The sequence below is a fragment of the Hyperolius riggenbachi genome, chromosome 1 (assembly GCF_040937935.1).
Source record: "Hyperolius riggenbachi isolate aHypRig1 chromosome 1, aHypRig1.pri, whole genome shotgun sequence".
Taxonomy (NCBI): Eukaryota; Metazoa; Chordata; class Amphibia; order Anura; family Hyperoliidae; genus Hyperolius; species Hyperolius riggenbachi.
Window position 1 is genome coordinate 469898409 of NC_090646.1, and position 144179 is coordinate 470042587.

The following is a 144179-nucleotide window of genomic DNA, read 5'->3' on the forward strand; positions in this document are numbered from 1 at the left end:
TATTTGATCTAACGGAATAATCGTACAAAATTATATCATTGAAAAAAAAGAATAAATTGTACCATGTATGGGCACCATTAACAAGGGTGTTTGTCACAAAACTGCATGATGTTGTTTGAGAAGCAGCTATATAGCTTTATACTGCGAACGCAAGAGAAAATCGGGATCCGAAAGCCGCGTTCGTGTAAACGCGTGCAAAATCTCAGTGCAAACGCTGCCATTCACTTGAATGGGAGCGTTTAACGCGACGTTCCGAACGCTTGCGGTAAACGCTCCACAAGTGTCCGTCTGAACCAGCCCTAAAGCAACCAAACTACTGATTTTAAAGGAATACTGTATGGGGGGTCGGGGGAAAATGAGTTGAACTTACCCGGGGTTTCTAGTAGTCGCCCGCAGACATCCTGTGCCCGTGCAGCCACTCACCAATGCTTTGGCCCCGCCTCCGGTCCACTTCTGGAATTTCAGACTTTAAAGTCTGAAAACCACTGTGCCTGCATTGCTGTGTCCTTGCTCCCGCTGATGTCACCAGGACCGTACTGTGCAGTCGCAGACCATACTGGACCTGCGCAGTACGCTCCTGGTGACATCAGCAGGCGCAAGGACACGGCAACGCAGGCGCAGTGGTTTTCAGACTTTAAAGTCTGAAATTCCAGAAGTGAACCGGAGGCGGGGCCGGAGCATCGGTGAGTGGCTGTGGGGACCATTAGAAGGCCCGGGTAAGTTCAACTCATTTTCCCCCGACCCTACAGTATTTCTTTAACTCACCTACCTATTATCAGGAATAGAATTGTTAATCATTGTATATCGTATTCCTAGCTTTAGCAACCTAGGTATAAATTAAAAAAATAAATAAATGTGAATCATAAATTTTTATAATATATTACTTTATATAGTGCTTGTAGGGTAATGCAGAGTGGACTGTCTCTTTAAATGCTTTGTTTGGGTACTGCTGGTATCTACCCACTCTTTCACGTTCGCTCCTCCCAGCACAGTGGCATCTGTCAGAGAGATAAGGAGGAACAACATGCTTAGCTCCGCCCATCAGCGACACACCCACTTCAAATCTTTCTTTCTTTGGCTGAAGTTCGCGCTGTGACTGTGACAGAAAGCACAGTGCTGCTGCTAGAGGAGAAGGCGTGTCAGTGCAAGCAGCGTCTTCTTGTGGGGGTGTGCCCGTGTACGTGCGAGTGCCTGTGGCCCGACGTAAGCTGCTCTCTCTTGCCAGGCCTTCTCTACGTGCTCGCGCTCCGCCATGTTGTTGTGGTTGTGAGGAGGAAGGAAGAACCCGGACTGACAGCAACCGAGAGCGGGGAGGGGTGCGCGGACAGCTGACTGTCGGGGCTCGTCCTGCTTACATATACGGTAACTAGGAACGCCGTGACACTGACGTCTATTCTCCTCTCACCCGCCCCTCCCATTGTCATGTCCATACCTGTCTATGCACTGTTCTACCCAGGTGCTGCTTGGTGGGCTCAGCGCATATTTGTCTTTCCTATTTGTTTACATTGAGTTCCTTGCCCACAGACTTCACGCTTAGAGACGAGGGAGGCTTATTCCCTGCTAATTGAATGGTGGCACAGCATGCATTTATTTGCTTCCATTGCGAACACCGGTGCCTCGTATAGAAAATCGGCTTTTGCCTCATCAGCCTGCTGGCTACTCTCGTTTTCTGCTAACGATAGTAAAGCCTGTGGCAGAAGGCTTATGACCAGATATTCATTGAAAAATAGTTGTGTACATAAAACTAGTTTTGACTGTTCCTGTGTTTTTTGTTTTTTCTTTACAGTTGCCTGAATCAGCAGGGGCCGAACCAGAACTTTGCATAGGGCTAATCTGATTCAGAAAAATTATTTATCTGACAGCTTGTTTGTTTGATCAAGCTGTAATCGTTATCCATCTGAATCTTGTTAACTCGTAGTTCTTGTGGTCCATCATTTCTGCCTGCGCGTCGATCAGCCTACATTCATAGGCAAACGTGTAATGCTGGCACAACACAATGCGATTTTTTTCAGCAGATTTACTGTCTGATTTATTTATTTATTTTTATTCCAATAGTTTTTTCTTATCAATTTTCATTCACTTCTATGAGAAATCAGAAAACCGATCGGACCTGTCGGAAATTATCTATTGAGCCATGTATCTGCCAAAACATCAGATGGCGTATTAGGGAGAGGGACAGGAAAAGCATAGGAATGTAGGTTAGTTTGATGTAGGCTGTTTCGTTGGAGCAGCGGTTCAGACCCCTCCATTTTCTAGTTTTCTCTGCAGAGAAAATAAAATAATTGGGTACCTTTTTAAGCCCATGGCTTGTGTCTGAGATATGTTGATGTGATATATGTGTTTTTGGTTTCTGTTTCTAATTCTACTTCTGGAATGCTGTGGAGAAGAGTAGGTTATTATGTGCTTTGGGTCCTATGGGAGACAAGCACTTTACAAATATGTTGTATTTCTCTGTATCTGGGGGGGGAAAAAAATCAAAGTGAGGTGCAAAGAAAATTCCAGTGAAATATCACAATTGCTTCTGGATACCAGGTGAGTTTAGGGCTCTTTCCCATGGAGGGCTGCTTCACTCTGGCTAGTCAGCTGCTCTTGCAATCGCAGGTTGCAATGGCTGTCCAGCACTGACACTCACTTGAATCAATGCGTTGAACCGTAAGTACCAGTGCAGCCCGATGCAATTTTTAAGCAAAACGATTCTACTCATTACAATGAATGGAATTCACAATGCAGTTGCTTATTTTTTTTCTACGCTGAATTGCAACGCATGGATGAGTTCATCAGACAGTGCAGTCTATGAACTTTTGATGTCCCCATGGATTGCATTGCCATTAATCAAGGCAAAAAAATGTGGTGAAGTGGCCTAAGTGAGTAGCAGTCACCTAGATGACATGCATACATCTTCTACTGAGCTGTAACTGCACTTGCATGTCAAACGCTGACATGCGCGGTTCCAGAATGCTGCCAATTGGTTGCATTACAAAGCAACCAGAAGGCACTTTCTCTCCCAACAGCTGAGCGGTGCACTACAGCTTTCCATGTGAAAGGCCCCTTAAGCGGGTAAATAAAACAATAATTTTGATTGGTTCCTGTGGTCAGCTGGCTCATACTTGCCTCTAGGTGTGCCAGAGCCGGGACAAGGTCCTCCAGCATCCAAGGCTGAGACACCAAAATGCACCCCTCCATCCCTCCCTCCCTGCCGTCACACACTGATTGCTATTAGACTAAGAGGTGCCCCAAGGCCCTCAACACCTTAATCTCTAGTTATCTAGTTTGCAGTCACTGACCTGTATCCCCCTTTTCTTATTTCTCTCTGCTTAAAACACAATAGTGGAATGAAATTTGAGTGAGTTGTGCGCCCCCTACTACACTGCGCCCTGAGGCTGTAGCCTCTCTGCCTCGGCCCGGCCCTGAGGTGTGCATCAGATTGTTTGTTTTTTGTTTTGTTTTTTTGCTCCTGGTTTGATTAAACACGGCTGGGTATATTTTGTTCATGAAACCGGGGGTTGCATACACTAAATGAAATCTAATTATTGAACAAAACCAGCTCTTGATTTATAGTTTTCCCAGTTTACAGTGCAGGTAGAATTTTGTTCTAGCTAAGGCTTACTTGTATATCAGTTTGTTAGAATAGGGAGTTTACCTTGCTTTCTGTTTGAAATCATGCACTTCATTTTGTTTATATAGTGTCAAAAGTGCATACAGTAATAATTCTCAAACAAACATTAGTTTGGGATTAACCCTTTTGTGGAAAGTGCACTACCTTGACAAGATTCTTATACTTGTTGGTGGTTCGATGATGAGATGGACCATATGTTATGCTGGCTGAACATGCGCCAATGTCTCATTGATTTGACCTGTTTTTATTGTATTTAAAAAATATATATTTTAGAAGCAGTTAAAAACTAGGTGTACAGCAGTCAAGTTTTCATACATTCAAGGAGTGAATAGAACTATATTCTCTATCAGTTTATTAAAGTACACCTGAACTGAGATGGATAAACATGGCAGCCTCCATATACCTCTCTCTTCAGTTCCCCTTTAAATAATGCCAGTTACCTGGCAGCCCTGCGGATCTCTTTGGCTGCAGTAGTATCTGAATCACACACCTGGAACAAGCATGTGGCTAATTCAGTCAGAGCATCTGCATGCTGGCATGTTCAGGGTCTATGGCTAAGGGTATTGTAGAAAGAGGATCAACAGGATAGCCAAGCAATCTGCATTGTTTATAAGGAAATAAATGTCAGACTCCATATCCCTCTCTGTTCAGGTGTGCTTTAGGCTACTTTCACACCAAGACGTTGCGTTTTAGGGGACGTTAAGGTCGCATAACGTACCCCTAACGCAACGCCTGGTGGTGCTGGACGAGGACGCTACCTAGAGCTGTGTTATGCAGCTCTTGGTGCTCCTTTTTTTGTGCAATGTGATGCGGAGACCATGTGATCCGCATCACGTGGTCCCGCCAGCCAATCGCCGCATAGAGCGGCCTCTCCAGGAAGTAAACACTGCACGTCACTGAGTGCAGTGAATATTAATTAGCCATGTGACTGGCCGCGGAGGAGGAGGGGAGACCTCCTCCTCCTCCAACATCACTGAGTATGTGCAAACAGTCTAACGCGGCTTAGCCGCGTATAACGCACAGCATGCAGCACTTTTTTTAAAACATGCTGCGTTACAATGTAACGCAACGTGTGCACTGTGAACAGCCCATTGACTTATCATTGCTGTGCGGTGGGCTGCGTTACAGGCTGCACTAACGTGCGCCTGTAACGTCCCACTGTGAAAGCAGCCTCAAGGTGTTCATGGGCAGCAGTTCTAAGCCAATGTATTCTCTTCAATTTTCTGTCTTGCACTCTAGAGTTGCAGCACCTGGTTGCAGCTTCTCTGTCAAAGGCTTTGATGGTGTTCTTAGACCACTGCAGCCATACTATGACAAACGTATTCATAGTGGCTTGAGCCAATAAAAACACTAGTAAGAATGGACTTCAGCCAAATAGCTGAACCCGTGTTTTTTCTGGATATGAGTGTAAATTGTCACCATACATGGAATAAAATGGTTACATAAGGATTGCTACACGATCTACGTGAAAACTTCAAAATGTATGATGCTGTATTTGTCTATGTAGGGTGAAAACTTTCAAGGATGTGATTTCTTTAGAAATAGTCATAATGCTTATTTAGGTTTAATATGAAGGTGGAAAGACTAATTTAAATTTTGAAGTCGCTGCAAATGCTTAGAGGTCTATTGACTTTTGATTGTATGTTTAAATAGACGAAAGCTTGTCTATATGACAGACGGCAGGCTTATTAAAAATCTAAAAACTTGAGCATGGCATCGGGTATGTTTAGGTGTAGGTAGCGTAGTGGTTCGCACTCCCGCCTTGCAGTGGTCAGTCCCTGGTTCACATCCCAGCCAGAGCACTAACTGCATGGAGTGTGTATGTTCTCCTTGTGTCTGCATGGGTTTCCTCCGGGCGCTCTAGTTTCTTCTAACATCCTAAAAGCATACAGATAAGTAAATTGGCTCTAGATTGCGATGGACATATGCCTATAGTAGATAATAGATTGTGAGCTCCTCTCAGGCACAAGACTATATATACTCTGTAATGCTGGGCATACACGCCTTGATTCTCTCGCTCGATCAATTCCCTGCTTCCCTGCTCTGTTCCGCAGGCGATTCTTTTATCTTCTGCTTTTTTTTTTTTTTTTTTTTTAATCTTTTTGCATTGTCTTCTTCAATGCGGAATCGGGCGGGAGATCGGACATGTCGGAAATTATCTGTCAAGCCATCTAAATGGCTCAGAATCGAGCCGTGTATTCCCAGCATAAAGCGCTGTGGAAGGTGTTGGCACTATATTAATACAGTGATGTAGTGCTTAGCTTAGCACTCTCGCCTTGCAGCGCTGGATTCCCGCTTTGAATCCCAGCCAGAGTAATGTCTGCATGGAGTTTGTATTTTTTCCCCATGTCTGCGTGGGTTTTTTCCAGGCACTCCAGTTTCCTCCCACATCCCAAAAAACATACAGATAAGTTAACTGGCTTCCACCTAAAATTGGCTCTAGACTATGATGCACACACTACACGATAGCATACATAGACATATGATTATTCTAGGAATTAGATTGTGAGCGCCTCTGTGGGACAGTTAGGACCCATTCACACTTGAAAGGGCAAAACGCCGGCGATTTTTGCAGGCGTTTTGCGTAAGTGATTTTTTTTTTTTCCACGCGGAAAAAATCACTGGACAGTGCACCGATTTCTCTGCGATCGCGGTTAGCGCTTCTATAGCACTGAAATGCGATCGCCGGGAAATCGCCTGAAAAGGGTGCGGACTACGCATTTGCATTTCGCGATTTGCAGCGAAAGAAGTAAGAACGGGCCCATAGGGTTTTATTACACTAGTGCTTCCAAAAGCGCTAGCATTTGAGCGTTTTGCCAAAATCGCCAGCAAAATGCTCAAGCGTGAATGGCTCGTTTAAAGAGGAACTTTAACCAAGGATTGATCTTCATTCCAATCAGTAGCTGATACGCCCTTTACCACAAGCAATCTTTACCGTTTTCTATAATAGATCATGGGGGGGGGGGCGCTGTAGGGCTGATATTGGGTTCAACCCCCCCCAACACACACACAGTGTGATGTCATGACCATGGTAACCACCTGACAGTTTCCTGTTTGTGAACCTTTTTTTTTTTCCAACCGCCAAGCAAACAATATCTCCCTCTGTGCATAGAACTTTCAGTAACCGAACATTTCGTACAGATTATCTGGCATAGTGAAATATGTCACTACCAGTGATAAATTTCAGAATGTAAATCAGGGAGAGGAAAGCTTTCACAATGGGCAAATGCTGACTAAATCTATCACTTCTAAATCTATAACTTGATATTGTAAAAAATCAATTTTATTCATTCTGTTTTCATTACAGTTCCCCCTGTACAGTGCTGCAGAAGATGTCAGCGCTATATGTATACTAAATAGTAACACATTATAATGGGTAACGAACTCTTACTGCAGAAGTTATATTTGTTGTAAGTTTTCCGACCTTGATACAGCTAAAATATAAAGGTATAGAGCATGTGAAGTGAAATCGGGCAATGTGAAAGCTTTTTTTCTATTACTGTAATGTCACAATGATGCCTGAGGGCTCATCACACTTATGTGTTTGCATCGCCATTACACCATTTATTTTTTTATTTTACAGGAAAATAACAACAAAGATGCTTGTGCATAAGTAGCCCAGAGATGTAAAAAACAAGAAAAAACACAAGCGCTCACAGATGAATTGCAATTCAGGGTTATTACAATAATCAGACAAAACCAAACACTGAGTCACAGTGGGGCGCTTCCTTGCTATTGGTGTAAATAGTAAAAAGTCAAATGTAAAAAGGAAATAGCTCTCTGTGGTAAAGTCTTTGTTGCTAGTAGTAAAATGACATCAACTGTATAGGTGGAGCATGGAACACACACTCCCCCCTATGTGGAATAACTCACCGGATGATGCGGCCTATAGGGCCCGACAACGCCTCAGGGGTATAGGCCACCCCTCAGCCACACTGGCAATAACTGCTGGGCGCTTGTAAGCCTTTCCAGGCAATAGGTCACCAACTGTATGTAGTCACTCCACGCAATAATGTCCTCCAGAAGAAAGAAAAAACACGCCTCACATAGCGTAAAAGTATCAGGGTCAGCACCCACGTTTATTAAAAAAGATTTGGGCAATAAAAAAATGGTCCGCTACCATTTTTTTATTGCCTAAATCTTTTTTAATAAACGTGGGTGCTGACCCTGATACTTTTTTTTTTTTTTTTTTTAAGCGGAACTGAACTCTTGCCCAGGACAGAAGGAAAATGTTGAGAAATGCACTTTGAACGTCTTTAGAGTTTAGCCTGTGTAATTCCCCCTCATTTGTGTCTAGTCACTAGTTGTAATTTGATCCTCCGCTGTGTCACATGACTGCCTATGGCGGATAAGCAGATAAGCGCATTTGAAAGGACAGGCTGTAAACAATATGTCTGCTTCCATGAATCCAGAAGTAGAAACTGCAAATGTATTTATCAGCTGTAACAAAGACATGTTTTTTTTGCTTAAGGCTAATTTCACACCAGGACGTTGCGTTAGAGGGGGCGTTAAGGTCGCATAACATCCCCCTAACTCAACGCCTGGTGGTGCTGGATCTGGACGTCAGAGTAAGCCGCGTTGTGCAGCTCACTCTGGCGTCAGTGATGCCGTGATGCGTACTCTTGTGCGCATGCGGCATCACGTGGTCCCGCCGGCCAATCGCCGCACAGAGCGGCTGCTCCAGGAAGTAAACACTGCACGTCATAACGTGCAGTGCATATTAATTAGCCATGTGCCTGGCCGCTCTCCGCTCCTCCACAACATTACTGAGCATGTGCAAGCAGTCTAACGCGGCTCAGCCGCGTCCAAAGTACTGCATGCAGTACGTTGTCTTGTGACGCAGCGTTACAATGTAACGCAACGTCCGCACTGTGAACAGCCCCATTGATTTTTCAGTACTGTGCGGTGGGCTGCGTTACAGGCTGCTCTAACGTGCGCCTGTAACGTCCCACTGTGAAACCAGCCTAAAGGTTATTCTGCTGTTGTGTATCTTTTTAGAGCAGAGAGGAGTTCTGAGTTGAGGTCCACCTTAAGAAGCTGAAACAATATCAAATTGTTGTTTCACAACAAGACTTTTACAAATTGCAAACACAGTAGCTTTGTTGTAAGCTGAGCTAGTCCTTTTAACAGTCTTGAAATTTGTTGATAATTGAAATAGAGAAGATATGGCCCCTTTTTTTAATTCCCATCTTTATTAGTGCAGTAATCAGTCATGTGACTGAGAGGTGAGATGCAAAATCTGAATTCCAGCAGCGTGAACCATGCACTCTCTGGCACATCTCCTTACTGTGTCATACTCTGTAGCGAGGAATAATGAAACAAATGCCTTTCCTCTCAGGAATTTCTACTCAGTCATTGAATAATTTTCTCCTGAGCTTGTCGTCACAAGGCAAGGATTTTCTTTACTCTTGTGTAATCACAGCATTACACACCTTTACTAGGATAACATGATTGAACTGGTATACACCCTTTACTTGCCACCAAATGTCATGTACAAAATTATTTTTCACATTTTATAATGACTCGTATGTGGATAGCAAAGGCTGTGATTTCATAGCACACACCCTGAAGACCTGTACCTGGTAGACAAATACAGTAGGTAAATTAATATACTGTGAAATAGCGTATGCTGGTATTAGCCTGCTTTCTAGTTCATTGTGCAACTGTGATCTGTCATTCATGTATTGGGTTTATTTTCAGTTCTGCATTATGCAATGTTTAGGGAGTTTACAGATTGGAAGCACCTAGGATTTTACGGCTGTGACCTTTTTATTCATCTTTGTAGATGTGAGCGAACGCAGATAATTTAGAGGAAATATCGCACTTAAAGGGTATTTTACATGTTTTGGAGAAGTAGAATGTTTAGTTCCAGAATCATGTATTTGGCATTTTCTTCAGTTAAGCCACTTTGGTGGGTATGATTTGAATGAAGTGAAACTCTATCAATTCCAGGCACTTAGGGAATTCCAAATCAGATTTAAAGTGAAATAAGCCCAAGATGGTAGAGCACTGTTATTACTTTTAAAGTCGTTTTTTTATTATTATTTATTGGATTTATATAGCACCTACATATTATGCAGCACTGGACTATAAATATGTTTACAGACAATAACGGGCGACCAACTACACAATACAGGTAATAAGCAATAAGATGCACAATGCCAGATCATACACTGGAGTATTAGTCCCAATAATACAAGTTCACATTATTCTGTGGGTAGAGTGCACAATCAAATATGATACACAAGGAGGGAGGGCCCTATTAAAAGGCTTACAATCTAGAGCCAGCATATTTAAAGTGCAATTCTAGTACACACAAAAATTGCACCAAATATGTTTCAACATGGCCAGGAGAAAATCTAGTTGCCTATCACATGGGGCAGCACGGTGGCGTAGTGGTTAGCTCTCTCGCCTTGCAGCGCTGGGTCCCCGGTTCAAATCCCAGCCAGGGCACTATCTGCAAAGAGTTTGTATGTTCTCTCCGTGTCTGTGTGGGTTTCCTCCGGGCACTCCGGTTTCCTCCCACATTCCATTCCAAAAACATATGGATAAGTTAATTGGCTCCCCCTAAAAAAAAATAAAAAAAATAATAAAAAAAAATAAAAAAAAAATTGGCCCTAGACTACAGTACTTACACTACATAATATAGACATATGGCAATGGTAGGGATTAGATTGTGAGCTCCTTTGAGGGACAGTTAGTGACAAGATTATATATATATATATATATATATATATATATATATATATATATATATATATATATATATATATATATATATATATATATATATACACACTGTACAGCGCTGCGTAATATGTCGGCGCTATATAAATACTAAATAATAATAATAATAATATTCACAACCAATTGGAGACTGGCAGCTGGAAAGAGAACATTAATGCACATTGCGACACTGCTTTCCCATTCCAAAAATACTTCAACCATTTCATTATTTTTTTTTTTTTTTTGTGTGTGTGTGTGAAATGCTGCGTTATTTGGCTTTATTTACCTTACCCTTGATAATATTAAAGGAAACCAGAGACAACCTGTAATAAAAGTTCTATGCATACCTGGAGCTTCCTCCAGCCCCATGAGCACGGATCGCTCCCACGCTGCCATCCTCAGTCTACTCCTGCTGTGGTACTGGGTCCCGTAACTTCCTCCAGTAGAGTGCTCACTTCTCTTGCGCAGACTGGCTGAGACTGGAGGAAGTTGCGGGACCCGGTACCAGAGCATGAGAAGTTTTATTACAGGTAGTCTCTGGTACACTTTAAGTAATTGGTGTAAGTGTTAATGACCAAAAGAAATTTAATGCTGGGTACACACAATGCAATTTTCTGTCATATTGACGGTCAAATTGATTATTTCCGACAGGTCCAATCTGATCTCCGATTGTTTTTCTGATCAGTTTTGTATAGACATGATCGGTAAAACAATCGGAAATCAGATCACACCTGTTGGAAATAATCGTTTCGACTGTCAGTCTGATGAAAAGTTGCTTCGTGTGTACCCAGCATAAAGCACACCTGAACTGAGCAGATCAATTACCACGGCTTCTCTGTCTTGCTGATCCTCTGCCTCTAATACTTTTGACCATAGACTCATAACAAGCATGTAGATCAAATGTTTGACTAAAGCCTGACTGCATTTGCAGTATGCTTGTTTCAGGTGTGTGATGCAGACACTGCCTATACATGAAAGATCAGCAGGACTGCTGCTATTGTTTTAAAAGGAAATCCATATGCCTCTTACTTCAGGTGTCCTTTGTACCAGTGTTTGTGTCGTCCGTGACAAAAATCAAGCATTATGGAAAATATTATTTTGTCTGTTTTTTTTTTTTTGTCAGTTTTGTCATGGAAAATATTATTTTTGTACAGTTAAGTTTAATTCGTATTTACATTTTAAGGTTATTTGAGGCAAGAATACAGCTCCTGATTGCTAAGCATTGTAGTCAAAACCTTATTTGACTTATGAGTGCTGCTTGATGTCAGATATCAAGCAGTAATATTTATTTATATAGCACCGACATATTACACAGTGCTGTACAGAGTATGTTGTCTTGTCACTTAACTGTCCATCAGAGGGGCTCACAATCTAGTCCCTACCACAGTCATATGTCTATGTATGTATCGTAGTCTAGGGCCAATTAACTTGTCTGTATGTTTTTGGGGTGTGGGAGGAAACTGGAGTGCTCAGCGAAAAACCATGCAGGCACGGGGAGAACATAAAAACCGGGGACCCAGCGCTGCAAGGCGAGGGAGCTAACCACTACTCCACCGTGCTGCCCATAATAAGAGACTTGCTATGCCGAATTTTCATAAATCTCTCCTTGCTATCCATATCCTTTATCAATAATGACAAAATATCCCGAATTTTGTCTGCTTTTTCCTTGCGAGATGCGATGAGCTTATTAAGTAGACACACCTCAGCTTTAATGTACAGAGTAATGGAAAGCAAGACTAACTATACCTGTTATGCTATTTTGCTTTCCACAGTAGTAATAATATAGCTTGATTAAAGGCTTAGTCATAGGGTACATGCTCATAGAGGTTTAAATAAAAACTTATAAAGAGGCTCCTCCTCTGTTTTTGCTTCCTTCCAGTATCCCTTAGGAAGTCTTATGAACTGTTTTGGTGCAGGCTGAGCATTCTGTATCATGAAGGTCATGTGATCATCATCATCAACACTGGAAAAAATGGCAGCTCCCAAGTAGGAATGTGATTTTGCAAGTACATCGGTAGTTCACCTGTTGATTCCTATGTACAGTACATGTGAAAAGGAATACTGTGCACCTGTAACATAAACAGTTCCCAAAAAGATTTATTCCGTTCCTTTAGACATACATAATCAGCCTTGACATACTTCAAAGAGAGGTGCCAAACCTGTGTGTGCCGACGTTGTGGTGGTGTGGAGGGGAGAGGTGACCAGGGGGAAATCCGGACGGCACTACAGCCGTTTCTCGCCGCTTGGGCGCTTGCTCACATGCGTGTCCGTACGGACACGCATGTGAGCAAGCGCCCAAGCGGCGAGAAACGGCTGTAGTGCCGTCCGGATTTCCCCCTGGTCACCTCTCCCCTCCACACCACCACAACGTCGGCACACACAGGTTTGGCACCTCTCTTTGAAGTATGTCAAGGCTGATTATGTATGTCTAAAGGAACGGAATAAATCTTTTTGGGAACTGTTTATGTTACAGGTGCACAGTATTCCTTTTCACATAACGGCCATAACGTTTCCTGTATGTCCTATTGAAGTTTGTTTGAAACAATACTAAAAGGTGTGGTGATTACAAGCTTTATGGGAGGCAAAGCACCCTTCGAAACAAGACTTTAACAAATCCCCAGTTGAAGCATATGAGTGCCAGATCTTAAACTCCTTCCTACATTGTACCATGATTCCTATGTACGATGGCTAATGTTTATCACGCATATGAACTGAGGAATTCTCCGCTAATTGTACAAGCTTAAAATACAGTCATTTATTTTATGTGCATTTTCTGTTTTGTATTTCATTTTTATGAGCTAGTTGCTCATAACAAGGTTTTTGACAGCCATTTCATTGACTGGCTGCATTTAGAAACTATTCAAGCTGTAGATGGGATCTGATAACATAACAGACACTTGTGTTCAACAGTTTTTGGGAATTACTGCAGATCTCGTAAATGACATGTAGAAGGCTATTGGACGTCAGGCTGACCCCATTACATAAGACCTTGCATACGTCCTGTGACGTGATCACTTTAAATTATTATACTTGTTTTTTTTTTTTTGCAGTAGTAATAGTTCATTGTGAATGTCTGCTAATAAGCAGTGATGTACATTATATAAAAAATGCAGATCTGCAAAAAGCTAGAAAGAGGTTTGAGATAAAAATGCATTATCTGACATTCCCTTCAAATATATGTTGCACTAATAAAAAGCGGAAGAATAACCAACAAGATGTCTGCTGTGTAAAGTAACAAATTCCTGGAACTGGAAACTGGACCTTTTTGTTATGATTTATCCTTTGCGAACTAGAAAATACTCTGGAAGCTGTCCATACACTCTAATTACTATTCTGTAGCTGAAAATGAGAAGGTGGTAGGTTCTAGAAGAGACTAGCCATATATAAGTGAATTTGACAAGAAGTCAAGGTCCATGTTTTCATTATATTGCTATGTACCTATACCCATTCCGTCTAAGAAGGGACTCCAGTAGTCAGTCACTGCCTTGGGATGGCCCAGCTTGTAACAGTTAAATTATTTACAAGAAAATGTTTGAGTGCTGCAACATATCTTTAATCTCTTACATAGAAGCTTACTCAGGGAATGTCTTTGTTGCCTTTGCCAAGTTTGCAGTATATCATTGCCTTTTTCCCTAAATGTGTTTCGAAATGCTACAAATCGCAAGAGCTGTAGTGGTGTGTTGTGCAGAGGAAGTCCTGAGCAGGGGAGAAACTGTAGTCCAGACAGGATAGTGCTAGGGCATGCATTAGTTTAGTAGTGTCCTGAGTGAGTAAAGGTCAAATACAATCTGTTTTTGAGTTGTAGCTGTAGCCCAGGGGGCGCTGTTACAGTAAAATGTAATGCAAGAACAGGAAGAAGTAATTAGTATGATGGATCCCGGTGATATGAGTATGTGTTTACCTCCAACCCTGTTTGTGCGCCTGACGTATCCCACCCCCGCCGCTGCGTCCTCCCCTCCACCTGGATACCTATACTGTCTGCACCTATTCTTGGCTACCTATACTATGGGTGCCTATTCATGGCTACCCATACTGCGTGCACCTATTCCTGGCTCCCTATGCAGGGATGCCTATGCCTGGTTACCTATACTGGGGGCAAGAGTAAGGAAAAATTACTGGGTCTCCACCTGGATTTTATGCAAAAATTGCTTAGATTTATTTATACCATAGTACAAAAATACACACACGGTTAAGGCCTGTGGCCTTTATCAAGTGTTACTTGGGGGCACCTATTCGTAGCTACCAATACTGGGACACCTGTTCCTGACTACCTACACTGCAGGCACCTATTACTGACAGCGCATATAGCTGGCTAGCTATACTGGGGGCACCTATAGCTGTCTACCATTCGGCGCTCTGTAAGTAAATTGGGTGCTGTCAAAAGACGGAGCACAAATTACTATAACTGTAATTTGGCCACCAGCAACAGCTGGAAGCCTAACTACATCTTTCCCCACTATCCATGGTAACCTAGAGAGGGAATAGTATTTAACGACACTAGGACTTTTGCAGTAGTAGGGTGTGTCCTTTTTATGGCTTTACCCTGCACCCAAATCTTCCGGCAGCTTAATTGTGTGTATGTTGAGGGAGTGGGGCACATTGGGTGGGGACATTATTTAATGTAAGGGGGAGGCCCGGGTCCAAATAACTGCACAGAATGCTGCCGGCCACAGGAATGTGATCGAGCAGGCACACATGGCCGGGAACAGTTCATAGTGTTACAGTGACAATGGAGTGGACCCTCTCCCCGACGACATGCCTTGCAACTAGGCTTTACCTACACAATCTATTTGTAGTATTCAAAATCTGTTTTCCTGATGCTACATGGAAGTGGATACATTTGGCGATCCATGTTGAATGTATACACACACCCCTACTTTAAGCCCCGTAAAAGACCTTACATTTTTAGGTGGCTGAAATGAGCAGATCTGCTAGCTTTCCAGGCATGGGCGTCCGCACATTGGGCAAAATGGGGCATGCCCAACCCTCCCTCCCCTGGCCAGCTGCTGCCCCCCTCTAGCCACCTGGACCTGTAGGTGGTGGAAGCAACACAAAAGGAGGGGCTGCGGGGAGGGGGGCCAGACCCCCCCACCTGCCTCACCTGGGTTCCCTCCTGGTGCTTTTTCTGCGGACGCCCATGTCTCCAGGGGGTTGATCCTCTAAACAGCAGTAATATTACCATGCTCACATAGAGCATGGCAATATAGTAACATAGTTTGGTTGAAAAAAGACATCTGGTTATCAAGTTCAACCAGAAGAAATCCAAAAAACCCATCCTTAACCCACACAAATCCCTGTTGTTCCAGGGGAAGGCAACAGGGCAATATTATCCTAACTTCGGCCTGCATGTACTGCGAGTTACACAATTAGCGTGGTCCCGCGGTACTTGAATAGCACGACTGTTGCTACGATAACGAGCGTTACCGTCGCAACGGTCACACTACTCTAGTACCGCAGGTCATGCTAATCGTGTAACTCATGATATTTACAGGTGGAAGTTGGGGTAATATTGCTGTGTGCTATGTGAGCATGGTAATATTACTGCTGTTTAAAGAATCAACTCCCTTTCTGAGCAGTTGTGGTGCTCGCTTGTACATACACCAGCTTACTTCTCTACATACTGTCATATACTACTGAGAATACAGGAACAAGACTGCAAAGGAAGAATTGCATCATGTGTCTGTAGAAAGCAAATGAGGCTTGCCAAGTTCTTGTATCAATATAAATTACACAAAGAAAATAGTATTTAAAAGATTAGGTCACACGGGTTGGATTATTCACACAGTCTGTAGTATTCATTTTAATCCGATGGTGATTTTTCATGCATTAGAACTGGGCCTGTTACTTTTTGCACATTTTGCCTCTATAGTAGTATGTATCAAATGGCAGAATGCAGCAGAAATTATTTTGGTTTTAGATTTCCTGGGTTTGAGGCATTATGATGGGAAAGTTTAGAATTCTTGTCCTTGACTGTCTGTTGTGTTTAGACAGACCCAGTTTTTGTGTGATCTGATCAATATTTACAATATCCCAGCCTGATGCTATTTAAATGGTCAGATAACAGCAGATGTTTTCTTGCTTGGGCATCTGTGAGCCTGAGTGAATTATGCTTTTTAGAGGGCATTTCAGGTACATCTATCTGTTGTGTAGTCTAACCTCCTAGCCAAATCAAAAAATAGCTTGACTAGATCCAATATAAGGTGTTTACGTTGTGCCATGTAACATACATCAGTTTCTCACATTCACAATTATTCTAGTCACAGACCAAGTGACAGTACCCCAATATAGGACACAAATCTTTATGTCCCTGATAGAAATATGTAGTAGAGCAGTGTTTCTCAACATTTTATTGGCATGCACCCCTTTTTAAAACCCTGTACTCATCAATTGCCCCCTAGCATAGTAAACATTACCACAAGTACCCCTATATATTTAATCATATTACATGATACTTGGTTCTAAACACTTTCCAATCATTTACCACTGCTTTTAATTAGCTAAAAGACTAATTTTGGTGTTTATGAGATTTATAATTTTCTAAAACTCTAAATTTGTTATTCTTGGTTAAGTATATCAAGCCCAAGTACCCCCTGGAACCATCAGAAGTACCCCCTGGGGTACGCGTACCACACGTTGAGAACCTAGGTAGTAGAGTAGAGCTTCTAACCACTCCATACAGCCTTTAATACCAGTCCCGGTCCATACAGAATTTTCTGTGGTTTTATGTTTGAAATCTCCAGTCTGTTCTGTAAGGATCCCTCCTGTAGTGTATTCTGTCAGTTGCAGTGGAGCTGCAAAAGGACAGTTCTGGCTTATCTGCTTGCATTCGGTTGTGCATTTGCAATGGTTCTCATTGTCATTTGCAATCGCTCTGTGGTTCTGGGCAGCTCAGGATGCTGTCATCATTCCACCAATTGCTTGTTGCAGCTGAGCTGCAGCCAGATAGCCCTGGATTTCCTGCCTGCATGTTGTTACATAATGCTGCATGCATTTCTTATGAGGGTCCTTTGCATTCACAGCCAGCTAGCAAATGGTAATCAAGCCAACTCAGGATTGAGTGAATACCATTCAGCTGTGCCAGCATAAGTCTGCCTCCCATTTCTTACCCCGCCTGTCATAGTGGTCAGTACGCTGATCTACTGGGCACCTTGTTACTTTGTATAGTTCTGTTATTGTAGTTTTATACGACCTTATTACTTGTGCTTTAGCTGGTTCTTGATAAATATATATGCAGACTTGCTGATATATATTTATCCATTAGTTGAGCTGTTTATTTTTCTTATTATTGTGTATTGCCTAGTTCCATGCTTGATGGACGTTTGCTGCATCCGCGGTGAATCAGTGAAGTCCATTATCCAGATAGCTTGGATTCTGCCATCACCACGTTGGTGACTGGTAGTATTCCTGCTACTCTAGTTTCTGGGAACGTAACTATAGGCTGCAGTTGCTATTAGTTACGTTCTATCCTGTAGTCTTGCCTGGGTGGATGCTTGCTGGTGACTGTTGTTAGCCTGCTTGCTCTGCTTCTGTGGACGTGACTGTGAGCTGCGGTTGCTACTAGTTACGCTCCAATCTATAGTCCTGTCTTGTACCTGTCTGAATGCTTGCTATCGCTAAGGCAGCACAGTGTAAACTAAGGCGGCGCAACATCGCACTGCGCTGCCATTGTGTTTTATTTGTAGCGATATCGGAAGCCCAGAGCTGCAGTTGCTTTGGGCAGCCTGTGTAACCTCTTCCATTATCCAGCTCTTAGCCTTGTTGTGCTGGGTGGTCAGAAAGTATGAACCCCCCCAGCATTACAGTTACGTCTTCAAAGTGTATTCCATCACCACACCATAAGGAAACAGACTCGCCAGATTTCAAGACCCCAACAAGGCCTAGTTGCACATCGGGACACTTAGGGCCGTCCCTCACCTCCACAGAACCGTCTGATTTTGGGTTATCTCATATGTATACTTCCTTGCATCACAAAGTATATCCTCAAACAGAGAAAACCTCACATAGTGTAAAAATGTAAAATTTTATTAAACTCTAAAAAGCTATTGCGCTCACAATATGAAGACTTGATTGTAGGGCATAGAGGGTTGTTTTTTTTTTTTGTTTTTTTTTTTACACGGGCTCTCCCCCATCATGTTGGGCTCCGGCTGCCTGTATGTGTCCCCTCTGTTGCTAGTGTCTGTGTGCCCTGTAGCCACCGGGACGCCGCTCTGATTTCCTATGCCCTGGGCAGGGCATAGGCACGGAAGTGAGAGCTCAGTGACAACTACACGTGTGGGAAATCCGAGCGGCGTCCCGGTCTGGAGTGGTGGCTACAGCGTGCACTGACACTAGCAACAGAGTACATTTCATTTGGGTTGTGTAGGCGCTACCTTCTCTTAGGGCTCGTTTCCACTGTTGCGGTGCGGAATTGCCTGGATTCCACCGCGGACAAAATCGGATGCGTTTCTGCATGCGGTTTTCCCCACGATTTCACATGGCTAAGAAGCAGGCGAATGTAACCATGTCACTGCCTGTGTAAATTTCCATAACATTACATGCGAAATCGCGGGGAAAACCACATGACAAAGCCGCATGCGATTTCCCTATTAAAGCATTGCGGGCGATTCGCTCGCATTCCAGCCACACGCGAAATCTGACGGCTCTGCCGTGCAGATTTCCCCCGCACACCAAAACGCACCCGCACGACACACAAGTGGAAACAATCCCATCCACTTGTATTGCCTATGCGAATCCGCATGCGGTGTCCGCATGCGGATTCGCTATAGTGGAAACGAGCCCTTAGAGACTTTTAGAATGCTATTCACGAAGTGCTTTTGAAAATAAAGTTAACCCTGAGAATCCCCTAGGAAATGGGTTAGTTCAAAACCTGTCAGTTCTTTCAGATTTATACTCCCTACTGTAAGTGACAGCAACATGGGAGAGAAGTCATTTATGGCTCTTTTTATTCTGGAAGAAACCTTCTTATTTGTATGTGTTTATATTTATTTTAAATTTTACTATTTTTGCGATAGTGGTCCTTTTGAAGAATCCGCTGTGCTCACCTACCACAGAGCCACTGCTGCCACGTGCGCCCTCTCCTCCCCATTCCCCCCCCCCCCCCCCCTACCGCTGTAAGCAGTTGTAATATATGGGTGCGGCACTGCGTTCTCATCCTGCATGTTATAACTGCCTTTTAGATATGTGTGTGGTTTTTTTTTTTTTTTTCCAATTTGATATGTTTATGAACTTGAATGTCCTACCTCCTATAGTGTATGGCTAGCTACATTTTTTTAAAGGTGATACTGAACTGAATGTTGGGGGAAGGCAGATACTGGAGCCTTCCTTGTCCTCCTCTCTGGAGCCCCGTTCCAACGCTGTCACCCCGACTTCAGGTATTCAACCAACCAACCAACCAACCAGGGGTGGAGGGACAACGAAAGTGTGCGAGCGCCTTTGGGCAGGTGTGGGAGCAGCAAAAAAATTGAGTGTCGGGTATACCTAAAGATCCGACATACTGGATCTTTAATGATCATCGTTGCCACAACGATCATTGTTTTCCACCCACATGACAGTAAGCCAGCCTGTACACCACTGCATAACTGGCGTATTGTCAGATAGGGTTGGGGCTACACTCCTGTATCAGCAAGTACAGGATAAGAACAAATGGCAGTAAACAGAAGCCTACAGGATCATTCTTCCACACACACACACACACACACACACACACACACACACACACACACACTGTATACAGTTCAGTTTTACCCTTAGACACTATGGGACAGATTATCAGATCCGAGATGAAAAACTAACTATAACAAGTAACTTGTCTATATATCTTATCTAAAGTTTAACAAAAGCTTCAACAGTATATGATTATTTCTTCCTGTAATACAATGAGAGCAGACATGTTCTGTTTGTCATTACACACAGGCAAGTTGATATGCATCTCCAGCGCTCAGCCTGTGAAAACTTCCCTCACCTCTCCTCCTCCCTCCTCCCCTCTGCCTCTGAAATCTCTGGCTAGTAACACCTCCTCCTACTCCTGGCCAGACTGAGCTCCCATAAGCCCTTGCTACATGGCTCTCAGAGTGCCAAGGCACTGAAGAAGCTGTGGATGAAGCTTGTTTTCGTTTATAGGGAATTAGAGTATTAAAAGTAAAAAGTATTTAGCTTGAGGCATGCCCTATAAACTGTATGAAAGGAACACAATTATGCAATGAGTAAAAGTTTATCGGATCCACGTTGATTAAAACCAGTGCAAGGAAAGCTGGAAATGGTGCAAAAGTGGAGCAGATACCCAGATCAGTTTCTGGTTGGTGGATCTGAACAACTGCTCCACTGAGGCACTTGTTTTACACCATACTTGTTCCAATTCTTTGTGTACTGGTTTTGATAAATGTTCTCCTGTGTCGTTTAGGACATAGGTTTGCTCAGACTAGTGGTGGGGTACAGTTACAGTACATCTACAAAGGTCATATTGGTGATTGGCACTTGCTGCCTAGGGTCCTTCAAGGACATGTATTGGTGCATCATTTGATGTTGTAAGGGTACGTTAAGAGTAATACTATATTCTGACATCTGCCCAACTCATTAGTATAGCAAATTCTGAAGCTTCCTGTGTTGCCACGTTTCAAAGGCCAGTGTACAAAGGCTTTTTGATGTTTAGTTCATGCTTGCTTTTTTTTTTAAACCTTTCGGAAAGAAGTTGAGCACAGTGTTACACTAGGATCCAGCAATCGCTTTGCTACATACAGGCTACATTCAGAGTCTTATAACACGGCTTACCACACTGCAATGCTAATCCTATGGGACGTTCAGTTAGCTTAGCATTGTAACGTGTAGCATTATGGTAGTGCACTTCTTGCAGTGCATTACCTCTAAACACGCATATTACCAGGTACAGAAAAGCATACTTTTCATTGCCTGTATGCTCTACTGTACCTACTGTATGCCACAGTTAATGTGCGTTACCACTTTTTTTTTTTTTTTTTTTTGCTTTGTAATGCTGCATTGTAACTTTAATGTCGCATTACAACGCAATGGCCCACTGTAAACGAGCCCTCCATATTCAAACTCTGCAAGTGATCGGCAAAGTGCTTGTGCAGTGTCACTCTATGACTGTTCTCACTCTTCAAATTATTATTATTATTATTATTATTATTTTTTTATATATAACATTTTTTAAGAAATATCTTGCTGCATGTACAAATTTTCAAAGCGCATTCTTTTTAAAATTGCTCTGAAAATCAGTCGCTGAACGCTTAGCAATTGCTTTTTTCGGTGTGAACTAAGGCTGAATAAATGTTATCCTCCTTGCTTTGGGTCTGTGTTTCGGAACATCCTGATTTGTTTAATTAAAACCTGTCTGTATAATAAGGATTTCACACCCTCACCTAGATCAGATCAGATCAGAGCAGAGGTTTGTAAATTGGTGATAGCATGCAGCATTCACTTCAAGAGTTCCCAACCCCCCTGTTTAGTGGTTGATGCACTTACCGCCAGTAAAACTGACATTTACTTCAGCCAGCAGTGTACTGTGCATTACGCAGTTAGCGAGACCAACAGTACGTGGGCAATACAAGTGTTGCTATTACCGTAGTAATGTGCATATTAATCATGTACTGCAAGTTGCGTTAATTGCGTACACGTCTGGCGATCGTAACGGTTAGGCCCCGTTCACACTGCACGCATTTCCAGCCGCGTTTTGGAAACGTGTGCAGGTGGCCGAAACGCACGACATCAGACATTGCATAGAGTGCCTGTGCGGTCCGGGAACGCATGCTGCACGCATTTTTTTGTAAAAACACGTGGCTGTCCCATTCACTTTTCAGTGATGGGATCAGACACGCAACGCACACAAACGCGGATGGCGTGCGTTCGCATGCGTTGCGTTCCGCATGCGTGGCCATCCGCGTTTGTAATGTGAACGGGGCCTAATAAATCCTGAACAGCCTTGAGTTTGTAAGTTGGGGGACGGACTCTTTATGCTATGCATTCATGCGACTGCAATTATGTAGTTACTACTTTACTAACACTGTTACATCCTCCACTGTTTTGTTTTTATTTTTTACTTGTATTTATTTTATGATGAGTCAGATCAGGACTGCAATCTTTTACTGTAGTGAGTAATTTTCCAAAATTGCACACAATGTCCAACTTGGAAATCTATGGAATTCCCCAACATGTTCTGTCTGATTTTCTTACATTTGAAGTCCTCTTTTTATAACAAACAGTTGATAGGCATTTTTCCTGCTGAAAATATTTTTCCTTTTAAAACAGTCTTAGGCCTGCGACCAACTTGCAATTGAAAATCGCCACCGCAATCGCTCAACATTTTTGCTAGCATTTTGTAAGCAACTTAATTAGGGGATTTGAAGGGTTTTTATTTTAGTGCTAGCGATATGGAGATGTGAGAGCGATTGCAATTAGGGATTTACAGTCATGTTTGCAAAGGGTTCTGGGAAAAAGCAGGTAGTTCTGGGTAGAAGAAACATTTCAAAATCGATCATTAATCACTTTGCACAGCGATTCAGGAGCAATTTTTGTTTTTGTTTTCCTTTTCCTTCAGCGCTCCAATACGTTACATTGGAGCATAATCACCCCCACAAATGCTGCATGACCTTTGATTGCGATTTGCTATAAACACAGTCATTCTAGTGGGTTCCTCTGTATTGATTTTCATTGGCAAAGCGGTTTTTGGAATAGTTAGTAATTGCCGAACATCCCAAAGCGTGCTAGTGTCCCAGCCCTTATACTGAGACGTTGGCTTACTGTATTCTAATAAATACCTATTCCAGCATGGTTGTGGTAATTCTGTCTCTCTGAAAGGGCTCACACTAAAGGTGGACACACACCATACAATTAAAATTTTTCACCAATTCGATAATTTTGGTTGTCCCGAAAAATCGAGAGCTTTGCTTTGTTTTCGATCGATAAATCCGATTGAATTTCTTGTTTTTTTTGGAGATTGGAAATTTCAGACCAACTTTATCAAGTGTGTGTGTGTGTGTGTGTGTGTGTGTGTGTGTCAATTACTTGATGTACAACCCCAATCAACTTTTTTTTTTTCTGAGCTTTCAATTACTCTATGCATGATTGGGGAAACATTGAACATAGGTGTGTAGTACATTGGTCAGATTTTGGAATTGTTACAATCGGCCAGAAAAATTGATTGCTATTCTTGAATCGAACAGATTGTAGTGTGTGTGTGTGTATACCTTAAAGAGACACTGAAGCGGAAAAAAATATATGATATAATGAATTGGTTGTGTACTATGAATAATTACTAGAAGATTAGCAGCAAAGAAAATATTCTCATATTTTTATTTTCAGTTATATAGTGTTTTTTTTTCTAACATTGCATCATTCTATAATATGTGCAGATTACACAACACTCAGCATTCAAAATGATTCTTTCAGAGCAGTCTGTGAACTAATGACCTCTCCTCTGGCAGAGAAAAAGTAAATAGCTAACTAACAGTTGAGATAATAAAAGTCAGAAAACAGCTGTCTCCACGACTTTGAAAGTGGTAGAGCTTAATGGCTTTTTTGTAGAGGGATAACCACTGGAGTTGTTTCCTGTACTGGAAACAATTAGACTGATGTATCTGATCTTAATGTTTTATTTCTTAGCTGTACTACACATGCAAATCATAATATCATAATTTTTTCGCTTCAGTGTCTCTTTAAGGCCTCGTTCACACTATATGCACATTTGCACACTGGATTTCTGCATTTTTGCCAAAACGTAGCAATGACCCGTTCATTGTCAGTGAATGGGATCAGCACTGCAACTGAGGAGCAAAGCAGATGCTGTGCTCTCTTGGGAAAAAAAACGTGGGTGCCTGGAGGAAACCCACACAAACACAGTACAATACACACTTCATGCAGATCTTGTCCTGACTGTGATTCCATGGGACCTGCAAGTGTTACAACTCCGTAGTGCTGTGGACACCACTATTCTGCTCTTTATTATTTGATATTCTTGCATTATGCAGCAGTATGATCTGTGCACACACTGTTCTTGTGTACTTTGCCATCTGTACAGTTATGATGAATGAGAATGATCTTGACAGTGCATGTCCTAAACGTATGTTGAATAATTTATTTTCTAAAACATCTGCTATTTTTAACACCTGACGATATGGACCCATCATGTGATTAACACCATGTTTGTGACACCCTGTTTTGTTTTGCTGATATCAGCCATGGGCTTTTGCTTGGTGGATTAGGCAGCAGACTGTTCTCATCAAGGTCTGTTCTCTTCCATTTGTACACATTGTCTGAGTGCATCTCACACATCAGCACTTCTGTAGAATTTCCCTGCTTCATTCCAGCATGCAGAGCCTGTCGGCCCCCCTCATCTGTGTATGGCACAGCAGCCAACTCAGTTCACTGGGTCGGTGAACATTTATTTGAACTGTTGCCGAACTTCAACATGGCAGTTTTTTGTTTTAACTGACCTCCTTTTTTATTTTTGGATTTGCTTTACACTGTTGCAGGTTGAGGGGGTGGAATAAATTGAAGGCATAGTATGTGTATTATGTTTTAACAGTGGAGAGCTGTACCATTTATGCAGCACAACAGTTTCACCATAGTCTGTAAGTGTACAGAAATTGCCTACTTCGATCTATTAAATAAAGAAATTCAGTGATCTGAGATGTTTTGTTGGTCAGTGATTGGTCAATCATAATTGTGGTAACGGGCTCAGTTGGTTCCTTCTGCTCATGTGCAGACCTCCCGCGTATGTGCATTAGGCACTGACTGACGCGACTGAGACTGTTACCGGGGCTAATCGCAGCTGAACGGCAGACCGCGGGAGGAAGTTGAGGGACTCTGACGTGCTTTGGGGCCGGAGGAAGCCCCGGTTAAGTATCCATTCTTGCTATTATTTCAGCTCTGGTACACTTTAAGTTGTCTGCGTGCACATGCTAGTCTTTACTCTGCAGACTGCTCTGACCCGCCTCCTCTGCTGATAATCCAGAGTTTGTAGAGTTTTCCCGATGCATCACTGAAATATTTTGAGTGCTGAATTAGAAGCCGCTCTGTTTTGTGCTGTGCTGTAGTCCCTTCTCCCATCTACAGGCTAGTACAGAAAGGTCAGTGCATGTGCTTTACCCGACTGATGCGCTGCGAACATGTAAAAAGCCTGTTGGGGGGGCGGGGGTTAGTGAATTAGACAGTGAGGTTAGGGATCCACTTGCAGGCAGCATTCAGCCATTCCCGGAGATTTGGAAATCGCTTGTGAAGTACCACGTTTTTTTGCCACGCTGCGGGAATGATCACAATTTAGCACTCAGCCTGTATGCAATTGCTTTAGATCAATCGCAAAAATGCTTCAGTGCAGCATCTTTGCATTTTGCCTGCGATTGCAGCATTGCTGTGGCCTAGGCATAAACATTACTGAAAGCGCTCTAATGGGCCCCTAGCCGAAGGTGTGTCCATGTGCATTACTTTCTCTGGCTTTTTGTCCCACTTCTTTTGGATTTTCATGGGAGGAATTATTTATTTTCAATGTTGATCAGTAATATTGCAGAAACCAACTGTTTTACTGTACTATAAAGTACAATTCCATGGCACTTGTCTCAAATTAACTGATAAATCATATCTATTATTTGATCACCAACTGGACATGGTTTTAGGAAAAAAATGTTTGCACTATAAAAGCATTGTGCATAAAGTGTAGAACTGCTTAAAGCAAACCTGTAATAAGGCAAGGGGGTAAAAGTTAAATACCGTATTTTTCGCCGTATAAGACGCTCCGGAATATAAGACGCACCCAGGTTTAGAGGGCAAAAACCAGGAAAAAAAAATGTATGCTAAACCTGGTGTGTCTATATACTGGAGCGTCTTGTATATGTTCTCCCCCAATTAATGTCCTCCATGTGACCTCAGTTGTCCCCCATGTGCCCTCAGGGGTCCCCAGTGTGGTCCTCCTGTGTCCTTAGGTGTCCCCATATGTCCGCAGTGTGGTCCCCCTTTGTCCTTAGGTGTCTTCGGGCGTCCGCAGTGTGGTCCTTAGCTGTGCCCCATGTGCCCATAGCTGTGCCCCAGGTGTCCATAGCTGTCCCCCAGGTGTCCATAGCTGTCCCCCAGGTGTCCATAGCTGTGCCCCAGGTGCCCATAGCTGTGCCCCAGGTGCCCATAGCTGTGCCCCAGGTGCCCATAGCTGTGCCCCAGGTGCCCATAGCTGTGCCCCAGGTGCCCATAGCTGTGCCCCAGGTGTCCATAGCTGTCCCCGCTACATGTGTGGTCTGCTCTCCGTACGGTAATGTCTGCAGGGGCATGTATGTATGTGCCGCCCCTGTGTTCCTGGCTCCCCCCATGTGGTGCGCAGACTCGTTCCCCTGCCTGATTGTCCGTTCCCGCATAGGTGCACTCACGTCCCCGCAATTGTACTCTACCCTCCCCGCTCGTTTCTGCTACCCTCCCCGCTCGTGTGCGCTGCCCCCATGTCAGCATAGCAGCCGCAGTCTTACTATGCCAGCGGCTCCCGGGATCGCAGACCTGGTCTTCTGTCTTGCCGCTCTAGTGATGGCTTCTGCAATACGCGTCATCAGCAGAAGCCATCACTAGAGCGGCAAGACAGAAGACCAGGTCTGCGATCCCGGGAGCCGCTGGCATAGTAAGACTGCGGCTGCTATGCTGACATGGGGGCAGCGCACACGAGCGGGGAGGGTAGCCGAAACGAGCGGGGAGGGTAGAGTACAATTGCGGGGACGTGAGTGCACCTATGCGGGAACGGACAATCAGGCAGGGGAACGAGTCTGCGCACCACATGGGGGGAGCCAGGAACACAGGGGCGGCACATACATACATGCCCCTGCAGACATTACCGTACGGAGAGCAGACCACACATGTAGCTAAATGCAGGGAATCCCCGACGTGGCGGCGGTTAGTATCGGCGGGTGTTCTTAAGTCGGGGATTCCCTGCATTTGCCGTATAAGACGCAGGGACTTTTTCTCCCCATTTTTGGGGGAGAAAAAGTGCGTCTTATACGGCGAAAAATACGGTAGTTATCTCAGTAGTGGAAAGCCTCTTGATATTACAGAGCCTTCCCAAATCCTCTTCAACCCCCACAGTTTCTGCACAAGACCCTCTTGTTTCCACACTCCCAACAGTGTACAAGAGTATCTGTACTTAGCACTTTGTCTACTAGGCATGCACTGACTTTTCTTGTGCATGCCCAGTACAGATGGGCTATAAGAGGTTCCAGAGTAACCCAGCATTGGAATGGTGGGCTATAAGAGGTTCCAGGAAGCCTCTGGACTACCCAGAGCCTTCCCTCTACTGCGGTAAGTAACCAGTCTTTTCTTTTATTTTGGCTTCAAGTGCTTGACCATCAGAAATGTCCTATATTTGTAACGTGTAATATTTCACTGCTATTGGACATCCCTACCCATTGCCTGCTGTTGGCCATAGAGATTAGGCATGGTAAAAAAATTTAAATCGTTGTATGTCATGATCGTCGTCCCTAGCACATACACAGCACCAATTTTGTCTGTAGACATTTCAACAGCTTGTGGTTCAGACGTTGAGCTGCATTGCTAAAATTCTCTGACTTGTTATTAAATGTTAGTCCACTGTGTATGGCCAGCAATTTAGAGGCTAGGGACTGGACAGCGTAGGGCTTAACTCATTACACCTCACCTTAGGCCATGATGTGAGTCTGGTTTACAGCATACCTGAACTGACATGATAGACAAAGTTATGTGGTGTGTACATGCCCAACTAATTTGTCTTGAGTTCCCATATACAGTATTGTTTTACAGCTGAATGAAACCATGACTGTTATGACTTCTGTTTAGAATCCAGTATTAAAAATTCAACCATTAAACTAAAAATAAGATGTGGAATGTTCTATTTACCAGAAGTACTAAACATGCAACTAAACGTCTCATAAGATTATTTCCAGCTCAGGTTTGCGGGGTTGGGCAGGCATTCACTATTATAGACGAACACATTCATTCCAGCGCATTAGATTTGGGCGCAGCCGGTGCCACTATAGGCCATAATAGGAATTACGGCTATAGCAACGCACAGTGCGTAACTTCAGCGTCGTCGAAGACTGAGCTAAAGTTACTTATAAAACACTAATTCGGCCTCCAGCAGTTGCTAGAAGCTGAATTTTCATTCCCCACTATCCATGACGGCCTGGAGGGGTAATAGTATTTAACGTCGCCGGGAACTTGTGCAGAAGCAGGATAAGCTATACCGGCTATATCCTGCACCCAAATCTCCCGGCGGCGATTCCTCTCGTACGCATTAAAGAAGAGATAAACAGATGCTCTCTACCTAATACTGACCATTGGCCACACTGCTGCTAGCACAACTGTTTCTTCCATACTGGTTTCCAGTTGTAGTTCACTTCTGCAGATCTATTACAGTATGAAGGACTTTATTAGTTCCCATTCTAATAGTAAAGTGGAAAATGCAAAGCCATCAGAAGGTATGACATTTCAGAAACAATCCAATGCATTTTTACTGAATGTTACGTTCTGCACCTTGGGAGAACCGTACTAAATCGACCTGCATACCTGTGATATAAAACGTAATAGCAGGGCTGTGGAGTCGGAGTCGGGGCAATTTTGGGTGCCTGGAGTCAGTCGGAGTCGGGAAAAAATGCTCCGACTCCTAATGAATTTAAACTGTAATTAAAATAGAAAATATGATAAAATGTTCTATTTCTCAGATAATAGTCATCATAAATAATTTATATATACAGTAATAGCTGTGCTTAGTCCACAAAAATGAAATAAACCAATCAAAATTAGTTACTTGTGATGCTTCAGTAAAGCAGTCCCCGTATTTTTAAAGTCAGATATACACATCTGATTGTGACTGTACAGTGTATATATGATGTGTACACAGGAATCTCTTATATATACTAAGTAACATCTATGCTGTAAGAATAAAGCCTGATGTGTAGCCATGTCACTAATAGAGATGGTCATTGAGATGGAAATAATTCTGCGTAGATTCTGATTTATGCAAATGTACGCACTGCACTCTCTTTGCTCATTAAAACAAATAATTTGATACGTTGTTAAAAATTTGGTTTTGGTGACTACGAATTAAATGGTACCTGAGAAGGATGAAAAGAGAAGTTTTTTTATACATACCTGGTGCTTCTTACAGCCTCCTTCAGGCTAATCAGTCCCTCACTGTCCACCTTCACCACCCGGATCTTCTGCTAGGAGTCCTGGTAATTCAGCCAGTCAGCGCAGTCCGGCCGCATGCCGCTTCCACAGCCAGGAGCGTTCTGCACCTGCGCAATAGTGCTGCACAGGTGTAGTACGCTCCGGGCGGCGGAGTGTGTGCATGCGCACTATGCCAGACTGGCTCATGTACCTGGACTCATAGCAGAAGATGCAGGTGGCGGAGGAGGACAGCAAGGGACTGATTAGCCTGAAGGGGGCTGGAGGAACTGATTAGCATGAAGGGGGCTGGAGGAAGCCCCAGGTATGTATAAAACTTTAATTTCATCTCTCAGGTTTACTTTGTTACACAGTAGTACTATACTCTACATATGCTCTCCCCACAGAGCTGCAGGGAATCCACTGAGAATGTTGTGCACATTGAACACAGAGGTGTTGTCTATCACCCATAAACCTTGTTCAGATTGTACATGAAGAATGTGTAATAGAGGAAGAATCCCCTTATTCCCCTGCAGAGTACCTGCACATCACTCTTACATGTACCCACAGTTACATTGCCTAGGGCCTGATAGATATTCTTTGTTCTGGTCTGTACCTTTTTACAAGTACTCTTACCAAGGACTATGACTAAAGGGAATAAATATGGCAGTCTCCATATCCTTCTCACTTCAGTTGTCTTTTAAAATTCCTAAGCGTTGGCAGTTAAGAGACGAATTTCATGTTACATACTTTTTAATAAACCAGATTGTAATATGCAAATTAGAGGAGTCGGTAGAATCCTAAACTGAGGAGTTGGAGTCGGTGGATTTTTGTACCGACTCCACAGCCCTGCCTAATAGTAGGGCCATGCAGAGGTCTCCTGAGACAGTTGTATGAAGCCATTAGTTGTGGCACCTACACTGTGTATTTTCCGTCTTATGTGCTGTATATTACTGTTGGCCTTGCCTGTGTTTTTAGTGTGAAGCAACATTTCTGTTATCTCATAGCACCAGCTGTCAGCACCACTGACACAGAGAAGCTTCTCCTTGCTGTTTGTCTAGACATGGGTAATAAAGTCTGAGTGTTTCTACAGACCAATACACAACATGCAGTCATAAATGGCTGCTTTCCTCTCGTTTTCTCATCTAGCCTATCATTTCCGTGAAGAAGCTTGTGTTTATCAATCTTACTTAAATGTATTATTACCCTTTCCATAAGCGTGTTGATCAGGAATGCAAACCCTTGGCCTTGTTATCTTTCTATTCTACATCTGTCTGGTCAGCAGATTATTGGTACTTTGAGCTAGTCTTGTGACCTATCGTAGTTAACTTGAAAGCTTTATATTATCTTATCTGCATGCTAAAGCAACACCCATCTCATAACACAGTACACATCTAACAGTGTGCCTGGATTGTAAAATAAATTTAAAGCAGATCTGAGATGGAAAAACTAACTATAACAAGTAACTAGTCTATATATCTTACACATCAAATCCAGCTGCAAACAGCTTCAACAGTTTGATTTTTTTTCCTGTGATACAATGACAGCAGCTATGTTTTGTTTGTCACATTGCACACAGGCAAGCTGATAGCATTTCCAGCCCTCAGCCTGTGACACATTTAGTCCCCTCTCCTCCTCCCCTCTGTCTCTGAAACCTCTGGCTAGTAACTTCCTCCTCCTCCTGCCCAGACTGAGCTCCCATAAGCCCTTGTTACAGTGCCAAGGCACTCTGAAAAAGCTGTGGGCGAGGCTTGTTTAGTTTATAGGGAATTAGAGTATTAAAACAAAAAAAAAAAAAAGTATTTGGCTTGAGGAATGCCCTATAAACTATATGTTAGGAACACAATTATGCAATGAGTAGAAGTTTATCTCGGATCCACTTTAAACAAACTACTTTTGGGGTGGGCATTTACAGATTGTAAACCTTTGTGAAGCTTAACTGCTTGCATATTTTGTTGTATTTATAAAGCGCTAACATATTACGCAGCGCTGGACATTAGTTATGGTGACAGACAATATTTAGGGTGACATACAGTAATAAGCCAATACAGGAATACAAGAAAGACCAGATCACACAGCACAGTATGAGTACAAGGTAATGCTTAGTCAGTCACTAGCTGGAAGCTTGGAGATTAGGCAAGCTGAGTTCACTCAAATGCATAGCATGGGTGCACGATAATGGAGATGCATGATCAGGTAGGACACAAAAGGAGGAGGAGATATTTGTTGTGTGCTAATATTGAATTGTGACTCGATAATGAATATATTGAACATGTCACTCTGATTAGCTGGGTGTCAAGTTAATAAATGTATTGTTTTGTGATCTGTAATATCCACCATCTATACTCTGACATGATACGCATTGTCCTTTCTTGATTTGGGAGCATAGTTGAAATGGAATACCAACCTGGACAGTTTTGGGATAGAATAAAGAAGAGTTGGGCTAGGTACACATGGTACAATTTTCCATCAGATCGATCGATCTATCAGATAATTTCCGACCGGATTCTGATCGATAACTCGACCAATTTTGGGTAGTTATCAACGCAAAATTGATCGCATTGATTGGGAACAATGTAGACATCTACACATGATGCAAAATTCTTATCAGATCACCCGTTGATCTGATGGAAAATTTATATGGTGAGTATTGGGCTGTAGAGATGTATGGTAATCATTTGTCTCTATCCTTGCTAGGGTTTTTTTTTTTTTTTTCATACTGTTAACTTATCTGCAATTGGTTATTAATATTTTGTAATTACTGTATTTTTTGGGATGTAAAGCCTCTTCTACAGGGTACAATTTTCCATCAGATTGATCAGTGGTCTGATAAGAAATTGCATTGTGTGTAGACAACCAAATTGTTTCAGATTAATTTTGCGATAGATTTTTGCATTGATAAGCACCCCAAATCTATTGCAAAATCTATCACAATCCGATTGGACCAGTTGGAAATTATCTAATAGATCTGATCTGCCGGAAAACTGTACTGTGTAGATGAGGTTTAAGATGCTCCTGACTATTAGAGGACAAAAAACAGGGGGAAAAATATACCAAACCTAGTGCATCTATGGTGAAGGGGCATCTTGGGGATTATGCCCCCTTTGTACCTCTTGTTTCTACCTGTGTCCTCCTCTGTCCCCCATGTGTCCTCCTCTATGCCCCTTTGTGTCCTCACTTTATCCCCTGTGTCCTCCTCTGCATGGGCACAGTACAGGGAGTCCCTGACATTGCAGTGGGTTGGAGGTTCGTATTGGCAGGCGTTCACAAGTCGTGAACTCCCTGCATTTGGACTATAAGATGCAGTGTCCCCCCCCCCCCACCACCACCACCACTTTTGGGGAAGAAAAAGTGAGGGGCCTGTACACACTGCTGCGCTTGCGTTGCGTTTTTAAAAACGCATGCGTTTTTAAAAACGCAAGGTCTTTTGAAAAAGAATGAAAATCGTGATGACTTGTACACACTGGTGCGATGCGTTTTTAAAAAAACGCAAACGCAGTGCCTGCTGCGCTTTTTTAAGCGCAGCGCATGAAAAACGCATTAAAAACGCATGCGCTTGCGTTTTTGCCTGCGTTTTTCAGAAGTCAGTATCCCAGAAGACTCTGCAATGTCCTGATTCCTGTTGAAATGTAAACTAGAAAAAAAACAAAGGATTCTTTAGCCAATCAGCAATTACAAGAAAAACGCAAACGCACAAAAAACGCAGGCAAAAGCGCATGCGTTTTTAAAACTACAGGCACTTTAAAAACGCATGCGCTTGCGTTTTTGCCTGCGTTTTTCAGTGTGTACAGGCCCTTTATAGTCCAAAAATACGGTATATAGCACTGACATCTTCCATAGGGAAAAAAGTCATGCCACTAAATATCCTTCGAATCTAATCCCTACCACAGTCCCAGTTAAAATTACCTTCTATATCCTAAGACCAATGTTGTGAGTGCCAATATCAGTATTGTTTTGGGATGCAGAAGGACGAACACAATAAATCCAGCGCAGGAGATTTGGGTGCAGCCATAGACAGTAATAGGAATTACGGCTATAGCAGCGCACAGTGTAACTTCGGTGCTGTCAGAAGACAGAGCTGACGTTACATTTAAAACACTAATTTGGCCGCCAGCAATAGCTGGAAGCCGAATTACATAATTCCCCACCATCCACGTGGACCTAGAGGGGGAATAGTATTTAACACGGCTGGGACTTGTGCAGCAGCAGTATCGGCCATATAACGGCTGTATCCTGCGCCCTAGTCTCCCGCCGGCCACTTATCTCGTACGCACAGGAGGAGACCAGACTGCCTGGGGGAATTCTATGCATCCATACTCTATTCAGATAGTGTTTTGGGGCTAGATTTGAACCTGTGACTCCACCACTACAAGTCAAGAGCTAACCATTATGCCAGCGTGCCACCCTTGGATAGATTAAAGTAAAAAAAAGAACACTCTAGAAAGGAGAGTCACAACCCTTAAAATCAAACCGAGGATCTTTCAGAATGTTAAAAACAAAAGTATCTAGTGTTCTACTTCTGTGACATGGCAAACATTCAATATGCTGGCATGTGGACTGCACTTTTTTATTGCTTCAATAAAGAGTTTATTTTACTCTACACTGGTTGCATTATTTTTTTATTTTTTTTCCCCATTTTTGTGTTTTAACTGTTTGTTTGTGTTTTTTAAACAACCACAGCTGTTCTACAGTGTTGACAACCACATGCAGTTTAAGATTTTAACAAATAAGAGGGGGACCTAGCTTTTCGTGGAACACTGCACGTATGACACTTTGATACAATGTAAAGCATTTTGTGTACAGTTTATATAACCGTCTATATTTGCTGTCCCATCAGAATAACTCCACACACAGCCATTACTGTCTAAACCCCTGGCAACCAAATGTGAGTACACTCCTAAGTAAAGAATGTCAAAACTGTACCCAAGTGTCAACCTTTTGTGTGCCCACCATTATTTTGCAGCACTGCCTTATCTCTTGGGCATGGAGTTCACTAGAGCTACACATGTTGCCACTGCACAGGTTGCTGCTGTAATCCTCTTCCAATCCTCAATGACGAAGCTGGTGGATGTTGGAGACCTTGTACTCTTCCATCTTCTGTTTTGAGGATGCCTCACAGATGCTCTATAGGAAATCACGCTTAGCCATTCCAGTTCTGAACCCTCGGTTTCTTAAAGGGGAACTGAAGAGAGAGGTATATGGAGGCTGTCATGTTTATTTCCTTTTAATCAATACCAATTGCCTGGCAGCCCCGCTGGTCTATTTCTCTGCAGTAGTATCTGATTAAAACCAGAAACAAGCATGCAGCTAGTCTTGTCAGATCAGACTTATAAGTCTGAACCACTGAAACACCTGATCTGCTGCATGCTTGTTCAGGGGCTATGGCTAATAGTATTAGAGGCAGAGGATCAGCAGGGCTGCCAGGCAACTGGTATTGTCTAAAAGGAAATAAACATGATAGCCTCCATATACCTCTCTCTTTAGTTCCCCTTTAAGCAAGGTGGTCGTCTTGGAGGTGTGTTTGAGTTTGTTGTCATGTTGGGATTCTGCATTGCGGCTCCATTTAAGACGTGAGAGGATCTTGCTCTGTTTCAATCTGTAATAGTTCATGTTGGCATTCATGGTTCCCTCAATGAACTGTAGCTCCCCAGTGCCGGCAGCACTCATGCAGTCACAAACCATGACCCCACCATGCTTGACTGTAGGCAAAACACACTTGTCTTTGTACTCCTCACCTGGTTGCTGCCACACTTTCTTGACACCATCTGAACCAAATACGTTTACCTTGGTATCATCAGACCACAAGACAAGGTTCCAGTAATCCATGTCCTTAGTCAACTTGTCTTCAGCAAACTGTGAGCTTTCTTGTGCATCCTCTTTAGAAGAGGCTTCGTTCTGGGATGACAGCCCTGCAGACCAATTTGATGCAGTTTGGTGCGTATGGTCTGAGCACAGACAGACTGACCTCCCATCCCTTCAACCTGTGCAGCAATGCTGTCAGCACTCATATTTTCAAAAGGCAACATCTGTATATGATGCTGAGCACGTGCACTGAACTTCTTTGGTCAACTATTGGAAGGCCTGTTCTGAGTGTAGCCTGTCCTGTTTAATTTCTCTATGGTCATGGCCAAGTATGCTGCAGCTCAATTTCAGAGTGTTGGCAATCTTCTAGCCTAAGCAATTTTAATGTAGAACAACTATTATTATTATCATCACAAATGATGTCTAGTCTACACTGCACAAGCTGTGTAGAAAGGTTAATAAGCACTTAATCTGCGGCAGTTTAGAAATGGATTTGCACTTTTTAACTGTATTGCACGGTTAGTAGTGCACTTGTTATTTTTAACTGTAGTGCAGTTCTGGAAATTTAAGCTAAGCTGCCACTATTAACCACTTCACGCCCACAGTGCTACCCCCCCCCCCCCCCAAAGACCAGGCCGTTTTCTGCAGTACTGGGCCGTGCAAGCTTTTTCAGCCACCAACACGGCCCAGCTTAGGAGCCCAGCGATCGGGCTCGCCTCATTTTTTTGTCCCTATGGGACATGCCGCCGGAGGGGTCCGATCGCTTCCTTCCTCCCCTTCCCTCCCTCCTCTTCCCTCCCTTCCCGCATCTGATTTGGAACAGGACGGCGATCAGTCCTGTTCCGCCTCTCATAGGCATCAGCCTATGAGAGGACGGCGCTCAACGGCACTGCTGCTGCACTCACCAATCAGAGGCCGGGGATCGCCGCTCTCGTACAGCGCTGCCGGGGGCCGCAGCATGTAAACAAAGGAGATTTCTTTCCCCTTACGTTTACAAGCAAACTCCGTTCTGTGAAGCGGCAGGGAACGATCGCGCATGCACGCGGCCGTTCCCTGGCAAACTGCAGCCCCAGGACTTGACACCAATTGGCATTAGGCGGTCCTGGGGCTGCCGCCGCGTTCACGCCCATTGGCGTGAGGCGGTCTTTAAGTAGTTAAGTAGGATTTAAGAAGTTTCTTATTGTTATGCAAAACTGTGCCTCCCCCCTGCTGGTTAGAATGGTGTTAAGAAGAAAAAACAAGCTCTCTGTAATGCTTTGCTAAATCTGGCCCAATGACACCTGCTCCCCATTCATACCAAATACCTTGCAACGAGTAATGTCCCTAAGAAGGCAAAAAGTCTTAGGGCCTGTACACACTGTTGCACTTGTGCTGAGCTTTTAAAATCACGTGCGTTTTGTAATCGCAAGGTCTTTTGAAAAATCCTGAAAATCGTGAAGAACTGTACACACTGAGATGGGATATTTCTATATTCATAAAGGTTTTGCGATTTGAAAATCTCATGCAGCGCAAGGGCAGCGGTGTGTACAGGCCCTAATTGTGCAGAAGACTCAATTTTGTTGCTAGTGGTTTAGACATTCATGGCTGTGTTATTTTGATGAGTCAGCAGATTTTACACTATACTGGCTGCACACAGACTTTACACTGTATCGAATTATTTTACCTTCAGTGCTGGCACATGAAAAGATACAATATATTTACAAAAATGGGAGAAGTGAATACACTTTGAGATAATGTACAAAAACAGATATTTTGGCTTTATTGAAGTTGGCAAATATACACCAGTTGCCTGGTACAGTGTGAGCAGATGTGCAAATATTATTAATCTTGGAAACTTTTCAAACACTTTGTAATACCGTACTTATGTTTTTACTACTGAAAAGTTCCCAGCATGTAAATGGGTTTGTGGCCAGGAGAAATTTACTTTCAAACAAACAAACAAACACAGAACATTTATATTGCGTTTTTCTCCTGGCGGACTCAAAGCGCCAGAGCTGCAGCCACTAGGACGCGCTCTATAGGCAGTAGCAGTGTTAGGGAGTCTTGCCCAAGGTCTCCTACTGAATAGGTGCTGGCTTACTGAACAGGCAGAGCCGAGATTCGAACCCAGGTCTCCAGTGTCAGAGGCAGAGCCCTTAACCATTACACTATCCAGCCACTGAAAGGGGTTTAGATACATTTGGGTGTCTGTGCCCATGTATTCAGCCACCTGGGCTACCTGCCCCCGGGATTTTGGCTAGATCTAAATGTACTGCAATAAAGTAATCCTTTTGTAAAATGCTATAATGTCCTCCCAGTAAAATTCCAGAGCCATTCACTATTTGCCTGCAGGCTTTATCTAGCTTATTAAAAATTCACATGATCAAGCTTTATCAAATGCTATAAGAATATAAATACTTCCTCTCTATTTGTGCTGGTACACACCTAGACCTTGTATTGGGAGGATCACACCAATGTTAAGTAGTATAGGAAAAGTGGAAAATCGCTCTAAAAGGCACTAGAACAGAGCTATTTTCCACGCATTTTTTTTTAAACTACACTTTTAGCTCTACTGTACAAAAATGAAAAAAATTGGTGCACCAAAACGCTCCAAAAATTGCTAGGCAGAACTAGAAAATCGTTAGGCACATGCCTAGAATCGCTTAGAAAAATCACCTCTAAAAACAATGAGCATTTGCGACTTGCGCTAGCGCTTTTAGGTCTGCACCTGCCCTTACTCTTGTCCCTTTGTTACCAGTGGGACTTAGCAGGGATGGTTATTGAAGACTTTCCTTACTTTCACAATTCTTTGCCCAGACCTTGAACGTTATATAGGGCTGGCTTGCATAACCCAGTGCCCTTCCTATGGATTATGCTATGCAGGTATTCCCTGGAATCCTTTCTCCACTCACCACAGTTAAAAGGCACGGAGCACTTCTCAAACTTGCAATAAACTCTCAACATGAGTGGTTTGTAATGCAGTATGCCATTAGGGAAGGCACCATCGCTAACCTAGGGTGGAACTACAGGAGCAGCACCCTATATCTGTGTGGAGTATTATTATTATTATTATTATTATTATTATTATTATTATTATTATTATTATTATTTAGTATTTATATAGCGCCGACATATTACGCAGCGCTGTACAGTGTGTGTGTGTGTGTGTATATGTGTATATATATATATATATATTATATCTTGTTACTAACTGTCCCTCAAAGGAGCTCACAATCTAATCCCTACCATTGCCATATGTCTATTATGTAGTGTAAGTACTGTAGTCTAGGGCCAATTTTTTAGGGGGAGCCAATTAACTTATCCGTATGTTTTTGGAATGTGGGAGGAAACCGGAGTGCCCGGAGGAAACCCACGCAGACACGGAGAGAACATACAAACTCTTTGCAGATAGTGCCCTGGCTGGGATTCGAACCGGGGTCCCAGCGCTGCAAGGCGAGAGAGCTAACCACTACGCCACCGTGCCATCACTGTCCGCAGCAGCCGAGTTTCAAAGTGTCTGCCTTTGGAGGTTGCTCCCAGCCGCAGTGCATGCCAAAAGCTGTAGTACTTATGTAGATGGCAGCATGCATTGCATCCGGAAACAAACACCAAGGCAGAATCTTTGAACTGCGGATGGTGATGATGCATTCCGCATGGACAGGAGGCTACAGGAGCAGCCACATAGGTAAGCAGTTGTGCAACTCCTGCTCCTCAACAGCATACTGCGTTGTGAACCTCGTTTATGGGGAGGTTCATTGTAAAGGGCAAAAATAAGTTTGGGTGCTCGGTGCACTAAGACATTGCTCAAAGAATGAGAGGGTATACTGAGGTTGGCTTGCATTTAACAGTTTTTAAAGACTACCTGGTGTGTGTGTGAGCGTGCGTGCGAAAAAAAAATTGGCAAACCAAAACTTTTCTTCTTATCCATAATGGGGTTGGCACTCAGTGCAGCAGTACAATACAGACTTTATGTTGTCTTTTTCAAGCTGAAGCTTGGGGGAAGCAATACAATGAAATTGAGGCTAAATTGGTTCCAAGTTCCTACACCATTTCTGTTGCATTAGCTGTAAGGTAGACCTACACTGCATAATATTTACTAATAGAAGTCCGTTCCAATAACAACGTTGGATCCTAACCAAAACCTATTAAAACTATGGCATTTATAATTGATATCACATTCAAAATTTCAATTAAATATTGATTGGGCATGTCTGTTCTCAGTCAGTACTGGTGGGTTAGAGTGAAAGTCCATGGTACATGGTGATGTAATCGCCTAGTCTCTGCACCAATACCGAGGTCAGGCAGCTATCAGCTGGAGGGGAAAGTTGGTAGTTAAATCTTTAATTGGATTTTCATCTGTTTATTGTGCACTTGGCTCTGTAGTTCCCATTTTATGGCAATAGCCAGTGCTGTGTACTTGAAATTTCGTATACGCTCTTTAATTATTTGTAGCGTTCAGGGAACAATAGTATAGACACAGCCTGTTCTGCTATATTGGGGAAAGGGGGGGGGGGCCTTAGAACAAGTGAGATTTGCCCTTCTCCTGTGACTAAAATTGAACAGAAGAGTTCAGTTATCAAATATCACTAATCTGTGGCTTTGGCGTGAACTGGGCCTGAGGGAAGAAGTTACATCAGAATTCGCTCCAGTCATCAGTTATATAGGTAGAACAAGTAGTTGTCTACTTATATATGTACTCCCCCCCCACCCCCCTCCTCCCTTGGCATATTATCGCTGACCCTGCTGCATTAAGCGTTGTCAGTGGACATCCGTGTTCTCCCCAGGCTCTTTTATCCGGTTGCTCCACCTGGCTAATTTTGGTGAGCACCCGGCTGTTATCAGCTCACCTCCTCCTATGCTGTAAGCAGAGTTGCGCACAGAAGCAACGGTCCTGCATTCTCTCATCTTGCCCCACCCGGCTACTTTTTCATGCCACCCGGCTGGAAATAATTTCTGGGGAGAACACTGACACTGGTTTACTTCTTACCAGGTTTCTGTACTATCCATCTACAAACAATCTAGTGTTGAATGTGTGTTTATGCTGGGAATACACATGAGGTTTTTTTTTTTTTTTTTTTTTTTTTTTTGCAGACAGATGGCTCGATAATTTGTAACTGGTCCAATCTGATTTCAATAGCTTTTCTCATAGAAGTGAATGGAAATCAATCGGAAAATCGGCTGGCTAGTAAATCTGCCAAAAAAACCTCATTGTGTATTCCCAGCATTAGGCTACCCTAGTGTACAGCATTACTACCTGATAGGCATGCTATACCTCCCTACAGTGTCAAGTGTAGCTGATCCAGTCAAAGCCTTTAGTTGTTAATTAAGCAGACATGTAACTAATCAACTGCTGATGGGTTTGATTGCCTCAGTTTTTTTTTTTTCAATTCCTAGTTCATTGGAAAGATGCATTTTTTTTTTTTAATTATTTAAAGGCCACCACTACTTCAAAATAGGAAACGTGCTCTTTGTGGGAGGTAAAACCTTTTAAAGGCCTCGTTCACATTCGGGGTGTTGCTGTCCGCTTTTCACAGCGCATTGCGTTCACATCTATGCGCTGCGTTAGGCTACGTTCACATTATGCCTCGCTTCGTTGCGCATTTGGAAGTGCGTATTATGTGCGACACACAAGAACGGCAGAAAGGCAGACAGCTCTTCTGCTGTTCACATCAAAGGCACTGCGCCGCAGTATGATGCGCTTGCGTACTGCTGCACGCGTTCTTCCCCCAAGTGCAGCGCTGACCCATTCACTGTAATGAATGGGATCAACAGTGCAATGCGTAGCAGCGCAGATGGCGCGCGATTGTACACATTGCATTCCGATCGCACAGCCATCTGCGCGTCATGATGTGAACGAGGCCGTTTGAGAATGTAGTGTTGCTTGCATTTCTATGCATTGCGCTATAAAGTGCACAGCAATGCAAGTGAATGGGTGCGCGTAGAAGCACATGCGGTTTTTACCTCCTAATTTGAAAAAAAAAAAAAAGTTTAAAACCAATCCATTAACGGTTCCCTCATTTGAAACCCCCACTGCGGGAGGAAGTCTTCAGGGGCCCGAGTGCTCCCGAAGATGGGCAGCTCCATACTGCGCATGCGTTAGTGTGCGAGAGAGTGTGCTCACGCGTGTGCAATATGTCTTCGGGAGCTCCCGATGACTTCCGAAGCCTCCTTCGGTGGCGGAGAGAGCATTATTTGACCAATTAGTCAAATACTGCTACCGGGGAGCCAGCGCTGGAATGTGGGGGCTGTGAGAGGAATAGGAAGGCTACATAGGACCCAGAGCTGTATTTGGTTGATTTTTTTTTTATTTTTTTTAAGATTTCGTTCAGTGTTTCTTTATACGTCTTCCCTGCAGCTTTTTTGGCCCTCTTTACAGCTAGCTTATAAGCTACAGCTCTGTATTTTGTCTGCACATAGTTACCATGTCATATTAAAATACTGTTTTTGGGGTGCTTGTATCCCCAGTATTAGAACCTGTGTTACTGCATGAAGGAATCCATGTCACCTGGGAATTTTTTTTTTAACATGATGATAGTTATGGTATTTACAAGGTGTATTTCCCAGCACAGGCTAATATATTAATCATTCTGCTGCATTCTTTTCCTCAACCTCTGTGCTCTCCTGGCTTTTTTTAGATGAGCTAGATGTCTCATCCCCAAGCAGTGTCATGAATAGCTGACATTGTTTACAGTTTACGCTTCTGTATTTCATTGCATTACGTCAGCGCAGGTGTGACAGTCACCGGCTGCACACATAGGCTTCTGTCCTGCTGCTGGCTCTTGGTTATTAAAACCTTCATAGTAAAGGCTGTGTGCTTCTGTTATTACTGCCAATTACAGTTAGTGTAATGCCTGAATAATAACAAAACAAAAAAAATTCATTCATTTAGCCAGTTGTACTTTTTGCACTGACATCAGGCAATGCTGTTCAACTGAAATGTTTCCAGGCACTGAAATCAAATGTGCAAGAGATGATCAGAGTTTTTGTCACCACTACATCTTCTCCTTCATTGTTCCAGCACTATGCAGGCGAGGTAAAGGATAAGGTTAGGTTCACAGTGGGATGCTATGGACCCTTATTATAAAGTGATATAACACTGTTTACCGCACTGCAATGTTAAGGCTATGTGACGTTAGCATTGCGTTTAAAGGTTGCGTTATGGTAACTCATTGCTGCAGTGCATTACCTCTACACACATGCGTTAACCGATACAGGGAAGCATCATTTTCATTGGCTATATGCTTCACTGTATCTACTGTATGCAACGTTAATGTGCGTTACAACTTTTTTGTTGCGTTGTAATTTTGCATTGCGACTTTAATGTCTCATCACAATGCAACATCCCACTGTGAACTTGGCCTAAGGAATACTGAATTACTATGGATTTTGGTTTAAAATCGATTAGAATTTTCATGAGACATGGTGGAATGTTTGCATGCAACAGTACAATTCTGTGGTTTCCTGGAAAATCTTGCGTGGAAGGACGCAATCCCTCTCTGATCAGGTTCTGATTTAATAGAAATTGATCAATTTGCTGCTTTGGAGGATATTGATTTTGCGTAGAACTTTTTTTTTTTTTTTTTTTTTTTTTTTGCCCTATGTCCTGAAAAGTAAATAAAAAGCGAAACCCCTTTTATCTGGCTGATAAGTCTACTGACAGGATTTAAGTGCTGGGAAGCTCAAGGAAGGGAGGGGGGGGGGGGCAGGGGAGTCTGTGGCTTTTCCCAACTGCCATGCAACCAGTATCTCCCTCCATGCAGATGCATATGCATTTATTTAAAAAAAACAAAAAAAAACTTTTAGCCAATCACATTGTTAGTGGGTTTAGGTAATGGCAATTGGGTTTAGGTAATGGCAATTGGTTCTGTCTACAAAAAAAAAAAATTGTCTGGCAGTAGTAAAGATGACTTGCAGGCTCATTGTGAATCTAACAATTTAAATGAAGAATTTTTTTTTGTTTTGCTTCTCACTGTGCAATGTATTGATTTATTTTTTCCCCCACTACTATTTTCAGTAAAGTTCCTCTTTTAGTGTAATTCCATTCTGCCTCCTTCCCACCATAGTCTGTTTCCATGGGTTTATATGGACTACAAGTCTCCACAACAGACTTGCGTTATTGTATAAAAGCTCTGTAAGGTGTCAATTTTAAATATTTAATTTATAAACTGCCTTTTTTTATATACTAGTTTATTTTTATTTTGTATTAATGTAGCTGAGGTTTTCACCTTGAAAATGTCTCTAATGATGCTGACTGGGTAGCATTGCTGCCCAATATAATTTACATTTTGCAGCGGATAAATTAGTTCGTACATATTCCTTTACCATCAGTTGCATAACGTTTTGTTTACCTGGACTCCAGCTGTAAGCTAGAGACTGATTAATGAATGAAGTTGGCCTTCTAATTGCTATTGGTGTGAGTCACTGGTTGGCTTTAATTATGTATCTTGAGTAGTGACATTATGGGAACTTATTTCTGTTTGACTGTACTATGGAATATCATGCTTCCTCTGGGAATTTGGAGTTGTGTTTTTTTTTTGTTTTTTTTTTAATTTTTTTTTTTTTATTATAGATCTTGCAAACTTTTGAGAATACACTTATTCAAGCTGAAGTGAGATTTCCATATAGCTGGACTTTTTTGTGAGGTCCGGTGTTAGTCATGGAAAGAATCGGTAGACATAACAAAAGTTGTTAAGGTAATACCTTTAGGTTAGGTTCACAGTGGTGAGTTGCATAACGCACGCATTAAGATGTGTGTGAACTGCAGTGGAGACTGGCCGTAGACTTTAATGCAAAGCTTGCATGCAGCGAGTTAGAATAACGTGATAGAATTGTATGAGCAGCGAGTTGTCATGCAGAATTATTCTGAAACGCAACTGAGCACTGTGAACTTGGCCTACTTACTGTCGTCTTCTTTAGGCATGATACAGAACTGGATCAGAACTGTATGCATGGTTCTGATCCATTTCTGTATCATGTCTAAAGAAGACACTTGGCTTTGAAATATTGTATAATTAGTCATTAAAGGGATTGCCTAAACATTTTTTTGTTTTGTCTTTGCATTGCTGGACTGGTCCTTATTTCTGTTTACCCCGTACAAATAGCTTTGTATTCCCCCCATGTGGTAAAATGTTATTATTTTGTGCACCATAGTATTTGCTGGGAAATGATTGTTCAATTGTTCATCTGAATGGTTACTCATGTAAATGTACCTTGTGAAGGAATACAGCACTGCTGTAAAAAAATGAGGTCACTCTAGATCAATATTTTTCCATTCATAGCTTTTACATCAGTATTTAATGCAGATATAGTGCCTGACCTAAGTAGCTGAGCAGTATGCTGCCACGTACACTATGCATTGCTGTGAGCCTCCCCAATTGCTTGTTATGAGTTGGGCTGCACTGATTGTACCTCATCTCCGCTATCAGGGGTGCTAAGCTATGTGCACCATTCTGCACTTCAGCGGGTGACTACAGACCCTAACAGGACCATTAGAACTAGCCAATTGTCCCACAGTGGATGGATCGTGAACTGGTTACGGGCTTTGCCTCTAACACAGGAGACCAGGGTTTGAATTTCGTCTCTTCCTGTTCAGTAAGCCTGGACCTGTTCAGTGAGGAAGACTCCCTAACACTGCTACTGCCTACCCTAATCGCACTCCTGCTGTCGATGGGACAGCTTTTGCGGGGGTTGCCGTTGCGGAGGGAATTGGGATATCGTCGTGGGCACAGGACGACTCCAGGGGGCTGCAAGAAGCCCCAGGTAAGTTAAAAAAAATTCGGTTTTCCTGGCAGAGTTGATCACTCATGGGATCTTCTGGAAATTGATGCTCCAACATGCCCACCCGATCGTAGTTTTAGATTACTTTTTGTCTGGTATTGTAAAATTATTAATACCACCAGACTGGACATTTTGATTGATGGGAAGGGGGAGCAGCAGTAGATTGACGGCCCAGGATGTTACACTGCCTTGAGCAGTGCAACACAGCATTTTTTGCAGATATCCATATATTTCATACTGGCATCTATGGACAGTGCGTGGAAGAATTATATCCCTCTCTGATCAGATTCAGATCTGAGGGCTCTATCTCCTTGCCACATGGAGTGGCCAACTACAAGTGTATGAGCATCTAGTGTTTGTTCCCAAGATGAGACCGCTCACTATGTAAAGATGGCTCATGGTTACTCCCAGAGGCCTAGAAGGCTAAGCATCTCATGAAACTGTATAAAATATAGACCTTTTGTTTCAGCGTGATCTAAAATCGTTTTTGATCCTTAGCAGTTTGAATGTTTCTTGTGTCAGAATGTATTTTAGTTTCTCTCTTCCACATTTTGTACCTGTTTAGATGGCTGAAAGATTTACATATTTTTTTTATTTTTTTAATTCACTTTACTTCATTTTTACAAGCACATTCATAGCATGACTGTCATCAAATTGTTCTAGGTTTTTGGCTGTTAATATAATTATCACTCGTGTAGATGCAGTGTCATATTCATGAGACTGCTGCTAATCTTGGGACATTCTACTCTGGTACATGTAGAAGCTATAAAAACCCACTAAAGGGGCAGATGAATTTGTGATCTCAAAAACTACAGTTGCACTGTACTGTGTAGTTTAAAGCAGGCCATACACGCGGCAATTTTTAGAGGCACATTTGATTGCTATGATTGAATCTGCTGCTTACCTGCAACGCGCCACATCAATCGTCATTTCAATCAATTAGCAGCAAAAATCTAAATTGAAGATCGGACTGGACGGTACATTTTTGTTAATTGCAGGTGCCTGAGGAGAAGTGGTAGATCAACTGCCCATGTGGCAGGAATCCTCCTCTCTGATCTGATTGAGATCAGAGAAGAATCAACCTGTGTGCCTCATTGGGCAAAAATCTAAGCACTACTCAATGTGGCAAACGTATAGATCCTTCTTATGCTGGGCATAGACGAGTCGACCAGGCTCGACTCCCGCCGCGTCCCCGCGGGCGGCCGGATCGATCCCCGCTCGTCCCCGCGGGCGTTCCTTATCTTCCACTCGATTCCCCGCTATTGTCAATCGAGCGGGGAATCTATCCGGTGGGTCATCGGACCTGTCGGATATTATCAATCAAGCCATCAGCGTCTCAGGTACCATACCTGGGGCTTCCTTAAGCCCCCTTGAGGCCACTTTGTCCCTTGTCCTCTCCCTGGTTGCTCCTTTCCCTCGGCTGGACAGCCCAGTAGCCTAGCCGAGTCACGCTTTGTCGCGCATGCCCCGCCATGCTCCTGTAACTACTGCGCAGGCGCAAAACTCTTCCGGCTCTAGAATAGCGACTGGGGCGCGTCTGAGTGACTAAGCACGACTCAGCCAGGCTACCAGGTCCTCCAGTGGGAGATAGGAGTGACCCAGGGAGACAGAGAGGGACAGCGGACTCAATGGGGCTTCAGGAAGCCCCAGGTAAGTATGGAACCTGAGGCTTCTTTCATCTCCGGTTCCCTTTAAACAGTTTGGCCCTCGATTTAGACTATGATTTTGACTCTGGTCCCTCATGTAGTTGAGTTTGACACCCCTGGTCAAGTGCATTAAACCTATTATTTAATAGGGTTTGCCTACCTTATCTTTAAGGCAAGAAAACCAGAAGACCAAATGGATGTCAGTTTGTCAGATTTACTAAATGTGCAAAAAGTGTCAGAGGAATTAGCAACAGACTGAGGTCTGTCACGGCTGAGAGTCAGGCGTGTGTAGAGGAGCCCCCCTACCATGTCACGTAAAGTTATGACATGCTGGCTTTTTTTGCTGGTATTGGGATTTGTATGGCTTATTTTAGTTCAGAGTAAAGAAAGTACTAAATGACTAATCCGAGATACAGGGGTGTTCCAAATGCTCAGAAATTTTAAATCTGCTGTTTTATTGGCCCTTTTTATATAGATCTCATACTTACCTAAACTGAAAGTTTTTAGCTACTTTTCCATGTTATGGGAAGCCCTTTTTACTTGGAACTGAAGAATAATTTTTGTGTGTCAAGTAGTGACTCCACTTTGATTTAAAGCTTGTAACCCAAGCTTCAGGGAAATCTGTCAGCTGGGTCTTCTAGAGGTGACCTGATACAGAACATGTATTTATGCCAAACAGAGCTAGCTTTGTGTGTTCTGCTCTACACCATGCCTCCCCATTAATTCTAGATGATGGAGCACTTCATGTAGCGTATTGTATGTTTATGGAATGTGGTATTGTATTTTTGCTGTGCCACCAGATTTTTTTTTTTCTCCAGTGTCTTGTCATTTTTTTTTTTTTTTTTAGATTTATTGCATCATTTATAAAGCACACAGAGGAAGTGTGGATTCTTGTTTTGATAACTTCTTTCAGAAAGCAGTTAGCACATTCACATGAGCAGCAAGCTGTTTGTGTTTCTGAGTGAAACTGCTGCTTGAAAAGCAGGCAGCAAAGAACTCTCTAGAATCAGATGATACTGGTGGCATTTATTCAATGTCATGTTTACCGAAAACAGTGGCAGCCAACCACTCAAGGGTTAATTTTGCACAACAGTTTATAATATACTTGTATTTTGCAGTAAAGAGAAAGGATAGTAGTTTCCAATGCTCTCGTGCATTTTTTTTTTTTGTTTTTTTCAGTAGTTATTGAGAAAGGTCGTCATTCATCTAATTTTACCACAAATGTATCGGTAATTACTTTACAGCATTACAGTGGTTCTGCAGAAATATGACTGAGCCCTGAAAACCACTAGGAGCGCTTTTCTGAGCGCTTTATGATTTGAAAAGCTCTCGTTAATATTTTGCTTTGGGTGTGATTCCACTCGAACGATGCGATTTTTATAAAAATCCCCCATAGCATTGCATTAGAAAGAGCTTTTTTTAAATCACAAGCGCATAGAAAAGGCTGCTAGTGGGTTTGAGCCCTGAGGCTGACTTCTGCAATCTAATGGATGACTTCTTAATTGATTGCTTTTCTCTTGGGGTAGACACATTTTTTTTTTATATAATTTAGCCATGATCAATTTGCGTATAGCTTCTTTTTAGACACTCCCTTAGGCCCAGTGCACACCAAAACCGCTAGCAGATCCGCAATACGCTAGCTGTTTTGGGAGCTGATTTCAGAGCGATTCTAGGTATGTTTAGAGAGGTTTTCTAAACATACCTAGCGGTTTTGCGTGCGATTTTGTGTAGCAGATTACACATATTGTTACAGTAAAAGCTGTTACAGAACAGCTACTGTAACAAAAATGCCTGGCAAACCGCTCTGAACTAGCGTTTTTCAGAGCGGTTTTCCTATACTTTACATTGAGGACGAAACGCTTCCGAAAACCGCAAACACGCAGCAGGAGGCGCGTTTGCGGCTTGGCAAAAAACGCAAACCGCCGGTGTGCACCATCCAATTGCAATACAAGCGTTTTTAGAGGCGGATGTGGCCGGCGGATCCCTCCGAAAACCGCTCGGTGTGCACTGGGCCTTAGAAGGAATATGCAGGTCAAGTGTTTTGACATTCCTTCATCATACTCCTGATCTTCAAGAACTCTGAGGTAGTTACTCAGAGTGAGACAGGGGACAGTTCAGGGATGGACAGTCATTTACACTGCCACCAGGGAAGAGGGAGCAGAGCCTGAAAGCTCATTACCATTTTAGTATTTTAGTATACATTTTATAATGTAAGTAGTGTCCACATCTTGGAACTGAATATTCATTGTGAACATACACGTAATTCAAACCAGCCTATGGCCCAGTGCACACCAAAAACCTCTAGCAGATCTGCAAAACCCTAGAGGTTTTTGAAGCAGATTTCAGAGCAGTTCTAGGCATGTTTAGAGACGTTTTTTTGGAGCATTTTTGTGTAGCAGATTTCATATATTGTTACAGTAAAGCTGTTACTGAACAGCTTCTGTAACAAAAACGCCTGGAAAACCACTCTGATCTAGCGTTTTTCAGAGCGGTTTTCAACTTTCCTATACTCTAACATTGGGGCAGAAACGCCTCAGAAATCTAAAAAATGCTGCAGCCCCTGAGTGTGCTTGTGGAAAAAACGACCCACTCTGGTGTGCACCATCCCATTCACTTTCATTAGCCCCCTGCGAGCGGTTTAAAAAACTCTTCAGAACTGCTCTGGTGTGCACCAGCCCTGAGTGTGGTTATAATCATTTTTTTCTCCAGTGAGGTGCTTCATGTGGACATTGCCTGAAGTTCCCGACCTGTAGCGGGATGTTTTGTTTTCTTATGCATTCTAGTGCTGCCACCTGATTGGCACCACGTTTGCCAGTTGTGGAATTGGAAAGGTGTTTTTTTTTTTTTGTTTGTTTTTTTGCATGTTGTATGTTTTCCTATGGATAAAGATGCAGCTTAGCAATACATTTTAATGGAGCAACAAATACTGTTTCTGGTAAAAGGCAGAGAGCTGTCTGTCAAAGTGTGAACATTGAAATACATGTCAACAAGCCAATTGATTAAGATGGGCTGTCACTGTTAAAGCATTTTCACACTTGAGAAAAACAAAAAAAAATTGTATGCAGTGTGAATGGGGCCAAAGTTTGTTGGAAGACTCTGTGATGGCCTTTACCTATGGAAATTCACTGTCAGGAGATAAAGGTAATGGTAAACTACTGTGTGGGTGGAATAAGCATTATCTTCACAGGGCTTTAGAACCTTTATACTGTTTCATCTTCTAGGCTAATGACTTTTTATGATCGTCATTTGGAAACTCATAAAACGAGGTAGACAAGCTTTTTTTTTTTACGAAGGCTGATATGGAAAGAAATCTTGTAAATTGTTCTGTACAAAAGATATGTAACCACGAATGCTAATGTGTCATGGCTAGATTGCTCAAGCTGCTGTCATTACTGCCAAACTATTCTTCAGGATTCAGAGACAGTTACGTGTAAAATAACAATGTGAATATGCACAACATTCCTGTTACATTCAGTTCTATTGTGGAGGAAAAATAGAGCATTTTGGTGTATCGGTATATAAATGTACTGTTATCAGTATTTAGTATCAGTATTATATTATTAAAATATATCAGCGAGCAGATTAAGGTGCCCACTAATGATACAATCTAGTTGTACAGAAAAAAAAATGAAGGGATGGGGGGGGAGGGGCTGGCGGCAAGATGAGCACTGCTCATTATATGTCATACTGGCCTCATTTCACTAAGATCATGCTGGAGATAATAAGGCAAGAGAAAACGTACCTCCACACAGTGAGAGAGTTATCTTATCTCTTCATTCCTTAAGTTACCTCCTCTGTAGTTATTTTCACACGCAGTTAATAAACAGCCTGTCTTTAACTCTGGAGTTATTTTAAGGATTGAAGAGTTAACTTAAAGACAGAAGAGTTAACTTTAGGTTTGCCTGGGGTAAAGTGTTTCCTGAATACTACATGCCTCATCACCATGGTGATAACTCTAGAAACATTATTAAAGGCAGGAGATAAGCATAGTGACTTGAGGCCAATGTGTCAAAACCTCAGCCACCTGTTACATGAATGTTCCTTTGCCACAGCCCATTAAAGGACATCCAAGGTGAAAATAAACTGATCAGAAAAAACATTATATCCATCCTCCTTCTCCTAAATATGACTTTTTTAGATATCCCTCAGTTTTATATTTAAATCTAGTTTCCAAGTTTTTACTGTTTCATTCTGTACTCAATGACGCCTTCATTGAAGTATGCTCGAGCTCAAATCTATGAATTGACCCTTTTTATCTCTTTCCTGCTCCTAGACACTATTTACTGACAGGAAAGTGTTTTATAGCTGTAATTACTAATCGGTGAGGGTTATGCTATAGTCTGACCCATTCTAACCCGGTCCCGACCCAGACAGAAACTGTCACTTGCATACCTGATTTTTAACTCTCTCAGGCAGAGAAAAAAGGAACACAGCCTAGTTATTTGTGTATACGCACTATACGTATACATCTATCCCATCATGTCGCATGTCACCTCGGTTGTCCTTTAGGGTATAAGGCACTGTCCACGTGTGGTTTATCCCAGGTCATAGGAACAAAATGGTAGATGCCACATATAAGTGCTCAGGAGTCAAGCAGCAAGCATAGATGAACACACAGCCTTTGCAAGCTGTTGCCAATAGCAATGAAACGAGTTCATGCAGATGTATTTGAAAATTATCCCACAGAGCAACGAGTCGTGGTCAATCATGCAGTCTGAATCACAGACCAAGAAAGCTTACCAATCTTACCACTTCTATGTATGTAGAGTGAGGGATGAGCTTAATTGTCCATTCAAAGTGTATTCACTCAGTTTACCCTTCTTCTACATAGATTAGGGCCTTTGGCCTTTTTCGCAGCATTTCCATTTTGAAATGCGTATTCACATTCACTGGGATGAGAATTCAAAAAAACATTTTTTTTTTTTTTTCTTTTATTGAATTACTGAAAGATATTTTAATATATTGAGATGCGTTCATATGAGAATGAAAACCTTGAGTTTTTTTTTTTTTTTTATACAGAAATGTTGGCTTACTGAAAGGTATGTCCATGTACATACTCACTATTAGGTCAAGGATTCTTTTCCATAAATTACTGCTTCAGGAAGTGATCAGCCTCAGTAAGACACTTCTGACATTGTATCTGGTTCAGGAGTGGGATGACGCAAGGAATGCAACAGTTGTAGCCCATGTCCTGCATACAGTATGTCTGTGTGTGGTGGCTCTTGAAGCATGAACTACATCTGCAGATAACAAAATTGAATTTTCACTATCTTTTAATTTCCTGAGATACTGAATTTGGGGTTTTCATTACCTGTAGACCAGGGGTGCCCAATAGGTCGATCGCGATCTACCGGTAGATCGAGACCGCCTGATCGGTAGATCGCGGCCTCTCGGCCGCGTCCCATTGAATTTAGCAGCCAGCAGCTGTAGAACGCAGTTTCTGCTGCTGGCCCCTGATTGCGAAGGAGCAGAGGCACGCAGCCAATCAGGGGAGCAGAGGCGCGCAGCCAATCAGGGGAGCAGAGCAACTCCATTCACGCTGCCCACCGGAGCCTCGGCTGAGGGAGTGAATACCTGGACGCCGCCGCAGGAAGAAACCGGCCTTATACCCAGGTAACCTATACTGAAGGGACCTATACCCAGCTAACCTATACTGAAGGGACCTATACCCAGCTAACCTACACTGAAGGGACCTATACCCAGCTAACCTACACTGAAGGGACCTATACCCAGCTAACCTATACTGAAGGGACCTATACCCAGCTAACCTATACTGAAGGGACCTATACCCAGCTAACCTATACTGAAGGGACCTATACCCAGCTAACCTATACTGAAGGGACCTATACCCAGCTAACCTATACTGAAGGGACCTATACCCAGCTAACCTATACTGAAGGGACCTATACCCAGCTAACCTATACTGAAGGGACCTATACCCAGCTAACCTATACTGAAGGGACCTATACCCAGCTAACCTATACTGAAGGGACCTATACCCAGCTAACCTATACTGAAGGGACCTATACCCAGCTAACCTATACTGAAGGGACCTATACCCAGCTAACCTATACTGAAGGGACCTATACCCAGCTGACCTATACCCAGCTAACCTATACTGAAGGGATCTATACCCAGCTAACCTATACTGAAGGGACCTATGCCCGGCCAACCTATACTGAAGGGACCTATACCTAACTACATTTCCGGGGGGGGGGGGGGGGGGGGAGAATGGGTGCATTTGAAACATCGGTAGATCTCCTGACCTCGGCGAATTTTAAAGTAGCTCGCGAGGCGAAAAAGTGTGGGCACCCCTGCTGTAGACCATAATCTACAACATAAGAAACAATGATTGAAATATCATTTTGTGTAATGAAACCGTTTCACTTTTTGAATTGAAATAGTGAAATTAACTTTTCAGAATAGTCTAATTTGAAATGTACTAGTACATGTGTAAACTCACCCTTATCTATATGGTTTGTTTTTTTTGTTCTGTTTTTTTTTTTTTTTTTTTTTTTTTTTTAATACTGTAAATGTATATGCTAAATTACCATGTGAACTGAGCTGTGTAAAAAGCAGTAAAATGAGGGGCTGTGGGGAATGCAGTGCAGGTAATGGATTTCATTTATTTATTTTTCTGTGGTGTTTGTTTCCCAAACCCCCCACCCCCTCTTCAAAGGTGCTCTATATACATAACGTATTCAAGGATTAGAAGAGAAGGGGTAAAGAACCATTTTTTTTTTCTTTTTTTCTCTTCCATGAAAATGCAGTCAGTGGCGATAGTGCCATTATTTTAATGTAAATCCGTACCTTCTGTGAACAGAAACCATTACTGTATTCATTGGTGATGATTTAAAACTTCTTGTATTCATTGGTGTTACATCAGTATTTTCCCATGCATGTACTACCATACTTCTGGGTTCCTAGAGTTTACCACCCCCAAATATACTGTCAGTGTCAGGCTGGCCATTTTCTACTATTCAGGCAATCCAGTCCTTATTTTTGCAAACACTGCCACCTTGTTCATTCCCAAACAAGCAAGCATAAGGAATCCGATGATCTTTACTCTGACATGTTGGCTGCATGTAAAGGGATGCATTGTATAGATTGCTAACCTGTGTGATAATTCTGTACACCTGTCGCACAGTCAGACATTTGTAGCAGGTGTTTTCATTTTGTGAATGTGAGCAGTCACTCTAGTTTAATGAGAATCTGTACTCTAAAATCCTTACAATAAAAAGCATATCATTCTATTTATTATGTTCTCCTGGGCTCCTCTGTGCTGTTTCTGCCACTCCCTGCTGCGATTCTGGTTTGTAATTGCCAGTTTTAGGCAGTGTTTACAAACAAAAGACATGGCTGCAGGGGACGTGGAGAGGGTGTGTATAGCTTATATCCTATCACAAGCAGAGCAGCAAATTCCAGCCTGAGTGCCTGAGCCCGACAAAGCTGTCAGAGGAAAGAAGATTAGATTATAGAACAGAGATAATACAGCCACTGTGCAACTAGGAAAGGCTGCATGTAAGACAGACCACGTTAGAACAGGTATAGAAACTTATAGGATAGAAGAAATAAGGCTGAAAAATGTGTTAGTCTCTTTAAAGCTGAACCGTATGAAAATATTTTCCCCAATCAAGACTGCATTACAATGTGCTGTTAAGCAAACCCAGGCAGCAAACATTAAGGGGCAGATTTAGCAAAACCTAAGGAAAAATATAGCACAACTATATTTAGGATTACCTAACATTGCAAAGAATTCGGTGATTTTTATCTGCAGTCGCATTGGCCAAATTCATTGATCTTCAGTGATATGTAGTGAGAATGTAATTGGTAATATGAATGTTATTTTGACAGATTACTATTCCTGACAACAATGTTTTGTGTTTACAGATCCAGTGATAAGATGTATTGAAGGTTGAGAGCTCACTTCCCAGCAGGGACATCCTTTCATTCAGGTGAGTAAGATGCTTATTTGTTTTAGTTATTTCTCTTTTGCAAGTGCTGCGATACAGGATGTAAATTATGTCATGAAGAATGCAGTGCCACATTAAGAGTTCAACAGTACATGATGGGCCAACGATTTTTCACAAAGCCGAACCTGCAGGAAAACTTTTTCAGTTGCGCTTGGATAATTTTTTTTTTTTTTTTTTTTTATGATGAAACAAATTCTTAGTTTAATATTAATTTGTTGCTATAACACCCTTTTTTAATAGCTCTAAACCAATAATTGGCGTAATATATTTGAATATAAACGATCAGAGTATAAACCGAGGTACTCATTCAGACCCCAGGTATTTGTTTGACTCAAGTATAAACCTAGGGTAGAAAGTCAGGCTGCTACTTTTCACATCCCCATATTCCTTTCCTGGTGGTCTAGTGCCCCCTCCCTATCCCATATAGCCTTCCCTGGTGTCTAGTGGTTCCCCCACCTCCCCTCCATACAGCGTTAACGGGTGGTCTCGTGGTTGATAAAGGAGCCCTACATGGTTCCGGAACATTGGCTATTTTTTTTTTATTTTTTTTTTTATACAAAACTAATAAAGAATTATGTTAGATGTGCTAGCTGACTGAAGTCTGACTGGATTAGCTGCATACTTGTTTCGGTACTATTCAGTTAGCTGGGCGCAACCACTAGGTGGCGTTAATTACTATTCCCCCTCCAGGCTGCCATGGATAGTAGGGAAAGAATTAACTCTGGTGGAGTTTTATTGCCACCTAGTGGATGCACCCGGCTAACGGAAAAGAACCCTTGTTTCAGGTATGTGATTCAGACACTGCTGATACATGACAGATTGGCAGGACACCATGCAACTCACCCCCAGGGTCCATATTCCACATATGGTCTTGAAATCCCCGCCCCGAGTGTGAAATTGGGTCCTGGCCTTCTTTATTTTTTTTTATTTTTTTAAAAATTCCAAACCATAGGTGCAAAGGATGCTGGGTGATTGATGTCATAACTCCACCCATCATGTCCATGTGATCTAACCTAGGCACACAGACAGACATCTGAAATAAGAATTATAGCAAACAAACATAATAAGACAGGCAGCTGCAGTTTTCCTGTCTCTTCTCTGTACTACAATTTGTGATCAAAGAAATAATTTGACCAGGCAGGCAGAGATCAAGAGAGGGAGGGGCGGGGGAGGCTGAAGAGTGCACAATGCTTCAGCTTCAGGAGGAATAAGGAAGTGCTACTTACAGATATAAATGTGAGTCTTTTCTATCCACTATGATGTACCAGATGAAAACTTCATTTTTTTTTTTTATTTTTTTTTTGCTGGAGGTGGTCTTTAAAAGAGAATGAATATGGCAGTCACCATATCTCTCATCATTCTGGTGTCCTTTTAGGCCGCTTTTTACTCTTGAAGGCTAAATCTGCCTTGTAAACCTATTTTGCCACAAGGGGCTGCAAAAGCAATGCACATCTATGAAGAATTTCACACTTACTGCAGTCCCTTGCACTGCACCAGAAGTGTCTGATCTGACACAAGGGCAACAGCACGTTACCGCAAGCACCACGCTTACCGCACAGTACATCGGTAATGGTAGTCTATGAGCTAGGTGCGTAGTGTAAATGACGGAGTGTGGATCGATGAGAATCCCAAAGATGGCCAGCAGGGAGTACGTCACTGAGCGGGAGGTGATGGTGGGGGGCTGGGCAGGGCTATACGTATGACTCTGTCTGCGCTCCCTGCTGCAGGGTCATATGTTTGTCATTTTTTTGCGATGGGAATGCAGCATTGCATTTCCACCGCAATGCAAAAAATAGATGTAAAAAACAGCCCAAACTAAATGAGGTGCCAAAAGACTTGGTGTACTGCAAGCTTTTGAAATGACATTGCTAATGACTTGAAATTGCAGTACCATTTTTAATGTGTCCATATAATGGGAAATGAGCAAGTAATTTAAGTCCATGTTTGCTTGAATTTCTTCAGTATTTAACCTTTTTCAAATGGTAGTATATCATAAATCATAGTGTATAAAAATGCATGTTTTTACGATAATCACATTTTAAGTTTCATTGCCTAAACTAAATGACGGCTTAACATTTCTTTTTCCGTTAAGGTGTGTTTGGTTTGGTGGAGAGGCTTCAAAGGAGAGCAGTCATCCACCGTTGCCTTCCATATCTGTCATAGATAAACATGGTGAGATGTTTGGGGCCTGGATACAGCCAACGAAGACTTCAAAATATTATTCTTGTTTAACAGTCATTTGCTTCTTTTTTATTTAGGATGATGAAAGTCAGAGCAGTTTAGAGTGTATCCAAGCCAATCAGATTTTCCCACGTAAACAACTGATCCGTGAAGATGAAAACCTTCAGGTAATTGGTACTTTCACATATAATTCTTAGTTGAAAAAAAGTTGCTAATCGTTCCACTTGTATCATATAGTCTACATGTTGATTAGGAAATGGTTACAACTTTGTCTAGTGTAATACCAGGTGTTTTGCCATCTGGGGAGGTTTCCTCTCACAGCAACTCTTGAATCACTGTTCAAATTGCCTGTGTGTACCGCAAATAACTCTGGGTGTGGCACTTGGCGAAATAAATCTGATTCTGATTGTTATGAGTTGATGTCTATTTCTCCTCCCTGGAGTGCATCACTCCATACATCCCTGACAAGAGTCCACCAAAGTGCATGTGATATTCTATTACCAGGAATAGAACACTGACCGTAAGAAAAGACCTGACCGGTTCCAGCCATTCCCCACTCTACCTAATGACCATTTTAAGTTTAAATTGCACATGCATGTTTGGTCATGTGACCAGCCCATGCATGCTCTGATTTTGTTTCTGTTCTATTTTTATTCAGGTTCCTTACCAGGAACTGCATGGAGAAAGCACAGAGTTTGTTGGTCGAGCAGAGGATGCAGTCATTTCATTGTCCAACTATCGTCTGAACATCAAGTACAAGGAGTCCTTTATCAATGTATGCTTTCCATTCTAGCAAATTTATTTAATTAAAGATGTAAACATTTGCAGACTTTTAGGTTTATATAGTTCCTCTGTCAGGCTCCTCTTTTTTAATGGTGTACATGGAATTCCAGGACCAACATTCCAAATGATGTCAGGGACCTGGATGAGACACCTAAATGTAATATTGGCTACGCTGTCTAAAAAGTTGTATAGTAGTTGCATTGATGGCATATGCAATCCTTTGATATAAAACAATTTCTTTAGAATTTACAAATGTTTGCATAAGTTTACATAAGTAATATAGAGAGCAATATAGAGAACCTGCTATATTAAACAATTGAAAAACCAAAAAGGAACACCAGCTGCGACTTTCAGTGAGTTTGCAAACACACCAGTCTCAGATTAATTGAAAAGAGACCCATTGCACGTGTCTACAAACCTAAAGAAAGCCACAGTGCCTTGTCATGGCAATCTTTGCATTTGAGAATTTATTCTACAATGGAAATATTCAAAATCTGAATATACAGCAGATTGACCACCTACAGGCTATGCTTTAACTCTTAACCACAAGAAAATGTATGCGTGCTCTACACCAAGCTTAACCCTTACAAGTCTGGCTGTGCAAATCTGGCTAAAATGGCTTATGAGGCATACTCATGCAAAAATGCAATTGCTTTGGCATGCCAAACTTTGCAGGGTCAAAAACTAATACCGCAAAGCGGTTGCCCTGCGGGAATTAGTTCATGCTATATAGCACTATCCTTTATGCTTTAACTCTACCCACATAAGTCACAAACTTAGTCCAAACGACATGTTCTTGTTTTGAAGCTTTGCTATAAGATGCAATGGTATCTAGGCTCTCCAACAGTCCGCGGCAGGGAATGGTGTTGGACTGTACCCTGCACCCAGGGGAACCTGAATATTTACACTCTCTGCTCCTGGAAAGAGGGAGATTTCAATTTTATTCTGTTCCGTGGTTTCCTCTCTCGTGGGTCTGGTAACAGGAAAGAGGTTGGCTGTCTTTGTCAGATGGCTGTAAACGGGGCTTCAGGGCAATGAGGAAGATTAAAAAGACTAACACAGCCATGACACTTAATCAGTTGCTCTCAGTTATAACTGAAAAAAAAAAAAGTTTTTTAAAGTAATGCTTATGTTTTCCTATAGCACCTCTCACACTTAACGCATTTTAACTGAAATCTTGTTCCCAATGCACTGCTATGGAAAAAACTCGTACAAACGCGCACCAACTGATTAAGTGTAAATGGGGCCTAACCTAAAACTTTTTAATAAGGTGACTGGGTGCACCCAGTTAAGTTATTTCGCCATCAATTCCACCTGACTTGCTGAGGGAACAACACATTAAGGATTTTTAAATGTAAAAAAAAAATGTAACCAATTGTACTAAATTGTTGAAAGCCAAAGATCCTTGTCCTATAGTGTGGAAAGGTTCTTTTCACACTATAGGACAAGGATGTTTGGGAAGACTGCATCCTAAGTGACTGTTGACAGTTACTTGATAAAGTAATCCATCAGCGCATCTTTTTTTTAAATTGTAGACAAAATGCCTCCTACTGTTTTAATGACACTTTCCAGGAGAGCAGCATTATGGGCAGAGATAGACTTCCTGGCTGTACTTCTTTCTGCTGTCCTCATCTACCATGTCTATGAATACTTTTTTTTTTTTATAAACTTATTTAGGTTTCCACTTGTGCGTTTTGTATTAGATTTTTCACATAGAAAATTTGCATTAGTTTAGCAACAAATGTTGGTGAATGGGTCCGTTTCCATTAAGGCCTCGTTCAGACTATATATGCTGCCGTGCGCATTTTGGCAGCATGTATAGTGTGCAACACACAAGAACGGTAGAAGGGCATAGATAGCCCTTCTACCGTTCCCATCATATGCGCTGAGCGATGCACCATCGCACAATGCATGCATTTTCAGGAATCGCAGCATAGATCCAATTCACTGTATTGAATGGGATCTTCAGCGTAGCGCAGATGACGTGCGATTGTATGTGTTGTGTTCGGATCGCTCAGCCATCTGCACTAAATGATCTGAATGAGCTTTTAAAGCTAATTTTTGTAAGCGTTTATATGCGGGAAAAAGAAGTCCCGCTTCATTTTAGGCGTTTCGGCCACGATTCGCGTATAATGGTTTGCAATGGCATCGGATAGCAATGCGAATTGTTGCTTTATTTGCGAGACTATTCACATTAAATGCATAGTTACAGGAAGTTGTCAGCACTCATGATTAAGCTGTTACTAGGCAGATTATGTTAAATTTGACTAATGCGAATTTCCACATATGAAAATTTGCATAAAAATGCATACAAATTTACATGGGAATTTTCGCCAATCAGAAAAATAAAGTATGATTTTTTTTTTTTTATTGGTGGGGGGGGGGGACTTTCACGCTACAGTGAGAACATAGCCAAAACCGTTAATATTTCTCTGATCACTAGAGGGGGCTGTACACTAAAACAGTGACATTTCTGTAGGATCAAAATTCTTTCTATCTTTTCTATCTGCTTAGCAGCCTGCTTTTTACAAGGAAGTGAATGTTACTTTGGTTTGAAAGCTCTATCAAAGGCTCATACACACGCTAGCCAATAAAGACTGCCTCAGCTTATAATCCGGCTTGTATAGCGCCCAACAAGCGATCCACCAGGTGGTTCACCTTGCTCAAACGACAGCCAATACCGGTCCTCTCGCTGCTTGCCCCACCCGCAGTGTAACGTCACATTTGCGCTGCTCCGTTGGCCTCCCCCGCATAGCAACGGAACGTGGGGTCATCTCTAAAGCTGACACCGTGTCTGTACAGCCTTGGACCAGCGATGTTGCCTGAGGGATCGGTTCCTGATACCCTTTGGGCAACATCAATCACGTGTGTGTGTGTGTCTAGTACTTAGTTACGCTGCATACACATGCTTTCTTTTAAACATTTCTAAATGTTTCTATTAGGGCTGTGGAGTCGGTACAAAAATACTCTGACTTTTTATGAAACTACCAACTCCGACTCCAAGTACCCCAAATTGCTCCGACTCCTTAGTCGGCTATGGCTATGGATTTGGTTCAAAAATCATCCGACTCAATCTCCTCAGTTTATTGAGACCTCCAACTCCTCGATTCCAACTCCACAGCCCTGGTAGCTATTGTAGAGTTATTATGAAAATGAAGGGTATATTATCCAGCTCTGCATCACATTTTACACATATTCACTGCCATGCAGTTCTATATGCCACAGTTTTTGTTGTACGCATTACCTCTAAAGTCAAAAAGATTTAAAGTGAAGTGAGAGGGATGTGGAGGCTGCCATATTTCCTTTTGAACAATAACAGTTGCCTGGCGGTCATGCTGATCTATTTGGCTGCAGTAGTCTGTCTAAATCGCCTGAAACAAGCATGCAGCTTATCTAGTCAGATCTGACAGTTATGTCAGAAACACCTGATCTGCTGCATGCTTGTTCAGGGTCTATGGCTAAAAGTACTAGAGGAGGGGGATCGGCAGGATATCCAGGCAACTGGTATTGCTTAAAAGGAAATAAATATGACAGCCTCCATATCCCTCCTGCTTCAGTTTTCAGCTTTAAGAAGTGTAATTCATCCAACACCAAAGAAGCGCTCACTAGCAGCATGCTTGTAAATGCTTCTGATTTGAAATGCTCTTGCTAATGTAATACTATGTGTGTTACCCAACTTGAGGGATTTTTTTTTTCTCCCCTCTTCTAGTCACCCACAGCATTACATTAGGGAGAGCTTTTCAAATCACAATCGTTTAGAAAATAACTGCTAGTGGGTCCCCAGGTGTTAGGAAGATTTGGCTTCTTAAATCCTAAATTGTGTGTGAGGGAAATTGCTAAATAAGGGGTAGTGCATAAGCCCAGTGACCAGAAAACCTGGTTATTTAGAGACTCGGATCTGCACTTTTTTTTTTACAAATCAATGTTTGTTTTGATTCCAGCTGGAAATCAAAGCCTGTAGTCTGATTAGCAATACCTAGGTTTTGTAGTGGTCCTCCTGTAAGGCAAAGTTATAATTACCTGCGGATATCTGCTTTTAGGAAAAGTTTACAATACATTTTACCTTTATTTTGCAGTAAACTAATACATTCTACAAAAGAATAAAGCTGTGTATCGGATCTTCATTTCAGGTACCTCTGCAACTGATAGAATCTGTAGAATGTCGGGATCCCTTCCAACTCCATCTGACGTGTAAGGACTGCAAAGTCATCAGGTAACCTTTTTTTCTCTAGGATCTCTTGGGTTTTATGTGAACATTGCATGTTTTATATACGATCTGACTCATTTTTGAGTTTGTGTTATATTTAACCTCACATTGCATTTCCCTAAAGTGAAGTAAAAGTAGTAGATAGAATGCTGCCACTTATACATGGCTTAGTAGCTCCTCCTCCAACCCTACCCCCCCTCCTTCCCTTCCCCTCCCCCCTCCCTCCCTTCCCCTCCCTCCCTTCCTCTCCCCCCTCCCCCCCTTTCTCTCCCTCCCTTCCCCTCCCTCCCTTCTCCTCCCTTTCTCTCCCTCCCTTCCCCTCCCTTTCTCTCCCTCCCTTCCCCTCCCTTTCTCTCCCTCCCTTCCCCTCCCTTTACCTGCATAGGTTTCCCTCTTGTTCAAGCTGTGGTGGACTGCCTTGACAATTTGGGTTTGTCTGGGTCTTGATATAAGGGTAGAAGGGATTATTGCACTATAGTGATTAGAATGGAAGGAGAGGAATAATACCATACACATGGGGGTATCCTTCAGTTTGCACTTTAAGAAAGAGGGTTGTACTTAATAGCTTTGTGGAAAGCATATTGCTTAGGTGTTTTGTGGAATTATCCAACACATAGTTGAAGAAAGACATTTGTCCATACAGTTCAGCCGGTATATTAAATTTATATTTTGAGTGTATGTCTTGTGCATGACACCAGTTGCTGACTTTGTCGATTTAGAAAAGATCAGGTCAGAACAATGCATATCAAGCGTCAGCTCAGTGTTATTTCATGCACAGCATATAGTCAGCAAATAAACTTAAGAAAAAACATAAGTCCTTTGAGCTTACAGCTGATACAAATCCTGCAATACATTTGCAGTGTCTACTTCCTGCTTTCATGGAAGCAGACATAGGGTTAACATCCTGTGTTTATAAATTAGCTGCTCTGGCAGCAGAGATTCCTGAGCTAGGTACTGCTTAGATCAAATGACAATTGTGATTAGTCACAAATGAGTGGAAATCAGACCGTCTAAACTCTCTAAATACAAACTGGTTGCAGTTCTCCGTTTTCCTTCTGTCCTGCATTCAGGTCCACTATAAAGCACACCTAAAGTAAGAGGGATATACAGGCTGCCATATTTATTTCCTTTTAAACAGTATCAGTTGTCTGCCAGTCCTACTGATCTATTTGGCTGAAGCAGTCTGCATCACACACCTGAAACAAGCATGGGGCTAATCCAGTCAGAATCACATGATGTGCCAGGCAATGTGCATTGTTTAATAGAAAATACATATGGCAGCCTCTGCATCACTTTCACTTCAGGTGTCCTTTTAAAAAAAAAATGAGCAGCCGGTATAGGCAATGTGGTGATAAGGGGATGGGAAGATGGAGAACACTGTTATTTCTAGGACGCCGACTTCTATAAAGTATTAAAAAAAAAAAAAAGTATTGATTGGTATAACTACCGTTTGTCCCTTTCCAGGAGTCAGTTTTCCAACTCTGAGCAAGTCCAAGAATGGCAGAAGCGTCTCAATGCAGCCTTACGTCCACCAAGCCGCATTGAAGATCTTTTTTCCTTTGCTTATCACGCTTGGTGCATGGAAGTTTATGCCAGTGAGAAGGAGCAACACGGGGACTTGTGCCGCCCTGGTGTGTATGATGTTTATCGCATGACACCTGCTACCTTTAATCACCCTATAATATATATGTATCCCGCTTGAAAATACAGTAGTTGTATAGTAAGTACATGCTCAGACACCAGAAGTTGGGGCTTTTGTTTAAACTCACATCTTGATGATCATGCTCCTCCCTGACATGTTGCCATAATCTTTAAACTTGAACTGAGTAGAATATGGACCATTGCTTGACTCATTTGAGGATTCTACTTACAACAGATCAAACAAATAAATAAGTCTTTAAATCCAGTAGGCAATGTACTGTATCTTCCTACAGAAAACCCGATATTGAGAAATCATGCTGGAGTCCCTTTTTTTTTTTTTTTTTAATGTATTTATTTTAAACAGGATTCTGTTAGTCATTTCTTTGTTTTATAAGTTACTTTGTTACCTAATTTCCTGAAGTCCGGCTGTAGATTAGATGGAAATTCTTTGAGGCATGACACATCAATGTTGCATTACGTGTGTGTGGTGACACATACAGTAAAGCATGCGGTACATAGAAGGTATGCTTCATAGGCCAGTGTGTGTGTTACACATTACATGCAGGAGACCTGGGGTGCCTGGCAGGTGGAGGTTACTGCAGATTTCCAATAGATTTAATTCTGAGTTTACTTGCTGACAGTGTCACGTCATCAGTACAACCGGGATTAAGCATTTTTATAAAACCTTTTCATGTATTATTTAAAATACTGTTCTTTTAAATGCATATAAAAACCTGTATCTGGACAAAGTAACAACTTTCCAAATAAAAATGTTCTCACATTAATGGATCATATTTGTACAATGCCCTACCTTCTTGTGTCATTGGCATATTTTGACGTAGGAAAAGTATTGGTTTTGCAATAACTTAAAGGGAACCTAAACTGAGAAGGATATGGATTTTTCATTTTAAAATAATACCAATTGCCGACTAACCTGCTGATCCTGTGTCTCTAATACTTTCAGCCACAGCCCCTCAACAAGCATGCAGATCAGGTGCTCTGGATTAGCTGCATGCTTGTTTCAGGTGTGTGATTCAGCCACTACTGCAGCCAAAGAGATCAGCAGGACTGCCAAGCAAATGGTTTTGTTTAAAAAGAAACACCCATATCCCTTTCAGTTTAGGTTCCCTTTAAACTATATTATTATATTAGCCCATGAACTGTTCCTGTGATAAAGTTAGGAGCTGGAGCTATGGTTAGGCAGTATATGCTGTTTATATAATCATTGTTGCACAGCAGTAAAACTTACCTGTTTTACTAGTTCACCACCAACTAATTATAAAATATTAATTTGTACTGTAGTACTTGTATTTCCTGGAGAGTAAATAAAAATGTTGTATAATACAGTGTGAAGATTGTACAAAAACACTAAATGTTGGAGTGCTCCAGTTTTTACCATTGCAGAGTGAAAGCATGGAGGACTGGACCTCCCTGACTTTCCCTCATATTTGGTGATTTATTTTTTTAATTCATTTTTCATGCAAATGGACTTACTACTAACATTATCTTTCCAATAGGTGATCATGTTATCTCACGCTTTAAGAATGAAGTTGAACGGATGGGTTTTGACATGGCTAATGCCTGGAGAATTTCTAATATCAATGAAAAATTCAGGTAAATGAGACCATCTTAGATAAACTACGGTATTTCTTTCACTTGTCAGAGGTCTATTTTTGTTTTACTTAAAGCTCCACAATACATACCGTATTTGTCGCCGTATAAGACGCATTTTTTCTCCCCCAAAAATGGGGAGAAAAAGTCCCTGCGTCTTATACGGCAAAGGCAGGGAATCCCCAACTTAACGCCCGCCGATACGAACGGCCGACCCGCCGCCATGTTGGGGATTCCCTGCCTCCGCGCTACCCCCCGCTAGCCTCCTCTCCCTCCCCCTCGTCTTTCCTGGCCCCCCCTGTGCTGGAATGTATGGCGGCAGCTTACCTTCCAAGCGCCATCGGTGAATGCAGACATCGGTCTCCACGCTACTTCTCGCTCTTGTGTCCGGCTTGTATTAATGACGCGTCAATACAAGCCGGACACATGGGGGGCATATTGGACACAGGGCAGACACGCTGGGCAGACACGCTGGGCAGACACGCTGGGCAGACACGCTGGGCACATGGGACAGACACGCTGGGCACATGGGACAGACACGCTGGGCACATGGGACAGACACGCTGGGCACATGGGACAGACACGCTGGACACATGGGGCAGACACGCTGGACACATGGGGCAGACACGCTGGACACATGGGGATACACTAGGACACCATTTGGGCTAGAACATGTACAAGACGCTCCTGGAATATGGACGCACCAGGTTTAGTATGTATATTTTTTTTTTCCCCTGGTTTTTGCCCTCTAAACCTGGGTGCGTCTTATATTCCGGAGCGTCTTATACGGCGCGAAATACGGGTATACGGTGATTGACAGTTTTGGAGGCTATCCTTTAGGAGTAGTTTACAGGTTACAGACTGATGCTACGTACACACATGCGACAACGATCGTTCGTTAAGAACGACGAACGAACTTTTAATTGATGAAAGAACGACCTAAGTAAAGGTAGTTTTAAAATGTGTGTAACGATCTGATCGTTAGAACGAACGTTACATCACAGAAAGCAACTATTGCGCCTGCGCATAAAAATGAGAAGTTCCATGGAGAAATAGTGAAATGCGCATGTCAAGCCTAGTACGAACGATCGTTTCCAACGATGTACTACTTTTGCAAACGATCGTCGTTGGTTAAAATCCGCCGAGACAGAACTTTCTTTTGTAGCGATTTGGCTCGTTCGTCGTTTGCCTTAATAGTCGGTTTTTTCGTTTTTTGTAACGATCGTCGTTGGTAAAGATCGGGGAACGATCGTTACAAACGACTATAGTCGCATGTGTGTACGCACCTTGAGGGTTAATCTTAGGTGACCAGAGAGTAATTAACAAAAAAGAGAGCGATCTGAGGCATGGCTTACTTCACTGAAGTGCAAGAGAATCTTTTAAAGTTTTGATAGTTTTTCTGCCAGTATTCCTGTTTAGAAAACAAATATTTGATTATGTAGTGTGTTTGCTTTTCAGGATTTCAGAGCTTGTATCACAGTGCAAGAGAAACTTAACAAGTGAACCATGGATTTTTGGTGTGTTTGACATCTCAAATGCCATCAGGGTTCATGGCAATGAACTAATTTTACAAAGATTGTCAAATGTCTAGCACATCAGTTCACTTCCAGTCAAACAATCTGATCTAAATGGTCAGAAGTTTGTTGGAAGGGAATTCTGCAGAGTCATGCAAAATGACTGATGAGCATTTTTACCAGCCATTAAAAGACACCCGAAGTGAGAGGAATATGGAGGCTGCCATATTTATTTCCTTTTAAACATTGCAAATTGTCTTGCTGATCATCTGCCTCTAAAACTTTTTAGCCTTGGACACTAAACAAGCAAGCAGATCAGATGTTTGAATAGACTACTAGCTGCATTCTTGTTTCAGGAGGGTGATTCAGATACTACTGATGCATGAAAGCTCAACAGGAGGCCAGGCAACTCACTGTAGGTGTCATTTAACTCTTTCCCTGCTAGCCGATTTGTCCTAAACGCAAACATTTATTGCCAAGCAGTTTGGTTTTTTTTTTTTAGACATTTTGCACTCATTAGGTTTACTTTGGATTTTTGACAAGAAAATCTACATGAAATAGGACATATTATATATTATTTTCTTTCTTTTTCCTAGTGCGGCTCTAATTAGGCGAAATTGCTGTTTGCTAGTCTCCCTTCTGGTCCTAATTTTGTTTTTATATTTAAACACGCCCTCTCCACTCAGGCCCGGCGGTGGTTGGTCGCCACAGTGCTGACTTTTGTATTTTGATTGGTCCTTTCTGAGGTGACCTGGTATAAAAGGTGCAGGGGATGACAATGTTATTAGTTGCTATGCAGGCTTGATAAAGGGTGGAGGCTCCTCCTGAAACGTTGCCTTATTTGCTGTAACTTATCCAGCACATACTAGGTACATTGTTAGCAGTTAGAGCCCTTGCCTGCCAAGCATACCTAGTACCTGCTTGGCAGTTAGGGTTAATTTATTGTGTATGCTGGTAAATATTAATCAGTCACACATGTCATGCAGTATTCATGCACAAACTATTGATCAATGTAATATGTCTAATGCTAGGTACACATGATGCAATTTCCTCTCAAATCAATGGGTCCAAATAATAATTTCCCACATGCTTCCATAACTGGATTGATTTTCACATCACTAATGCACAAAATCTATCCCTTTGTTGAACGGGAGCAGATTCGACATGTCAGAAATTATAGCATCAAACAGGAACCTGTGTTAGGTTGCTTAGGAGAAAGGTTTGGTTGGAAGAGCCATGGTACATTTGTCACTTGTGTACATTGATTTGATGTTTCCCAACCAGTGAAGCACCAATAATAATTAATTTCCTAAGAGTTTGGCTGCAGAACACCTTGTGAGGTGACCTAACTTTGGGGGGCGGGGGTGTTTCCTGCCTACGCTGATATTTCATCTCACCCCACCACTCTAACGTTCCCATAAAAGGAGGAGCACAAGGAATTGAGTGTTCCTATCTCTATCACCAGCACAAAATGAAATGCCTGTAGCTGGCTTTAGGCCCCGTTCACACTTGCGGTTTTGCAAAAACCGCACCGGATGTCCGGACCGCACCGGAGCCGGATCGGACCTGAACCGTACGGTTCCTGTCCGGATCCGGTCCGGATCCGGTCCGGTTGCATACGGTTTCCGTGCGGTATGAACACGGTTGCGGTCCGGATCCGGATTCTTAAAGAGATAACAACCTGTATAAATACCTGGGGTTCTGGGAGGTCAGCAGAAGCTCTGGGGTCATTGTTGGAGACAGCTGGACGTGTGGAGACCATCCTTGGATACAGAGACAGCAGTTGGGACCATGGATCCAGTCATTTTTTACGCTTATTACCTGGGAATTCTCTCCTTCCTGTTGTTTACCTACTACTATGTGGGGAGAAGGCGTGCTCCTCGCAGGAGATGGTGGGTGCACCCTCTACTAGCCAGGAGGCAGAGGAAGGGAGAGTTCCAGGCCCTCTACCGGGACCTCAGACGACACCCACAGAAGTTCTACAGCTACACTCGGATGTCTATTCCCCTGTAAGTATATAGGCCTAAATACACCAACCCCCACCATTCCTAAACACCCCACCCTCACCCCCACAACACCTCATCCCTGTATACCTAGCTAAACACACCACCCTGACCCCCACACCCCTGTATACCTAGCTATACACTACACCCCCACCCTCCACAACACTCCCAAACCTCTGTAAACACACCTCCCCCATCCTCCACCCAACACCTTGTCCCACAACATACTTTACAGCTTCTTCCTTTACATCTCCTGACAGGTTTGATACCCTTTTGGAGATGGTGAAGGATGACCTTAGGAAGAAGGATACCACGTTCAGGAGAGCAGTCACACCACAAGAACAACTACTCATCACACTGAGGTACGTAAAAACAAATTTTTTTATTGCAAAAACAACCACTTTCCAACATGGAAACATTCTTCCAACATGGAAGACAAAAAAATAACATATCTATGGTATAGCCCGGTCAGTTTTAAGGAACACCAACCACCAACTTTGTGCTGGAAGAGTTGCAGGGCATAGCTGCCCAAGTGTCTTTCGGGGACACCAGTCCCTAATATTAAAGTGCTTCAAAAACCTAACCACTGGCACATGACCCTCTGAGCCATGGATGAAGGACACAGGGCAGTGAAAAGGCTAGGCCTCTCACCGACCAGTCAAGGTGTCCTTCATCCATGGCTCCAAGGGTCTTGTGCAAGTGGTTAGGAACAAGAACAAAGTGAGGAGCAAGAGGAACCGATGGCAGAGGTGCATGACTACAGGTGCAGTGCAACAGGCACAAGGTTGTGACCCAGGTAGTGTCTTTCGGGGACACCAGGCCCTAAAATTGAAGTGCTTCAAAAACCTAACCACTGGCACATGACCCTCTGAGCCATGGATGAAGGACACAGGGCAGTGAAAAGGCTAGGCCTCTCACCGACCAGTCAAGGTGTCCTTCATCCATGGCTCCAAGGGTCTTGTGCAAGTGGTTAGGAACAAGAACAAAGTGAGGAGCAAGAGGAACCGATGGCAGAGGTGCATGACTACAGGTGCAGTGCAACAGGCACAAGGTTGTGACCCAGGTAGTGTCTTTCGGGGACACCAGGCCCTAAAATTGAAGTGCTTCAAAAACCTAACCACTGGCACAGGACCCTCTGAGCCATGGATGAAGGACACAGGTCAGTGATAAGGCTAGGCCTCTCACCGACCAGTGTAGGTGTCCTTCATCCATGGCTCCAAGGGTCTTGTGCAAGTGGTTAGGAACAAGAACAAAGTGAGGAGCAAGAGGAACCGATGGCAGAGGTGCATGACTACAGGTGCAGTGCAACAGGCACAAGTTTGTGACCCAGGTAGTGTCTTTCGGGGACACCAGGCCCTAAAATTGAAGTGCTTCAAAAACCTAACCACTGGCACATGACCCTCTGAGCCATGGATGAAGGACACAGGGCAGTGAAAAGGCTAGGCCTCTCACCGACCAGTCAAGGTGTCCTTCATCCATGGCTCCAAGGGTCTTGTGCAAGTGGTTAGGAACAAGAACAAAGTGAGGAGCAAGAGGAACCGATGGCAGAGGAGCAGGACTACAGGTGCAGTGCAACAGGCACAAGTTTGTGACCCAGGTAGTGTCTTTCGGGGACACCAGGCCCTAAAATTGAAGTGCTTCAAAAACCTAACCACTGGCACATGACCCTCTGAGCCATGGAAGAAGGACACAGGGCAGTGAAAAGGCTAGGCCTCTCACCGACCAGTGTAGGTGTCCTTCATCCATGGCTCCAAGGGTCTTGTGCAAGTGGTTAGGAACAAGAACAAAGTGAGGAGCAAGAGGAACCGATGGCAGAGGAGCAGGACTACAGGTGCAGTGCAACAGGCACAAGTTTGTGACCCAGGTAGTGTCTTTCGGGGACACCAGGCCCTAAAATTGAAGTGCTTCAAAAACCTAACCACTGGCACATGACCCTCTGAGCCATGGATGAAGGACACAGGTCAGTGAAAAGGCTAGGCCTCTCACCGACCAGTGAAGGTGTCCTTCACCCATGGCTCCAAGGGTCTTGTGCAAGTGATTAGGATCAACAAAGTAAGGAACAAGAGGAATCAAAGGCACAGGTGCAGGACTACAGGTGCAGTGCAACAGGCACAAGGTTGTGACCCAGGTAGTGTCTTTCGGGGACACCAGGCCCTAAAATTGAAGTGCTTCAAAAACCTAACCACTGGCACATGACCCTCTGAGCCATGGAAGAAGGACACAGGGCAGTGAAAAGGCTAGGCCTCTCACCGACCAGTGAAGGTGTCCTTCACCCATGGCTCCAAGGGTCTTGTGCAAGTGATTAGGATCAACAAAGTAAGGAACAAGAGGAATCAAAGGCACAGGTGCAGGACTACAGGTGCAGTGCAACAGGCACAAGGTTGTGACCCAGGTAGTGTCTTTCGGGGACACCAGGCCCTAAAGTTCAAGTCCAGCAAAACCAAAAGTTAAAAAGCCCTGTGATGGTATCCTTCCTCCGTGGATCGGAGGTATTCAGAGGAGCATGTCCAGGAACAATTTGACTTTTTTTTTCAAATTGTATCGGCACCACTACTAGAAAAGGTGGGAGTTGCTGCCTGGAAATCTGGACTCTCTTGGGTGCTGGTCGTGGATGAGCTGGACCCTGACAGCGGTGGCCCATATTGACTGCCTCTGTAGCCGGTGTACATCTGTGATGATTGCCAGGTGGGCACCGCTGTTGGTTGTGGGGGTCTAAAAATTGGTGGTTGCAATAATGGCGTGTCCAGGTGCTGTTTAATCACCTCCAGCAAATTGGAATGGCACGCCATCAGGTTTTGTGAAGGCACCTTTTCTAGATATGGTATTAGAGACATCACAGTGTGAAAACACGGGTGTGCCTGCAACTTCAGTAGTTCCTTGCTTTGTTGATGCATTTGCTGCATCATGTTCTGCAGCTGGCCCACCGACTGATGATGCTGCGCACGCAGTTGGTCGATTTCTCCTCTGTGCATCTCATGCATCATTTTAAGCTCGTCCCTGTAGTGCCCATGTACAGCGTCGAGCTCACATTGCAGTGTAGTGATGTGGGACTTGTACTGCTCCATGATATGGCCCCTGTCCTCATCTTGCAACTGCCGGGTTATGAGAGTTTGGTGGCTCTGAAGAATCCCGAGAAGTCCGGAGACAGCCCCGGACATCTCGGACTCTGTCTCTCTCCTTGTTGGGGGGAGGGTACCTCGACGCCTCACTGGTGTGGTGGTCCTCACTGGTGGTGTGGCAGCATCTTCCCGTCCTCTGGCCTGTGTCGGGGTTGCCCTGCGCGCAGGTTGTGCTGCAGTCTCTCGGTGCTCCTCACTTTGTTCTTGTTCCCCTGGAGCTTCCATAGCGGTCGATTGTGGAGGTTCAGCTTCTTCCACACTCGGTCCTGCAACCTCAACATCCAAGCTCTCTTCTGCCAAGTCATCATCAAAGGACGGAGTTGTGATTAAGGACTCCCTCCTCCTACTCCTCGCCTCGGGGCAATAGGTTACATCGGCGACGTCATCATCCACCAAGCTCTCCTCACTGCTGAACCGTGCCTCCTGGGTCGGTTCCTCTTGCTCCAAATTGTCTTCAGTCCTGTAGATAAAAACAATATTTATTGGTGTGCCAAACAGCATGTGGCGTCAATTCACAGAGCTAGCAAACACTAGCAATCACTTTATCACCCGTTTCTACCCAACATTTGATAAAGCTTGTGAGAAAAGTTCGCTAGCCATGGGAATTGAGGCCATAGCAATACATGGCCGAAGTCATGGTAAATGAGCTCTCAGTTCCTGCCCACAGTAGTGGTACTTACAGTCTAGGTTCCAGGCTTGCATTGATGAAAGACAATTGCTTGGCAAATTGGTAGTCTTTTTGTCGCCTTCCCCCGCCACTGCCACTTCTTTCGGCAAGTTTTTTCTTCCGTAGCCATTTCACATATGCATCCCGTATATTGCGCCACCTTGTCTTGTACCTTTCTCCTGTAACGACATGAAAAATTGATTTCGATTATTTCTCTTGTAGGTACATCGCAACTGGACAAACATATACATCGCTACATGTCACATTTCGTATTGGGAAGAGCACGGTGGCAGGCATCGTCGTGAGGACTTCGAGGATCCTTTGGACGCGACTGAGGGCCAGATACATGCCTGTGCCGGACACCACGAAATGGGAGAAGATCGCCCAGGGCTTCTGGACCGAGTGCAAGTTTCCTAATTGTGTTGGCGCACTGGATGGGAAACACATCCGGATTCAGAAACCCGTGGGGAGTGGCAGCCATTATTTCAACTATAAAAAATACTTCAGCATTGTTCTAATGGCAGTGGCAGATGCGGACTACAAGTTTGTGTACGTGGATGTGGGGTCGTACGGTAGTTCCAATGACTCTGGAATTTTCCAGCGTACGACCCTTTGCCGGCTGATGGAGGAAGGCAGACTGCGTCTCCCCCGTGACAGACCCTGGCCTGGGACAAGGGCACCGGCCTACCCCTATGTGTTTGTGGGGGACGAGGCCTTCGCCCTGTCCGACCATGTAATGCGTCCGTACCCAGACAGGGGACTTGATGCCAGCCAGCTACACTTCAATGCTCGGTTGAGCCGTGCAAGGAGAATGGTGGAGTGCACATTTGGGATCCTGGTGTCAAAGTGGAGGGTGTTCCACACGCCCATGCTGCTGAAACCGGGCAACGCAGTTGTCGTGGTGAAGGCAGCATGCATCCTCCACAACTTTGTGCGGCAGGAGGAAAGAGAGACTCCGGAACCCCCGAATGTGCTTCCACTAATGCCCCTGCGGAGGTATGCAACCAGGCCAAGGGTAGTGTCACTGCGGAACAGGGACCAACTGAGACTTTATTTTACCACACCACCTGGACGAGGGTGAATGTTTGGTTTTTAATATGTTTTGTTGAAATGTGTTTATTTTGGAGTTTCAAGTTTGAGTGATTTTAAATGTATTAATTTTTTAAAATAAATTGATGTATAATAATTGGTCATTGTGTATGTTTTATGTGCACAGGTGGGGTACATCGCAGGTGGGTGGGATACATCACAGGTGGGTGGGATACATCACAGGTGGGTGGGATACATCACAGGTGGGGTACAGGTGGGTGGGATACATCACAGGTGGGGTACAGGTGGGTGGGATACATCACAGGTGGGGTACAGGTGGGTGGGATACATCACAGGTGGGTGGGATACATCACAGGTGGGTGGGATACATCACAGGTGGGTGGGATACATCACAGGTGGGGTACAGGTGGGTGGGATACATCACAGGTGGGGTACAGGTGGGTGGGATACATCACAGGTGGGTGGGATACATCACAGGTGGGTGGGATACATCACAGGTGGGTGGGATACATCACAGGTGGGTGGGATACATCACAGGTGGGTGGGATACATCACAGGTGGGTGGGATACATCACAGGTGGGGTACAGGTGGGTGGGATACATCACAGGTGGGGTACAGGTGGGTGGGATACATCACAGGTGGGTGGGATACATCACAGGTGGGGTACAGGTGGGTGGGATACATCACAGGTGGGTGGGATACAGCACAGGTGGGTGGGATACATCACAGGTGGGGTACAGGTGGGTGGGATACATCACAGGTGGGGTAGAGGTGGGTGGGTTACATCACAGGTGGGGTACAGGTGGGTGTGATACATCACAGGTGGGGTACAGGTGGGTGGGGAACAGGTGGGTGGGCCACGGGTGGGTGGGCAACACGTGGGTGACACAAATCCATAGCAAAAGTTGAATACATCACAAGCTTAAACAACAAGACCCCCCCAAAAAACTTCTAGTCAACATACCCTCTGTGCCTTGCTGTCTCTTGCTCAAGTTCTCAAAGTCCTCCACATACAGCTTGGCAATTTTTTTCCACAGGCCTCTGCATTTTTTGATGTTGCTGTGGTCCGCATCCCCCTTGTCCCACAGGGCTGGTACCTGCTGCACCTGTAGGATGAGGTCTTCTGATGTGTAGGGCCTCACCCCCTCGCTATCAGACAGATCCTGCTCCATATTGCTGCCAAAGAGCTCCAGCATGAAGTCACTGCTGCTCCACTCTGTGAACGCTGGTGCCATGTGATCCCCATCCAAAATGGCCACCATACCATAGAGTCTGCATAGGAAGTGTGGTACAACATCCGGTTTTTATAGCCAGTGTGTTGTGCGCTCTCCGGTTCTCATTGGTTTCCATTGGCCGGATGCAACATTCCGGCTCCGGTCCGGATACGTCAGCCGGACCAGCCGGACCAAAAAATAGCGCATGTTGGAACGGACGCCGGAGTCCGGATCCGGTCCGGCTCCGGTCCGGACGAAACGGACGCATGTGAACGGTCGCATAGACTTTCATTGCTATGCCGTGCGTCCGTTTCGTCCGGTCCGCATGCGGTCCGGCTCCGGCACGGCTCCGGCACGGCGATTCCGGATAGCAACCGCTAATGTGAACCGGGCCTTAGCCTTTCTTCTGGTATTCTGTAACAGTGTAGATCCTTCATACTGTATTCCTTCTGTCTTGTAGATTATGTGCCAGTTATCCACAAGAGCTGATTGTTCCAGCCTGCATAACGGACAAAGAACTTGAGAGTGTTGCAAGCTTTCGATCTTGGAAACGCATTCCGGCAGTGGTGTACAGGTAAAAAGAGTGGTCTGCTAACTCACCACTTCCACAAGGTTTTCCAAATTAACACTTTCAGGCGGAAGGGTGAGGGCTGCATTTCCTTTTTTCTATTACATACAGTAGTTCCCTTTATTTCATTGCCCTGCTGTGTTGGCTTGCAGATTTGCTAGATTTGTGATATTTTGCATTGGTCTGCATTTTTTTTCCTGTGATCAAATGGCATCCAACACTTTTCTCACTCACCTGGCCAGTTAGGACAGAATTTTATTGTACCCTCCAGCAGACACAACAGCCCTACTTAGGCATAAAATCCTCAAATTAGAACATGCGGTTAATGAAAGATTCCGGAAATGGCTCCCAGGATGGAACGTGTACACCACTCCTCCTTCCAGAAGGCCCTCGGCGGCTGGGCCACTGCAGTTATACCATTGCCCTCTAACACTGGCACAATCTACGTCCCTGTGTCAGTGATTGGCAGCATCAATGAAATGCCACGAGCATTGTGACTACCAGAGTAACACATCCACGCTTTGCTTCCTGTTAGCGTACTCCTAGTATGCTAATAGGAAATGACGAGCGAGGACATCTTGTGGCCATATAGTAAAATTACACCTACATACATTTATTGTAATAAAACACCCACACATACATTTAAAATTAACACTTTTACCTCTCGCACTATTCCATAATTGCCTAAATAAAAATTTAGCAGTGTTAAAAAAAAAAAAAAAAAAAAAAAGTCGTTACCTTAGGGAATGGATTTTTTTTTTTTTAACCTCCCCAGCGTTCAATTTCCCCAGAATTTCTGTGCAAACAGTGATAAAATTTATTTTTAAAACTTTTTTTTTCCTGTAACTTGCCAAAATGTGTCAAGCAAGGGTCTAGTATACAGTGCAGGAGAGTATTGATGTGTATGCATGTTTAAACTGTTCACAGCATGTTTTTTTGAACGGACATTTCTGTCCATACCGCTAGGGAGGTTAATGTGTAGATCAAGGTCAAGAGGGTCTATTACTGTTAATTTTGAAAATATGGGCTTGTAAATAGTGATGGACCCAAGACTGGAAAACATTTTCCAAATAAAATATTGGCGCCATACATTGTACTGGGGAAATATTGTAAACGTTGCAATAACTGGAACAAATGGGCAAATAAAATTAAGGTGGCATGTATTTTAAAACTATAAATGGCTAAAAACGGAGAAATGATGAATTCTTTCAATTTTTTTTTCTTATCCGTTAAAATGCAGTTAGAAGAAAATTATTCTTAGCAAAATGTATGACCCAAAGAAAGCCTAATTGGTGGTAAAAAAAAAACAAGATATGGATCGTTTCGTTGTTATAAGTAGTAATAAAGTTATAGGCAAATGAATGGAAGGAGCGCTGAAAGGTGAAAACTGCTCTGGTAAAGAAGGGGAAAAAAACCCTCAGTAGTGAAGTGGTTAAGATTGTTGGGATTACAGTCCTGGGGTATTTATAAATCCGACCATTCCACTTAGATGCCATTTTCTGGATAAAATCCTATAAAGAATTAAATACACTACATGAAAGTGATTGTTTTGGGTTTTGCTGTGGTTGAATTCTATGACACTTTGCTTCTTCTTCTACATAGGCACCAGAGTAATGGGGCTGTCATTGCTCGTTGCGGCCAGCCAGAGGTCAGCTGGTGGGGATGGAGAAATGCTGATGATGAACACCTTATTCAGTCCATAGCCAAGGCATGTGCCTGTGATGGCAGCCGAAGCAGTCCAAGCAAAATGGCCAATGGCTCCTGCCCACGTAACCTTGTTAATGGAGGAGTGCTTGCTGAGGTTGAATTTGGTAAGCTATCAGGTGAGTTTGTTCATATTTGCTGTGATCCTTATTAGACTTTTTTTATTGGACGCAGTTTTTGTTTTCTAACAGTTAGAATTCTCCTCACACAGATTCATCCTTACCAAATTTACCCTCACCTGAAAACAACTCTGCCCAGCCCCCAAAGCTGTTGATCCTTGATGCCCGATCCTATGCTGCTGCTGTGGCCAACCGTGCCAAGGGTGGAGGTTGTGAGTGTCCAGGTGGGTGAGACTGGGAACATGGTACAGCCAGAAAACTTGGTCTTCTTGTGTATTTTGACAACAAGAAGTTGTAGTTGTAACTTTTAGAATTCCTGTTTGGTACCATAAGACTTTATTAGCTCAGTGACATGTCTTGTAGGTCATTGGTTTTCATAAATTACATATTTTAATATAGGAAAACGGGTGTAGTTAGCAGGTATAGTATTTGGTTTTTGGAACTAGACCTTGGAGGGCATTATGGGATAATTGAATTTTCAGGTGATAATGTAATTGCCACCTAATGTGTAATGCAGTTATAATGCATTATCGATTCCCACCACCCCCCAGAGGTTTGAGAATACTCTTATGGTGTATTGTTTACATCAGCCTGTACATATGCACAGTCCAACTGTGCCTGCGTCTACTATTGAAGATTTTTTACCAGCTTCTTTCGAAACATCCATGCTGTTTGCAACCTTTGGCTTATATAAATGGCATTTTGATAAGATATGTACACACTTTAGTGCATACGTGTCAAACTCCTGCCCGTGGGCCAAATCTGGCCCTCAGAGCCATTAAATTTGGCCCTCAAGTGGTTTCCCACTTTGATTATGTTTGGCCCACTCTAGGCCATCAGAGAAGCTATATTGGAGGTAAAGGCCTAGATCACCAGGGAGGCCATATGAGAAAATGGGGAAATAACGAAATACTAAGGAACTGAATTGGGGAGGGTGGGGGGCACTAGACACCAGGGAACTGTATAAGGCAGGGTTGGGGGTCACTAGACACCAAAGAGCTGTGTAGGGGAGAGAGGAGGACCACCAAATACCTGGGAATTGTGTAGTGGGTGGAGGGGAGCTATTCGACACCTGGGAACTTTTATAAGTGAGTAAGGTGGCCAGAAGACATTGAGGATGGCCTGGGACTGGCTCCCAGTGTACAATTTCGCCCATTTTGTATTGAGTTTGACACCCTGGCCTTAAGCCTCATCTACATGATACAATTTTCAGTCAGATCAACGGATCTATTAAATCATTTTCAACCGGTCCAATCAGATTGCGATAAACTTTGCAATAGATTTTGGGTAATTATCAATGCAAAATCTATTGCAAAATTAATCAGAAGCAATTTGGACGTCTATACATAATGCAGTTTTTTATTAGCTCACAGGTTGATCTGATGGAAAATTGTACCGTGTAGATGAGGCTTTAGCGTGGACTTTGCAGAGATTGCCCCAACTGACTGCTTCTTATGGTGGCCACTAATTGTCCAATTTCTAACGAAAAATCGTTAGAGCGATCAGATATTCTGATCAGAAGAAAAATCGTTCACTACACCATCAACAAACCAATCTTTGCTTCCTATCTATCAACCAATCAAGAAAATCCAAATTTTGGTTTGACAAAAATCCAGTCGGACGATTTAAAAAAAAAAAAAATAATCGTTCATAATCGATTGTGCCCATCAACTGCGATTATTTTCAACTGATCAGAATTTCTGATCACTCAAAATTTTTTTCGCTAGAAATGGGACCGTTAGTGGCCACCTTTAGACCCATGGTGTAATGAACTATCGGAAGCCTTGGTGGAAGGAGGAGTATAAGGTGTTTTTGTGTGTGTATGTGTGTGTATGACACCAGTGACTCCTGCAGTCACAAAGATGTGTAAAAATACTGTACAAATCTTGGTTTTCTTTGCAGAGTATTATCCCAACTGTGAAGTTCTGTTTATGGGTATGGCCAATATACACTCCATCCGCAAGAGCTTCCAATCATTACGCCTGTTGTGCACACAGATGCCAGATCCAGCCAAGTAAGCATTTTGTTTTCCTCCTGGTGTGCATTTGTAATCCAACATTGGATTATTTATCATCCACTTTAGTATATTCAGTGATTCTAGTGCACAAATTGCTGTATGAAAGTCCCTACCTGTCCAGCATTCTTCAGTTTGGCCTGAATAACGTGCACTTTTGGCTAATCAATTCTCTTGACTTATCACCTGTCTATAGAGTCATGGAATAGAGCTTTCATAAACCGCAAATGGTGGGGAAGGTAACAACGGTGTTTGTTTTGGGGGGGTTTTCAGCATATTTTACGCATTGCGGCAAAATGCTATGTTGTAAAAAATAGGTTTTAACTTTTTAAAAGATATTTTTTGCAATGTTACATTTAAACAGTTTAATTGTTTTGGAAGGCGCTCTGCCTGCTGGTTTGATTGGTCAAGTGTCATAAAGAGAGGAGTCTTACTGCTAGAGTAAACCTGCCTCTAACATTACAAAAGCTAAATCCCCTGACTTGAAGATTGAGAATGAATCCCAGTTTTTCTCGGTGGAACAATTTATATCTTTAGGAAACAGTAGTAAATCCAGATCCTTATTTTAATTCTAAAGCTTGCCACTCAAGCCAATTGGTGGTGCTCCATACAAATGCCAAATTTTAATTTGTACTGTAATATTTCATGTTTTGGATGGCACAGAGACATAGTAGATGGCACTCTTGGCTTATAGCGCTGGGTCCCTGGTTCGAACCCCAGCCAGGGTACTATCTGCATGGAGATTGTACGGTGTCCCTGTGTCTGTGTGGCTTCCCCTTAACATTGGCCTTCGACTACGATGGCCATATGTCTATGGTGGTGATTAGATTGTGAGCTCCTAAGACTATATACCTTATAAAGCGCTGCTGAAGATATCAGCGCTATACAATATAAATAAATCCTAAGTAATTCATGTTTTCGTGATTATTATTTTTAAAGCTTACCTTTAGTTTGAGTTAAGTACAGAACCACATAACTAAAATTTCCTGGAATTTTACAGACCACGTAATGCTTTTGTTTTGTAATTGCTCAGTTGGCTGTCAGCACTGGAGGGAACAAAGTGGTTGCAGCACCTCTCCATGTTACTCAAGTCATCCCAGCTGGTAGTGAATGCTCTGGATCACGATCAGCGCCCCGTTCTTGTGCATTGTTCAGATGGATGGGACCGCACTCCGCAAATTGTAGCTCTCTCCAAACTCCTGCTGGACCCGTACTACAGAACCATTGAGGTATATTCTCTTTAAATTCCATATCAGCCAGAAGAAAGAAACCAGATGAGTTAAACAGATCCTGTGCCATTTGTGAATTGCAGTTCAGGTTATAGCAATTGTTTGTGTAGTATTTTACAGATATAGTTTTCAGCATACAGTAGCGTATCTTTAACCATAGGCGAGACAAGGTCCTCCAGCACCTAAGGCTGAGACACCAAAGTGCACCCCTCCATCCCTCCCACCCCAGCTGTCACACACACTCATTGCTATTAGACTAGGGCCCCCAGGGACCCCAACACCTTAATCACTAGTTTTCACCGCCATATATCCCCTTTTCCTATTTCTCTCTGCTTCAAACACAATAGGGGAATGATAGGTGAGTGAGTTGTGCCCATTTCTACACTGCGCCCTGAGGCTGGAGCCTCTCTCGCCTCGACCCGGCCCTGTCTTTGACTAATTGAACATGCACACAGTCGCACCGCAAAGCTCAAGTTCAGGCTCGTTTTTTTTTTTAAATTTGTCTTTGTAATGCATATTGCGTGGAATCTTATGATTTGCAAAGCACAAGGTTTTATAGTGGTTTTTTTTTGGGGGGGAGGGAGTTATATTTTGTCACGTGGTTTACACTTTACAGGATTTGCAAAACTGACTTCCTGTGTAAATGTCATTCAGAGCATGTGTAGACTTAATAGCAGTCTGTGAGCTGTTCAGACTCCTCCAGCATCCCATCATCGCCAACATGAAGAGCTAGGAAGGGGAGGCCAGTCAGTCTTTCACTGAGAACACAGTGCTAACCTGCCCCCTTTTCTATGCTGCTGCTCAAACATTAACTGTTTGCGATCTACTCTGGACAGTCTCCACATCAGTTTCAAACTAACTTCTCTATGCTCTGTTTGTAATAAAACGTGTACTTTTCCCACACCTCCTTGATGTGTGTGTGTTCCCCCCCCCCCCAAAAAAAAAAAATCACATGAAAGAGCAGTGAGAAATGCAGGCTAGGCTTAGTGTGTTTGTAAAAACCATGTGTAACTCCATCACTAAGGAGGGGGAAGAATTTAAATTATTACACGCTGAGTATGAGACAAATCAAGTGATCTCCCCACAACAAGAAGCCTGACAAAGTAGGAGCTGGCAGCTGGGTTTTTTGCTCAATATATTTTATTGCAGAAAGAACATACGTGCCATTTGGAAAACATTGTGACTATTGCAAGTTTTCTTTCATGCATTAAACAAGGATGCTGATTTAGGGCTTTAAAATACTGTATATTTCCCATCATTAGTATGTGTTTTTCTGAGCAACATCTGAATATGCAGAACTCGCTGATGGGTTATGGCTTTCATTCCTGTGATGAAAAGCCCAGAACACTTGCATGAGTGAAGGGACATATCACTGTACTTGGCAATGGAAATGTGATTTTACCAGCCAAGTTTCTTATACTAAACAGTACATTGAACTTGTTTTCCACCTCCTTGACAGGGTTTCCAGGTGTTGGTGGAAACAGAGTGGTTGGATTTTGGACACAAGTTTGCTGACCGCTGTGGACATGGGGAAAACTCTGAAGACCTGAATGAACGCTGCCCAGTCTTCCTGCAGTGGTTGGACTGTGTCCATCAGTTACAGAGACAGTTTCCTTGTTCATTTGAATTCAATGAGGCATTTCTGGTGAGTGCATGTGAAAGAAGTGGGAACATCTCTTGGTAAATTTCCTGTATATTCAATCTTATGGGGGGGGGGGGGAAGGATCCCTCTGTGCTATTTATTTTCACATCTCAGAGTTCAGAAAACTGTATTGCTGCCTTTTAGCTTGTCTGGTCTAGAGGTTTTAAAACTGCTACTAGATTGCAATTAGCTACATAGAGCAGTTACTTGGTAAATGTAGATGCAGGCGCATCATCTGTCCAGGCTCACAAACCAGAGGTATGGCATCTCAGGCATCCCTTGTCACACATCTATCAAATGCCTGGTGATGATATATTTTACTTCCACCTCTTTGCATCCAGATATACATGCAGGAAGATGGTAATGTCAGTGGTTTCTGTATCCCAAGCAGTATGTTGTCACCATGATTCCAAAATAGGTGAAATTTTAGCATTTAAATTAGTAATTTTGAGCTGATGCAAATGTATGCAGCTTATACTTCAAAGATAGATACATTTGCATAAAATTAACATACATTTTTAATAACCTCAAAATGATTAGCATCTCATTGCCCGTCTTTACTACTGATATCTGCTGGACAGGCATGTTTGGTAAGTATACCTGTATCACCCCTACCCATTACTGAACTGAACTGAATGGTAGTGCACTCCGGATCAGGTCAATTTGCTGCTGCGATCGTCAGGCGTCTGATAGATACCTGTGTTGCTTTCATGACCAAAATGGTCATTTAGATGGCCAGTGCAGCTATTAGCCCATCGACTACTACATAGCACTTAGTTGTATGTGATTGGCTACAACCATTATCAGCCATTTGGGGGCTGGGTTCCCAGGTTTGTTTTAGGCACTTAGTGGGGGAATGGGTGCCGGGTATTGCAACTAATTTCCTATTAGCGGCATCACCCCATTTCTGGGGTACATCTACCAAATCAAGGCTCTCCTTGGGACTAGAATGTTGTATATGTAGCAGCACGGTGGCGTAGTGGTTAGCACTCTTGCCTTGCAGCACTGGGTCCCTGGTTCGAATCGCAGCCAGGTCAACATCTGCAAGGAGTTTGTATGTTCTCCCCATGTCTGTGTGGGTTTCCTCCGGGCACTCCAGTTTCCTCCCACATCCCAAAAACATACAGATAAGTGAATTGGCTTTCCCCTAAATTCGCCCTAGTCTATGATACATGCACTACTCGATATAGACATATGACTATGGTAGGGACTAGATTGTGAGCCCCTCTGAGGGACAGTGGCAAGACAATATACTCTGTACAGCGCTGCCTAATATGTCGGCGCTATATAAATAAATAGTTACAAATGCTATTTGTTGTTTTTAGGTTAAACTGGTGCAGCACACCTACTCTTGTCTGTTTGGAACCTTCCTCTGTAACAGCGCCAAGGAGAGAAGTGAAAAACACATCCAAGAGCGCACATGTTCTGTTTGGTCACTGCTTCGAGCTGGTAATCGTGTTTTCAAGAATTTGCTCTACTCTTCCCAGTCAGAAATCGTAAGTTGGATATTCCAGTTGCTTGTGATTAACAAATGAACTCCTGCAATCTTTGCATTCCCTTTATCACAACAGACTGTTCGTTTGAATTTGCTTACTGGGTTTAACTAAAGTCATGAAATAGTTAAACCAAGCTATAACATTTATACTGAGGAAAGTATAACTTTCTAAAAGTAACTGTTCTGGTTGCATATCGTTCCAAAGTACCGTGGAATATGTGTAAACTGTTAAAAATAGCCATTTTCATAAATGACCATATCCTGCAGCAACACTTCTAGGCACTTACAGAGCTCTTTGGACTCCAGGGGCAAAAGTTGTATGAAAAATGTTGGATATGATAATGCTCCTGAGTGGTAGACATACCTGCTACATAGAACTGATATCTACAGTCACATTCTGCACAGATGTAATGCTGGGGATACACGGTACGTTTCTGTACTGTGTATCGACCAGCTGATCCAGCCAGCTGATAATATTCAGCTGCCCCGATCAAGCCACTCGACCCGCGCCCACTCTATTCCCGCCGGCGGACAATGGCAGGGAAACGAGTGGCTGATAAGGATCGCCGGCGGGGATGAGCGGGAATCTTTCCGCGGGGGCGCGGCTGGATTCGATCTGGCGGCTAATCGGCCACCGCATCGACCCGTCTATGCCCAGCATAAGATAACTTCTACCTGCATGGGAGGACTGATGAGAATAGATCTATGTATGTACTCTGTGAGCTGCTTTATAATTGTATTTGACCACTGTGAATGAATTAGAATTGTGGAACGCACAGGACAGCTTTTCCAAGTTTAGCAAATGCCAAGATTTTAGTTTTACCCAGCAAATGTACGTAAAACAAATGGCTGTACAGATAGGGAGTTAGATATGAAAACCAGTGAATTGGAGCCGAGAGAGGTTACTTATGTGTAGTGCAGTTGGAAGGCTCCTCGTGGTTCATATCTGGCCAGTCATGGACATACTTTTATCTTCCCTTCCATGTTACATAGGTGCTGTATCCTGTGTGTCATGTCCGCAATCTGATGCTTTGGAGTGCTGTATATCTGCCTGGCTCCTCTCCATCAACACCTAATGAGGAATCCTGCATCCCCTACCCAACCCCAGGTTCAGCTTCAGATGAAACGCCACTAGGCAGGTAAGAGAAAAAGAGCTTTGTGACTGGCCATATAAATTACACCTAAGGAGGTTTTATGCTTATAATGTACGTTCTTCTTCACTGTTGGCTTTGGTCTGGATTAATTCAAGCTAGTGGTATGTTGGGAAATGTATCAGACTTATGCTGAACATGTGTTATCATTTTTTATTGAATTGAATCAAAACTGCTTATTTCTAAGAAAGTGAGGCATACTCTTAGAAACTATCAATTACCTATTTTCATTGTGCAGTTGAGTAGGAGAAATTAGCATGATTTATTTCAAGTGGTTAAGTGTTGCTTTCATTTTATAAAATCTACACTGTAAACTATGCACACCAAGTCATATGTACAGTGAGAAAAAAACTGCATGTAATTTAGAAGGAAAAAAAACTAGTTTTTTTTTTTTTTTTTTGTCTACATCTGGTTAAATATTTAATGAGATCTAAATTTTCTAAATGGATAATGCCTTTTTGTGGGTATTTTTTTTTTGATGTTCAAGCTCCCCCAGGGCCCTGTCCACTTGGGAAATTGATATTTGCCTGCTTATTTTGAGACTACATGACAAACCTATATTGTGAAAAAAAAATGCCATCCCATAAAGCAATACAAACCAGAAAATATACCTATCTGGAGCTTTCATACTTTCATGAGCAAAGGAAAGTTAACCATTTCTACCAGTCATGTAAGGAAAACAATATTAAGCCTTTTTTTTCTGTGCATCTTTATAGGTTACCAAAGACCAGGTCATATGATGACCTTCCAACAGCTTGTGAGCTTACTGTACCCTGTGTGAATAGACGAAGCAGTGACCCCAGCCTGAATGAGAAGTGGCAAGAACAACGACGTTCTCTGGAACTGAATGGATTGGGGAACCCTTCAGAAGATGGGCAGGAGGGAGAGAGACTTCCACTGGGAGCACAGCTGTCAGTGGCTGCTGGTGTTGGGGAAGGGCAAATGGAAAATATTTTACAAGAGGCCACAAAAGAGGAGGGAGGGGGTGAAGATCAGGCAGGGAAATTGGTGTTAAATGGGGAGTTAAAAGATCTTAATACTGAGCAAGTGCAGCACAAAGTACAAGAAGAGCCAGAGACTGCAGAGAAGGAGACTGCTTACCTGAATGACACAGCTGACAGGGATATTAATGGGGAAGAAGACAGTGTCAGTCTTACACCAGGACAGGTATGTGAAGAACTTGATCACCAAGAGAATGAATCTACTGATTTGGAGTCAGTGACTGAAGTATGTGCTAATCAGGTTTGTGAGGCTGAAGAAACTCCTAGTCAGGTTGCTAAGGAATGCTTCTCTGAGCCAGAAGATAATGAGCAAAGCGATGAAAGGGGTTTGAACTGTGAAATCCAGAACAGTCCCACATCGGAGGCTCCTCCCACTTTTCCATCACATATTATACTTGATGGCTCTACAGAAACTTTAACAGATGACTTTTCACCTTCATGGCTCTGCAGGCTGGACCATGTAACTGCTGCAAATGAACTTTCACTGAAACCAGAACAGGTGTCTGAGGAGGGTCTCATTATGATGGGTTTGCATGGGCTGCAGAGTCAAAATGAAAGGACTTGTTCTCCTTTTCCCCTTATCCATAGTGCCTTTCCCTCTTCTGAATGCAATTCACAGACTGTATGTAATAGGGACCAATCTTCACCTCCTATCCATGATGGACCATGTCTCAGCGTGGACAATCGTCGGGTGAAACAGACATTGTCACGTCAAAATTCTAGCTCAAATAACCCCCAAATTCACCTCAAAAACACCCCACACAAGTGCCCTTTGCACAGTTGTGGGAGGCACCGCATAAGTAGCACCCCTGAGCAGCCAGCCCGCAATCACCTGGATGATGATGGGATGCCCTTGTATGTGGATGCTATTCAACAAAGACTGAGACAAATGGAGAGTGGCCACCAACAGGAAGTGGAGACTTTAAAGAAACAAGTGCAAGAGCTACGTTGTCGACTTGAAAGCCATTTTCTTAATGGTCCTTTGCGTTGCAATGGCGAATATACAGATGATGTGGTGAGTTCAAATCAGTATCATTGACTTAGAATGTCCAACTGATGATTTTGATGTGTTTGTTATTTAGTGTAACCATGCTTGTAAATGTTGCGTGACTCATTTTTTTTAAAATTATTATTATTTCATTACCCTTCCCTGTTTTGAAAGTTGTGTTCTTCCCTCTGAGTAAGATTCTCTAAAGCTAAGACTCTTTCTTACTGTTTTGAGAAGACTACGATTGGTAACACTGGGCAACACAATCAGTATTTTCAAACATTTGTAGTAACTGAAGCCTGAAGAACTTAGTGCAGTGCTCTTTCCGGGCTCATTGAATAGTATATTCTCTCCTTGACTGGCTGTCACTAGGCTGCACTTTGAAAAGGACAGCATGGGCTTGGGCAGTCTTGTTCATGGACTCTGTGTGGGCTTCATTCATTTTCTTTGTACAGTCAGTAGAATTGTATCTGTAAAAAAAGAGCATGTTGTGTAGAAACCACTCTACACATAACTGAATCCTGTGCAGGACTGAGTTGGAGGTCTTTGCTGCCTGTACTGCACAACATAAGTCCAAAAAGGAATAAAACAGAAGACCACTGAGTTGTATGGTTTTAAAGAGACATCATCCATGTAAACATCACATTTGAATGCAGTTACATTTTTTTTTTTTTTATCTATGTATGATTTTATCTTTGTGATCCTACTCCTTTGCAGACCTCAATTCCTGACTCGGAAAGCAACCGAGATCCCAGTTGTTTGTCAGGCTGCAGCACAGAGCCCGAGGTCAGCTGGGAGCAGGTGGATAAGCGGGACACGGAGGTAAGCCACATCCTCCTCTCCTGGCCCAGCAAAGCACTCCATGTATAACATTTACAAGTGTGGTCCACCATTAATTTTTAGGGTATAGGTCGGTTATGATCCTACAGATGATTTACACACACATACCCTTGCGCAAGGAAAATGTGTTTCAGGAGAAAGTACTGTGGCAGTGTTTGCTACACCTGCTGTACTTGGTACCAGACTTGTGCCATTCTGTGAAGATGGTACAGTACAATAAAGGATCGCACACACGTCTATGGGTATGCTGGTGCCGGGCCCCAGGCTGTTGCAATAGTAATTTTCATGAAGGAGTCCGCACACAGACTGGAGAAACAATCAACGTGAAGTTTTATTTTCCCATCACATACATGTGCAGACACTGTCTGCCCTGCTTAGGCCGACGCACGTTTCGGAGCCACGCAGGGTCCCCTTTATCAAGGCAAATAGCAGATAAGACATACTTCTGTGAAGATGCATATGTTGTCCAAAAATATTGTGCAATGTGGGTTGTGGTGAATTATGTGAACAAGTCCTTGCTTACCTATAGGAAGGCATGGAATCCGTTCTGCATGTCTATTGATCTGCTGCTGTCCTTACTAGGAAGCGGTCTGGCTGCAGACCAAGTGTGAAGTGGCCCTTTAGGCTCTAGGGTGGCGACACTGGGATGTTGGGAGAGAGGTCTGGAACCTTGCTATGTTGCATTGAACTTAACTGTTTTTCCCCCCCAATGATAGGTAACAAGATGGCTTCCCGATCATCTGGCAGCCAACTGTTATAACTGTGAGAGCAAGTTTTGGTTGGCAAGTCGGAAGCACCATTGTAGGTAAGATGTGGGAAAGCTCTGTTCCCTCCCTTTTGCCCACTTACTCTTCATCCATAATTTAATGATTGCCAAGTTAGAACTCCTAGCATGCAATATATGCTCCATTACCACTGTGACCTTCCTCCATCTTAGCCCTTTTTCACTCCTTTCAGGAATGCAGATGCCATGGCGGAAACCTGGTGAGCTTTGCTGAAGTCTGTTAGCCAGTTTGTCCGTTTGCAGACACAAGAACTAACAATACTTACTACTTCCGATACTGTCCCTCTTACATTTACATAATAAATTTACACAACGGAGATCAGGTTGGAGCAGGAACAGCTTTGTGGTCTCTCACATGCAAAAGTGCACCAAACATTAGAAAGCTTTACAGACATATTAGCCATATTAGCAAGGGGTGAACATGGTATTTCTTTCTATTTAGATGTTCAGCTTAAACAAAAGAAAATTATGCATTTCCATTTAGTAACTGCAGTGTAGGAATAGCCAACACTAAAATGTAAGAGACTAGCTTGATGTTCAGAAACTGATTATTTGGATTAAACAAGTAGACTTCGGGCCTGACTCCCTGTTGCTCTCCAAACTGAATATTATTAGAGAACCTAAGTGATCCAGAAGACCTGACTAAGGTTTATTATTGCCCATCTACATTTTTCCCCTCTCCTTGTCCCACCCACGCCCTAACACAGAACTAGGTTGGCATCTTTTGCAAAGCAGAATCATTGCAGTAGCCTGGCACCCCACTGTCACTTGTGAGAGAGGGCTTGTCCATTCCACTCACCCTGTCGACCCTTGCTATCAGTTGGAGGACAAGTGTTATACTAACATCTCCTCCAGGATATTGGTCAACGAGCATGGTTGTTCTGCCTAGCAAAGTGGAAATCCTTAACCCCCCCCCCCCCCCCCCCCCCCCGTCCCTCCCCATTCGAATGTAATGTTTGTTACATAGGGGCGCTGTTCTCAGTTACTGTGCCAGTGGACTAACCTACTAAGGCCAAGTTCAAAGGGATGATCTGCATATTCAACCATGTGGTTACCAAGTTTTTGAGAGCCTAACATCCACTGATTAAGCATTACCTCTTACTCTGTATATGTAACTGAATAAAGGCCTTAGAATAGCTGGCCACGATTGACAGCTTGCACACTACGCTAGGTAACCAAGGATTAACAACCACCGTTCTTCTAAATACTTTTTATTTAATACAACCGTGTGGAAACGCATGCAATTGGAGGTGGTGCAAAAGTGCTAACCACACTGCTTCACAGCTGTCCATGCAACATAGGCCTAATCATTTTTTGGGATTTAAACTGATGTACACCTTGCATTGGAGAGCTATAGAGTCTCTAGAGCCTTGCCCTTACAACTCACATGCAGCTGTTTCAGGTTATTTGCCCCCTCACCAATGCCTGGTATAAATGCTGAATGTTCCCTTTCCTAGTGAAATGACTGTTTACTTCCCATTCTGTACAAGTATATTACTCAAGCTGACTGGAAATACAGTGTGGGAAGCTATTTGACTAAAGGAAACATTCAGTTCTCTCTTCTCTTCAAACATTCAACCAGGTGCAAATTCAAGAGTGAATTCACTACTCCTCACTGCATGTATCCTTTAGGGATCGGTCACACAGCAGCCATAGTGCTACAGACATGTCTAGTACCTGCTATACTACTAAAGCCTGCTACACAACTTTATTTTTTTTTATTGGCCAATCACTGACAGATTTTATCACCTCCATGTAGTGTGAGAGTTTACATACACAATATGCTTATAGTATTAAAGGAATACTATCGATACCCAAGTGTTCTAAAATGACAATGGCCTCAATTCACTAAGATTATCTCCTGTCTTTAATAACTCTTCTAGAGTTGTTACCATGGTGATAAGGCATGTAGTATTCAGGAAACATTTTACCTCAGGCAAACCTAAAGTTAACTCTTCTGTCTTTAAGTTAACTCTTCAATCCTTAAAATACCTCCAGAGTTAAAGACAGGCTGTTAATTAACTGCATGTGAAAATAACTACAGAGGAGGTAAATTAACTACAGAGGAGGTAACTTAAGGAACTCTCTTGCCTTATTATCTCCAGCATGATCTTAGCGAATTGAGGCCAATGTACAAATAATGTCTACGTAGCTGTGTAAACATTTTCCTACTTTTCATGTTAAATTTCAGGGGCAAAAGCTTTAATTTATTGAGGGTAGGATTTAGCTATATTGGGACAAATCAATTGCAGAAGGGGTATCTGCTTCAATGCACAGCCAGAGTTGCATATCAGACTACAGAGTATTTTTCTCTGAAAGCAAAAACTGTATGAAAAGCTGTGGCAATTACAAATGTTCATAACAAGTTTCCTCTGCTCTCTTCAGACACTTCAGTCAGAAACACAGGACACCGAAGCTGCAGCCATTGGGAGCTTTCTCTCTCACACACACACAGTTACACACAGGGTTAACTGATCATGTGTGAGGGGAATGTCCCATCTCCTCATGGCTCATTCTGCTGTCCATTTTGGCGTCAGTAAAGTTTGAAAGTATTTTGATAACCGTAAACAAAGAGGTTGCTAGTGAAATGTATACACCAGTACTTAGCAGCACTTCCCAAACAATTCCTGTGTCAATTGAAAAAAATATGTAAATCGATAGTTTTCCTTTTAAGTCTGTTAACCATCATACTACATGGAGGTGGTAACCTTGCATAATCAAAATGTGAAGGTGTATACCAGGCTTAAAGAGTCTGAAGCGAGAATAAAGGTGGCCATACACTGGTCGATTTGCCATCAGATTCGACCAACAGACAGATCCCTATCTTATCGAATCTGATCAGAGAGGGATCGTATGGCTACCTTTACTGCAAACAGATTGTGAACCGATTTCAGCCTGAAACAGTTCACAATCTGTTGTGGTGGTGGTGCTGCTGCCGCCGTTCCCTTCCCCCCCCCCACCCCCCCCCGCCGCATACATTACCTGCTCCGCCGGCACGACTCCCGCGTCTCTCTCCGCTCTTCTTCTCCGTCTCCGCTCTGGTCTTTGGCCCCAGCATGCTTTACTTCTTCCTGCCCGGCAGGAAGTTTAAACAGTAGAGCGCCCTCTACTGTTTAAACTTCCTGCCGGGCAGGAATAAGTGAAGGCATGCCGGAGACCAGAGCGGAGAAGAAGAGCGGAGACGAGCGGGGGCAGTCGCGCCGGCAGAGCAGGTAATGTATGCGGCTCTATTGCGTCGGTCGTCGGGCACTCGAACGCCGCTAGCGATGCGCTCTTTACCCGCGGGCGATCGACGGTTATTTTCCGCACAGCGCGATCGACGGGATCGGACGAAATTGATCGAAATTCGGCGTGTAGCGCGAACGATTGGCAGCAGATTCGATCCCAGTGATCGAATCTGCTGTCGAAACTGCTGTAAATCGGGCCAGTGTATGGCCAGCTTTAATCTCGCTTCAGACTTCAGTTAGCAGGGGCATGTGTGCCCCTGCTAAACCGCCGCTATCCCGTGGCTTAACGGGGGTCCCTGATCCTCCAAATCCCCTCCGTAATGCGGGGGAGCGCTTCCTGGTTGGGGCAGGGCTAACCGCCGCAGCCCTGCCCCACGCGCGTCTGTCAGCTCGTATCTCCGCCTCTCCCCCGCCCCTCTCAGTCTTCCTTCACTGAGAGGGGCGGGGGAGAGGCGGCGATGCACCGCTGACAGACTCAACTGGAGGCAGGGCTGCAGCCGTTAGCCCTGCCTCCAGGAGCGACCAAGTCTGAAACCAAGTGTCGCAGTGGGGGGTTTGGGGGTCAAGGGACCCCCGTTTAGCGGCGCTATTGCGGCGGTTTAGCAGGGGCACACGTGCCCCTGCTAACTATGAGCTCTGAAGCGAGATTTATTCTCGCTTCAGAGTCTCTTTAAGGATGGTCAATGATATGTAAGTAAATCCACAGTTATGCCGGATTATGCACATTTTGTATGTAAATGTATGCAGCTTGAAAATGGACCAATGAAATCCCACCTTTTAAAGGAGTTCTGTGGGGGGTTGCGGAGGAGAAAAACAGACCCTTACCTTGGGCTTCTATCATCCCCGGGCAGCGGTAATGTCCCACGCCGTCCTCCTCCCATCCGCCGTTCTCCGCCGCCGGCCCCGGTCTAAGCGGCATGGGATCCAACTGCGGCTGCGCTACAGTGGCCACGCACCTGCTCGCTTCCACCTGCGTCATCAGAAGCTTACTGCGAAAGCGCAGTACAAGAAACCGTTGTACTGCGCCTGCGCAGTAAGCCTCAGATGATGCAAGCGGAGGCGCGGTAGCGCACATTATTCGTCTGTGTGCATACATTTGCATACACAATTGGCATAATCTTGCATCAACCCAGAATTATTTGCATCTCATTGACCACCCATAGTTGTTTATATAGTTGCAACTCCATTAGATAACATTAACAGTGGTGCTAGAGATTTACTAAAGGTGTCTTACAACTGAAAATGTAAGTGCAATGCAGTCCCTAGTAAATCACCTCCTCTAAGAGATTTTATCTCAACCGTTACTTGACTGACAGTTGCTACTAGAGGCAGAATCTACAGTCCACATACACAATTCAGTCATTAAAGTGTACAGGTAGCATGTAAAGTACACATTACTACAATAATTCAAAATATATGTTCACTGGAAATTATCTAGAAGCTCTCTTAATTGCACAGTAACCTGTTTGCATGGCTTTCATCAAAATGCATGTCCCGCTCTGAACTTAGTACTGTATTGTTTTGGAGTTTCAGTGGATGTATTGCTAAAATTTCAGGCTGTGCTTCAGAAGAGAACACTCACTTGTACATATTCTTTTTTTTCTTTTTTTGTGAGGAGCATTATACTGCTCATTTTTTTTCCAGAAGTCTGCAGTATATAAGGACAATCTAGCCTTATAAGTGCTTTGTTTACTGAATACTGACAGGTCCTCAGTAATAAGTCTCGCCCAGTAGGGGGCAATGTTTAGATTAAAAACCAATTCCATCTGTGGGAATATCTCCCATTTCAGTGACAGCTTTGGGGACCATACGACTACTCCATATGTGGCCTTACTGTCCTTTGTTTGAATTGGCAGCCCTATTTGATGTATTTGAAAACCGGATCACAAGATTTTTTTTCTACACATTTAAAGCGAAGTGACAATATTTAGACTCCTTTAAGGTAAATAGTATAAAGAGAACATTTCAGATACTGAAACTGAGAAATTTTTATGGAAAATATTTGCTTCCTTCAAATTGTATACCAGGAACACATTTCAAAAAAGTTGGTATGGGTAGCAAAAGACTAGGAAGCCTTTGGCTTCTCAGGCTGCACTGTTGTAAAAACAGACAGGTATTACCATATGGAGACCGTCTGCACGGAAACCATTCATGAACATGATCAACCCTAATAACATGTGTGGATCCAAGTTCATTTAAAGGGAAGGTACAAGCAAAATAAAAAAAATTAGTTTCACTTACCTGGGGCTTCTACCAGCCCCATGCAGCCATCCTGTGCCCTCGCAGTCACTCACTGCTGCTCCAGTCCCCCGCTGGCAGCTTGCCGACCTCGGAGGTCGGCGGGCCGCATTGCGTACATTTTTTACGCATTCCCGCTAGTGTCGGAACATTAACACATACATTTTTACGCATTACTGGTTCAATGCGTAAAAATTTACACATTGAACCAGTAATGCGTAAAAATGTATGTGTTAATGTTCCTGCACTAGCAGGAATGCGTAAAAATTTACGCAATGCGGCCCGCTGACCTCCGAGGTCGGCAAGCTGCCAGCCGGGGGACTGGAGCAGCAGTGAGTGACTGCGAGGGCACAGGATGGCTGCATGGGGCTGGTAGAAGCCCCAGGTAAGTGAAACTAATTTTTTTTATTTTGCTTGAACCTTCCCTTTAAGACTGATTCGTCAGAGCAAATGGCAGTTTTCCCATTTGCTTCAATCCAAGTTTGAACTTTGGTGGTGGTGAGGGGTCAGTTTGTTTGAGTTAGGCATCAAGTAGAGGCAGGGTTAAAATAGGGTTAGGTTTAGCAATGTTATAATATCATTAAAAGATACCAATATTCTATCGAATTACTCAGTGCCCAACAGTAGAATTTTGGTAATGTCACCAATCCCTGGCACCCTTTTTACATGTATGCAACCTGGATATTCTTGATGGCCAAACCCGAACAGAGACAGAGGATCAGCTAAGCAGTAAAAGAAGGGTTTTTTTGGGTTGTTTTTTTTGTAAAGGGTAGGCATCAATGGCTCCTTCTATATTCCTCTCATGTTAGGTTTTAATTTAAAATATGTAGTGTAAAATCTTAAGGGAATATGGATGCTGGTACTTAATCTCTTAAAATATGCCATTTGTCATTTTGCCATCATGCTAAATGTTTAGACTCGGCAGTCTAGTAAAGGCCTTCATAGTCCCATAACAGGATTTCTTTAATAGTAACTAGAGATGAGACAATCAAACCAGGTGACATTTGTGGAAACTTCTGCCAGATTACTGATTAGCAGCTTCTGGGTTGAATGAGCTTGAGTTCTGATACATAGAAATTAGTGCATGAAGTCAGAATTTAAGTTCAGCTCTATAAATAAGCATACCTACATGGCTAGACAAATGACACATGCAACCAAACTACATTATGTATAGGTGTCATATCTGCAAGAGATACACATTTGTTTTATTATATTTGAAGTAAAGAGCCATATGGAGAGTAAAGGAAATGTAAATATTGAATCCTTCTTCTGATATCGGTTGAAGGACAACTGAAATGAGAAGAATGTGGAGGCTGCGATATTTATTTCCTTTTATTAAACAATGTTAGTTGTTAGCCTGCTGGTCTATTTGGCTGCAGTGGTGTCTGAATAACCCCAGAAACAAGCATGTGGCTAATCTTGTCAGATCTGACAACGTCAGAAACACCTGATCTGCTACATGCTTGTTCAGGGTCTATGGCTAAAAGTGTTTGAAGCAGAGGATCAGTAGGATAGCCAGGCAACTGGTATTTCTTAAAAGGAAATAACTATGGCAGCCTCCATATCCCTCTCGCTTCAGTTGTCCTTTTAAGGCCATATTAAGCAGGTTGATGTTGAGACCATGATTATCTCAATCATTTGGACAATTCTAACTCGCATTATTATTTGCATAGCAGCATGACAAATGGACATGCCAACCAATTGCCCTACGTCTAGCCTAGGCTGTAGTAGTATGTTGGCCATTGGTTGAAGCAGGTTACATTGGCAAGCTGCATAGACGGCTAATGTCTATTCATCAAGCAACTGGTAACTATTTACATTGCTTAAAATGTTTCTTCATTTTAGGAGGCATTAGGCGTTCTGCGTTTTATAGTACACCTAATGTTTTGGTCATCTTTTTGTTTAAACAAAGGAAAAAAAAGATGTTTTAATGGTATCTTTAACATGAATTTAGAGTGAAATGCACTTACAAGTCGATTAGTTTTATTTATTAATTGAAAGTCTGAAAGTTATCAAGAGTATATTAGGAACAGATCTGCTCTGTGTAGAGTCCTGCGTTGTGTGCTGAACTCCATGCATGGGTGACTTTTTATTTTGCATGGTTATTAGCTTGCTCACTGTTGTGTCTGAAGTGTAATCCTCATTTATAACCAATATCTGTTCTTCAAAGTGCAACTCCAGGCAAACAGGGAAATACCTTGAAATTCATAGATGTGGACTTACTTGGCAGAACTCCTTTTGTTTAATCCTTTGTAGTTATGGTGACATGTTATGCTGTTCACACACTGAGAACTGAGAGGTTTGATCTGAGAGATATTCTGCGCCAGCAGGGCCGGATCTAGACTTTTTGCTGCCTGAGGCAAACTTGTGAAGATGCGCCCCTCCCCCTATTTTGAATGATCGCACAGCACACAACAATTTACTCTGCTTCATTTAATGTGCTTACATGACATGCTGTAGCTCAACACAATTGCACACTGGCTGTGAGTCTTTGACAAACAAACTGCTCACCCCCACAGCCACTCAATTCCTCCTCAGTCAGGACAGCAATATCACCTCCTCCCTTCTGGTGTGCAAGTCAAATGAAATACTGCTGCTTTCCTGCCTCCCCCCTCCTCACTCACTGTCAGACTCCTCACACAGCACAACAAGCTGCTTTTCTCACACCGAAGGAAATGTACAGGAAGAGCAGTAACTTTCACCGTGATGTTTGAACATGCTATTGTGTGCCGCAAGCATCCTATTCCCCGCGCGCCCCCCCCCCCCCCCCTTTATTACCTGATTGGCTGCTCAAAATAAAAATGTTGAGGTTTTATTGCACATTGCAACAGTCAATCATTCAGTGATCTTCCACTTAGCTTTCAGATCATCTCCCAGTGTGTGACCAGCATATGCAATGTAGCAGAGTCTAAATGGCTGCTAATGTTTGCACTAGAGTATACCATTTCATTTCTAGGGTGTATCGGTTAATGGCAAGTTATCACAGGTTTAGAAATGGGAACATTTTAAAAGCATGCTGGGGGTTTGAAATGCTTTTGGATGAATGCATAACTTAAGGTGGTCATCAGGGCTAATCTTTCCTTCCACCTCTACCCCCTGCCTGCCTTTAGGTGCCCACTAATTGATTGTACAATTTTACCAAAATGTATGTAGTAGAAGGGTAAACTTGAGTGTATATACTCTGAATGTGTACTTTACATAGAAGTGGTAAGATTGTACAGTCAAGATGTATCATTAGATGTTTTTTAAAATGAAAAAGCCATATTGCTTTATTCCTTGCGTGGCCTTTGCAGAAATCCCTACATTGTTTCCTGTTCTTAGGGCCCTTTTCCACTAGCAATCGCTAGTGTTCGCGCTGAACGCTAGCGATTGCGATTCAGCAAAAGTTAAAAATTACCTGGCGATCTCCCAATGTTTGCGATCGCAATTTTTCTATGCTATGCACTGCATAGCAAAATCGTGGCAGTAATCGCTCCGCCGCGCGTTCGCGATTAAGTAAAAAATTAATCACGGTAGTGGAAATGACCTACCGCGATTCCTATGTTAAAAAGCAAACCTTATAGATTTGAAAATCACTAGTGGTTTGCAATTTTGCGATTCAGCAAACGTTATAGTGGGCCCTAAAGGATGAATTTTCTAATCCTAACCTCCTTCCTATAAACCCTTTGCTTACTCCTATCCCTTACTTCCTCCCCAAACGTCAACCCTGATATTAACTCCTTCCTAACTCCAACAAGATTAAACATCCTCATACTCTGTACTTCTACCCCGCTCTGATAACTTACTTGCTTGTTCTCCACAGTGGGAAACGTTTTTGCCATGCAATAGCTGAAAATTTGCTCCAAAAGTTAGCAAAGTGTACTGAATTGAAAAGGATTCATTATAGTAAAAGTGGTTTAGCTGTATTCTATCTACTGCATGGAGCATGAATGGTAACGTGTAGTGCAATTTAAGACACCGCTATAGGGTTGGGTTTTTTTTTCTCGAAAATTACAATTACTGAAGGACAGTATGGTATTATGCCTTCTTTTGTCTGTCCAATGGCTTTGCTGGGAGTTTTGTTTTGCTATATGGAACAAGTGTAGCTTTGTGGAAAGACGTGCAGTCTTTGTTTCCCCGGCCTGTGTAACGGAGTCCATTCTGGCAGCGAGATTAGCACTTTTCCTTTTTCATGTTTGCCTGGAGGACCATTTTAATCCAGTAAATAAATCTGTTTGATGTACATTTTATTTATGAAGTCCACAAGCAGGTTACTCATTTTGTGTTTTCCTACCATAAGATGATTCATTTGCTGACCAAGAACTTAACATGATCAGATTTTAAGTTTTTTTTTTTTTTTTCTCTCTCTCTCTCTTTCTTTGTGAAAGGAATTGTGGAAATGTCTTCTGCTCAAGCTGTTGTAATCAGAAGCTCCCTGTTCCAAGCCAGCAGTTGTTTGAGCCAAGTCGGGTGTGCAAGTTGTGCTACAGCAATCTTCACTCCAGCCTGGAACTGGAAAATCCCATCACAGCTACTTCTAACTAGGCAATCATCCTTCCGTGAAGAATGAGTGAGGTTTATCTTGCCTCTGTTGAATCTGCTGGAGGAGCAGGTTGAAGATGGCATATGGAAAAAAAAAACTCCCCTTCTAAGTGACTGCCCCACATATCTACTCCATTTTACATACCTTACTTTCTGTTCGTGTAGGAGCAGTATTTGTGGCTTGGACAGACATTTTTAGCCTGTGCTTTTTACTTTGGCTAGGGTGCTTCAGGGGATCAAAGCATTCTTCTGAAAGAGGGAGCACTGCAATCTTTCAGTGCAGTGCACTCATTCATGGGTGAAATATGTATCTGCACTATTCTTCCACATCATGAAACTCCTGTGTATGGAAGGGAATGATACCGAAGAACTGGAGGAAGAGATCTGTGGCTAAAGCTGAGTGCAGCCTTTAGGTGGTAGTCAGACATTCAAGGCATGATCTGACTACAATTGGTGTTGCACACAGAAGATCAGCACATAACTAGGAACACACTGCTTGGCCAGCTGCAAATGTTCATTCCTATGGAGGAGGGGTGAGGGTGGAGGCCAGAAGGGTGTAGAAAGATGGGCATCCTCTGCAAAGGAATTGACTGATCACTATTTCCCCAATTGGGGCTGGACAGGGCTTGTAAACATAGGCTCATGCCACACAGGGCATTTCCTCATTAGCAACACATCCATAGCTGGGAATGGCCCGTACCATTTAAATCTTATGAGTACAATGCTTCTATCTGCATTTTGTTGCCAATACCTGATAACATTACTTCAGCTAGTAATGGAAGTGAATATGGCCAGTTCCCATCTATCTTGTGTTCTGATTAGCCCATGTGACAAAGCCCACATGATTGCTGCCGAGCCCGATTGCAAACTGGAATGGGCAAAACAATTTACATAGCTTTAGCACATTTTACGCTTATACATGCAGCTGTAGGATAGATGAGGTGGGTGGCATTCTGTACACTCCCACTTTGTACCCCAAAGCCAGAAAATTCCTGCTGTAAAGTTTGTCTCAATCTGCCTAATGCTGCAGCTTACTAGCTGTTAGTAAATCTCTAGGCTACATACAACTAGTTCTGGATAGCGGTGTGAGATGGAAGACTTAAACGTGGCAGCCAGAGGTTTTCTGAACTGGGTTGTGTAATGCAGAGCATTTCTCACACCTCATCTCCATCCAAGGATCTTTTCTTTACCTGCAAGTATGTTATAAAATTGTAATTTTTTTGAGATTCCATTTGAAAACATGTCTGTTCGGTTGACAGGAAGAAGGGGATAACAAACTAGTCCCAATCAGCTGTTTTTTTTTAATATTTTTATTTGCCGCTATGAGCCTTTTTCACCATCTTTTGAGGCAAAGCTTTAGCAGCCAGGCAAATAGAATTCATTCTCATCGATCCGGAAAACGAACTGGCTGTGCACATGTTTAGTGTGTATTCAGACTGGACAGTGTAGTGCACAATCTCCTGATGCACCCACACACATTTCCTTCTACTAAAACATGCTGGCACTTTTTCTGGAAAGTGAAAAAGGTCCATAGTGATGGAGTAATGGCTTAGTTTTTGAGACCCATTAACAAACCGTAAGAGCTATTTTTAGTGCTATAGTCCATCTCTTATATACAGTAGCAGGCTTAACCTCATCCCTGCTTGTTGAGTGGCGGCTCAGGACCGTTCTGAAAGGCAGTACAAATACAAACTGTCTACGGTCTTACAGACTAAAACCTATCTCTGTATTGACCAAAAAGCACTTAGTGACTTAAAACATTAGTTCAAATTAAGCCATTGGCTCATCCAACAGCTACAGCAGACTGCATGTGTTAGAGGCTTTAGGAAGCCTTCTTGCCTTGGAATCAATCTTTATGGGTTTGCAGGGTCATTTTGTGGGTCTTCTCACTTTTAATACTTTACCTCTTCAGCTTCTTTTCTAAGCTAGCAGTTGCAAGTATTACCCGAGTGGAAGTTTTAATGATAAGCTGTTGATCTTTTGCCCCTTTTTCTCAGTTAGTGTGCTATCCTGCGGAGCGTCAGTGTTAATGCTGCAGACAAAATTTTAAGCACTTTTAAAAACTGGCTCCACAGAATGCTAAGTATAAGTTATTTCATTGAAGAGTACTTCTTACGTTAAGCAACCCTTAACCTAATTATGTTTTTCTACCCACCTAGCTCTTGGGTTGCAATCAATAAATCTTTCTTTTATCTGATGCAGAACTTACATGTTTCTGGATTTTTATTTTCATGAATGACCCCTTGTTAAAAGTATTTGCAAAGGTTCAAATGTGACACAATGTAGGGGATGTATTAAGGACATTTTGTTTTGCACTTCATTATTTTTGTAAATTTATTTATTTTCCTGGCCCTCTCCCAACTCTAAGCAAGCCTGCGTAGTGCTGTGCCCTGGGAGGCTCCTGCAGGTGATGGGGAGGGGCTAGTGAACTATTGAGTGGACAGTAAGATAATTATTTTTATTGTCTACTGCAGGGTAGCTGCCCCTCTGCAAACACAGGGCTATGAATGACCAGACAATGTGCAGTTGGACAAGAGACCATAAAAGTGCACTGGTCTGAGAATTAGACCATTTTAGGTTCTCCATGAGGACGTAGGATATGTTAAACTTAAAGCATAGTAGCAAGCATTTAAAATACAATGGTGCATTAAGGTGAATTGATGGCATGTGACATTTTAGCCGCATACGTCTTAAATTGACAGCGGCCTATAGGATAGAAACAGCATAGAGCGTGACTTCTCATGAAAGCACAGGCTGTATGGGTTAATGATTGGGCAGCCAGACTATGAATTATGGGTAATTTTCTCTGAGAGAAAAAGACATTCTAATCTGGCTCTAGAGGTCACCATTCATATTGTTAGTGAATAAAGGTTGTGTTTGTGAAGTACAATAAAGAATATACCTCCACCTGTTGCTAAAAGTTTTTATTAACTGATGAATGCTGCCAAGCTCAGTCCAAATCCACTGTTCCCAACAGCATTCTTCATAGGGCTAGATTACACCTAGCGAAGCTTAGCCAATCTGCCAATGTCCCTCACACTCTGGTCACTTAAGCACTTTCCACCTTTTTCACTTCTCTGTTCTCCGTAAAGATTACTTTGTTACTACATAGATTGTGTGTACATATATATAAATATATATAAAACTCTCCTTTCTGTTGAGGCAGATAAAGAGCTTCTATTTTTTTCTTTTTTTTTTTTGTGTCAAAGCAAGAGTTAATTCATTTTAGTATTGTTAACTATCTAAATAAAAGTGAAATAAAGGACAGCTGACATGGTACTGTTTGAAGTGAAGTAATTAGAGGAATGGCTATAGCTGTGGTGATTATTCTGCTCAGGAATATGTTGGACAATCTAATCTTTACATTCCAAGCTATGTTCATAATTAGGGCCTGTTCAGACTGTCAGCGTTTGTAGAACGCGTATAAATTCAAAGAAACGCAAGTTGAAAAACGCATGCGTTTTTCTTGCGTTCAAATGCGTTTTCTATTGCGTTTTGCACACAGTGACCCAGGGGAAAAAAAGAATTATGGGAACCGCAGAGGAAAACGTACTCTAAAAACGCAATAGTACGCGTTTTTGATACGCGTCCATAGACTTTCATTGCGTCCGTTTCTGTGCATGACGCACAGAACTGCATGCAGCAATGCGGATAAGAAACGTATGCGTCTCATACGCATACATGTGAACTAGCCCATTCAAAAGCATTAGGAGCCGTTTCTATGCGTTTTTGGTACCCGTACGTGTTCCCTGAAAACGGCTAGGAACGCGCATAGTCTGAACAGGCCCTTAGGCTTCTGCATAATGCTGGGCCACATGGCCATTATAGCTTCTTGCCTTACTCTGTGTGATGCATGGGAACATACGCTTCTTTACCCTCCGGTGTGATGTACAGGCACGTGGCCTGCTGGCTTTCGGCTTTACCCTCTGGTGTGATGTACAGGCATGTGGCCTGTTGGCTTCCCGCTTTACTCTCTGGTGTGATGCACGAACATGTGGCCTGCTCGCTTCCTGTTTTACCCCCTGGTATGACGTGCAGGCACATTGCCTGCTGGCTTCCTGCTTTACCCTCTTGTATGATGGATGTGGCCTGCTGGCTTCTTGCTTTACCCTCTGGTATGATGTACGGGCACATAACCTGCTGGCTTCCTGCTTTACCCTCTTGTATGATGGATGTGGCCTGCTGGCTTCCTGCTTTACCCTCTTGTATGACGTACGGGCACATAACCTGCTGGCTTCCTGCTTTACCCTCTTGTATGATGGGCGTGGCCTGCTGGCTTCCTGCTTTTGTGTGATGTATGGGCACAAGGCCTAGCTATATACCCTTTGATGTGATGCATGGGAACATGGTCATTCTGGAGTCCTGCTTTACTTTCTGGTGTTTTGCAGGAGCACACAGCCCTTCTGAGTTCTAGCTTTAAATGGAAGCTGCACACCACTGGGTGCAAAAAGTAAAGTAGTAGCAAGATAAGAGTCCAGACTTGACTGCTTCAGCAAGCATAACATGTAGACAGTGCTGTGCAGTTTCCATTTATTTCACTGTTCTAGAGTTTGGTGGCCCTGTGTGATTCTTGGCATCACCACTCAGAGCTTGGTCTCTGAAGACTGTGGAGTAGAGTGGAAATTTGACCTGGTTTGCCTTTCTGCTTCATTCTTCTATAAGAAAATCGGCTGCATTTCACCTATAAAAATCATTGTGAAAGGTGATTAAATTTACACTTCTTCAAAGTTGATAATGATCTGGACACCTATCAAGTGAAAGTCCCTTCTCAGCCAAGTAGACAGATGGTCATGAGAACTTGAAAAACATTTTAACCTTTTGAAAAAAAAAAAAAAAAAAAAAAGTTGGTGCTCTCTTAGTCCACATTAGCTACTTATTCTCTCCGATTTGTCACTTGGACAAGAAGAAAGGGAAAATATATACCTAAAGGAAAGTTGGGCATAAATGAAACCTGAAAATCTTCTCCATTCTATCAAAGGCAAAAGAAATCCTGGAGCTGCCCTGACAACGTGCATGGTTCAGAGATATAGGTGCTTTGTACAGCCTATATGTAATAAAGCTTTTAGCATTGATGGAGACCTGCTTAAAGACACTAAAGAGAAGAAAAAAATATGATATGATTTGTATGTGTAGTACAGCTAAGAAATAAAACATTAGGAGCAGAGACATAAGTCTAATATTGTTTCCAGTACAGGAAGAGTTAAGAAACTCCAGTTATCTATGCAAAAGAGCCATTAAGCTCTAGGACTTTTAAAGTTGCAGGGAGCCCTGTCTTCTGAAGCTTATTATCTCAAGTGTCTGTAAATGTATTTTCTTTTTCTCTGCAGAGAAGGGTTCAAAAGTTCACTAGCCTGCTCTGTAAAATAATTTAGAATGCTGAGTAGTGTGTAATCTGCAACTATATGACTGAAAATAAAATAAAAATGAGAACATTTTCTTTGCTACTAATGTTCTAGTAATTATCTGTACTACACAACCAATTCATTATATCAATTTTTTTTCCGCTTCAATGTTACTTTAATTATCTGTCCATCTCTGGAATCATCACTCATTTACCTGCTGGTTGGAAGGAACAATTGTTGCCTATAGCAGTCCGCTTCTTTATCCTAAGTGAAATTTCTCCTTTTGTTGGAAAGTTCAGCCCTCTATTGCAAGGGCTAACGACAAACCGCATTTTAGCTTATTTTTGTCTGCGTGTAAAATGGCCATCCGTGGAGTTTAAGGTGCCCATGCATCAGTCTGCTACTGGCTCCATCCAAATACATGCCCCACGTGGTTGCCAGCATATATGTGGGCGATGTCTGTATCTGCCGCTAGCTCCATCCACAAATGCACACAACATGGTTGTCAGCGTATACATAGGCGCATATGACGTCACACACCCATCCACTTATACACTGGCAACCACGTGGGACGCATGTATGTGGATGGAGTATGGAGCCAGCGTCAGACACTGATAAAGTATGCATGCTTGGGGCACATTTTACACTGGGGGGGGGGGGGGGGGACATTATCAGGGGATCCATCACATTTGTTGCTCGTCTCGATATCGTACGCTGTTACCGCTGTGCATGTCGGCTCAACATCTTGCAGAATGTCCGATCGATGATGCAACTGAAATTGGTCACATGTATTGAACGGGCCTGCTCTTGGCACCAAATGGTAGGTCAGCTGCCAGGTCACTTGATGTATGGCCACCTTAAGAGAGCTAAGAATCTCAGCCATCTGTTCGACAACTCAAGCTGAAGCGATCTTGGGTGCTGCAGCAGGACAATGACCCAAAAGACACCAGCAAATCCACCTCTGAATGGCTGAAGAAAAACAAAATGAAGACTTTGGAGTGGCCTAGTCAAAGTCCTGACCTAAATCCTATTGAGATGTTGTGGCATGACCTTAAAAAGGTGGTTCATGCTAGAAAACCCTCAAATAAAGCGGAATTACAACAATTCTGCAAAGATGAGTGGGCCAAAATTCCTCCAGAACTCTGTAAAAGACTTGTTGCAAGTTATTGCAAACGCTTGATTGCCGTTATTGCTGCTAAGGGTGGCCCAACCAGTTATTAGGTTCAGGGGGCAATTTCTTTTTCACACAGGGCCATGTAGGTTTTGAGTTTTTTTTTTTTTCTCACTAAATAATAAAAACCATCATTTAAAACGGCATTTTGTGTTCAAATATGTCATCTTTGACTAATAGTTAACGGTTTTTGATGAGCAGAAACATTTAAAGAGAGTCTGAAGAGAGAATAAATCTCGCTTCAGACCTCATAGATAGCAGGGGCATGTGTGCCCCTGCTAAAACGCAGCTATCCCGCGGCTTAACGGGGGTCTCTTCACCCCTAAATCCCCCTCCGTGCAGCGGGGGAGCGCTTCCGCATTGGGGCAGGGCTAACTGCCGCAGCCCTGCCCCACGCGCGTCTGTCAGCGCGTATCTCCGCCTCTCCCCCCGCCCCTCTGTATTCCTTCACTGAGAGGGGCGGGGGAGAGGCGGCAATGCGCCGCTGATAGACGCGCTCTAAGGCAGGGCTGCAGCCGTTAGCCCTGCCTCCAGCAGCAGCAAAATCTACGACCAATTTGGCTGTTGATTTTGCGGGGGGGGGGGGGGGTTGGGGGTGAAGGGACCCCCGTTTAGCCGAGGGATAGCGGCATTTTAGCAGGGGCACACGTGTCCCTGCTAACTATGAGCTCTGAAGCGAGAATTATTTATTCTCGCTTCAGTGTCTCTTTAAGTGTGAAAAACATGCAAAAGAATAAGAAATCAGGAAGGGGGCAAATAGTTTTTCACACCACTGTACTTGGAATTTTTTTTACACCTTTGAATCCCCAAAAGACTTGAAAGAGCACTGATATGCTTATAAAAATCTTAAAGTGGACCTCCATAGTAATTCACTAAATCATGCAGCCTTGCTATAAAAAAAAAAGTTATATTTACTGGAGAAGCGTTGTCCCCGCATCACCTGATTTCTGGTGCCTGGTCCTGCCTCCCCTCTCCCCAGGGAAAAACGCCAAGACATTTACTGCAGTAAATAGCTTGGAGGTTTCCTCCAGGGGGAGGCGGGGCCAGGCAAGTAGAGTGATGCGGAGACTACGGGACGGCTTTGCGGGACAAGGCTTCTGACGTAAATATAACAACCACTTCCCGACCACCTAACGCAGAATGGCGGCTGGACAGCAGCTCTCATTCCTCCGTGACGCATATATGAGTCATCTCGCCAGGAACATGATTTAATGGGAGCTCGCAGGAGTGCCAGTCACTGTACACAGCGTGCCCTAGTGATCAGAGATGACAGGCTGTTTTTCTTATAACAATCAAAGCATATAAATCGTGCTGACATCTTAGCATAGTCTTGCCACTTAACGTTCCCTCGTAGGGGCTCACAATCGAATCCTTGCCATAGGCATATGTCTGTATAGTGTAGTCTATATAGTCAATTAGTATGGAGGTTCACTTTCCTCTCAGAACACTTTTTCTTTTAAAGGGAACCTAAACTGAGAAGGATATGGATTTTTCCTTTTACAATAATACCAGTTGCCTGACTCTCCTGCTGATCCTGTGTCTCTAAAGGCTCATACACACATCAGACCATAGTCTTTTGAAAATTAAAGATCATAGACCAATTTTACCCCCTTCCATTGTAGTATGAGAGCCATACCTACACAGTCTATTCTATGGAGCTGAACTCCCCATCAGAAAAAAATCTTTGCAAGATGCTGCACACACAGATGCTGTACAGACACAAAAGATCAGTATCTGCAAAAAGATCTGTTCCTGCAAAATGCATTCATAGTCTATGAGATCTGCAGATCATCATACACACCTTGTTTAACAGACATTCATCTGCAGATCACTACACCAGGATGGATTGTCAGATCTGCAGAAGATTGTCTGATCTGCAGATGTCTGTTAAACAAGGTGTGTATGATGATCTCATAGACTATGAATGCAATTTGCAGGAACGGATCTTTTGCAGATACTGATCTTTTGTGTCTGTACAGCATCTGTGTGTGCAGCATCTTGCAAAGATTTCTGTCTGATGGGGAGTTCAGCTCAATAGAATAGACTGTGTAGGTATGGCTCTCATACTACATGAAGGGTGGTAAGATTGGTCTGTGATCTTTCATTTTCAAAAGACTATGGTTTGATGTGTGTATGTGGCCTAATACTTTTAGCCACAGCCCTTCAACATACATATCAGGTGCTCTGACTGAAGTCAGACTGGATTAGCTGCATGCTTGTTTCAGGTGTGTGATTCAGCCACTACTGCAACCAAAGAGATCAGCAGGACTGCCAAGCAACTGGTATTGTTTAAAAGGAAACATCCATATCCTTATCAGTTTAGGTTCTCTTTAAGCAGCTAGAGAACAGCTATATATACTCCATGGCTGTGTCATTTGTAGCGACTACAGGGTTTTCAGGTGCTCTTTGTGAAACCTCATGGTTTAACCCTGCATCTACATAGGTGTCCTCCAGCTGTGTTCTTTTAATGCCAAATTAAGTTGTTTTAACGTGAACCCGAGGTTATATGAAGGTTGCCATATTTATTTCCTTTTAAGCAATACAATTTGCCTGGCTATCATGCTGATCTTCTACTCCTAATACTTTCAGCCATATACCCTGAACAAGCATGCAGCACATCAGGCGTTTCTGACAAAAATGTCAGAACTGACAAAATTAGCTGGCATGCATGTTTCTGGTGTTATTCAGATGCTACTGCAGCCAAATAGAGGAGCAGGAATGCCAGGCAACTGGTATTGTTTAAAAGGAAACAAAATATGGCAGCCTCTATACCACTCTCACCTCGGGTTCACTTTAAAGTGGATCCGAGATAAACTTTTACACATTGCATAATTGTGTTCCTTTCATGTAGTTTATATGGCATTCCTCAAGCCAAATACTTTTTTTTTGTTTTAATACTCTAATTCCCTATAAACTAAACAAGCCTCGCCCACAGCTTTTCAGAGAGCCTTGGCACCCAGTCCCAGGTAGCGAGGGCTTATGGGAGCTCAGTCTGGGCAGGAGGAGGTTACTAGCCAGATATTTCAGAAGCAGTGAAATTTTCCACAGGCTTAGGGCTGGAGATGCTATCAGCTTGCCTCAGTGCTGTGTGACAAACAGAACATAACTGCCCTCATTGTATCACAGCAATAAATGATCATAAACTTTTGAAGAGGTTTGCAGCTAGATTTGCTGTGTAAACTATCTAAACTTTAGATGAGATATATAGACAAGTTACTTATGTTACTTTTTCATCTTGGTTCCGCTTTAAAGGGATACTGTAAGGGGGTCGGGGGAAAATGAGTTGAAGTTACCCAGGGCTTCTAATGGTCCCCCGCAGACATCCTGTGCCCGTGCAGCCACTCACCGATGCTCCGGCCCCGCCTCTGGGTTATTTCTGGAATTTCAGACTTTAAAGTCTGAAAACCACTGCGCCTGCGTTGCCGTGTCCTCACTTCCGCTGATGGCACCAGGAGCGTACTGCGCAGACACAGACCATACTGGGCCTGCGCAGTACGCTCCTCGTGCCATCAGCGGAAGTGAGAACACGGCAACGCAGGCACAGTGGTTTTCAGACTTTAAAGTCTGAAATTCCAGAAGTGACCCGGAGGCGGGGCCGGAGCATCGGGGAGTGGCTGCGCGGGCACAGGATGTCTGTGGGGGACCATTAGAAGCCCCGGGTAAGTTTCAACTCATTTTCCCCCGACCCCCTACAGTATTCCTTTAAGCAGGGCTGTGCTGTTGGTATAAAAATCTGACTCCTCGCCCTTAAATGTAAAAAAAAAAAAAAAAAAAAAAAAAATCTGACTCCTCTGTTTATGAAACCTGACTCCAGGTACTGAAAATGTCTGACTCCTCAACTCTGACAACACAGCCCTGGTTTTAAGTGCCTTTTGTACCTGAGTGTTTGTATTTAATAGGTACAGGTTTCTAAAAACCTTTTTTTTTTTTTTTTTTTTGGTGGATTTTAGATGTGCAGCAGACTGCCTTTTACTAGCCTTTTTTTAAATGCAGCACATCTCATCCTAGGTTTGGATATGCTGATTGTAAAACTGAATGAGGCCTCGTTCCCATCGCGTGTCCGTCCGCATTGGGCTCTTTTAAAGGCTTTTTTTTCCCTCTCCCGGCGCTTTAGTGGGTGATGTGGTTTTGTTAAAAGCGCTTTTTTAGATCGTTTTTTTAATTCACTCCCTGACACAAGTCAGGAAGTGAACGCTTTGACCAGGAAAAGAAATGCAATGTATTTATTCTTACAAACCGTTCATGCACCCACTACACAAAGCGATTTTGTGAGCGCTTTGCGTTTTTCCTATACCTTCCATTGAGGCTGAATTGCCTCAAAAACGGCCCATGCACTGCTTATCTGAGGGGATTGGAAATGAACCGCTCAGATGTGAACTTTGTCATAGACCATCATTGCACAAATGCTTTCAGGTTGATTTTGATAATCGCCAGCACTTAAAAAAAAAATTAAAAAAATCTGAAAAACGCCCCTAGTGTGAAAGAGCCCTTAGTGAGTGTTGCCAAACAGCAAACATTACTGGTAAATGCTGTTGAATACAAACACCCATTTACACAAACCCTCAAAGATACTTACCCAAATAGAGGGTGGCCACTGGATCGTTCAGAGACTTCCCATCTTTTCCTTGCCCCCACAATTACTGTGCACAGACCCTCTGAACATATCAGACAAGCTCTGTGCCACTGCACAGGTACAGTACAGTCACGCTTGTGCACCAAAGGAAGGAAGATTGCTAACTGAAAGAGGTTCCCAATCAGTGGCAGTTGGGTCCAGGAGGGCGTGGGCCTCACTCTTCTCAGTTAAGTAGCTAATCTTTGGGGGGGGGGGGGGGGGGGGTTTAGCTGCCAGCTCTGGTTTGCATTAAGAATTTTTTTTAAAAAACTTGTATAATGGGGAAAAAAACAGATTTAGTCTTTGAACATGGATAACATAATCGCTAATGTGATAAAAGAAGCTCTTCAGTCATAATTTCTAAAATATTTAATTTATTGAGAAAAGGGAGAATTAAGAGTTACAAGAGTTAAAGTCAATTATATAGAGTGTAAATGCATTTATGAAACATTCTCTTAAAGTGGACCCAAATTAAAAATACAAGATTTCAGAAATAAAATCTATTTCCTAAATTATAATAATATATAGGAGCCTTTTTTCAGCTGCATGATGACAAATATAAAATATTTTACATTTATTGGAGGAACCCCTCCCTTACTTTCAAATTGCCGGGACAAAATCCGGCAAACTGGTGTAGTAGCCGGTGTCTGGTAAAGGAGGAATTGCTAATGGCTGCCCCCAGTATAACCCTAGTTATGAAAAGAGAAGGGTGAAAAGCGTGCACTGAAATGCTCATAGGTTTGAAGGAGTGTTTATCTTTGTATGTGTCAGAGTGCTGCAACTAAATATTTTTAATTAAAAAAAATGTTTGGTTTGGGTCCGCTTTAAGTCATTTAATGTTACATTTTCTGCTGTGAAAAATATCACACAATGTAAGGTATATCTAACACTTGCTACAGTTTCTGACCCTATACCTGTATCTAGCTTTATAAAGGTAAAGTATAACTGGTGACTGGGTCTTTAGGCTCATTTTTTTCTGGACAGCTAAACTGCGTGCTGGTTGGACAGGCTAGGCTGCTGGCCATGGGTGCCTTCCAGCTGCAGTTACCCAGGTGCAAGAAACCGGTTTGAACTGTCCTAAACACGGCCAAGTACGTGGCCAATGCCGTAAGCAACAGCAGTGTGCTCAGTAGATTAGGGTTAAGACCACACTAGAGGCTCATACACACATCAGACCATAGTCTTTGTAACATGAAAGATTACAGACCAATTTTACCCCCTTCCATGTAGTATGAGAGCCATACCTACAGGCCAGAAACCCACTGGGAGCGCTTTGTAAGCGTGAGTAATTTGAAAAAGCTCTTGGTAATGCAATGCTATGGGGGATTTTTATAAAATCACATCGCTCAAGTGGGATCACACCCATAGCATTACATTAGCTAGAGCTTTTCAAATCACAAAGCGCTCAGAAAAGCTCTCCTAGTGGGTCTCTAGCCACACAGTCTATTCTATGGAGCTGAACTCCCCATCAGACAGAAATCTTTGCAAGATGCTGGACACAAAGATGCTGTAGACATTCAAAAGATCAGCATCTGCAAAAGATCAGCATCTGCAAAAGATCTGTTCTTGCCAAAGATCTGTTCCTGCAAAATGCATTCATAGTCTGAGATCTGCAGATCATCATACACACCTTGTTTAACAAACAGTGATCTTTCATTTTCTAAAGACTATAGTCTGATGTGTGTATGTGCCTTAGGAAACTATCCGTTTTCTGCATTTATTGCTTTTTTTTTTTTTTTTTTTTTTGGTAGCCCATAGGCTTATTATGCGTTTTCCACAGCACTAGTGATTCTGCCTAGTTGGCTCCTAGACTCAAAAAAAGACTGCTGACTGAGGTATATAGGTGTTGTGTCTGAGGTATTTTTGGGAGTGCTATGTTTTGTTTTGGGAGTTAGGATGGATAATGACATGTTAATAATTCCACTTGCATACAGATTTCATGGACATTGGATGGGGCTTGCAATTTGGCCTATCAACTGACAAAAGTCCAGTTGACTAGCTAATTCCAAGCTGTATACAATTTGCATGAAATCTGCATACAAGCCAAAATGATCAGCATCTCATTGACCTTCTCTAGTGGTGATAGAAGTAAACTTAGCTCTTTACTAGCTGCATGAAAAGCTCATGATAAACAGTGGTCTTTACCTTGTGGATCAAGCTTTATTGCACCAGTTTTTGGCTTAGTCTAGTATTTAGGCCCTTTTTCACATTAGGATGTTGCGGTTTGATGCGACGTTAAAGTCGCACCGCAAACTAACAAAGCAATGCGGCCAAAAAGTCGCAAAGCATGGTTACCAATGCACACAGTAGAAAATACAGGCAATGAAGAGTATGTCGCCAAGTGTTACTGAGCATGTGCAAACAGTCTAACGCAGCTGAAAATTTGTATAACGCATAGCATGCAGCACTTTCATTTAACGTGCAGCGTTAGACACCAACGCAACATCTGCACTGTGAACAGCCCATTGATTTTTCATTGCTGTGAGTTATTCTGCGTTAGTTGTTGGTTTAACGTTGTACTGTGAAAGAGGCCTTAAGGGGCCCAAACACTCAACCGATTTTCTGGCCGATCGATCAAAATCGATCGTTTGCAAATCGGTTGGCCAATCGACCGATCGACGGCTGATTTTGATGGATTTCCATCAAACCCGCAGGGTGGAAAATCTAGGTCGATCTGATGAGATTGCTTATCATTTTGCATTGGCCCTAATGGTAATCTGATGGCAATAAAATGCCATTAGATCGAATTTCAATAGATTTCAAACTGAAATCTATTGGAATTCTATCCTAGTTAAAAATGTTCTAAAAACACATCAAATAAGAAATCCATCTGATGATCTATCTGCTGCTAATCTGACGAGTGTATGGGTACCTTTTAGGCTGGTTTCACAGTGGGACGTTACAGGCGCACGTTAGAGCAGCCTGTAACGCACCCCACCGCACAGCAATGAAAAATCAATGGGCTGTTCACAGTGTCCACGTTACGTTCCATAGTAACTCTGCGCCACCAGACAACGTACTGCATGCAGTACTTTCTAGCGGCAGAGCCGCGTTAGACTGCTTGCACATGCTCAGTAACGTTGGGGAGGAGCGGAGAGTGGCCAGGCACATGGCTAATTAATATTCACTGCACTCATTGACATGCAGTGTTTACTTCCTGGAGCGGCCGCTCTGTGCAGCGATTGGCCGGCGGGACCATGTGATGCCGCATGCGCACAAGAGTATGCATCACGGACGCCAGAGTGAGCTGCACAATGCGGCTCACTCTGACGTCCAAAGCAGGGAGCACCAGGCGTTGCGTTAGGGGCACGTTATGCGACCATAACGTCCCCTAAAACGCAACGTCCTGGTGTGAAACCAGCCTTAGAGTACTAAGCTTATTAAATAGAAAACATTATTTTTTTATTATTTTTTATTTATATAGCGCCAACATATTCCGCAGCGCTGTTTTTAGTGATGCAAGAATCGTCTAGTGCCAGACGCAAATTATTATACATCATTGTACCTAATGAAAGGTACAAAGACTTTCTTCTGTCAATAAATGGTGAAAAAAATACTGCCCACAAGGTTGAGCGGGGCTCCAGCAAGCCTGGTCTGGATTTGTTACAGCCCTTGCTCACCCTCTAATTTTGAATGCATAAGATAGTAAAAATTGTCAGTCAACAATATTTTATGAACTACACGGCTGCACTTTTCACAATAATTCTATTGAAAGTTCCTGCTAGGCAACATCCAAAAGTTTCCTACTGCCAGCAGTGAGTTCCTTCCCCAGCACACAGCAGAACATCTGACCTTGCTCACCTGCTTCCACTGCAGACTCTCTCTCAGTGCAGTCTGCAATAAAATATTTAAAGGACACCTGAACCAAGAGGGATATGAAGGCTGCTTGTAATATTTATTTTCTTTTAAAAAGTAGTTGCCTGCCTGTTCTGCAGATCCTCTGTCTCTAATGCTTTTACCCAGAGATTCTGAACAACCATGCAAATCAGGCTTTTGACTGAAATAGCTGTATTCTTCAGGTGTGTGATTCACGGCCCATTTCCACTATCGCGAATTCGGATGCGTTTTTCGCATGTGAATTTGCATAGCAATACAAGTGAATGGGACTGTTTCCACTTGTCAGAATTCCTTTGCGGTTTTCTGTGCAGAAAAAATTCGCACGGCAGTCCTCAGAATTCGCATACCACTATGCGAATCGCATACAATGTAATTAATAGGAAATTCGCATGGCTGTTTGGGTATGTGAATTTTCATGCGAATTCGCATAGAAACAATGGAAAGTCACACCAGCACTGCCATGGTTAAATTCGCATCCATCGTCATCCATGCAAATTCGCATAGACCCGCATGTGAAATTCGCATCCGCATGCAAATTTTTCCCACGACTATTCCCACCACACAAGTGGAAATGCAGCCTCAGACACTTCTGCAGCTGAAGATAGCCCCAACCCTAAAGTTTCCAGCCAGCCTAGTGACTTAGCTGGAAGTCGGCAAATGAGCAGGTGAGTGTGTACCTTTTCCCATGCTGCTTGACTTCTGTACACTCTTATCAACAAAATGCAGGCCTAGCTTCTCAGGATTCTTCATGCTTAGCCCCCCCCCCCAAACAAATTAGAAAACCTAGAATAAGCCACCAAAACTTCTGTTATTCAGCCACTTTAATCCACAGCCTTTTCCCATCAGTGTTTGACAATATGATAATGCTTAAGGCTCCCTGCACACTGCAAATCCATTTTGCGATTCCGATTTTCAATTCTGATTTTCCCTGAATACATTCAACAGAAAAATTGATCAAAAAATGCAGCATGCAGTAAAGATTAAAAATCGGAATTGGATGTAAAAACCGATTAAAAAGCGGAATCGCATGCAGTGTGCCTAATAATGTTTTCTTGAAATCTGATGCAATAAAAAAAAAAAAAAAAAAATTCTAAGGCCTGGGACATAATTTAGGATTGCAAACCACTTTTGGGCTGTAAACACAAGCACTTTCTGACCCTCATCATGATCACAGCAATTTTACTGTAAGTGAATGGGAGTTTTCTCCTAGGTGATATTTTCACAACTTATAAATAAAATGCCCGTTACACCTCCAGCAAGCAAAGGAATGCTCAAAAAATTTTTGAAAGTACTTTTTACCTACTTTTCCCTTTGCTAAGTGCTAAAAAGTTAATTTAAATTGAAGATGAAAAGTTATCTCCTAGAAGAAAAGCCAGGAGAAAAAGTGAATTGCATATGGGCTAGAGTGTCTACAGCCTTGAGGCTAGTTACACACCAGGACGTTGCGTTTAGGGGACGTTATAGGGCACATAACGTGCCCCTAACGCAACGCCTGGTGCTCTCTGATGTGGACGAGTGAGCCGTGTTGTGCAGCTCACTCTGGTGTCCGTGATGCGTACTCTTGGACGCATGCTGCATCACGTGGTCCCGCCCGGCCAATCGCTGCACAGAGCGGCCGCTCCAGGAAGTAAACACTGCACGTCACACCGTGCAGTAAATATTAATTAGCCATGTGCCCGGCCGCTCTCCACTCCTCCCCAACACTACTGAGCATGTGCAAACAGTCTAACGCGGCTTAGCCACGCATAACGCACAGCATGCAGCACTCTCAACGGACGTGCTGCGTTACAATGTAACGCAACGTGGGCACTGTGAACAGCCCATTAATTTTTCATTACTGTATGGTGGGGTTGCGTTACAGGCTGCACTAACGTGCGCCTGTAACGTCTCACTGTGAAAGCAGCCTTAGAGAATCTGAAGTGAAAATAAACTTACGATCTAATGCATTGCATGTGTAGTACAGCTAAGAAATAGTACATTAGTAGCAAAGAACAGTCTCATTGTTTCCAGTATGGGAAGAGTTAAGGAACTTTAGTTGTCATCTATGAAAAAGAGCTGCTCTGAGCACTACAACCCAACTTGGGCCAGAGACAGTCCTATTTTCTGAAGCACTTAGTGCTTGTTCACACCTAGGGCGTTTTCACAATATTTTAAGCACTGGCGATTTGCAAAAAAGCCCTGAAAGCAATTGTGCAATAATTCCCTATGAGAGTGTTCACATCTGAATGGATCTTTCACGATCAGCTTAGCAAAGCGCTGCCTGTACCATTTATAGGGCAATTTTGCTACAATGGAAGGTATAGGAAAAGCGCAAAATGCTCACAAAATCACTTTGGGTGGTGATTGCGCTCACGCTTTAATGAATAAATACATTGTATTTATTCATTTCCAGGTCAAAGCTTTCACTTCCTGACTTGTCAGGAAGTGAAAAAACAAATCGCTCTGCAAAAGCACTTTGAAACGCAATTTACACAAAATGGAAGCGTGCAAGTAAGCGCTAGGAGGAGAAAAAAAATCACTGGTGTCGGCGATTTCGATTTTAGATGTGAACAAAGCCTTATACATCAAACAGTGAAAGACAACTTCAGATAGGGTTTTACTGCAGGGGAGTTCAAAGGGTCATTAGCTCTGCTCTGTTTCATAGTTTAAAATAATGTGTGGTTTGTAATTGCTAATATGACAGAATGATGCATTGTTATAAAAAAAAAAAAAAAACTATATAACTGAAAATAAAAACGAGACTTTTCTTTGCTAATGTTCTATTAATTATCTGCACTACACATACAATTCATTAAATCATACTTTTTTCACTTCAGTGTCACTTTAAAAAGCAATTTCAGGGACTGTGAATTTGGGCCAAAAATGTTGCATTCACTGTGGTTGTTGCAAACGACAATCGCTCCTGTGTGATCACAGCCCTAGGCTTGCCGTAGCTAAGCACTTTTGGAAATTGCCGTGGAGCTCTGCCTGCACCTCTCTGGTGTCCACAAATCAGTAGCAGAACTCCACTTCACCTCTTCCTACATCCAAAAAGTAAGTGTGTCTGAGGAGCAACAGCTTTGCTGGGTGCACAGAGGGAATCTGTACTGGAGTAAAACAAAGAATCTGCTTTATACTCTTATGCCTGGTACTCACATGAGATTTTCTGGCAGATCTACTGTCCAATCGATTTTCAACACGTCTGATCGATTCTTTATAAAAGTGAATGGAAAATAGATTGGAAATCAGATATGTTGGAAATAATCGGTCTGACATTAAATCGGCCAAAAAATCTCATTGTGTGTACCAGGCATTAAGGGTGCAGATTGATACAATCTTAATTGTACAATTTCACCACTTCTATGCAATTTGAGATATTCATTCACAGTATATTCATTCAATTTACCCTCTTTCGAGATTTAATAAGCTTGTACTACTGATGTGCACATCACACATTCACTTTTACCATAGGACCTTATTTGGTAATATTAGATTTTAGTAATATTATTATTATTAAATTCCTGTGTAAATTTAGATTTTTTTTTTTGTTTTGTTATTTTTCTGGACTGGATCTAGAAACAGGTTCCAGACTTCTACTCAAGGATCATAATCTGTTTCTAATCAGAAAGCTTATAGCTTGCCCATTAATAAAGGGCCCTTCCCATACACCAGCTGTGTGTCTATGGCTGCTGCCTCTGCAGTATAGCACCCATATGCTTCTGCTCGATTTACAAGGCACAGGTCCTGCTCAGTCCACCTAAAGGAAACAAGGAAATACATTTATATTGTCTTTTGTTTTGTCATTTTTGTGACATCACCACAAATTAAAGTTTGCATATGTGCTGAATATTTACCTTTGAGCACAATACACTGAGGCATTGGATTTGCCAGCCCAGGCTGCATGGTCAACCAGGAGAGAGCCTAGAAGCAGAGGGGGATGTTTATCAAGAGTGTCTTGAGATAAAATATTGGTAGGTTCTTAGAAATCCGTGCAGAACTGTCTAACATTAAGAAATCACTAAATAGTGTAGTTTCCGTCTTAAAACCAGAGACGACACATACTTGCCGTTTTATACATACCTGGGGCTTCCTCCAGCCTCATGCGCACGGATCGCTCCCATGCCACCGTCCTCCACAGCCTAAAGCACTGGTACTGGGTCCGGTTAGTTCAGCCAGTCTGCACAAAAGGCAGTGCTCTCTTTACGTATCTCTCCAGCGGCCGCTCCAGTTTGAGTGTGAAATTGATAGTTTTGGAATTTATAAGACAAGTGAGAGGGATATGGAGGCTGCCAAATTTATTTCCTTTAACCTCCTTAGCGGTAACCCCGTGCTGGACACGGGGTAAGCCGCCGGAGGGTGCCGCTCAGGCCCTGCTGGGCTGATTTTCATAATTTTTTTTTGCTGGACGCAGCTAGCATTTTGCTAGCTGCGCCAGCACTCTGATCGCCGCCGGCCCTCGCCCGATCGCCGCTATCTGATGCGGCGCGCGCCCCCCCCCCCCAGACCCCGTGCGCTGCCTGGCCAATCAGTGCCAGGCAGCGCCGAGGGGTGGTTCGGGACTCCCAATGACGTCCCGACGTCGCTGACGCCATCCCGCCCCGTCGCCATGGCGACGGGGAAAGCCCTCCAGGAAATCCCGTTCTTTGAACGGGATTTCCTGATCGGAGATCACCGAAGGCGATCGAAGAGGGCGGGGGGATGCCGCTGAGCAGCGGCTATCATGTAGCGAGCCCTGGGCTCGCTACATGATTTAAAAAAAAATAAATAAAAAAAACTGCTGCGCTGCCCCCTGGCGGAATTTTTCATACCGCCAGGGGGGTTAAAGCAATACCAGTTGCCTGGCAGTTCTGCTGATCCTCTGCCTCTAATGCCTTTAGCCATAGACCCTGCACAAAAATGCAGCAGATCAGGTGTTTCTGACATTGTCAGATAGAACAAGATAAGCTGCATGCTTGTTCCTGGTGTTATCCAGACACTAGTGCAGCCAAATAGATCAGCAGGGCTGCCAGGCAACTGGTATTGTTTAACCCTTTGGGGACCGGCTGCCTAACCCGCCTTAAAGAGGAACTCCAGTGAAAATAATGTAATAAAGTGCTTCATTTTTACAATAATTCTGTATAAATGATTTAGTCAGTGTTTGCCCATTGTAAAATCTTTTAAATCCCTGATTTACATTCTGACATTTATTACATGGTGACATTTTTACTGTTGGCAGATGATGTAGATGCTGCATGCTTTTTTGGCAGTTGAAAACAGCTGTAAACAGCTATTTCCCACAATGCAGCAAGGTTCACAGACAGGAAACTGCCAGGAGTACCACGGTCCTCAGAGTTTCTTGTGGGAGGGGTTTCACCACAATATCAGTCATACAGAGCCCCCTGATCGTCTGTTTGAGAAAAGGAATAGATTTCTCATGTAAAAGAGGGCATCAGCTACTGATTGAAATAAAGTTCAACTCTTGGTTGGAGTTTCTCTTTAAAGGGGAACTGAAGGGAGAGGTATATGGAGGCTGCCATGTTTATTTCCTTTTAAGCAATACCAGTTGCCTGGCAGCCCTGCTGATTCTCTGCCTCTAATACTATTAGCCATAGCCCCTGAACAAGCATGCAACAGATCAGGTGTTTCAGACTTTAAAGTCAGATCTGACAAGACTAGCTGCATGCTTGTTTCTGGTATTATTTTGATACTACTGCAGAGAAATAGACCAGCAGGGCTGCCAGGCAACTGGTATTGTTTAACAGGAAATAAATATGGCAGCCTCCAAATACCTCATACTTCAGTTCCCCTTTAAGGACCAGGCCATTTTACAGGCAGGGGGGGTGCATTTGGGGGAGGTTAGGCAGCCGTATCGCTGGTCTAGCTAGCGGGGCATGGTGCCCCCTCCCCCTGTAGCCAGCAGCCTTTACTCGCCTCCCAGGCTCCATCGATGAGAAGCTCTAGCCCCCTCCGCTCTCGTTGGCATCCCCACTCGCACTGATGCTCCGGGTTGCAGCTTGATTACGTCATCAAGCCGGGACCCGACACTTACGTCAGAGCGAGCGGGAATGCCGGCCAGAGCGGAGGGGGAGCGCCGATCGCCGGGGAAACTTCAGGAAGGCTAGTGGATCCTCATCTTCTCCTCCTACTGCCGCTGCTGTAACAGTGATCACTACGATCCGCCAGCGATCATAGTGATCAGGATCCAATCACTATGGCTCCTGATCACTGAGGGGAGATGTCAGCTGTCATATGACAGCGTAATCTCCCTTCTCGGGTGTGTATGATCGCGTCGGGAGTGGAAACGGCAGGTGGCATTAATCCTACTCTGCATAAGGCTTAGACAGCCATAAGAGTAGCATAGGCTTTACATGCGGCGGTCCGGAAAAGGTTAAAAGGAAATAAATATGGCAGCCTCCATATTCTTCTCACTTCAGTTGTCCTTTAAAGTGGACCTGAACTCTTGCACAGGACACAAGGAAAACATAACAGAAATGCACTAGTTGTAATTTGATCTCCCCCCTGTGTCACATGACTGCCCATTTAAAAGTACAGGCTGTAAACAATATGTCTGTTTCCATAAATCAGGAAGTAGAAACAGCAGATTTATTTTATGATTTGCATCGGCTGTAACAAATGTTTTTTGTTTAAAGGTTATTATGCTGTTATGTAGCTTTTAGAGCAGAGAGGACGTTCTGAGTTCAGGTCTGCTTTAATTCAGCAAGGCCTGGAACACAATACTGACACATCCTCCTCCAGTGAAGATACACACCTCCCTCCACAGGCAGTGGCAATTTCCACTGCCTATTTTTAAAAATTTAGACAAATACAAAATGCTAAATAAATGATGGATTCATACAGCATTACCAGAACTAATAGTCATTAACCAATCCAGAACTAGTGGTCTTTAACCAATCATCTGTGGGGGGGCGGAGGGGGAATGCAATGATTGGCCATAATGACTGAGCCATGATCCTGCCTGCGCAATTGTCGGCTCTAAAATAAGGAAAGGAGGCAGACGGTCTCCGTGATTGTCAGGTCTCAGGCAAATGGCTTGGAAAGGGAGCAGTGGGCGGCATCTGTGGAGGAGGGTGGACCAAGCAGAATAAAGCTGCCAAAGACCGGGCTGGAGTCAGAGAGAGCAGGTGCACTAGAGTGTGCACACACTGATGTCTGCCATAGTCAGCGCTTGGATGAAAGCGTGAAAATGGATCTCCACCAGCTGGATGCAGCATGCTGGCTGCAAGAAAAGGGAATTAAGAAGATGCAGGACTCAAGCTCCGTGACTGTGTTGGTGAGGGTACTCTGGTCTGCACTTGCACTTCCTTGTGGGGGGACACATGGCTGCGCATTTGGCCTGTAAGACACACCTACTCTACTCTACTCCACCCCCATTCCCCCCCCCCCCCCCCCCCCACACACACACTCACACACTTTTGGGGGAGAAAAATGTGTCTTTTAATCTGAAAAATACAGTACCATTTGTCCTCTTAAAAAAAAAAAAAAAAAAAAAAAAAAAAAGTAATGTCTTAATTGAAGAGTTTCTATAATTACCAATATAGATCTTAGCGAGGCTGTAAGCAAAGTCTCGTGCAGCAAGTTCCATAAAGCTGCTTCCATTTGTTCCTGCCAGCTGCGCAAATCTCTTCAGCTGCTGCAGAGCTTCTTGCAACCTTGACTTGGGCTGTGCCAGTTCAGGTACATTACAGGCTTCAAGCTTCTCCTGTACAACAAATACAAGATTTAGCACATTCATACACAAGTAATAATCCTGAAAAAAAACTAGCCAGGCCCAAGAGGAAGAAGTTGGAATAAGCAAATGACCGCTTTCATAACATTACACAATATTTTACTTCACAGAGAATTAGCTTGTATTTATTACAGCTATTAAACTTTATATGCATACTGCAACAACATAACCATGCAAAGCAGACACAGTGTTAATATGGAGTCACATCCCATAGTTATTTGCAGCTCTGCCCCGAATTACAGCCTGAATTTTAGTGATCCTGCAAGTCCTATTGACAGCAAAATTCACCATATTAAATCCAGAAGCCAATCAAATGTATGCACTACAAACCATGGCGATGCTTTGTGTCAAATAGGGATGGTCAATGACATACACATAATTTTGAGCTAATGTATTATGCAAATTTTGTATGCAGCTTGAAAATGAACCAATCAAATCCTGCTGAAGTAAATTTAGTTTGGTCCATATTCCAGCTGCATACATTTGCATATAAAGTTTGCATAATCCTGCATTACTCAATTATTTGCATCGCATTGACCATCCCTAGTGCCAAATGTTTTAATTAGCTACCCAAGCTCTGTTTAAAATAATTTACCCATACAATGATGCAACATACCTGAACAACTGAGAAGAAGGCACTAAGTACCTGTCCCTGGCTCTTGGCTACTGAACGGAGAACATCCAATGACAGAATGTTGGTTGTACCTTCCCAGATTGTCAGCACCTGTTGGCATTATAGCAGAAACATCAACAACTGCCCCTCACCTTTTCTGCATCCATTTTCCTTATTCAAGTATTTTACCTGTGTATCTCTGAGCAAAGTAGGCAAGCCAGTATCCTCCATGTAGCCCTGTCCTCCAAAGCATTCTAGTCCTTCTGATATGACAGCAAGAGCCTGCCATGCAAACAGGTATACATCAGAAAATGTTACTTCCCTCAGATTTGCAAAGCAGGCAAATTATTAATCTACCTGTTTTCCTGTGTATAGTTTGACAATAGGAGTCAGCAGTCGGAGGAGATGCTGGTCCTGCTCAGTGGCCATGTTTGTTTCCTCCAGTCCCAATAACCGTGCAACCTCCATCAACAGAAGGAATGCTCCGCGTGCCTCTACCTAGAAGACATATGCACAACTCATGTACTTAAATACAGACCGCAGTTTAGCCATACTAAAGAGAACTGGCCAGATGTGAATTTATCTGGCAAAGTATACCGTGCCCTTTGGCACAGAACAAACCCTTATCATTGTTCCCCAAACTTAGTACTATGCTGCTCCCCCCCCCCCCCCCCCCATTCCTTGTTTGGCACGGTTTAAATATTTAACAGGGTATTTCATCAAATCCTCTTGGCTGAAATCCCCCGTGGCTATGTGTGAGCGCATGCACATTGGGTGTGCGTGAATTCCGAATCACACGTACAATAAAATCAGCACTTGCGCCAGAACAAAATGCAAGCTCAGTTCAAATGCACAACTTCCTGGATGCTGTAAACAAAAAGAGAGAACGGGGTACAGAAGGGAGCCTGAAGGCTATCAGCAGCAATAAGGGCTGGTTCACACTACCAGCCCTTTTCAGTGCCATTGATTTGAAAAGCTCTTATGTAATGCTGTGGGCGATTTAAAAAAAAAAAAAAAAAATCACATTGCTCAAGTCAGAATACACACATAGTGATTTTAAAAGCTCTTGCTAATGTAATGCTATATGTGTGTTCTCACTTGAACGATGTGATTTTTTTTTTATTTTTTTTTTTTTAGAAAATCGCTTATAGTGTTATTAGTAAAGGTACTTTTCCACTAGAGCGTTTGCGATAGCTGAATTGCAAATCGCTAGCGATTTTAAAATCGCTACAGTTTGCTAAATAACATAGGAATTACAATAGGTAATTTCCACTACCGCGATTTGTGTTTTACTAAATCGCAATCGTGCCGTGGAGCGATTTTTGCCGCGATTTTGCTATGCACTGCATAGCAAAATTGCGATCGCGTCTCAATCGCCGGAAAATTTTGGATTTTGCTGAATTGCAATCGCTAGTGTTAGCGCGAACGCTAGCGGAAAAGAGAGCTTTTAAAAATCACTAGCGCTTAGAAAAGTGCTAGTTGTATAAACCAGTGAGGTCTGGTTTATCCCACAAATTATTTCATTTTAAAGTTTCAATTCAATTAAGGTTTGCTATAACCTTCTTTAGATTTTGAATGTGGTATTTTTCTTTCTTTTTTTTTTCTTTTTTTTTCTTAAACTGAACAGATCTTAGTGATTTGAGCTCTAAGCAGATCAGTGGTTTAATAATTACAAAACTGTGTACCGGTATTTGTTGTTACATCCACATACAAACAGTAGTACAGAACCTTTACCACAAGAACTTGATTTATTAGCTATTGTTAGAAAATACCTGACAGATTCCTTCTCAGCCCGGGAAAAGACAGAACTCAACCTTTTCACCCTGTTCATCCAGTCCTCTCCCTGATGTCTCCATTACTATTAATAACACGTCCATCCACTCTGTCCCTTATGCTGGGCATACACGGCACGTTTTATGCGCCGGATCGAGCCAGCGGCTCGATGCCGGCTCATCCCAGCAGATCGAATGTCGCTCGTCCCCGCCGGCGTTTCCTTATCACCGCTAGATTCCCTGCCATTGTCCGCCGGCGGGAATTGAGCGGGCGCGGGTCGAGCGGCATGATCGGGCCAGCTGAATATTATCAGCTGGCCGAATTAGCTGGTCGATACATGGTACAGAAACGTACAGTGTATCCCCAGCTTTAAACCTGCTACCTGGGTTTAGCACTCTCCTTCACCCCCACCAGAGAATGTCTCCAGGTTTTGCCACTTCCATCTCCACAACAAAGCCAAAATTCACCCCCACCTAACCACCAACACTGCCAAACTCCTGGCCTATAATCTGGTCATCTCCCATCTGGACTACTGCAGTGCCCTGCTTTCTGGACTTCCTGAGACCAGACAATCCATTCACTCCTCCCGTTGCTCTTCTTCAGCTACCCCACTTTACAAGTCCCTTCCCTGGCTCCCTGTCCCTCTCAGAATTAAATTTAAACTGCTCTGCCTGGCATACAAATTCATCTCCTATACCTTCCCCTCCTTCATCCCAGATCTTGTCCAGTGATACTTCCAAACCCACTCTCTCCACTCCATGGAGGCCCACCCCTCGCATCAATGATGTAATGTCTCCCTCAGGACCAGATTTATACTTTTTACCGCCCTAGGCCATCTGTCACCAGTTGCCCCCCCCCCCCCCCCCCCTTCGCCTCATACACTTACAAATACACAAATTTCAACCCTCCCAGAACACAGAGCCTGACAATACTACAGACAACTTCTTACATCCCACCGTTCTAGCACTGGGCCTCTCTGCTCAAATAGGTTTCTTCATTGTGCAAGCACAGGCGTGGGCGAGAGTGACCGCACTGGGCATGCACAAGTATGGTCTGCGCATGCCCAGTAGAACTAAGGCACTTGTGCAAGGTTTTGTTTTTTTACCTTGTGCACATGCACTTCATTTTACTGGGCATGTGCAGACCTTACTTGCACATGCCCAGTACAGGTACACTCGCCCACACTCGCTTGCTTACTGAAAAACCTATTCAACCAGAAAGGAACGCAGCACTGGAAAGGTGGGGTATAGGAAGATACAGTAACCCTCTGGACTATCCTCCCATTCCATAGAGGCACCACAGCTCCCAGCAAGACCTACCTCCCTTATAGAATTACCACAGCTCCCAGCATGCTCCTTCTCTCCATAGAGGCACCACAGCTTCCAGCAAGCCCTACCTCCCTTCTAGAGGCACCACAGCTCCCAGCATGCTCCTTCCCTTCATAGAGGCACCACAGCTCCTAGCATGCACCTCTTCCATAGAGGCCTGACACTTGCCACATAGTATTGGGTTGTCTCCCAGGGCCTCAGAGATGGCTGCTGGGCCCCCAGGCCTCCTTCAGTGTGAATAGTGGTCCCTCAGGGCCCTTACAGAACATTTTCAGTGGAACGTACTCACCTGGCTTGCTCCTCTGTGTGCTTCATCCTCGTGACCTGACAGAATGTACATATTCAAGTGGTCACAAAGCATGCAGAAGAGCGTACCAGCCCGACAGATGTCTGTGTGCACTGCTGTAAAAACTCAGACGCTGTGGGGGGCCCACTATTCACTTTGGAGAAGACCAGGTGGTATGCCAGCTGGCTTTGGGGCCCTGAGGGAAAACAATACTATATGGAGCAGGAGGGGCATGCTGGGATCTGTGGTGTGTCTATGGAAGGGGGGAAACATGCGGAGACCTGTAGTGCCTCTATGGAGGGAGAGGGGCATGTTGGTAGCAGTAGTACCTGTATAGAGGGGGGGGGGAACTTGCTGGGATATGTGGTACCTCTATTAAAGGGAGAAGGGCTTGCTGGGGGCAGTGGTACCTCTAGAGAGAGGGAGTGGACAAATCGGACATGGATGTCAGGACTCAGGAGCAAGTACTCACATGCATGCAGGCCAGGGTCACAGGGACATTGGATCTTCCAGCTTCCTGTGCAGCCAGTGAAGGGTGCACTACATCTCCCCATGTTAGCTGAGGTGTCCCATTCGGCTGAGCACGCTCCCCTTCCCCAGTGCTTTGCTGTCTGGAGTCCTCAGAGGGGAGGTGAGAAGGAACAAACAGCTGCAGTGTGATCCTGGTCTCTGCACAGCAGAAAGTTCTCCGAGGCAGGCCATGATGTCGGCTGTGCTGCAGGCTGTGTGTTAGCTGCCTCTGCCTGCTGGGCTCTTGTGCCAGCGAGTCCGACCAGGCCATTCAACCTGCCCATGCCTTTAGCTTTCTGCAAACACCCTGTCAAAGCACCTGCTGCCCGACCGCACTATGATTTATTCCAGCCCCGGCTGAACTCTCCTCCACGCTCCAAACTAGTAAACAAACACAAGCAGTCCGCAGCTCTGTTACATGGCATGGGGTAGCCAGACTCGATCTGTCCGCAGCCGGCCGCTACTCTCTGATGCAGGGCGGCTGTGAACAGATCAGGTTTGGCTGCCTCATGCTATGTAAGTTTGTAACAGAGCTGCCCCAGTAGCTTCTACAATGCCTGCGCCGTGGATTTTTGTACATAGTACCGCTACCCTCCGACTGAGAGCTAAGCAGTGACTCCCCACAGATCAGCTGGTTCAATCATCAGCCTGTGTGGCCGCCCCCGCTGGTATTCCAGTGCCGCTCCTTCCCGAATTCCGCTCGCTATCCTGCCTGTACAATGTAAACACAGATCCTCCTTCATAAGGTTGCTGTAGCTTGCAGGGCTGCCTGGATTCAAACAAATAGCGACAGATAAATAGCGGCGCTTCCTTCATCAGAGGGATGAGAGCGTTCTCAGTGACGCACCATGTAATTCAAATACAGGAAGTGACATCACTCACTTCCTGTACACGGCTGTCACTGGGAACTCTCTCATCGCTCTGATGAAGGAAGCACCGCTATTTATATCTGTAGCGATTTGTTTGAATCCAGGCAGCCCTGCAAGCTACAGCAACCTTATGGAGGATGATCCGTGTTTACAAAGTGCAGGCAGGTTAGCGAGCAGGAAAGAGCGGCACTGGGATACAAGCCGGGGCGGCCACACAGGCTGATGATTGAAACAGCTGATCTGTCAGCTGCAAAAGCGCCCCAGCCAGGCTGCGGCCTTTGAGGCCTGCCCACAATCCATCCCTGGTCTCCCTTATCTATTGTGCAATCCTGCAAAAAATGCTAGCACTTTATAAATAAAGTCTAATAATAAAACAATAATACAAGTATCTTTGGAACTGGCTGCTTCTAATTAAGAGGCACAGCTACAGTATGTAATGCATATACTCTTTTATATAATTTGGCAAAATCTTTTATTAGCATGATGTTAATTTATGCTCACCTCCATTCGTGCCAAAGTCTGCATATGAAGAGGATGATCTTTAATCAGTCTTCCAAACACAAACCGTTTTGCTGCATATTCTCGTGCCCAACTAATAATCCTGAATTTGATGGACAAAATCTTAATTTAACATCATTTACAGAAAGGCGAGTTAGAAATGATAAAGGGATATAGTAAATGATACTACAGTAAATAATGCTTCTTGCTACATTACCGCCTCATTCCTGCTGCTGCATGCAAGCTGTTATGAATGCGGGTAATTGTCAGCATACTGGAAATTGAAGCCACTCCACGACCTTCAGCAGAAATCTGGTATTCCAAAACAAAAACACATTTCATTTTACAGGCCCATGTCAGACTATGAAGAGTTGTAAAACAATGGCATGTCATGACTGGCTACTCAGACTAACATTGTAAACAAATCTCAAGTGGTCAGTTTCTTTGAAAAGATCTCAGTTGAATTTGCCACACAGTTTACAGTAATGAAAAGCAGACTTTCAAATTCATGTTACCACTGCCGGCAATCTTCTGAGAAAAAAAATATTGATTTGGGTTTATTTAACTACTTGCCGACCGCGTCACGCCGATGGACGTGGCTGCGGCGGCAGCCCCAGGACTGCCTAACGCCGATCGGCATAAAGTCCTAGGGCAGCAGTGTGCAGGAGATCGCGCGCAGGCTGCGCGCGCATCTCCTGCTTGGGGGGCGGAGCTCCGCCCCTCCTCCAGTCTCCGAGCGGAAATCGCAGTTCGGGAGACTGTTAAACGGCGAAACCGCTGTCTAATTACATAGTACAGCGTTGCGATCTGCAGCAGCGCTGTACTGGGGACAGCCTTATGACACGGCTGTCCCCTCCAGGGGATCACAGTGATTGGCTGGCGGAGGGAGGGCGGGCCTAGGGTAATACAAATTTAAAAAATAGTAAAATTGATTAAAAAATAATGAACAGTAATATTTATATAAAAAAAATAAACACACGGGGAGAGATCAGACCCCACCAACAGAGAGCACTGTTGGAGGGGAGAAAAGGGGGGGGGGGGGGGGGAAATCACTTGTGTGCTGTGCGGCCCTGCAGCTTGGGCTTAAAGCTGCAGTGGCCCATTTTACATAAAATGGCCTGGTCACTAGGGGGGTTTAACACTACAGTCCTCAAGAGGTTAATATACACTGAGCAAAAATATAAACGCAGCACTTTCGGTTTTGCTCCCATTTTGCATGAGCTTAACTCAAAGATCTAAAACATTTTCTATATACGCAAAAGACCCATTACTCCCAAATATTGTTCACAAATCTATCCAAATTTGAGTTAATGAGTACTTCTCCTTTGCCGAGATAATATCAACGTGTTGATTAGACATGAATATTGCACAGGTGTGCCTTAGACTGGTCACAATAAAAGGCCACTCTGAAATGTGCAGTTTTGCCTTACATGGGGAGGGGATGTGGGGGGCAGAAAAAACAGTCAGTATCTGGTGTGGCCACCAGTTGCCTCAAGCAATGCAACACATCTCGCATAGAGTTGATCAGGTTGTTGATTGTGGCCTGTGGAATGTTGGTCCACTCCAATTCAAAAATTGTGCGAAGTTGCTGAATAGTGGCAAGAATGGAACATGCTGTCTTATACGCCGACCCAGAGCCTCCAAACATGCTCAGTGAGTGACATGTCCGGTGAGTACGCTGGCCATGCAAGAACAACGCCACACACGCTGTCTGCCATCTGTCCTGAACAGTGAGAACTGGGACTCATCCGTGAACAGAATGCCTCTCAAATATGCCAGACACCATCAAATGTAAGCATTTGCCCACTCAAGTTGGTTAGGATGACAAACTGCAGTTAGGTCCAGACCCCAATGAGGATGACGAGCACCCAGATGGGCTTCCCTGAGACAGTTTTTGACAGTTTGTGCAGACATTCTTTGGTTATGCAAGCAGACTGTTGCTCCAGCGGTCAAGGTGGCTGGTCTCAGATAATCATGGAGGTGAACATGCTGGATGTGGAGGTCCTGGGCTGGAGTGGTTACACGTGGTCTGCAGTTGTGAGGGCAGTTGGATGTACTGCCAAATTCTCTGAAACGCCTTTGGAGATGACTTATGGTAGAGAAATGAATATTCATTTCATGGGCAACAGTTATGGTAGACATTCCTGCAGTCAGCATGCCAATTGTACGCTCCCTCAAACGTTGCAACATCTATGGCATTGTGCTGTGTGATCAAACTGCACATTTCAGAGTGGCCTTATACTGTGGCCGAAATAATTGTTTCCAAATTAGGGCAAATTGAGAAGGGTGGAAATGTTCTAGATCTATTAAACAAGTCTATGGGCCTGATTCACAAAGCGGTGCAAACTTTTTCACGGACTTTTGCCGTGAATTTGCCACGATTCACGCGATCGCGGCAAATTGCGCGCACAAAAGTCTGCGAAAAAGTTTGCACCGCTTTGTGAATCAGGCCCTATGTCTTTAAGTTGGGGATGGTATCCCACCAGTGGAGGGAGGTGAAAGCAAGCATCCTCCTCCTCCATTGCCTCGCCAGCAGCTGCCTCTTGTTACAGCTCAAATAAATTACATAAAGCTATCAGATAAGTGTCTAACCACTCACAGGCACTGGGTTTGGGGGTTACTTATCTGCTAGAAATATTAATAAATGATTGTAGCAAGATACGCCTATCAAAGAGATGTAGATTAACAATGGTCTTAAAGCAGAACTGTAAATCCAATTTAAGCACACTGTTTTACTTACCTGGGGCTTCCCCAAGCCCCCAGCAGCCGTCCTGTCCCGCGCCGATCCTGCCCGAGCCGCCGTTCTCCCGCCGCCAGCTAGTTTCGGTTTCGCCACCGGGCCACTGCGCCTGCGCGACTCTGGCCATGCGTATCCTTTCTTTGCGTCCCCTGCTATTGCAGAGGGGAACGCGAAGAAAGGATACACCTGGCAGGGCTGCGCTGGCATCGACTTTAAAGTCTAAGAACGTAGCTGTCGGCGGGAAAACGGCGGCTTGGGCAGGACCGGTGCGGGACAGGGCGGCTGCTGGGGGCTTGCAGAAGCCCCAAGTAAGTGGAACACTGTGTTTAAATTGTATTTACAGTTCCACTTTAAACACGTCGATATCCGCAGTTGGGCAAAAACCCAATCCTTTACCTAAAATCTGTAAAGTAATCTTGGGGATACTTTCTCCCGTTGGACTGATCACTTGTAATTGCATTAAGTATTCATTTGAAACCTGTGTCGATCCTTGAGGGGGAACTCCCTCCTGATCCCCACAAAAAGTGGGGTCTCTAGCTCTTAAAAAAGAAGAGGATGAGGGTGTAGAGGGCGACGCCACCCCCGACCCCACGCTGCCCCAGTCAGTGGCTGTGCGGACTGGTGGACTCTGGCATCACCACCACCCGCACCTCCACATCCCTGACCTTTCTTTCTGGCCTCCAGAAAAACAGATGCAGAATGCAACATGCTAATGGAACTGGACCTTTAAATCACTGTGTAAGGGAAGGGGGATTAAAATTACCTCCTGGTCATAGTGCCGTTATCTTATCCAAAATAGATAGCTTTCTGTAAGGGCTCATACACACGTCCAACATGCACACAACCACATGACCAACATGACAAACCACACAACCTGACGAACCACACGCCTAGACGGCTAAACAACCAACTCAATGAACATACTGCACACACAAGAGGAATGACTGACTACACATTCAAAACAAGTACAAGTCTTTCAAACAACTTGTACACACGCACCAACTGCATGATATCAAGGCCCATGCACACGCCAACAAAACTGCCTGATTGTTGTCCGACTTTAGTCCGTTTTAGACTGTTGGCCGACAAACGGGCAAGTGTACGCGTGCAAACGTCTTGACAAGCGACTGATAATAATATATAATTATAATAATTGGCCGGCGGGTTGACGTCGTGGGTGGGCGGAGCCTATGCCGGTGGATGCGCTCGCATCCCTGCGCACGGTCCCCAGCTAATTAGTCCCCCAGGTGCTGCTGCCGATCGGAGTTACGTGGTCCTGGGGGAGCCCTCTTGCCGCCGCCCATAGGTAGTGGGCTGTCGGCAAGTGGTTAAGGTGCTGAAGACCTAAATAACACTGCTCTTGAATATTCAAATTCTGAATCGGTTTCCAACATGATGATGTAAAATGCCCTGAAATTTTAAGAGGCTATAATTTCACCCCTTTATAAACTGGTCCCTGCATACATCAAACTTTGATAGCAAATGCCTGAACCAGTAATGGTATAATGTGAGCCGTGCTATATCTGAATTAATTTTTGGTAAAAACCCTTACAATGTAATATATGGTATTTATCTCTGCATTGTATTTTATTTATTGGAAGCTCACATACCCGCAAAGCCTTCACTCCATCCAGTAACAGTTCTGCTGTTGGAAGTTGCCGAGTGCCCAGCTTATCTTTCAGCCTTTGAACCTCAATACCATTGAGTTGGCCATCTTCATCTCGTACTTTTAAGTAGAAAAGAGACAACCCCTTGGTGCCCTGGGAAAGAAAAAAACATTTTAATGCACATAAAGATAATTCCTTAACTACTTAAAGACCGCCCCACGCCAATGGGCGTGGTCGCGGCAGCAGCCCCAGGACGGCCTAACGCCAACTGGCGACAGGTCCTGGAGCCGGCTACTGAAGGAGATCGCGCGCATCTCCTTCTCGGGGGGCGGAGCTCTGCCCCCTCTTCAGTCTCCGAGCGGCAACTGTTAGACAGCGTGATCGCCGTCTATTTACACAGTACAGCGCTGCGATCCCACTGGGGGACAAGAGAGCGATCGGCTCTCATAGGCAGAAGCCTATGACAGCCGATCGCCGTGATTGGCTGGCAGGGGGTGGGAGGGACAGGGGGGAAAAAATACACTTTAAATAAAAATAGAGATAAATATTTGTAAAAAAAAACAACTGGCGGACGATCAGACACCACCAAGAGAGAGCTCTGTTGGTGGGGAGAAAAGGTAGGAGGGGGGAAAAAATCACTCGTGTGCTGTGTTGTGCGGTCCTGCAGCTTGGCCTTAAAGCTGCAGTGGCCAATTATGCAAAACACAGCCTGGTCTTTAGGGGGGGGTTACCACTGTGGTCCTCAAGTGGTTAAAAACTTCCACATCATTGCAGATGATGATACCTCCATCCTTGGCCTTAAGGACAAATATGGAGAACAAGCATGCCACCACGAGATCGAAAGAATGTGCAAAGACAACATGCTTGTCCTCAACGCAGTAAAAACTGTAGAACTGACAGTGGACTCCAGGAAGAACCACTGCACACTCAACCCAGTCATCATAGAAGTCATGAAAGTCACTAAGATACAAAGGTTGTTCTTTCTGCAACAACTACTGGTCAGCTTCTGTTTCGCCACCACTGAACCCATCCTCTGCTCCTCAGTAATAGTCCAGTATGCAAGCGCATCCATATACAAACTATATAAACTGCAGAGGCTCATTACCACAGTGGAGATCATCTGAACAACTCTGCCACCACCCACTAGACCTCCTCCACACTTCTAGACTGAGAATCAGGGCCAACAGGATAACGTACGACCCCCTCCCAACCCGGAAATCACTACCTAAACCTTCTCCCATCAGACTGCCGATATACAACCATCCCCATCAAAACATCCAGGCACAGGAAGTCCTCCTTTCCCCAAGCGGTCCTTCTCCTGAACTCTGAACCGCCTCTCAACCCAATCTCCTAATTTCTCATATTTGTATTATTGTGGTTTTTAATTATTATGATTGTTGTATTACTTGCACAATCAAATCTATTATGCCCATGTCTATTTAAATTGTACTACTACTGTCAAGTCACCATGTGTACCAAAAACAATTCCACGTGTGACCCCCAGTTATACTTGGTGAATAAAGCGTATTCTGATCATGGGCGTCCGCGGAAAATTTTCCAAGGATGGCAGGCAAGGCATGCACGCACTACGCTGAAAAATGGGGGGAAAGTTGTGCACCATGCCATAAAATGGGGGTATAAGTGCGGCGTGCATAGAGCACCGCGCCAAAAAATGAGTGTATCAATGGACCAGGGTGTGGTCACGGGTGGAGTCAAATTTACATGAACTTAGCAATGGTCGGACATTAGACTAGGACTATGGTAGGGATTAGATTGTGAGTGCCTTCGACACAGGTGCCCCCCAGGTTAGATAGTGACAGGTGCCCCCCAGTGTAGGTGAAGGCCAGGGAGGGGCATCCGCCCCATTTTGCCCCTGTGTGCGGACGCCCATGATTCTGATTTAATACAGGTAATATTATTATGACTGAGCTCTTACTTGTATTGTGTTTCCTTCTGCATCAACCACTCTTCCTAGAGTCAAAGTCATATCAGAGTCTGTAGCAGATGTGAACCACTTGTATCCATACAGCTTGTAGGTGCCATCTGGCTGTGGATAAGCCAGTGTTTCTGTACCATAGGCTGGTGTGAAAAAATACAAATTCTGTTTCATCTCTGTACTCGCTTTCACGTATAAGAGGCTATCCATGTACTACATACCCACATCTGATCCCCCTTTGCGCTCAGTCATCCACTGGCCTGATGTCCAAAATTGCTTTGAATCCCGAGAAGTAAGGTGACTGAATGCACCTTGAAGAGCAGCTGGGCTACCTAATGTCTAGCAATGTGATAAAATGAACATATTATAAATTAGACATCACGCTGACAAGATATATATCATTTATAGCAGTTTGACATATACGATACATCAAAAGTACATCTCAGGGAATGACAAAAGCTCTGCCATAGAAAGAATCCTAGCTGAGATCTAAACAATACCGTAATTTGTGTGAGGGAAATTTAAGCTTAACTTCAATTGTAGATTTGATAAATCGTATGCTGCAAAACAGTGCTGCACAAGCCATTTTGTAATGTGTTAACTTTACATTTCAGTCTGCAGTCCGCTACATCACATAGCTGCTTGCCCTTGAGGACATGTACATCTTTTTCACTAATAATTTAATTCACTTAAAGGCCCAAAGAGTGCAGTGTTGCATACTCAAACCAGAAGCATCCAATGTGTTATGGCCACAGGCAACAATGGTTTTAAAAGAGACACTTCTATTAGAAGACACTCTTTATGGTTCCAGAAATGTGTAATTTTTGCTCATTCACCATGCACAAATAAGCTCTTATTAGATCTTTAGCAGAATGCTGGCCACTTCTGGATGTAAGTAGAATTAAGCCTCATCTACACGCGTAGATGAGGCTCCGATCCAGCGGCTTCGATTAGCCGCCGGATCGCCTCTTCCGCATCGCCGCGCGTACCCGCCGAGTTCCCTGCTTGCCCGCGCGGGCGTCGGATACTATTCCCCGCTCATCCCCGCCGGCGCCACTTATCTTCCGCTCGATTCCCTGCCATTGTCCCCTCGCGGGGAACGAGCAGGGAATCTGCGGTGGGGAGATCCGTCCTGTCAAATCTTATCGATTGATAAGGAACATCGGAGCCTCATCTACGCGTGTAGATGAGGCTTTAAGCCCCGTCTACACGGGGAGATGTGGAGGCAATCCGGCGGCTCGATTAGCCGCCAGATCGCCTCTTCCGCATCCTCGCGCGTGCGCCGGATTCGATTCCCCGCTCGTTCCCGCTTATCTTCCGCTCGATTCCCTGCCATTGTCCCCTCGCAGGGAACGAGCAGGGAATCGGCGGCGCATTAGCGGCTCGATTGATAAGCCACATTGCCGCCTCATCTACCCCTGTAGATGAGGCTTTAGACTTAGGAACAAGGGGAAGCAGTGTCCACCAGGACCATGTTAAACATGCAGAGGGACAGTACCTCACTACACTTTTTTCCTGTGTTTTTTTTTTTTGTTTTGAGGTTTTTTTGTTTTTAAATACAGTAGGTCTCTTCTGCTTCCCTTCCTACTGCTGACACACGTTTGTACTGCAATGTAATAGTGAAAGTTGGAGGAAGAGAAATTACAGTTTTAGAACGTAAAGAGGTATTGAACTCTGACATAATTTTCAATAAAAATGTGTTTTCCTACGTTTTATAATCCATACAGTTATTTATATTTGCTTTTGTGCACAAGTAGTATTTTTCATTTATAAATTACAAGTTCCCAAAGTACAGTTTATTTGTTCTGAAAGCTACCATTCCATTTTATTCATAGCTACATTATTTATATATTGTAATGTACCCAGTGAATTTTTCTGAGCTGTGTCTGACCTGCATGTCAGAAGGAGTCTCAGAACTGCCAGGGAATGTTTACATTCCTCACGTTACAATTAAGTAAACACAAGATGATATCATCACCTATTCGGTTCTCACTACAGGGAGCTTTCTATTGAAAAAGTAAGTCCTGTGTTTAACTTTTTGAATGCTCTTCTGCTAAAAACAATTGTGGTAGTATATTATATGCTGTAAATAATCTTTCAGAGCAAAGAATAAATACTGGGTTTCATACCGCTTTAACTTACATCCAGATTCACTACACCTCTGGTTGGCACAGTTAGCCCCTAGTGTGTGCTATCCTTCCACTATGTCTGAGGCAGTAGTGAGGACCACACTGGGGAACAGGATCCAGTCTATTTGTATCTCAGTGAGGGCTCGTCACTGATTCAATCCTGCTCAAATTAAACATTCCACAGAGAAAGATTAGCCTTTAAATCCATTATTTTTAATTATTTTACATGAAATGGTTGTTGCTTTTCTAAATGTATTTGGGGTTGCTAAATGGCCCATAGTACTGAATGGAGTCCACTGATATTTAAGCAAAGCAAAATGGCATATTATTTTGTGTTTGATCTTATAGAACTTACCTCTATAACCTTGGCTGCACCATCAGTCATAGCCAGGGGACAACCAAACATGCCAGAGGATGGACTATACAAGTACAGCTTTGCAATCTGGATTAGTCGACTGCAAAATAGACAGAAGATGTCTAGTAAGTGTACATGGACAAAGGAACAATCCCATAATTGGACTGATTTTATGCCTGATACACATTATGCAATTTCCTGTCAGATAGATAGATGGGTTGAATAGATCATTTCCGACAGGTTTGATCCGTTTTACGATCATGTTTCTGATCAACTTTGTATAGAAGGGATTGGAAAATCAATCAGAAAATGATCTGTCTATCTGACAGTTAATTGCATGTGGTGTACCAGGCATTATATCATGTGTTTAGAATGTTAATCAATGTGCTAAGACAACAACACAAGATGAAAACGCTGAAAAGCAGCAAATTATGACACATACAATTTTCAGAAATATAACAAAATACTTTATACGCGCAAAAATAAAGGCATTTATTTATAGGATTCAATCCAAAATTTATAGACTGTTCCCAGGATCCCTCAACAGTGTTTTAGAACCACAAGTTCGAAGCAAAATGCAAATGCCCATGTACAAAAGTGCTGTACTAGCAAATCTATATGTTAGATAATATATAGTATGCTTAATAAAGTATGTTTTATATTGTGCTGTTTTAAAATGGCGAAAAACATTTTGAACTTTCTGAGATTTGTTTTCCAGCAAAATGACAATACAGCAAATGTACTCTGTCACTAGAAACACAGAAATATTCTGTTTGCTGTGGTCCCTTTCAATTGGTCGTATGTTAAGCAGAGTCCTCCTCCAACCAAGCTTGTTATACCATAACTGAAAGCTACAATAAGGATTTTCACTTACAGCACTGTCAGTGTGTGTCAGTGTGTGACAGACTTCGATATAAACTATACTAGGTGTTGAAGCATAATCTGACCCCTGAGAGTTTTAACCAACATCATGTCTAGACATGAGGGATGGTTCACCCCAGTGGACAGCAGTAAAAACAAAAACAGCTTCTACCCATTTATCACTTTTTTTTCCAAAACAAAGTTCTGGCCAGAGTTGAAGTTTAATATACAAGTACGTTTGGGTAACTAAATGCTTTAAGTACACCTGAAGTGAGAGGGATAGGGAGGCTGCCATATTTATTTCCTTTTAAACAATATAGTTGCCTGGCAGTCCTGCTGACCTTCCTGACTGCAGTAGTGTTGGATTTACACAGCTGAAACAAGCATGTGACTAATCCAGTCAGCCTTCAGTCAGAAATATCTGATATACATGCTTGTTCAGGGTCTATGGCTAAAAGTACTAGAGACAAAGGATCAGGAGGACAGCTAGGCAGTGTGCATAAAAGGAAATAAATACAGTATAATCTGGTTATAGTAACCTCCAAGGGACCAGGAAAAGTGGGTTACTAGATCAGAAATTATATTATCAATGGCCCATCATGTCCTTGTACAATCTCTGCTGGAAAGAAGCAACTCTGTCCTTCCATGGGAGATACAGTACAAGCACATTTGGTGAACTACAAGGTTAAGCATACCTAAGGCTGCACAGCCAGGCTGGACAAATTGCTGGTACAGTATCCAGGGCTCCTTAAAAAAAGTGCAGCGGTCACTAAACAGAAGCAGCCACTCGCTTCCTGTGAGTGGCTCCGATACCTCCGCGGGCGGGACTTGCAGCATGTGCCTTGCAGCACCAGCCGGGATCTGGAGAGGTAGTTTTCTATACCTGAATGTTTACTGTATCTGAGTTTGTTATAACAAAATTATACTGTATCTCAGCCTCCATATCTTTCTCACTTCAGGTGTGCTTTAAGGAAATGATTGGAAAGCTGAACTTTCATTAAGGAATCCATTCCGTAATAATGTCAAAGAGCGCTGCTCTGCAACATTAATGTGAGACTTTATAGCATAGAACTTAAAGTGTATGGAAAGCGGTAAAGAAAAAAATGAGATACCTAAGAAGAGGGAAGAGACTCTTCCATCACCACTCTTCCACCACAGGGTGGCGCTATAATGCTGTCACGGTCCCCTGGATCCCGATCACATCATATCATGTGACTGGATGTGATCAGGATCCAGAAGACAAGTTGGGGGTTACATTGCCCCTGCAGTGGAGGAGAGCCAATCCAGATGCCTGGACAGGTACCTATAAGACCTTCCTGTCGCCTACTGTGCATGCACTGCCCATGCTGCCAGGCTGGGGAAGGCACACGTCCCCAGTGGCAGGAAAAATGTGTCCCTGTAAACCACTGTGTAAGGTTTCCTTCTGCCCCCTCAGCAGGAAACATCCCCATCAATGCACTGGGCAAGAGGAACGTCTGACATCACTGGGAGGGCGGGGCTACATACCAATAGATAGATATATGCTGAAACTAGGATAATTAAATGAATACTATCAATGTATGCATTTATTTTTTAAATGCTGTATGTTGTAGCACACATTAGGACAAGTACTAGGAGCAATTTGATTCCTTACACAGCTGTTCCTCTCAGCTGTAAAATCCTCCTTCAGTTTTGGCCTCAGTGTTGGATACAAAATGTATCTAAATACTGAGGGCTCCCAGAGGGCTAGACCATGTCTCTGCACAGGGGAGTTGCTATCAACTCCTCAGTTTATAGTTTAATTATCACCTTGCTGAAAGAATCTTATTGATATGGTGGTAAGGGGTTAAAGATTCTAGCAATGTGTGTTTATTATCTTTGCTTCTCTTGACTGATAAAGATACTAATAATGCTAATTGTAAACAGTGGTCTGCCCCTCTCAGCAGCTTGTAAAGTGGATGCAGCCTGGAGTGAATCCCCACAAGCAGGCAGCCAGGCAACCAGTCTGAGTGTAAACATAGACTAGTGTTATAGCTAGTTATATTCCAGCAATATTACAGCTCATTTAGTTACCGGTTACCACCTCAGATCAGCCTATTTCTCCTCATGTCTCCTGCATGCTGTGAGTGACACAGTGAATAGATTTGTGAGCTGTGTGACAGAGTAACCAAGCAGCTCAGGGTGACCCAAACTACTATGAGCTGTGTGAGAAATTAATTTTTAAACAGGGATAGCGAGAGAGAGACCTGGATGAATAAATAAAGTGCCCTTAGCACTAGTGGTTATGTGTACACTAATATAGAGTATTAAAAAAAGTTGTTTCAATCGATAGTATTCCTTTAAGCAAAAATGGATACCCTGAATAATTTATTATGTTCTTCTATATGTCATTATGGTTCCTATATCATGCTCAGTTGCCTGTTTCACAAAACACATCTGTTTATCTACACAGGAAAATAAACATGGTGAGTTGAGGGGACACAAAAGCACTAACTAAAACCACATCACTGATGTTAGCATAATTACATAGTTACGTCATATCCAAACAAAATCATCACAGCACATCTAAACTGTTAATCAGCTGACTGTGGCATGGATACAATGTCCCTTGCAGAGCAGATTAAGCATCAGATGATCATTTCCCTCATAACAGACTACAAACTTAAAAGGCCAGTTTCACCAAACACATGTATTGTAGTTTTGCGTGGGCCTGCCAGGCTGGAATAATTGCCGTTGCAGAACTTAGAAAAAGGGTAGTAATATGGGGGATCCAAGCTGCTGTTCTTCAACTGATGCATTCTCCATAAAACAGAATAAAAGCTAAATAAACTGGTAGTAGAGTTATGAAATAGTAACACTTCTGTCAGGACCTAGTAGGGTTAGATGTAAACAAATGAAAGCAGTGGCAATTTCATCCTCCAACTGGGATGTAAATAGTGATTAACCATCCCTCAGGTTATTATCTTTTATTTATTAAGTGCTTATTACCCAACACGGAACAATAAAGGACAAGGTTAAAATTACACACTTACATCCATAAAAAGTACAATCAATGACACAAGAGAAGGGGGAACTGAGCTTATAATGAAAAGGTGGTGGTTTGTAGTAGTGCAATGCATGGCCGCTGTAATATGCGCTCCACTCATCACATCAAATGGAGGCGCACACAAATGTACACTGCTGTGTAATATCACATTGCAATGGAATTGTTTGTACTAATGAACACATGCACAAATAAGTTTTGCTTACATACAAATTTCATGTAAAATTGTTTGTAGCTTTAAACTGATTAAAAATAACTTCCTGTCATTTTTGGTTGGTCTAATTTCAAGCTGAATAAAACGAAATGCATATATTGTATATGAGCACTCATGCCTACTATTAAAAGAAAACCCAAGGTATAATAAATGTCCAAAAGTAAATACTTACCTATGGTAAATATGAGAGAAGCGTGCTTGGCCCTATAGGCGAGTTGTCTGATGGCAGCTTTATTGCAATATGCATCAGAAAAATGAAATGGAAACACTTGCCTACACTCAGCACGTTGGTGGTACAGTTGGAACGGACTCTCGGCTTTCAGGCCGGTACAACTGGCGAAGCATACACTGTACAAAAGCGAGAAGGGAAGCCAAGCACCATCCAACAATCTTTATTTGCAGGGATGCAGGTTATACATACAAGCCCACATGCATGGCGTGCTTCATACAGTGCAAGAGTGGTGAAAGGAGGTGGGTTCAGGATCCCAAGCGGTTCCACGTTCCTACGAACGCTTGCTCACTTGCTCTACTGGGTCTTGTCCTCCAGTCCTCTGCCCGGGACCCTCTTTAACATTGGGCTGTGCTCTTTTTGCACCCATGTGAGTTCAGCTGCGCCTGTGCAGTAGCATGGAGCCGCTCATGCACAAGTGGCTCCAGTTTACTACGCAGGTGCCCCTATACTCATGCAGGCGCAATACAGCTGCACTCTTATCTGGAGACTAGCATGGCCTGATGTTCCTACAGACAAGCCCTTGTAGGTAATATGGGGGTCTGTGTTCAGCAATGGGGGACGGCGTGGGAAGCCTCTATAGGATCCAGAGGCTTCTCTCTTCTTAGATAAGTATTTGGTGGTGTATTGGCTGGAAGGGGGTTGAGGTATATCTAATCACACACACAGGGTGTTCAATAGCATCCAGTCATTCCAACACAACGCTTCTTCAGTTTCAGAGACAAAAATATTATTTTTGACCAAATATGAAAAAGTTCTGTAGTTTTATATGACGTATACAAGTAAATGCGAATTACAGTCACTAGCCAGGAAAACAATGTTTTTTTCATTGCGCTATATGTTTAACCAACAGATTTCATCACTTCTGGGTTTTTAAAGTTGCACTCATTTCTTAGAAAACAAGTTTGATCAGCGTTATTCCATTTGCTGACAGAGAAATGATTCATCTGTGATATCACTATGGCAGAGATGATGCGATAACGATTTGCTTCTGTGAGGATGATGAGAATGACAATAGCAGATAATGATATACAAAACGTACATTTGTAAGGGAACCTTTGTGAAAGCAGGCAGAGGGCTGCACCGGTTAACTGGGCTATAACTGTCTGCTGCAGCCCTCTGTGTTCTGCCTGCTTTCACAAAGGGTCACTTACAAATGTACGTTTTGTATATCATTATCTGCTATTGTCATTCTCATCATCCTCACAGAAGCAAATCGTTATCACATCAACTCTGTTATAGCGATATCACAGGTGAATCATTTCTCTGTCAGCAAATGGAAAACTTGTTTTCTTAGAAATAAGTGCATCTAAATATTAGTGCAACTAAATATTTTGTCTCATCTCTTCTAAGAGACGGAATACTTGTCCTTTTAATTCTAGAAACCACGGAGAATGTCCTAAATGTAAAAAAGGACGTTGTTAGACAAGTATTACCTTTGGCTGTGATACAGTGGTTTGCAAAAGTATTCGGCCCCTTTGAAGTTTTCCACATTTTGTCATATTACTGCCACAAATATTAATCAATTTTATTGGAATGAAAGACCAATACAAAGTGGTGTACACGTGAGAAGTGGAACGAAAATCATACATGATTCCTAACATTTAAAAAAAAAAAAAAAAAAAACAACAACAACTGCAAAGTGGGGTGTGCGTAATTATTCAGCCCCCTGAGTCAATACTTTGTAGAACCACCTTTTGCTGCAATTACAGCTGCCAGTCTTTTAGGGTATGTCTCTACCAGCTTTGCACATCTAGAGACTGAAATCCTTGCCCATTCTTCTTTGCAAAACAGCTCCAGCTCAGTCAGATTAGATGGACAGCGTTTGTGAACAGCAGTTTTCAGATCTTGCCACAGCTTCTTGATTGGATTTCGATCTGGACTTTGACTGGGCCATTCTAACACATGGATATGTTTTGTTTTAAACCATTTCCTTCTTCCCCTGGCTTTATGTTTAGGGTCGTTGTCCTGCTGGAAGGTGAACCTCTGCCCCAGTCTCAAGTCTTTTGCAGACTCCAAGAGGTTTTCTTCCAAGATTGCCCTGTATTTGGCTCCATCCATCTTCCCATCAACTCTGACCAGCTTCCCTGTCCCTTCTGAAGAGAAGCACCCCCAGAGCATGATTCTGCCACCACCATATTTGACAATGGGAATGGTGTGTTCAGAGTGATGTGCAGTGTTAGTTTTCCACCACACATATTGTTTTGTATTTTGGCCAAAAAGTTCCATTTTGGTCTCATCTGACCAGAGTACCTTCTTCCACGTTTGCTGTGTCCCCCACATGGCTTGTGGCAAACTGCAAACGGGACTTCTTATGCTTTTCTGTTAACAATGGCTTTCTTCTTGCCACTCTTCCATAAAGGCCAACTTTGTGCAGTGCACGACTAATAGTTGTCCTATGGACAGATTCCCCCACCTGATCTGTAGATCTCTGCAGCTCGTCCAGAGTCACCATGGGCCTCTTGACTGCATTTCTGATCAGCACTCTCCTTCTTCGGCCTGTGAGTTTAGGTGGACGGCCTTGTCTTGGTAGATTTACATAGCAAAGAAATGAACAGCGCTACTTAAAAACAGATGAGTGCTTACCTGCAAAAGAGTGCAAGCCCCACTTATGGGATAAAATACACACTGAGCATACACATGACCTGTCTACCACTTGGAGGATGTTAGTTTCCTATACCAGCTTGCATGCAACTTGTTAAGTACTTGTCCCTCCCACTGTCGAAGAAGTCTTTCCTCCATGGGAGGGGACCTAACACTAACTAAATCCTACCTATGCATATGCATAGCCTGGGCGCGCTACCAACTAAAATTGAAAATTGCGCAAAAAAGTGGGATCAGCGCATCACCAGGCCGCCTTTGAATGGCCTCTGCTCAGAGATGCGCTCAGCCCCCCAGAAACTACAAACGCACCTTGAAGCCAAACAGAGGCTCTGCATATACACCAAAGGCAAAACTGTTAAGTGGGAGCAGCTGACCAGAAATAAATTAAAACATAGCAAAGAAATGAACAGCGCTACTTAAAAACAGATGAGTGCTTACCTGCAAAAGAGTGCAAGCCCCACTTATGGGATAAAATACACACTGAGCATACACATGACCTGTCTACCACTTGGAGGATGTTAGTTTCCTATAACAGCTTGCATGCAACTTGTTAAGTACTTGTCCCGCCCACTGTCGAAGAAGTCTTTCCTCCATGGGAGGGGACCTAACACTAACTAAATCCTACCTATGCATATGCATAGCCTGGGCGCGCTACCAAGTAAAATTGAAAATTGCGCAAAAAAGTGGGATCAGCGCATCACCAGGCCGCCTCTGAATGGCCTCTGCTCAGAGATGCGCTGAGCCCCCCAGAAACTACAAACGCACCTTGAACCCAAACAGAGGCTCTGCATATACACCAAAGGCAAAACTGTTAAGTGGGAGCAGCTGACCAGAAAGACTTCTTCGACAGTGGGAGGGACAAGTACTTAACAAGTTGCATGCAAGCTGTTATAGGAAACTAACATCCTCCAAGTGGTAGACAGGTCATGTGTATGCTCAGTGTGTATTTTATCCCATAAGTGGGGCTTGCACTCTTTTGCAGGTAAGCACTCATCTGTTTTTAAGTAGCGCTGTTCATTTCTTTGCTATGTTTTAATTTATTTCTGGTCAGCTGCTCCCACTTAACAGTTTTGCCTTTGGTGTATATGCAGAGCCTCTGTTTGGGTTCAAGGTGCGTTTGTAGTTTCTGGGGGGCTCAGCGCATCTCTGAGCAGAGGCCATTCAGAGGCGGCCTGGTGATGCGCTAATCCCACTTTTTTGCGCAATTTTGGTAGATTTACAGTTGTGCCATACTCCTTCCATTTCTGAATAAGCGCTTGAACAGTGCTCCGTGGGATGTTCAAGGCTTTGGAAATCTTTTTGTAGCCTAAGCCTGCTTTAAATTTCTCATTAACTTTATCCCTGACCTGTCTGGTGTGTTCTGGAATTCATGGTGTTGTTGCTCCCAATATTCTCTTAGACAACCTCTGAGGCCATCACAGAGCAGCTGTATTTGTACTGACATTGGATTACACACAGGTGCACTCTATTTAGTCATTAGCATTCATCAGGCAATGTCTATGGGCAACAAACTGCACTCAGACCAAAGGGGGCTGAATAATTACGCACACTCCACTTTGCAGTTATTTATTTGTAAAAAATGTTTGGAATCTCGTATGATTTTCGTTCCACTTCTCCCGTGTACACCACTTTGTATTGGTCTTTCACGTGTAATTCCAATAAAATTGATTCATGTTTGTGGCAGTAATATGACAAAATGTGGAAAACTTCAAGGGGGCCGAATACTTTTGCAAACCACTGTAAGTGGGCACGAAAAGGCAACATCAAGCTGTATAGTGAGCGGGTGTA

At 43.3% G+C, this 144179-nt stretch overlaps 2 protein-coding genes and 1 long non-coding RNA gene across 4 annotated transcripts in view; 1 reads left to right on the forward strand and 2 right to left on the reverse strand.

Annotated features, from left to right (window-relative positions):
- The first annotated feature begins 1167 nt into the window (after window positions 1-1167).
- On the forward strand, window positions 1168-101311 carry MTMR3 (myotubularin related protein 3). 2 transcript variants are annotated; one of them, XM_068240427.1, is made up of 21 exons: window positions 1168-1362; window positions 54556-54620; window positions 56731-56810; window positions 56897-56986; window positions 57478-57594; window positions 61733-61815; window positions 63274-63440; window positions 64968-65064; window positions 75090-75203; window positions 76800-77020; window positions 77113-77244; window positions 78923-79034; window positions 80068-80263; window positions 81723-81908; window positions 83231-83401; window positions 84394-84539; window positions 85268-86567; window positions 87258-87362; window positions 88097-88185; window positions 88338-88364; window positions 97997-101311. In XM_068240427.1, exons 3-21 carry the CDS (start codon window positions 56808-56810, stop codon window positions 98151-98153), a joined length of 3513 nt encoding a protein of 1170 aa, XP_068096528.1. In that variant the 5' UTR covers window positions 1168-1362; window positions 54556-54620; window positions 56731-56807; the 3' UTR covers window positions 98154-101311. The 2 variants fall into 2 exon arrangements, with proteins under 2 accessions (XP_068096528.1, XP_068096536.1); XM_068240435.1 differs by lacking the exon at window positions 88338-88364 and having other exon boundaries at window positions 1169-1362.
- Window positions 101312-109632: 8321 nt separating this feature from the next.
- LOC137521346 (uncharacterized) overlaps window positions 109633-144179 on the reverse strand; it is a 485899-nt gene continuing 451352 nt past the window's right edge. The window contains exon 2 of the long non-coding RNA XR_011022104.1: window positions 109633-115933. This is a non-coding gene — a long non-coding RNA (uncharacterized lncRNA). The remainder of the gene's footprint in view (window positions 115934-144179) is intronic.
- LOC137521326 (acyl-CoA dehydrogenase family member 11-like) overlaps window positions 116488-144179 on the reverse strand; it is a 54724-nt gene continuing 27032 nt past the window's right edge. Inside the window, exons 4-15 of the mRNA XM_068240447.1 lie at window positions 135462-135561; window positions 133199-133316; window positions 132978-133120; window positions 131045-131194; window positions 126912-127006; window positions 126698-126797; window positions 121788-121928; window positions 121620-121712; window positions 121434-121541; window positions 120622-120790; window positions 116946-117012; window positions 116488-116848 (exon numbers count right to left, since the gene is read on the reverse strand). Of these exons, the coding sequence (XP_068096548.1) occupies window positions 116722-116848; window positions 116946-117012; window positions 120622-120790; window positions 121434-121541; window positions 121620-121712; window positions 121788-121928; window positions 126698-126797; window positions 126912-127006; window positions 131045-131194; window positions 132978-133120; window positions 133199-133316; window positions 135462-135561 (1411 nt within the window). The 3' untranslated portion in view covers window positions 116488-116721. The remainder of the gene's footprint in view (window positions 116849-116945; window positions 117013-120621; window positions 120791-121433; window positions 121542-121619; window positions 121713-121787; window positions 121929-126697; window positions 126798-126911; window positions 127007-131044; window positions 131195-132977; window positions 133121-133198; window positions 133317-135461; window positions 135562-144179) is intronic.

Bases quoted from the DNA above. Each gene is read 5' to 3' on its own strand.
- MTMR3 (XM_068240427.1), top strand. The intron at 56,987-57,477 runs GTAATTGGTACT...ATTTTTATTCAG, and splicing joins GTGAAGATGAAAACCTTCAG to GTTCCTTACCAGGAACTGCA. The intron at 83,402-84,393 runs GTAAGTTGGATA...CATGTTACATAG, and splicing joins ACTCTTCCCAGTCAGAAATC to GTGCTGTATCCTGTGTGTCA.